The sequence below is a fragment of the Rhinolophus ferrumequinum genome, chromosome 17 (genome assembly GCF_004115265.2).
Source record: "Rhinolophus ferrumequinum isolate MPI-CBG mRhiFer1 chromosome 17, mRhiFer1_v1.p, whole genome shotgun sequence".
Lineage (NCBI taxonomy): Eukaryota > Metazoa > Chordata > Mammalia > Chiroptera > Rhinolophidae > Rhinolophus > Rhinolophus ferrumequinum.
The window spans coordinates 35,514,864-35,659,042 of NC_046300.1; the positions used below are offsets into that span (position 1 = coordinate 35,514,864).

Genomic DNA, 144,179 nt, shown 5'->3' on the forward strand with positions numbered 1-144,179 from the left:
TTCAAGTTCCCAGGTGACTTAAATGTGCAGCAGGGCTGAGAACATTCTCTGTAGCTTCCCTGCCCTGGGTCCCTCTTTTAAAACTAGGAGAGAGAAACGCTGCATGGTCTCCTCACAGAACTTGCTGATTGGTGGGGCCCACAGAGAAAAACAGACTATTGCAGCATCGGCCACTGTGTCCAAGCACTAAAATGGGGGATCCCTGGGGGAAGGAGCATCTGATCCAGCCAGGGGTTCAGAGTCAACATTAGCAGACTCTACAGCAGCTCTGGTGTGATGGCTGTCAGCCTGGGATGCTTCCTTGTCAGTCTGACCTGCTGCGGATGAGGGCTTTGTTCTGTGCTCACTGCCCCAGGGCACCCCAAGATCTCAAGCCCCTCTGGCTGCAGCAGGTGAAGCAGCACAGTGCAGCCAGGAGATGGATTCTACATAAAGTGACCAACTGTCCCGGTTTCTCCAGGACTAATGAGACACCCGAGACACAGGTGGGACTTTCAGTGCTAAAATCAGGGACGTCCCAGGTAAACCAGCATAGGTTGATCGCCCTAACAGCCTCTTGTCTTAAACAGACCTGGTGCTCAGCAACAAAAACTATGCCCAGAGGTGACCCAGAAAGCCAGGTTGAAAATAACTGACTTAAGAGTTTAAGAGGACTGAGATTGGTCTTTAAGAAATTTGATGGGCCCAGAAAGTACAGAGCAAGATTGTCAGGAGGGGTGGCGGGGATTCTGGGTTTGACACAATTAGGGCACCGAGGCCAAGTGGGACTAAAAGAAATCCATGAACCCAAATTGACCTATGACTGGTATGAATGAAAATAGAGATGAGGTGACCTCCCTCCTCCAAGTTCCCACAAGCTTCTCTCCTTTAGAGCTCTGACAGCTGTCAGAGGATTTAGGCACCAAAATAACTATGGCATCCACCCTTCCACCCCTCTCTGCACACATATACACATAATAATTTTTTTTAAAAAAAGTGTAAGTAATTCTAACAAAATTCTCATCCTTCCCCTCCACCCCCGCCCACACACACACACACACACACACACACACACACACTTTCACCCTTTGTTGATGGCCCTATCTGCTGGGGTTCTATACGCACACTTGATCTGCCCATAGGGTCATCCAGCCCTGCTCCTCACACAGCAATGGCCTGCTGACCTGTCTGTCTTCTGCTCAACCCTGGAAACTTACAGAGGACAGGCATTCTGCCTAAATCATCTGCATGCTTCCAGCCAGGGCTGGGCATAAACACCAAACAGGTGGCATTCTCAAATTAGACAATTTGAAGAAAGTTTACCAAAGGGCTATTTACAAGGACGCACCCAGAGTTTTAAGACACTGGCTCTCAACTTACATACACATTAAACACCCTGGACAGTCTTAAAAATTGTTGCTGCCTGGGTCTCATCCCCAGAGAATGGGATCCAATTAGTCTAGAGCTACACTGTCCAATAACTAGCCAAATATGGCTACTGAGCATTTGCAAAGTGGCTGGTACCAATGAAGATGTGTTTTAAGTGTAAGCTTAAAATGCCAGATTTTGAAGGCTTAATATAAATAAATAAATAAATGCAAACTATCTCTTTAATATTTTTTAGCATGATTTCTTGTTGAAATGGTTATATTTTGGCCATACTGGGCTAGATAAAATATATTACAAAAATTAATTTCATCTGATTCTCTTTACTTTTAATATTGTGACTACTAGAAAATTTAAGATTACGTATGTGGCTCAAATTATATTTCCGACAGACAGCACTGAGTGCAGCCTGAGCATCAGATTGGAATTTTAACAACAAACTCCCTGGATGATTCTCCTGTGTACCCAAGACTGAGCAGCACTGGTTCAGAGACATCATAAGAAACAATGCAGTCGCGTGTGACTAGCAACAGAAGGGTGATTATGGGAACATGGGGAGCGTAGCGCTATCGCAAGAACAGTCTGGCAAAAGTAGTGCTGTTCAGTGGAGGGAAGAAGTAAACTCAAGTTCACTAAGGAGGAAGCCAGGGAAATAAACACTCAGATCCTTGTCTCTTCCTGCCTTTGAGCCCCTACTGGCAACCCCCACTGGCTGAACCCAACTGACAGCCAAATGACAAGGGAGCGCATTGGATGCAGCCCGTACAGGTCAGCTTCCCTGGGCCCAGAGCAAGGTTGAAAAGGACGGAAAGTAGATTTGAAGCCAGTGGAAAATATCTAGCTCAGGCACTTAATGAGTGTTCTGGGGATAAATGAAGAGCCCCCGGGTAAAACGCAGAAACCCTTACAGTAGCAGCACTGACCACAGGTGGGCTGTACACCTTCCATTTCTCCAGTCCTGAGCCCTAGTGTTATATCCAGTGAGAAAAGCAATCATCAGCAATTGAATTGCCCAGAATAATTTCCAAAGCTAGGAAACTCCCAGGCATCCTCTTTACTCACAAACAGTAATTTTGAAATCCTTAGGTACTTCAAACTTACTGTTTGTGAATAAACAGGATGCCTAGGAGTCAGTTCCTGCAGACAAAATGTTAACTCATAAAATGAATAGTCACAATAAGTTTCTATTTATTGAGTACTTACCATGTGCCGGGCACTGTGCAAAGTGCTTCCCATAAATTGTAGTGCAGTGTGGCTCTATGCTTTCTCTCCACTTCACAGTAGAAAATACATATTACGTATCAGAATGTAAAAATGGAACTTTTTTTTTGTCTTAATTCCTCCTGAGATCCCAAAGATGAAAAAGAAAAACATTTAATGCCAGTTATCCTCATATTCTAAAGGATGGCATCTAATGCTTTTGTGGAAAGCTGTCATTAAATGGGGTCTGCCTGCATTCTGGCTGAAGGGACAGCGGCTACCTGAGGCATGACCTTCTCCTTGCGATCACAAGAGTACAAAAGATCAAGACAAAGCACTCAGGCACTTATCAAGCTCTGTGTCGTAACTACTATCCATCCATTGCCCAAATCCAAAATCAGTGAGGTGGCAAATCTAATGCACAGAAAGAGCACATGGCAGAGGGAGGGAGTAAAGACTTGTAATCAATAACCAAATAATCATAATAGTCCAATAATTCAAAGAAAGAAGAAGCAGTTGACATTCGCTCCCCCACACCAGGGTTCCCAGTCCAAAGCTCACAGAGAGAAACGCATTAAACTTGATAAGAGTGTGCAATTATATGATTATGGCACTAGACACGACATTTTCGTTATTGAAATGAGAACTTTCTGGAGACTGGAACTGGTCAGAAGACATTTTGTCACCTGACAGTGACCTACAAATCGATTATGAATTTACCCAAAATTCCATCTAGACCAGGGAAGACCAAATCTGCATGTCACGTTGAAATGTGTGGTGGACAAAGGGATGAGTTTGCTGCTAGAACCCCCATTGAGTTCAGGTCATGCAGCAAAGCAATCATGTATGCTATTTTCCAAGCTACAATTTGACCGGTTATTTGAAATTATTCAGATAGAAAAACTAACATCTTTGCCTTTAGAAATTTTTTTTTAAACATGTTGTAAACACAGTTTGAAAAAAATATTTCTAAGAGAAGCATTTAAAGATGGTCTTTACCCACCTTCAAAATATTTACAGCAAAGATGAAAATCAGAATGTTTTCAACCGTACCCAAAAGAAATCTGTTGTGTTCTAGTTAAGATTCACAGAAGGGGAAAGGAAAAGTCTGTCACAATTCACTACAAAGCAAAAACACAGTGTTCTGAAGCCAACAACCATGAGGTTCCTTCCTCATGGACTTGGAGAAAAACCCCTCCTCAGGAAAGCTTTCTTGAGGTAAAATGAACTAAGGCCGTGATTCAAGGTATTAAATGGACTCATTTTCCCTTCTGGAACTTGTCTGATAAGACATAGGGTATGATAAAGTCAAGTGTACTGGGCCGTTTCTCTGTGCAGTCTTGTGTACATAAAACTACCCTCCTCACACTGGTACCCACGTTGCCAGGACAACTGCCCCAAGGTGGAGGCCACACCAAGGAAGCCATTTTGTATTGTATCACAAATGGTATCATCTACAACTGCTAGGAGTCCAGGTATTGACCCCAGTAAGTTCTGGAAGTTGCTGAGTCCATTCCTCAGCAGATTCTACCTCCCTCTGAAGGTCCTATAGCCTGGACCTATTAAGATCAATTCACCTTTCCCTTTCCATCCAAAACTACTGATAAATAAAGACAGCTCATTTATTAAAGGATTTGGGCCTTTCCGTATGATCTTCCTCCCTGAAAATGATAAACTGATGCCAACTGAGCTGATAACTTTATCTAAAAATCACAATTCACATTCCCTCACTTCCTCGCAAGAAATGCAACTCTGCCATTTCTCAGAGAATAGTCAAGTTCTCTCATCCCCAGGTGGAGTTTCTTAAGGATGAATACCTATCTTGTGTATCTCTGTGTCTTTGGCCCCCAGCACAGGGTTTGGCACTGTATGCCGTCACTGTTTGAGATTACATGAATAAATAACGGACCCTGGGGTCACAGGAGACTCCTGTGTTTGTAGCTGGTTAAGGGATAACCAAGAAGGAAGGATGTGACTGACCACACTACCAAAGCAGGGCGTGACATGACTTCTGCAGGTGCTATCTCTTTCTTTCTCCTGTGCCCAACCTTTTTGGTTCCCAAGGGCCAACAGTACCCAGTAAGAAGAGTAAAGAGGTCTATCGGAGGATGTGCTTCCCCATTTATAGCCATTACTGGCTTCATGGATAGGTGACCTGTGTAGTCACACAAGGCCTCATGCTCAGAAGGCTCCCACACTTGGTTTAAAGCTCTGTGTTGCCTTCTTGAAATTCTTAACAGTTTTTGAATGGGGGTCCTGCCCTGCATTTTCATTCTGGGAGCCTTGTACATTATGCAGCTGGTCTGTTTACAATATAACATGGGGAAGTAAAGAGGAGGGACAATGCTAAGGTTTGTCCCAACAAGGACATTGCAAGAGTCTGTTGCCTTCACTGGCTTCCTAACAGCAAACAGGCATCCTCCATAGGACATGGCCAGTTGAGTACCGCCTCTCTCAACCCTTCTGGCATTTGTGAGCCTCAACCGTGGAGACTTTTGCAGCATCTGACTCCTAAACCTATAGGTTTAAATGGAGAACAAAGAAATTGATCTACCTTACCTTCAACTTCGCTGTTTACATTTATTTATCGTAATGATTTGCCCTGCTGTATAAGAGCATTATATTGGAATTTTTAAGGTCAAAATATTTCCCCCAAAATGCAATATAATATGCACAAAAAACCTTCAATGTTTGTTAAACACTGTCAACAATCCCACTCTTCACATCTGTTTTGATTTGGTTTTTCTTAGAATTGTCATAAACAATTCTAAAATAGAACTTGTTCATCCTCAGTAATTTCTTGTTCTTTAACTATTGCTTCAAAGGATCCCATTTCCAGGGCAACTTCTGATGTGGTCACACTTACTATGATGTAATCGATCAAACGAAGGCTCACAGAAAAATTTATTAACTCAGCAGAGAGAAACCTCCTGCCAGGTGCTTAGCTGAGTGATTAATATTGGAAATGAGTGCTGAATTGATGATGAGTAGGAACACTTCTAGGTAGACATGGGTTTTTAATTTTTGATTTCCCCATCCCTAATGAAAGAACTGCTCATACTATGCTTCACTTCATAAAAATGTGTTGAAGCTATACTTTCATTCTAATGTCTGTTCTAATGAAAGCCTGATATGTCTTTATTAGCTCTGGGGTGTTTGAGCCCCACCTTTATATCAATCTGAAATCAGAAACTGCACATTTAATATTTGTTCAAAAATCATTGTTGTCTTGTGCTTTCATTCAGCTTTATGTCCCTAATGAATGATTGATATCCACAATAAGGAATACCACAGACTGGTTGCAATGAACTGTTCTCTACTGTTTGGGGGTCAGTCTTATGAAGGGCTGTAGCCATAGGCAGGAGGTCCTGGGCCTCCGCTCAGCCATGTCTCCATTGCCACGTCTGATCTGGCAGGAAATTTGGGGCATTTCCTCCCTGATTTCTGTCTAAAAGGGGCAGCCAAGGTCGGAAAGCAGACAGAGCAATGAGTGAAGGCCAATGAGGCCACCTGCGTGGAGGAGCTCCGCACTCTGAGAAAGAAGCAGAGATGCCTCCTTCGAGGTCACTGACCTCACAGTCGCCCTGGTGGGCACGTGGAACTGGACAGATTTAAGAGACCATGTGACATCCCCTCCAGCATTTTCCTCACCTTACCGCATGCCAGAGTCTCACATCCACTCAATTTCCAAGTCCTAAAGCGCATTTGTAACCATGGAGGGTATGAAGGGTTACGGTCAGGGTCTCATGGAAAAACACTTTGGGGAAGGTTTATCCATCTATAGTAATACCTGGACATAATTCTTGCTTCATGCATTGGTTACATAACCCACATATATGCGTCTCACTGTGCCAGTTTTCCTAGTGTAGTTTGAATTCACAGAAATGTTTCGTTATCTGTAAAAGAGCTGAAGGCTCTCTCTAAGTTCCCTCTTAGCCTTACAAGGCTATGATTCTGTGATTTGAGGGAAGATGAAAAGGTTTTTCTGTCATTTTCTCCCTCTCGGGGAAGAGAAGGCAGATGGAGAGCAGGCTGGGGCCGGAGCGGCAGGAGAATCTGCAGTGGCAACAGCAGGGAGGTGAAGAGCAGTGAGGAGTCCCACACTCAGCGTGCACTTTAATATGTTATTTTATGCGCATCTCGACTACACGGCCTCAGATCCTTCCCTGGATCTGAGTTTCAGAAGATCTGTTTTCCAACTGGTATCTGACAGCTCTCCAAAAGTTTACTTTGAAATACCAGAATTCCCTGTGCTTTCTTCCAGCAAGAGCACTTAAGCAGCATCACTTTTACCAATGAACGTGGTAATAATAATTATTATTATTAAGGAATTGTTTCCATCACATTTTTAAAGATTTTTGTTATTTATGCGGGAATCTATGAATTCTAGAAACCCTTTGTTTTGTTCTCTCTCTCTCTCTCTCTCTCTCTCTCTCTTTCTCTCTCTCTCTCCCCTCTCACCCACCCCCAATTGTTCTGAGGAAAAGGAGAAAGACAGGTATCTAAAACAAGGATAGCCAGAATTTGTAAGCCATTTGTTCTCGCTTTCTATAGCTACTGAGGGGAAACTTAGAGAAAAGAATCTGAGTGAACAATTTGACCAGCACCTTCATTTTACAAAGAAACTGAGGTTCAGAGCGTTTGTTCTTCCTTAATCACTGTTCCCGCCCTTCGCTGCTCACTAACCTTCCACGTCCGCGTTTCCCATTCCATAAAGTGCAATTGCAAGTCACAAAGTTGGGGCCTTCTGTGATTCAGTTCTAACCTACCTTTCCAGCCCTTTCCCCAGCAATACCCTTATGTTTCCCAAGCTAACGTTTTTTATTCCTCATTTATCTACCACATTTTTCTCCTTTCATGCCATTGTTTACAGAGTTCCTTCTGCTGAAATGTCCTTCCTCCTTCCCTACTTCCTCAAGTTTCAACTTAGTTCATCCCTCAAGCCCACGTCAAATGTCTCTCTTCCGTAGTCTGTCTGTGATCACTACCCCCGCCCCCAGACTCTCTGGGAAAATCTCTTCCTTCACCACATGCCAAGCCCAATGTGAGGCTGGTGGATTTAGAGCAAAACTGGATGCTGTCCTCATGTGTGACATGTTGGCATTCTCAGTACAGGCTACAAAGATTACCAGCTGGACTCTCTGGGGTTCTCAAGAACCCATGAAATGCCTGCAAAATTTTGGAAAAATGTTTTCATCCCTGCTCTGCTTATCCAGGAACAAACAGTCTTCTTTGGGTTGTCCATGTACGAATCCGCCTGACTTCAGAATAAAAACTACAGTTCAGTTTCTGTCTTTGTGGCTTTCAATTTAGGGTCATATTTGAATCACTTTTGTTGGTCCACCGTCACTAAACACCTATGTCTTGCTTCTCCCAGTCAGCAGTCACGGAGGCCTCTTCAGAACCTCAAGTTCAACTTCTATGGAGGATGGCTACCCATCGATTTGAGGTGCTCGAATCTGGCTTCCCAAAGTGCTCTTTGTATATATTCTGTAGCCTAGAAGTTAAGTCAGACCATCCCAACTAGGCCCTGTAACATCATAAATTCCCAGCCACCAAGCAGAATTTCAGAGAGTACCTCTCGCTCTGGGTGAATTGTAAAACAAATGTTCTCCAGTGCCGCGGGCCCTCAGGAAGCCTCTGTGAAGAGCAGACATGCATTCTGTCCTGGCACCAATCCACCTGGAAGAATATGTACTGCCATGCAGCATGTCCACGCTGCAGCAAAGATATAGGTCTTATTACTCCAAAAGCCACCAAGTATTCTATGTCCAGCTTTCTCACTGGGGCCTTCGATACCTTTAACCCCAGGATATAGTCACCAGAGATTTTAAGTGATAAACCAAGTTATCCACCGTGGACTCATTTGGCCTTTTTTGCTGGCCAGTTTTTTTTCTCTCTCTCTCTCTCTCTCTCTCTCTCTCTCTCTCTCTCTCTCTCTCTCTCTCTCTCTCTCTCTCTCTCTCTCTCTCTCTCCTGCAAAGAACAGAGAATGTAGAGTCAGTATTACTCCTCCTAAATACCCAGGGGGACCACAACTGACTTTCCTGGTCTGTGTTCCATTGTATAAAAGATGATTGTGAAGACAAAGACTATGGAAATAAATACATACTTGTCTTCTGAAGTTGATGAGGAATGTTCATGATTTTTAACCATAAGCTGGGGAAATGGGCTAAGGTGAAAAACAATGCAAAGAGTACTATAACCATAAAAAAAAAAAAAAACGGAAAAAAAGAAATGCAAAGAGAAAAAGCAGCTCGTCACTAGGAATCTTAAATTCTGAACAGAGTTCAGAAAAGCGGACTTTTCAACTGTTGTCATCCTGCTATTGTAACCTGAGCCCCTCCCAAGTGTTCAGACCCCAAAATCAGATCTAATTAAAAGAAAATGGAAAAGGATTTGGAGCCTTTTCAGCTCTAGAGAACATGCAGACAAATAAATTAAAAAATGGGGGAAGTGGAACTAACCCAATAATCCGTGAAAAGCTCATTTCCCTCCCCGCCGCCGCTGAAGCTACAGTGTCCGTCCTCCCTCCCCGTTCTCTGCTTCAGGGGCAGTGAGTGAAGAAATTGGCTAACAAGATCAGAAAATTTAATTACAGTTCTGTTGTCCCCTTCCAAGAAGTTGGCTGCCACACTTCCCTTTTGCCAGTCTTCAAAATGCGCTCTCTGATGAGCTTCCCCTCCGTTCCAGTCCCACTCATCTCCCTGCCTCCGCTCAGGATGGTAGACACAGACGCGTTAATTTGGAGCTTTAGGAGTAGTCGATGTAAAGATTTAAAGGGGCAGTTAGAAAAGAGAATGTCATTATCTCCTCATTTCCTTTGGCCTGCCTAAGCAACTTTGCCTCCATTTTATCCCGAGTGAAGTGCTGTGGGAGCCTCCAAAGGATTAGCATCTTTGCATTCCAGACCTAAAGAAGCCCTGGGACCCTTTAGAAGAAGCACAGACACTGCATGCAAGTGTCTGCATACTGACTCAGAGGTACAGGAATGGCTTCCTTCAGCAAGGTTTCTAGCAAGGCTCTGAAATGCTTTGGGCTCAAAACAAAGAAACAGAAGAAAAATATGATCAAGTCATGACTTCTGCCAGGAGGTAGAATGCAGAATGGTGTCAAAAGAACCAGGTATTCACCACTTCTGTCCTAGGGCAACCAGAGATGTGTGTACAAACCCAGTATGCAAACCACTGGAGAGTGACATGGAACAGGTGTCTTCAAAATTCAAAGGTTAGCTAATTAAAGAAAGGCTCTGTTTGCTTTCGCATTCCTGGGTAAACCTAGATCTCCAGACATACTGTGCTGAGCGTCCTGACACGTCACTAAGATACTATTTCTCTTCACAGAACGTCGTCATCCCCTGCATACTCCAACCACCGCCAACCACCTCCCAGATTAGGGGAAGATCTATAAACCCAGAAAACTAACTACAGTAATAAAGGGCGGCCAGTCTGTGGGGGCAACAGAAATGTCATAAATTGGCCTGGTTAATGCAAGTGGGAAGATACTGCAGCAGGAAGAAGAGAAACTAGTCAAGGACAGACAGGCAATGAATTCATGGGTATGAATAAGAAAGACAAGAGTTTTTCTTAAACTCTCCTTCTTAAGAGGTTATATCAGTCTGGATTACGTTCAGCTGCGTGCAATGGAAACCCTCCTCTCATGCAAGGAGGACTTCAAAGGCAGGCACCCCAGTGCTGCTGTTACTGCGTGAAGATGCTTTCAAGGACTCAGGCTCCTTCCAGTTCCCTGTCTCTCCAGTTTCGGCTTGTGGTTTTCATCTTCACAGTTACAAGCAGCAGCTTGACCTCTGTGTTGCAGGCAAAAAGAAGGGGGAAGGGCAAAGAGGGAAGGTGAATCGTTTGCCCCATTGATCAGGAATAAAATAGCTTTCCGGAAAGTTCCAGACAGTAGACTCTGCTTAACGCGAACTGGGAACCATGACCACCTTGAACATCAAGGGATATGTCTAATTAGGTCCATCGCTTCCCTGCACCAACTGGGGATCTGTCAGTCAGGAAAAAGAAGAGCATGGATGTTGAGTAGGTGACTAGCAGTGTCTGCCACCGAGTGAGTAGTCAAGGTTGCCAAGGAAAATGAGAAATGAGTATGTCAATGAGGGCATGGGTAGGCTTCTAGTGCAGCTACATAGTAGGAGCAAAGAGTGAGGAATGAGGAAGCCAAGTCTGTGATATAAACTCTGCATTCTGGAAGCTTGGGCCTATGCATCTTGGCATATAGGTCTACCCTGGCCACAGCAATGTAGACTACCTCCTGGAGCTTCTGTTTCCCACCCAGCCATGTCAGCATATACAGGCCTTTCTCATCCAGTGAAAGAAAGCAGAGATGGTGCAATGCTGACTGAGCTAGAATATCATGGCTATAGTCCACGTCTCCAGGAACTGACCCTTTCCCGAGAGCGAGCCCTTGGGGCTGGGCTGCAGACCTGGAAGGGCATCACCTTCGAGGACGTGAATGGTAGTAAAGAGCAGACAGAGAAACCAAAGCCGAGAGAATTATTCAACAGAGGTCTTCAAATTCCCCTCGGCCTCCCGTCGGCCACCTCAGACCCTTGCACCAAAAGCACTCTTTGGGACAGAATTTGGTCCGAAGCTGAGGGTCTGCCAGTCCACGAATGGGCACCCTCATGGCAGTCTTAGAGTTGGAAGGGCCATAGTGGGAGGCCTTCTCAAGGACAGTGAATCTCTCATCTCCGCTAGTTGCAGGGGCAACTGTACAGCCACATATTCTCATGTCCAGTAGCTCAGACAGCACTTAGGCCTCCTGTTGCCAAGGAGATCTGCTGCCTTAACCACCTCAAGTGTTTGTGCATGGAAAACACTTTTGTGCTTTATTTTTCCAGAAATTGATAAAGGAGCATACACAGGTAAATATGAACCGCTGGTAGATGTTCTTCTGATTCTTTACACAAAGATAAGAGGGGCACAGGGTTGACTTCTTCCATCCACATTCACCAGGGCGTAGTCTCAAAACAGATCTCATCAAGCAGTGGTTTGTTTGCTCATTCTTCATTCATTCCACTGCCACAGTGTTCATTGCACGTTATCCGAATTTGTTGTATATTTGACAACGTGCCAGGGACTGCCAGATGGAATTCCGTGATGAAACTCCATCCAAGGAGGTTTGCTCTTCGAAGTACCTAAGGAGCAAACCATTAATAGTAATACTACCTTAGAGCCATATCTGTCTTCATTGTACAGTGTTTGCAAATCCATTACCCCATTCACTCCTCACAACAGCCCTGTGAGGTGGGCTGAGTAGACAGCATCTTGTGGTGGTTAGATCTCAGACTCTGGATCTATGGATTCAAAGCCTGGCTCTGCCACTGGCTAACTGGGTGGACCTGGGGGAAAGTTACTTAATCTTTCTATGCCTCAGTTTTCTCATCTGTAAAATGGAAACAGGAACAGCTGCTATTTAATAGGGCTGTTGGGGGGATTCAATTAGTTATTTCACATAAAGCATGTTCAACAGTGCCTGGCACATTTTATAATGTGTTAGTTATTACTAGTCTCATTTTATAGATGCAGGGACTACTTGATTCTCAGGGTGAAATGTTAGAGCTGAAGGAAACTTAGTTATCACCTTTCATGGACAAAGAAATGAGGGCACACCTAACCAGTCCCTTTCTCCTCAGGGTGACAAGCAGCAGGCCTAGAACCCCAGTCTGCCCCCCTCTCATCCGGTGTTCTGACATGCTGTCCAAGCCAAAAAGAAGCCATACGACACACCTACAAGTAACAGGCCAACTCCCAAAGTACCTGCAATGGTCAATCGTCTGCATAATCTCCGCTAGGTTATGCTCTCAGTTGTTTGGTTAAATATCAGTCTAGGTGGTGTTGTGGAGATAATTTTTGATGTGATTAACATTTACATCCGTAGACTGAATAAAGCAGATTACCTTCCATGATGTGGGTGGGCCTCATCCAATCAGTTGAAAGCCTTAAGAGTGAAGACTTAAGTTTCCTAAGAAAGGAGGAATTTTTCTCAAGACTGCAATCATAGGAACCTTGCCTGAGTTTCCAGCCTGCTGCCCTTCAGAATTCAAACTCAACACCACAACGTCAGCTCTTCCCTGAATTTCTACCCCTAAGTCCTGTCCTACATATTTTGGACTTACCAGCCCCCACAATCACATAAGTCAATTATTTAAAATAAATCTCTCTCTCTCCTCCTCTCCAGTCATGCGCCACCTCACAATGGGAATATATTCTGAAAGCAATGTGTCCTTCGGCAATTTCGTCCTTGTGCAAACATCATAGAGTGCACTTACACAAACCCAGATGGCATAGCCTACTATACACCTAGGCTATGTGGCATAGCCTGTTGCTCATAAGCTGCAAACTTGTACAGCATATTATTGTACTGAATACTGTAGGCAACTGTAACACAAAGGTAAGTACAGTACTTTTATACAACTGGCAATAAAGTGGGTTTGTTCACACTAGCTTCACAAAATGCATTGCGCTACTATGACTAGACCCCCCAAGAAGGTTTCAGAGGCCTTGCGGGGAGAAGTGTGCCTTCTGGCCTGAGGGTCACTAGCTCCTCTCCAATTATACCAGGCTATGACATTATGACGGCTGCTATGTCACTAGGCAACAGGAATTTTTCAGCTCCATTATAATCTTATGGGACCATCGTCGTATACGTGGCCTGCCATTGACTGATATGTTATTAAGAGGCACATGGATGTGTATATACATATATATATATATATATATATATATATATATATATATATATATATATGTATATATACTGTTTCTGTGGAGAGACCTGAGTAATACAGTACCTTTCGTAGCGGGAAAGAGCTGTAACTTTGCCTAGCTATTTCCTGCACCCAGAAGTCTACTGTCAATTTTGCCGCCCTTGCTATTATTTAGGCATAATTAGCCACTTAAAAAACATCAGTCAACCTCAAAATATGAACTGGATGTCCAAGATGTTCATTTCCTTGCCAGACCTCATAAGGAACATGAAAGATATGTGGAACAGACAGTGTTCTTCCCCCAAAAGTTTATACCCTATTTAGGTGGTTAGGGGTTGAAAGCACCATGGGTGACAATAGATATGTCCAGCTGTGCGATGGTGCTAACCCACTGGAGAAGGTCAGAGAAGGGCAACACCCATATGAACCCCTCAGGGGAGAGGGATTAACAATGGGCTTTGAAGTCCTAACGTGAGGAGTCTTATTTCAGTCTGGCGACCATGTGGAGATGCAGGTGATGAGAGTCCTGAACCAGAGGATGCAAAGCATGGAGCTTGCACTTGGTTCCATGGGCAAAAGGAAGACACTGTCTATTTTTTAGAAATGTTATGAAGAAGGTTTCCACAAGGACGAGTGCAGCAGCAATGAGCTAGAAAGTCTAAAAATAAGGAGCCCACCTGGGTAGGGGCAGACGTGTAAGATGAAGCAGTCAGAGCCTAGGACTGAGCCCTGAAAGAGAAGGGAAAGGAAGAGGGGCAGAGGATGAGTTGGGTTTAGACATTTCATTGCTAAAAGGATAGAAGGATGTACACAGGGAGATAGCCTCTGGAAAGCTAGGTCCCGGCAAGAAGTCGACTAGAGGTGCAAACCGAATTGTATGGAAGTCATGGTTTAAGCCTTGAGAATGATGAGCGCACAGAGCGCATACAGAAAGGAGCAGAGGACCTCGTTCAGACCTTTAGTCACTCCTATAGATAGAGGGTGAGAGGAGGAAAAGAAGATGCAAAATATTTCCTCCTTGAGAGAAGAGGAAATAAGACACCATTGTGTTACCGAAACCTGGGAAGGAGCAGGGCGCACGAAGGGTAGGATGGGAGAGAACATCACAAGTACACTCTGTGGTTATGCCGCGGGGCATCCACAAAGCATATTCACATATTAAGGAGGGTGAAAGTTTCTGTAGTAAAGAAACTTGTTTAATTTGGTTTAACACTGCTTTTCCCAAGCTCACTGGCCACAGTACTCTTCCGACAGGATTCTCAGAGCACGTTCACAGTAACTGGTCTGGCTCAACAACCAATACCCGGCAGAATCAGAATGATGTCCCAGATCCCCCAACAATTAACGCAGCATTTTTTCAATATATCATACCGAATGCCTTGAACTCTGCAGGGAAACAGCGTTATATAAATCTAAATGTCAGGAATGTTAAACATCCTAGACAGCTTGAGCTAGAAACAGCTCTGAGGGCAGCCCACATCTGGTCAGTCTCAGAGCCTCTCAGAGCAGGCTATCCATGGCTCCCGCCCCCACCCTGGCCCTCTCAGGAAGAAGAGCAAAAAGATAAATAATTCCTTGAGAGCATTCTTCCCTTCTCCATTTCTACTGTCTTTCTGCCTCTTCTCTCCCAGGGTTTTCCTTGATGAATCCACCATGTGCCTCAAATTATTTATATCTCTTTCCAGAATTTCAACAATGGATGGATTAGAGTGCCCCATTTTTTAACAGTAGACTCTTGAACTGCCAGAGGTCAGCATCATTATGTGCGGGGACAAAAGACAGGATGAGGGGCTGGAGTGGAAGCCTTGCACCTGGAGTGAGGTGTTCGCCAGGAAGCCCAGGCAAGCCCCAGGCATGGGCTGCAGCCCTGCACTTTGCTGGCTGGCTGGGTCTGGATGATGTGTGTGTATTCAGCACCCACTGCACCCTACCTCCTACCCAAGATGAAGGCGTCGCATCTGACTCTTTCTTCTTTCTGTTAGAAGTGGTGTCAGCTTTTGTTGTGTGAAGGAAAGGACCTAAGGGTATAGATTGCCCTGCAGCCCTGATCCTTATGGGACTTACAGAGTTATTTAGAGGTACCTGAGAGAACCACACCTGGAAGACCCAGAAGAGATATCACTGCTTATTGACTATTTAGAGCAGGAGTCACACTATGGCCATTGGGCCAAATCTGGCTTACCACATGTTTTTCTAAATAAAGTTTTATTGGGACACAAGTATGCCCATTCTTTTATATATTATCTACGGCTGCTTTTGCCCTCCAATAGCAGAATCGAGTAGTTGCAACAGAAACCATATGATCCACAAAGCTTAAAGTATTTCCTATCTGGTCCTTTACAGAAAAAGTTTGCTGACCCTGGGTTTAGAGGATATGGCTTAGAAAACATCCTGTTGCTCATCTTCCCACCCATTCCATACGCATACTCTTGTCCTGCCGTTTCTGTGCCACGACTTATCTTTGTCTTCTACTCTGGACCTCTCTCTGTATCTTCCAGTGCTTGTGCGTCCCTGTCAGTCTGTACTTTTCCATCTCTGGCCCTCCCTGGGTTGGTTTCTTTCTACCGCTCCCTGCCTTATCTATTTTCACTAATAACTGATTTTACATAAACAAAGGGGTGTTGTTTTCTCCTTTGTTGAACTTACTTAAGGACCTGTTCTAATTATGAAAGTGAATGAGAAGGAGCTTTGTATTTCTCTGGGGGGAAAAAAAAGAAAAATCTAATTGCTCTTTAGTTCTGTGGTCCTCTATTTTTTCCCTTAGTGGTTCAATGGCCCATGGTAGAAAAGGTTCTTCCCACATACATAGCCCTAGTTTTAAAGCCATCCTTAAAGAATGTCATTGTGCACATTCTTGAGTTCCAGTTACCTGAGAAACAGTCAGCAATGACCCTGAGAAATTCTAGTCCACATATGTAATCCAAGTTAGGAGGCATTAATTGGAAGCATGATTCTGCAATATCTTTGTCTAGGAGGGTTTCAGTCACTTGAGAGGTTTTTCACAAGTGAGCAATTATGGGATCACAAGAGAAATTCAGAAACAGCGGTTTCATTTATTACAGCACTCACCACAGTCTGACTTATACGATAACTGTAAAGTTATGAGCAAATTGAGAACTGAGAGTGTATCTTACTCATTCTCATAACCACCTATCCAAGGACCTTGCTTGGTAGCCAACGCATGGCGATAATGGACTACTGTTAATTAGAGCCGCTTCTTTGTGCCATGAATGTGTTAAGTCATTTACGTTCATTTTCCATTCTGATGACTACTTTTCCAGGTAGAGGTTTCTAGTCCTATCTTGCATATGAAGAAATTGAAGCTCAGAAATGTGAAATGGGTTTCCCAAGCTCCCAAGCCCTTGTCCTGCCATGGCAAGTGTCGGGGCTTTCAGTCAGGTGCTGGCTCAGTCCCTGTCTTCAGTCCCCCTGTCTGAGTCTGTCCTTGATAGCTTGACATTGACCTCGGCTCCCTACCCCCAGCTCCGGTCTCTGGCCCAGCATCCGCTTTACCTTGCACTTCTCTCCCACCACACACTCTTGTCACTCCATTCCTGGCTTCTCACAGACATGGGTGCCTCTGGGTCAGCCAGTCAGAGCTGCTCAGCAGAGCAACACAGCACTGCCCTGGGAGAGGCTGTCAATGCGTGAGAAGCCAGTGAAGCATGCCCTCTTTCTACATTTTGGGAAGAAGGAAAGGGAGGGGCCAGAGTCGTAGCCCAGGAGACCCATCTGCGGGTACGGCCTTGTGAGTTTTCCCAGTCTGGCTGACAATAGTCTAGCAAGTTGGGAAACGGAGGCTCCGTTCTAACTTTACCATCCTCCTTTGACTTTGGGGTAAGAGGAACATCGCAGGGGCATAACAAGCTCCACCCCCAAAGAAGTGCCTCTGGGAAATTTTCTACTTCCCAAGGGTCCACCTCACTGCTGCCGACCATGCTCAGCCACCAAGCCCTCTGTGTCCTAGATGAATACAACCCTGAGAGTGAGGGCCCAGTATGTGTCCTAGGTATCTTCCTGCTCCTGCCCAGTAGCTTTCCTCAAGCAAGGTCACATGGAATTCCAGGCTGTTAGCGGCTAGGGGCACACCATGCACGAACCTCACCGGTTCCTGACCAGATGCAGGCAGCAGATATTTTTGACTGGAGACAGGCAGTCTCCCCCTGACGGCTTAGCTGCAGCCAACACTGGTACATGCCCAGTTTCCTGGGTGTTCTACCTCCAAAACTGGCAGAGAACGCTGCCTGCTCTCCACACTTGCCGTCCTCATGCCCAGAGAATCTGAAAATGGTTTATTGCTCTCATCAATCTGCATTCTTACATTCCAGTTGCTCGTTTGGAGGTGGCGTTGCTGCCAGGCCCAAGCACTCAGGGCTCTGGCTGCCGACGCTGGCTTCCATCATCAGGTGGATCTACCCCCCACCAACTACCAGCCACTAGCCCTCCCGTGCTCCATCCTTCCTACCTATCCTTCCTCTGTAGAAGAATCAGAGAAGCTGAAATTTGGAAGGAATTTATACATCACCTAATGCCAGGGTTTTAAATATAAGATCCATGGATGGATTTCCAAGATTTCACGAATCTCTTAAAGTCAGGGGAAAAAAAACAACTATCTCCACACACCCACACACACACACACACACACACACACACAGTTGTGTACTCTTCTGGGATGAGTGGCCATAATTTTCAATGGATTTTCATAGAAGTGTATCACAAATAAGTAAATAAAAGAGTTAAGAGCAAGTAGTTTAGTGTGGCCTCCTCATTTTGCACATGCAAAAACTTGAGACCCAAGAAGAGTTTTTAGGATTTGTGATTCACCAAGGTTCTCTAGGTGTCTTTACTCTCCCTTTTTATTCTTACATTTGATATCAAAAAGGGGTGCAAACAAGGGGGTATAACCTAATTGGGATCTGAGCAGAAGCTGTCCCTTTCTGCAACAAACCCTGAAATACACTTTCTCGGCCTCTGGACCATGAAAACCCTGAGAAGGGCCCGTTGTCCATTAGACCCAACTGGCCAGCTCACCTTGTCCTCACCATTCACCTCTCTCCTCACTATAAACAACACCATCCTTGGGAAATCAGCACTTGGATGAGAGAAAAAGGAGGGGAGGATCCTCTTCTGCCTCAAAAGAAAACAAAGCCAAGACACCAAGCTTCTAATGCCCACATGTCTGGTCTGACTTCAGTTGACTTTGAATCAGAACAGTCCCGTACTCACTCCTCTGGGCTGCAGAACTCCTACTAATGCTTCCCAGGCAAGACCAATTTGGGGAGGTGCACCCCAGGATGCAGCAGTCCTGCTGGTGCTCCCCTGGGCCAGAGTTTTATCTTCACCCCTAGCTTATGGCCCATTGAGGGTGCTTCTGAAATTTACAGGGAAGATATATACAAAATTCCTTCAAAAAACATACTGTTTGGGAATCAGAAATTCTTAGAGTCAAATGAAATATGAGGGATTAACTAGATAATCCCTACATCCTATAGATTCTCAGAGAAGCAAGTTTACTTGCCCTAGGCAGTACAGTAACACAAGAGAAGATGATAGACAGACAGAGACAGATGATAGATAGATAGATAGATAGATAGATAGATAGATAGATAGATAGATAGATAGATAGATAGACAGACAAATGACAGACAAAGAAGAAGTTATCATGCTTCCCCAAAAATAAGACCTAGCTGGACAATCAGCTCTAATGTGTCTTTTGGAGCAAAAATTAATATTAGACCCGGTCTTACATTATAGTAAAATAAGACCGGGTCTTATATTAACTTTTGTTCCAAAAGATGCATTAGAGCTGATTGTCCAGCTAGGTCTTATTTTCGGGGAAACATGGTAGCAAGTATTTTACTGGCTTCACCTATCTGGCATTCCAGTGGGTTTTCGTGGTGGTGGTGGTGTTGCTCTGAAACTTGCATTATTTCTTTCTTCATCACATCTCCAAATATGTTCTTTGGGGAAGAAAAGCACGTTTGTAAAGGAACACGGGAAGGGCATTGTATTGAGTAAGACAAGATGGAAAGGAAAACAAATTCGGTTTTCCTGAGCAGCCATTGTGTGCCAGCCACTCTACATGATACTGTACTCATGTCCCAAATGCCACTGCTTGGTGGTCACTGTAGCGGTTGGTCCCTGATCCACTTGCTTATTGGACCGCTTGCCAAATGACAGAAACTCAGCTCTCCTCTCTTGTGTCTCATGGGTGACCTCAAAGTGGGGTGGGGGACTCTCACATCTAATTTACACTGCTATCTAGTCATTTCTGTGCCGTCCACTCCAGCTGCTACTCCAACCCTCCTTCTTGGCCCTTGTTGGGGTCACTGTCCTCTATGCTTTGGTTCTGCCTACATTTTCCTGCTGTACCATCAACGCTCCATCTGACCAGTGAAGCCCCTGAACCACCTCTCCTTTGCACAGCTGCTCCTGGAGGCCCCTCTCCACCTGCCTTTGCCTCCCCATCACTTGACGCTTCCTGTACCAGTCTGACATCACTGCTCTGTTCAGGTGGCCCACAGTGTGGCTGGAACCCAACCTGTACTGCATAGACACCTGCATGCCCTCACTCTGTACTCAGTGAGGTTGCCAAACAGGGTGACCCACTGCCCTAGCTTGCCTGGGACTTAACAGCTTCTTGGGCCATGAGACCATCAGTGCTAAAACTGCAGTAGTCCTACGCAAAGGAGGATAGTTGGTTACCTTATGAGCTAGTAAGTGGCAGAGCTAGAATGCACATACAGGCCTTTTCAGCGTCCAAACCTTTGTTCTTTCAAAGCGTCATCCTGCAAAATACTGTATATGTGCTCAACACAGAGAGCAGAAAAACGTAGAAAAGTGACACTCAAATGAAACCTATTTTTCTCTGAAGAACATGATATGGGAGTGAGCCTATTCCATGGCCTTCTAAGAATTAATTGATAAAGTTAATGTATTACCTCAGGGTAACCATATGTCCTGGTTTGCCTGGGACAGTCCCGAATTACACCTGTTCTCTCGACACAATTATTAATAGCATTTTCTTTTCAGTCTCAAAAGTGTCCTAGATTGGACAATAAATTATATGGCCACCCTCACCATCATATCACAGAGCCAGCTGATTAGGCTCTTGATTAATAGGGTCCTTCCCTGTGACTCTGACTAAAACCCAGCGTGACTTCCCCTGCTATTGACAGAGCATGTCCGCTCTGCAGAACAGTCACCCAGAAAAAGCAGCATTTCTCCAGTCCCATCCCTCAGCTGATCAGAGCTCACGTGGTCAAAGGAGCAGGCTCTCCCCTGGCTTCCAAGCAGAAGCCAGCCTGAGGAGTCAGTCCTCCCATCACTTCAAAGAAGCGAACCAGGCATTAATTGGCACTCTGCAAAGATTTATGCACCATACATCATTATCTCCTGCTGAGAAACAAGACAGATATAGGACATACGGCCGGTCCTTTAGAAAAAGGTGTCTTGACAGATCTTTGAACCTAAAATACCTTAAGTAATTGGGACACCCACTCAGGGACATGCAAGATAAATGACCCGGTTTGTAGAGTACCCACGCCCGTGGCTGCCCGCCCCTCTCCCTCCTCCATTTCCTCCTCTTCCTCTCCCAGTCCTCCTTCAAGAGCCTCCCATGGCTTCTCCCTGCTCATTAGTAGCTCCATAAACTAGTTGGGGCAGGAGAAGCAGGGCAGATTAGTCACTGGGCGTCAGTTAGATGGGAGAAGAGGTGGAAATAAATGGCTTGAATGAAGTTTGCGTCAGCTGGCGGATTTTATTTATTAAGGCTCTACATGTTACCCTCGTTCTCTAATTAGCAGGAGCTAGAACTTGAAGTTAACATGCAGGTATGTAAATTGCCTAGTGTGTGGCCTGGAACACAGTAGGCACTCAATAAATGGTGGGTGACAGTGGTGTGGAGACCTGTCTGCAGTTAAGGGAGTAGGAAGATCAGAAGAGTTCATCACACCACGCACTGAGGGTCCCTCAGCATCCAGTCCAGCTCACCTGTCTTATCAGAGCACTCAGAGCTAGGTCACCCACTCATCTCTATTCCCTCTCTCCCTACTTCATATTCCATACCTCTCTCTCTCTCTCTCGTTCTCTCTCTCTCTCTCTCTCTCTCTCTCTCTCTCACACACACACACACACACACACTTCTGCCTCAGGGATAGTAAACGCAAGAGACAACTTGGAGCAGGGACAGAAAGAGCACCGTCCCAAGAAATCCCGATTCTGCTCCCACTACAGTTCAGTAAATATTTTAGCAATAGGATGTTGTGTGCAGGATACAAAGATGATAGATGAGGACACCGTCACGGTCCACTGGGGTCTCACAATGAGGTGGAAAATATATTGAAGTAAACAGCCCATTTCAGTCTGATCTTATAAATGAAGTGATAGAGGTGAGCTCAGAGTGCTGTAGAAATGTAGACGTAGGGCCTTAGGCTTCTTGAGTGGAGATCAGGGATGGCTTCCTGGAGGAACTGGTAAGTCTAAGGCCTGCAAGAATGAGCCTGAGGAGGGGGAGGAAACATACACACCCAGGCCCAGAAGTGGGAAGTATCATGGCCTTTTGGAAAATCAATATTTTTTTGTATATTTTAAAATTAACCTTACAAACATTCTTATTTTTTTACTTGTAAGATGTTTTTAAAGAGAAAAGTGTGTTCTTGATTCTAAGAGAAACTTTTATTCTGGTAGAGTTCATTATAATTTGATCAATCAATAAGGTCATGGTCACAGGTTAATTATCACAAGATTGGAGAATAAAATCAACTTCCTGTAACCATCATAAAGTATGACTTTAAAGAAACAAATTCAGTGTTTTACAGTAAATGCTCTAACATTCTAAATGAATATTTTTTTTCAAGGTTACCAGTTACAAGTCAGCAGGCCTCAGGACCATTGAAGAAATCTTTTAATATGATAGGAAAGCTAGTGTTTGCCTCTTTCAGTAAATAAACTTGTTTAGAAACTCAACTTTATGATAAGATACAGAATAAGTGTAGGTTAACTTAAAAATTTGGGTAAGTGATATATAAATACTCAATAATCATCTTCTCTTTCTTTTTGAATGAAGAGTTGTAGTTTATCCATTGATTTGCATTTTCAGAAACACTGATCAAGAGCTTCTCATCCTCTCAGAGTTTTATTTAAAAATTCTATCCACTGGCAGACACCCGATTATCATCAAAGTTGAATCACAGATTTAGGGGACTTACACTAACTTATTTCCACAATTGCGTAAAGAGAAACATACCTGCTCACTTGCCTGGCCCTCTGCTGCATCTCCTGTGAACTGGCGATAATGGCCTGCGTGTTCCCTCCTTTCAGAGGGGCTTGTGATGATCTAATGTGCTGTAACCTATGAACTTGAGCTATGGCTATCTCTTTGACTCGGTTATTTTGTTGCCCTATGCTACGAGCGGTGAGACTACCCTGGCACAATACAGACCCTCAGTGAGAAAGATGGCATACTTCTCTGGGCAGTCAGAATTCAGAACCATCCTCTGGACTCACACAGGAAAAGCCATTAAGCAGCCCTCTGCAGATTCCTGCTCCAGACCCAGACTCCTTTCCCCACTGCCATGACCTGACCCCTTCTTTCCATTTCCTCTCTCCTGTGGCTAGAGCCCCCCACTAAGCCCTCCTCCCTACTGAGTGTTCCTTACTACCGAGCATTTCTGCCTTTTATCACCAGTCCCTTTGCTCCCAGCTATCTTCAAAGAGAACTAACCAAACCATCAGCCCCACCTCTTGAGTCCCCAGGTGTGTGAACTCAGTCCCACCCAGTTTACATATATGTTGGAGCCTTTAGACCTTAGAATTTGGGACACAGCAAGCTGGTGTGTCCCAATGCCACTCTCTGTGGGGAGCTGGGAGTCTATGCCAAGATGTAATTTGTTTCTGTAGTTCAGAGCATGAGATAGTTTGCAAGCCTGGAGAAACCTCCAGGTAAAAGAAGATTCATTTCTCTGCACCATTTCCATAGGCCTTTACCTGCCTTGACCAATAAAATCCATCTAGGGCCACTGACGTCATTTTCCAAGCTGAAGAGACAGGGACTCATTTAGAAATGAAAAATAAAAGGATAATAGATAAAATGGAGGAGAACTAGGACACAAGATGGATCACAATGAGGGGGAGCATAGTTTGCCACCCCAAAATATGCCTCTTTAGGGTATTATTTTAACCTGGTTATTTTTAAGAAATAAAGACTCATCAGAGGGAGAAAGACAAATACCATAGGATCTCACTTACATGTGGAATCTAAAGAACAGAATAAATGAACAAACTAATCAGAAACAGTCTTAGAGATATAGAGAAAAATCAGGGTTGCTAGATGGGAGGAGGGTGGGGATGAGGAAGAAGACAAGGGGATTAGAAAGCACAATTGGTAACCACAAAATTGCCACAGGGATACGAAAGAAAGTTTGGAGAATATAATCAATAATGTTGTAAAGATTTTGTGCATCTTTTGGAGCAAAAATTAATATAAGACCCAGTCCTATATTTTATTATATTATATTACATTATATTATATTATATTATATTATATTATATTATATTATATCATATCATATTATATGACATTATATTATATTATATAAGACCTGGTCTTATATACGATGTCAGAGGGGTAGTAGGTTGGGGGAGGGGGTTATCACTTTGTGAGGGGTATAAATGCCTAACTACTACATTGTTTTGTACACCTGAAACTAATAATAAATAAATAAACAAACAAACAAACTCAGGAAAAACCTTTAACTTTCCTTCTACCTGCCTAAAAGAATTTAGAGAATTGGCCTGAAGAGATCCAAGATGGCAGAGTAGATAAATGCTGTACTTGCCTCACCCCGTGAACGCCTCAAAATTACAACTAAATTATAGAACGGCCAGCCTGGAGAACCATCCAAAGTCTAACTGAACAGTTTTATAATTAAGAATATAAAAAAGAAACCAAGTCAAGAACAGTAGGAGGGGCAGAGACGCAAAACGGGCTGGTCGCACACCCACCTGTGGCAGTTGAAAATTGGGGGCGATATCTTGGCCACAGAGGTTTCCCACAAAGGAGCAAGGAACCCCAGCTGCCCAGACCAAGCTCCCCAGCCCAGAGTACAGGTGCTGAGAAGAGGAACCCCCACAACTTCTGGCTGTGAAGAACAGTAGGGATTCGGACCATTCAGGTGGGACAGAAGGCTGCGGGGAAACCCAGACATCCTCTTAAAACGCCCGCGCAGGCACTTACCCTGGGGCTCCGGCAGAAGGATCGTGACTCTGGAGGCATCAGAGACATATGGGGAGAGACTGAGTTGTGTAGCTTTGAGGCGAGGTCTGGAGGGATAGTCCCCATTTTGCCTGTGTGGGTCCCTTCTTCCGTGGTGCAGCCGGCAGGTGGAAGCCATCTTTCCTGTTGTTGACTACACCCCCACAGGCCAAATCTGAATTTGATTGGCCTGGTGAGCTCTGCTCGCTCCACCCTGCTGACTTACTAAGACCCTACCTCACCCAACTTGCTTACTGCAGGAGGCTTTATCAGCAGCCGAACCTTAAAGCAGCCAGCAGATGGCAGCAGGCCTCAAAATGTCCTGGCTTTCTGCAGAGCTGCCCCAGACTGGGAACTGGTGGCAGCCATCCTCAATTTTCAGCTTGGTCTCTCCCACATGTCTTCAGGTACAGCATAGACAGCATGGATCACTTTGTAACTTCTACCAGGTACTCCTTAGCCAGTCACAGCCAGTGGCTGGCCTAAACCTGCACTGTAGCCCCTCTCAAGAGGCCCCAGAATGAACATACTTGCAGGTTGGCTTCAGACCACAACAGAGCACCACCCATAGCTCCAAGCAGCACACACAAAAGGCAGTTTCAACAGGTACCAGAGCCCGCTGGAGCGAATCCCTCCCCCCCACCACGCCCCCCACACACACACAAGTACTGTAGCCCATAAGCTGTGGACATTGCCAAACCCCACAGCCAGTCAGCCTGAAGGTCTATACCACCCACTGATATGCCAACAGCAATCAAGGCTCAACTATAACATTAGGGCACACACAACTCACACAAGAGACACTCTTGGAGCCTCCGGTTCAGGTGACCAGGGAGACTGTGCCACTGGGCCTCAAGGCCACACTGCGAGACTGGGAGACATAGCAGCCCTACCTAATACATAGAAATAAACACAGAGAGGCAGCCAAAATAAAGAAACAAAGAAATACATCCAAATGAAAGAACAGGAGAAAACTCCAGAAAAAGAACTAAACAACATGGAGGCAAGCAACCTACCAAACACAGAGTTCAAAACAATGGTTACAAGGGTACTCAAAGAACTTAGTGAGAACTTCAAAAAAGAGATAGAGAGCATAAGAAGGGACATAGAAACTGTAAAAAGGAACCAGTCAGAAATGAAGAATACAATAACTGAAATGAAGAATATGCTAGAGGGAATGACCAGCAGACTAGATAAAGCAGAGGATCTAATCAGCGATTTGGAAGACAAGATAACAGAAAATACCCAATTGAAGCAGCAAAAAGAAAAAAGAATCCCAACAAATGAGGATAGTTTAAGAGACCTCTGGGACAACATCAAGCATAACAACATTTGCATCATAGAGGTACCAGAAGGAGAAGAAAGAAAGCAAGGGATTGAGAATCTATTTGAAGAAATAATGACTAAAAACTTTCCTAACCTGGTGAAGGAAATAAACATACAAGCCCAGGAAACACAGAGAGTCCCAAAAAAGATGAAAAAAAAGAAAAGATTAGGTAGCAATTCTTGTACCAGACAAAACAGACTTTAAAACAAGAGACAAAGAGGGATCCAGTAATCCCACTTCCTGGTATTTATCAGAAGAAACTCAACACACTGCTTTGAGGGGACATGTGCATCCATATGTTCATTGCAGCATTGTTTAGAATGGCCAAGATGTGGAGGCAGCCTGGGTGTCCATTGATAGAAGAATGGATAAAGAGAAGGTGGTGTATATATATATACAGTGGAATATTGCTCGGCCAGGGAATGGAATGGGTTATTGTCATCTGTGGTGGCATGGATGGACCTGGAGGGAATTGAGCTGAGTGGAGTATGTCAGACAGTGAAAGACAGATGAAATGTGATTTTGCTTATATGTGGAATCTAAAGAATAAAATAAACAAATAAAATGGAAACAGACTCATAGATACAGAGAACATTTTGATGGTTTCCAGATGGGAGGGGAGTTAGGGTGGTGGGTGAAAAGGGGGAAAGAATTAAGAAGTACAAATTGGTTGTTACATACTAATCATGGTGATGTAAAGTATAGAGAATATAGTCAATAACATGGCAATAACTATGTATAGTGCTAGGTGGGTACTAGACTAGTCAGGGGGATCACTTCTTAAATTATATAAATGTCTAACCATAAGCTGTACACCTGAAATTAATATAAAATAATATTGAATGTCAACTGTAACTGAAAAATTAAAAGGTGGGGAAGGTGAAGGGCAATAAGAGGTCCAAATTTCCAGGTATAAAACAAATACGTCACAGGGATGTAATGTACAGCATGGGGAATATAGTCAATAATATTGTGATAGCATAGTGTCAGATGGTTGCTAGATTTATCATGTTCATCAACTTTTCAGGTATATAAATGTTCAATAACTATGGTGTACACCTGAAACTAATATAATATTGTATGCTAACTGTATTTTTAATAAAAATACTTTTATTGTAAAAAATTAAATAAAAAAAAGAATTTAGATAGAGGACCTACTCCAGGAAGGGAAACATCATCATAGATAAATATAGTTTAACATGAACTAGGTGTGATAGAGAGGACGCTGGCAAGGCCATTTGATCAAATTCCTCTGTGTCCCATTGTTTCAAGATGGCCCAACAAACATTTGTTTATAAACATTAACTCTTTTCATCTCCCAGTGAATTTCCCTACTTCCCCTTGCTTAGTCTAGAGTGACATATATACCTCATTTTACCTTATTGCCTTTGGAATTTCCATGCTTATGTGAATTCCCTGTGTGCACCTGTTACAACTCGACTTTCTCCTGTTAATCTGCTTTATGCCATCTTAATTATTTGATCAGCCAGAACTAAGAGGGGAAAGGGGAAATTTTTCCCCATCCCCAATAATGGCAACAGTGAAAATGAGAACTAGAGATCCAGGTTACAAAAAAGATGAAGAATCTACAATGAGAGCAGCACAGTGGACTGGGGTTTTTAATAAGGGAATGGTAGCTAGCACACCCTTACTGCCTGCAGGACAGTTGGGGACCACACTGAAAGCTGGACACCAACTGCCATGGTATTAGGTTTAAAGGGTGACTATGGGGATTGAAACCGTTTTTTATTGTGATCAGAAAGAAAACACTGCAAAAGACTCTGGCTTTGGGGAAAATCTACAGCTGCTCTACCGCTAATTTCATTAGCCATCCTGAGCAGTCCATCCAAATAGCCCTTCATTACTGGTGGACTTAAAAGTTCTTAGTGTGACTAACTTCATGCTCCCATAAAAAACCTATCCTGATTGGAGTAGAGCATCAGTGGGTTGGAGACAAGTTTGCACAGTGAGGAAAAGAGATACAGCATGATCTTTCTCTCTGTCATGTCTTCTTTTCTGGACAAGGAAGAATCAGAGATTAAAAAAAAAAAAAATTGGAAGCCGTCTAATGAATGGGAACTACATGCTGAGAGCAGGTAACTCAGAAAAGTAATGAGAGCAGCATCAGGAGGCAAAGATTTTCCATGTACTGAGGTGACTGGGCAGGCTTCAGAGACTGGGCCCTGGTAGAACTGGTACCAGCCTGGCAGAGCAAAAGCATGAGCCTGATCAAAATGCCAAGCTGGCATGTAGTGAGGACTTTGTGCTCTCATCACTTAGACAACCAACATACAGCCCTCCTCACCAGGCCCACAGGAGATGGTCAGTCTTCCCATTTTCCACTCTCCCACAGAACTTTCTTGCTTTGTCTTTTCTTTGGGGCAGTGGTTCTCCGTCTGTGTCACCATGTGCCCATAGGTACTGTCAGTTATCAGGTGATCAGAAAGTATTTTGCTACTAATACTAAACTACCAAAGCATATGCGTTTTCTTAAGATAAAGCAGACAAAGTTTATTTCCACAATCATTTTCACTCCTTTGCTATATTAGTCAGGTCTTGTTGATTTGAAAAGACAAAAATCTAACTCAAACTAGCTTAGGCCAAAAGGGAGATTTATTGGAAGGTTATTGGATATTCCAGTTACTATTGCTGTGTAACACAGTTTCCCCCAAACTTAGTGACTTAAAACAACCATTTTATCATGTTCATAAATTATATGGGTCAGGAATTTAGACAGGGCACCTTGGGAATGGCTCTGCCCCATGATGTCTGGGCCTTCAGCTAGGAAGTCTCAGTGGCTGGGGGTGGCTCAATAGTTAGAGGCTGGAATTATCTGGAAACTTATTTACTCACATGCCTAGGTAGCTGATGTTAGCTGTCATCTGGGACCTCAGCTGGGGCTGTCAACTATAGCACCTACACATGGTCTCTCCATATGGCCTGAGCTACCTCACAGCATAGCAGTCTCACAGTAACAGAGCTTCTCACAGGGTGGCTTCGGGCTCCCGTGCAATTTTTCCAGCTAACAAGATTGAAGTCGTATCACCTTTTATGACCTACTGTTAGAAGATACACAACGTCTCATCTGCTTTACTCTATTGGTTACCAGCAAGTCACAAGCTCACTCAGATTCCAGGGGAGGGAAACTATACCCTACCTCTCAGTGGGAAGAGGGTCAAAATAATTTATAGACATGTTTTTAAGCTACCACACTGGTATATCTTGCTGAATTTTTTGGATTTCTTCTCTCTTACTTCAGAGAGCAGAGAGGGGCATATTTAGAGCCACTTACCACAGACATGACCCATGGAGGCCCCTCTTTATTTTTTCAGGCCATTCCCAGAATGGAGATAACCACTGTAAGACAAGCAGCATCCCCAAACGATTTCTGCAGCATCTATAATCCAGTACGTTCTCCTACACACAACAGCAATGGTGGCCTGATAGCCAGTTACTATGGAATTATCCATATGCTATAGTCTACCTTATATCTGTATATATATATGTCATGTGCCAATGGTGGGAAAAAGAAACAGAGAGAACTTGAAAGCCCTGCTTTTTGACACTAATTGAAATTTTGTCCTGAAATGTAATTGTGCATATGTCATTTCCTTCTGTATACTTTGAGTGTCTTGAGTAGTGTATGATACTAAAGTTCAATATATACTTGATTGAGTTAATGAATAAATGAATATTTTGAGTGAATATAAATCAGTTACTATTTAGCATGATAGAAAACCTCAATTTGTATAGACAGTAACTGTGTTTAGGATTAGATAAAAAGACATCAATGTATACCTATAATTTTAGTATATTTATTTAATAATACTTAAAATGGCATTTTCTTTAATAATTAAAATTTTTAAGTGAACAATTTGTAGTTAATATGCTTATTTAAGTTTACTTTTAATAGAAAATACTTGCAACTCAGCACAGTTCCTGATTTTTTTTTTTAATTAGCTTCAGGTATACAACATAATGATTTGATTTTTTTATATATTGCAAAATGATCACCACAATAAGTCTAGTTAACATCTGTCACTATACATAGTTACAAAAAAATTGTTTTCTTGTGATGAGAATTATGATCTACTCTTTAGCAACTTTCAAATATGCAACACAGTATTATTAACTATAGTTATCATGCTGTACATTACACCCCCATGACTTATTATAACTGGAAGTTTGTACCTCTGACCCTCTACACCTTTTTCACACGGCTCCCACTCCTCACTTCTTGCAACCACCAGTTTGTTCTCTGTATCTATGAGCTTGGTTTTGGTTTGTTTGGGGTTTTTTTATTCCACATACAAGTGAAATCATGCAGTATTTCATATTCGATTTAGCCATTCATCTATCAATGGATACCTAGGTGGTTTCTATAATTTGACTATTACAAATAATGCTACAATAAACATGGGGATACATATATCTTTTGGGAATAGTGTTTTCATTTTCTTCAGATAAGTACCCAGAGTGGAATTGCTGGATCATATGGTAGCTCTATTTTTCATTTTGGGGAGAACCTCCGTACAGTTTTCCATAGTGGCTGCACCAATTTACATTCCCACCAACACCGCACAAGTACTCCCTTTTCTCCATATCCTTGCCAACACTTGTTTTCTCTTATCTTTTTGATAACAGCCATTCTGACAGGTGTGAGTCAGTCCCTGGATTGATTAAGGTGATCAGCCTCCACTTTACCTCCTATCAACATACGTTCATCAGAATATTGTAATCTAATAAGAAGAATTAAATAGAAATTAATTCTAAAATCAGAAAATACAATATCTCAAAATGAAGAACACATGAGATGGGTTTACCAAAGATTAAACACAGTAAAAGTATTATTGAATTAGGAAATAGAGCAGTAGAGAATAAAACTAAAGCTTGAAGAGAATGAACGCAGGCTTAGAAAACTGGAATACAGGTCACTAGAAAAATCTACAAATTCCTAAATGGGGGAAAGGGTAGAAAAGTACAGAAAAGACCATTAGAGAAATGTGGGAAATGGGGAGAATGTCCCATATACATTCAATTGGAAGGGAAAGAAGAGAGAGGATGAGACAGAGCCATGTGAAAAGAAGAAAATCACCAAAATTTTTCCAAAGCAATGAAAAACAAATTTGAAACACCCTATTAACCCACAGGAAAAAGTCAAAGAAAAGTACACCTCATAGTAAGGCACATCATAGTAAGACTGCTGAAAACAGGGATGGAGGTGGGAGGAAAGGGGACACAGAGAATATTTTAAGATTGGCCTGAAAAGAAAGACACATTGCCTTCAAAGGGGAACCAATAAGAAGGACATCTAATTTTATAACAGAAATGATAAAAGCTAGAACAATGGAGTGATTTTCATGTACGTCAGGAAAATAAAGCAAATAAATAATGGCTAACCTAGAGTTCTAAACCTTGAGAAATATTCTTCAGAAATTAATATGAAATAAAAATGTTTTGGGAAAAAGAAAAAGTGAGAGGAGACATGACTATCAAACTTACATTTATAGAAATAGTAAAGAGCTCTCTTTCTGCCGCCATCTTGGTTTCAAGATACCCGCACAAAATACCCAGTGAAGCTACAGAAACTGTCCCTGCTACAGAGCAGGAGTTGCCACAGCTTCAGGCTGAGACAGGGTCTGGAACAGAATCTGATGGTGATGAATCAGTACCAGAGCTTGAGGAACAAGATTCCACACAGGCTACCACACAACAAGCCCACCTGGCAGCAGCCACTGAAATCGATGAAGAAGTAGTCAGTAAAGCAAAACAGAGCTGAAGTGAAAAGGCACAGAAGGATATGTCCAAACTGGGTCTTTGACAGGTTACAGAGGTTACTAGTTTCCCTATATGGAAATCTAAAAATAGCCTCTTTGTCATCACAAAACCAGAAATCTATAAAAGCCCAGCTTCAGATATTTACATAGTTTGGGGGAAAGCCAAGATCAAGGATTTATCTTAGCAAGCACGGCTAGCAGCTGCTGAGAAATTCAAAGTTCAAGGGGAAACTGTCTCAAACATTCAAGAAAACACACAGGCTCCAACTGTACAAGAGGAGAGCAAAGAGGAAGAGGTTGATGAAACAGGTACAGAACTTAAGAACAGAATTGGTCATGTCACAAGCAACAGTGTCAAGAGCAAAGGCAGTCCAAGCCCTGAAGAACAACAGTAATGATATTGTAAATGCTATTATGGAATTAACAATGTAACCATCTAAAACTTAAGGTCCTTTTTTCCTTTTTTTTCTTTTCTTTTTTTTTTTTTTTTTGTATTTCAAAAGAGTGACTGCCGCTTGGTTTGAAATTTATACTGTTTCTTTCATTAATAAAGTCATGGCTTCTTGTGGAACAGAAAAAAAAAAGAACTATAAAGGGATTTCTTCTACAAGTAAGCAAGGGGAGCAAAATTGACCCTAGATTGCCGAAGCAAAGTACAAACTTCTCTGGAGGAACACGCTGTTAATCCAGGCAGCAACATCGGACCGCCAAACATGAAGGCACACAAAGAAATAAGCCACAATTGACAAGAATCACAATAAATAAAAAACAATAGAGTTAAACAAGCTATTAATATAAATATAAGAATTGTGTGCTATGGACTTACAGAGTAAGCATGTCTAAAATAAAGAAATACAGATGAAGCTTTTGAGATAAAACAAGACACTATAAAAATACTAAATTTTTTAAAGAATTAAAAGGAACTTTTGGAAATGGAAAATATCACTTAATCTAAAATGTATAAGGATGGTTTAAACAACAGTTTGACACAGAGAGAATTAGTGAACTAGAAGATAAATCCAAAGAAATCACCCAGAAGCTAACACAGAGGAATTGGCAAGTGGAAATATTAGAAGTGAAGCTAAAAGAAATGGGGAATAGAATAAGGTCTAATATAGCTTTAGGAAGAATATCATACCTGAGAAAGAAGAGAATGGGGAAAGGCAATATTTGAAAAGATAATGGCTTTAAAACTTCTAGAACTGATGAAAGACATTAAACCTCAGATTCAGGAAACATAATTTATCTCAAGCAAAATAAATAGAAATGAATCTACAGGCAGACATATCAAAGAGAAATTGTAAGACAAACGAAAAGAAAAAAGATCTTAAGACAACCGGAGAAAAGATAGGTTACCTACAGAAGCAAGCAAATATACACTGACATTTCCAAACAGCAATAGAAGTTACAGACAATAGAATAGTGTTTTCAAAGTTCTAGAGGAAAATAACCATCAATCTAAAATTTTGAACCATGCTAAAGTTTCTCGATGCCAAAGACCTCAGTAAACATACCAGTAGTTGAACAAGTTGGGTTTATTACTTGTTGGAGCGAGGGAGAACATTGTGTATCTCAGTAAGAGGGTGCTAGAACTCATCTATTATAGGATTTGGACTTCAGTTTATAATTTGGGGAGAGTGTAAGAAACCAGAGAACTCATTCTGGATGGGGGGTTATCAGAAAGTGTGAGCAGTTCTATGATTGGGTATCTCAATAATTATGTATAGGGAGGTAAGACTAGAGTGAGGATAAGCTGTAATTGGTAAAGAAGTTGCAGTCACTCATTTAGCAGGAGAGAGGGATATTTGGTATTTCTGAGTTATACAGTGACCTGAGTGCAGTTTCTGTGAGACTGTTTATATGTCCAACAAGAAAATAACATGGCTTAGCTATAAGCATCAGATCAGTTTGTCATAATATTGAGGCCTAACTGTGAAGTTAGATCAATCCCAGATGTCAGGAGCTTCTTTTCCTTTTTTCTCTTTCTCAACTTCCATTCACAAATGGGGATGAAATAAATAGAATAAAATAAAGAATGAATTAGAGAGTTTGATACTGACAGACCCTCACTAAAGGTAATTTTTAAAGGGTATAACTTTGGGAAATAGGAAATTGAACCCAGTAGGAAAGGCATGCAAGAAAGAATAGTGAGCAATGGAACTGGTAATCATGGCTATAAATCAAAACTCACATTAACAGTATGAAGCAATAATAATAGTGATGGGAAGAATTAAAAACAAGGTGGAACCACAATTCTGAACAATTTGTAAGATTACAAGAGAATGATCAGGTCTAGCATTCTATGATCCTTCTGTTAAGAATATAAGTCTTTGGTAAGGCCAGAATGCATGTTAAAATTAAAGTACAATCACTAAAGGAATAGAAAGAGACCATATATATCTGGTGGGGGACGGAATGAAAAAATTCATCAATACTAAATAAGGAAAAAAGTGGAAACAATGATGTCAAAAAAGAACATGATAAACAGAATATAAAATAAATCCAAACATATCAGTAATGACTACAGGTGTAATCAGATAAATTTAACTGATAAATTTAATCCATTAAAAGGCAAAAATTACCAAAGTTGATTTTTAATGAGCTCTGTGCTTTCTCAAGGACATAAAAAACATAAGGACAAGAAGGTGGAAAGTTTTTAAAAGGATAAAAAATGAGCAAATATCATGCTAATAAAAGGAAGCTCATTTCTCTATATAACCATCAATCCCCGGTTTCTCTCTCTCTCTCTCTCTCTCTCTCTCTCTCTCTCTCTCTCTCTCTCTCTCTCTCTCTCTCACTGCCTACTGCTCCATTTTGTTTCTTAATTCAAAACAGTTCTTTCTACTGCTTTTTTGTTATGGTGATAACATGCCCCTAAATGACCTTCCCATCTCCTTTTACAATATGATCTTTCAATTCTAGAAACAACCAACAGAGATTCCCAATCTCTTTTTTTGGTTAATTGTTTTATATTTCAATTACATGTGTACAATATAGCAATTAGACATTTGTATAACTTATACAATAATCACCCAGAAAAATCTAGTACCCATCTGACACTATACATAGTTATCATAATATTATTGACTATATTCCTTATGCTGTATTTTACAGACTCAATTTGTAACTACCAATTTTTACTTCTTAATCCCTTCTCTCCTTCCCTTTGTTCACCCACCCCCTTAATTCACCCCCCCTCTTTCTGGCAACCATCAAAATGTTTTCTGTATCTGTGAGCTTGTTTCTGCTTGTATTGTTTATCCTGTCCTCTATATTCTACATATAAGTGAAATCATTTGGCATTTGTCTTTCTCTGCCTCACTTACTCTACTCAACAAAATACCTTCTAGGTCCATCCATGTTGTTGCAGATGGCAAGATTTCATTCTTTTTTGTGGCTGAGTAATATTCCATCGTATATATGTACAACCTCTTCTTTATCCAATCATCAATTGATGGACACCGAGTTTGCCTCCATATCTTGGCTACTGTAAATAATACTGCAATAAACATATGGAGGCACATGTCCCGTCAAAGTAGTGTTTTGGATTTCTTCAGGTATATATTCAGAAGTGAGATTACTGGGTCCTTCTTTGTCTCTTGTTATAGCCTTTGTTTCAGTCTATTTTGTCTGGTATAAGTATTGTTACTCCAGATTTTGGGTTTGTTTGCTTCCATTTTCATGAACTATCATTTTCCATCCCTTTATTTTCAGTGTGTGTGTGTCTTTTGATCTGTAGTGAGTCTCTTACAGGCAGCATATGTAAGGATTTTGTTTTCTTATCCATTCAGCCTCCCTACCTTTTGATTGGAGCATTTAATCCACTTACATTAAAAGTAATTGTTGATAGATATGTAGTTATACCATCTTATTTTTCATTTTTTAAAAATTTTTTTTCTTATTATTAAAGAAGTCCCTCTGAGATTCCTTGTAACACTGGTTTGGTGATGATGAACTCCTTTAGCTTTTTCTTGTCTGGGAAGCTCTTTATCTGTCCTTCCATTCTAAATGATAGCTTTGCTGGTTAAATTAATCTTGGATGTAGGTCCTTGCTTTTCATCACTTTGAATATTTCCTGTCATGTCCTTTATGGACTGCAAAGTTTCTGTTGAAAAGTCAACTGACAGTCTTATAGGAGTTCCCTTGTAGATAACTAACTGCTTTTTTCTTGGTGCTTTTAAGATTCTCTCTTTGTCTTTAACCTTTGGCATTGAAATTGTGAAGTGTCTTGGTGTGCACCTCTTTGAGTTCATCTTGTTTGGGACTCTGTCCTTTCTGGGGTTGTATATCTATCTCCTTTGCCAGGTTAGGGAACTTTTCTGTCATTATTTCTTTAAATACATTTTCAATTCTCTGCTCTCTCTCTTCTTCTGGTACCCCTATCATGTGAATGGTGGTATGCTTGATGTTGTGACAGAGGTTCCTAAAACTATCCTCATTGTTTTGGATTCTTTTTTCTTTTTGCTATTCTGATTGAGCGTTTTCTGCTGCCTTATCTTCTAAATTACTGATTTCATTCTCTGCTTCATCTAATCTACTGTTGATTCCCTTTAATATAGTCTTTATTTCAGTTATGGTATTCTTCATTTCTGACTGGTTCTTTTTTGTTTCCTATTTCCATTTTTATATTTCTTATCTCTGTTAAAGTTTCCACTATGCTCATCTACTCTACCCCTAAGATCATTGAGCATCCTTATGCCAGTGTTTTGAACACTGGTAGATTGCTTGTTTCCATTTTCCTTAGTTCTTTTTCTGGAGCTTTGTTCTGCTCTTCCATTTGGGACATGTTTCTTTGTCTCTCAATTTTGGCTACATCTCTGTGTTTCCTTCTGTGTATTAGGTAGGACTGCTTTGTTTCCTGGTCTTAGTAAGGTAGCCTCATATAGTAGGTGTCCTATAGGACCCAGTGGCATGGTCTCACTGGTCACCTGAGCGAGGTGCTCCAGGTGTGTCCCTTGTGTGGGTTGAGTGCCCTCCTGTTGCAGTTGCTGTTTGCACATCAGTGGGCGGGGTTGGCTCTCAAGTTAATTGGTTGTGAGGACTGGCCATCACTACATTGGAGGAGCTGTTGTGTAGAAGCTGACCCTATGGAACAAGATTCACTTTAGCAGGTCTCTGGTGCCGGCCAAGTGCCCTTTAGGTATATCACCCATGGAGGCACCTGGGTGGTGCTCTGGCTTGGTCCAAAGCTGACCACTGGGTGAGCTGGCCCTGGGGCTTCCTGGGAGGTGCTCTGCTGCAGGCCAATTTCAACTGCAGCTTGTGCATTGCCTAGGGCCACCTGGCATGAGCCACAAAGCATTCTGCAGGTGGTAGCCACTCATGCTGGGCTTGGAGGTACCTGGGAGAGGCCAACCTGTGAATTGAAGCCAGCTACCACTAGGCTGGGCTTGAGGCTGCTCAGCAAGAGATTCGAGGTATGCCAAGGCCAGATGCCGCTTGTTTGGGGTTTGGGAAACTTTGAAAGAGTTTAGGAAAGTCTGCAGCGTGAGCCAAGAGAGTGAGTTTGTATGGAAAAGCCACTGGAAGTGACTTGGGTGCGTCCAAAAGTTGGGTGGGTCAGGGTCTCAGGGAATCACCAGAGTGGGATGAACAGTATTAGCCAGGTTGATGGAGACTCAGGTATTGTGGCCACATTCTTCTGCACATGGAGAATGGGAAGGGCTCAACAAAGAAATAATGGATTCTGCCAGCACTTCTATCTTGGAGAAAGCTGTCCCTCCGCCCTCACTTTGAAGCCAGACAATTCAGTTTCTTCTTGTATGTTCCTAGCACCTTTCAAGTTGCTGCCACAGTGCTGGAGTTCAGTGCAAGTGAGTCCATCAGCAAGTAAGTCCATGCATGGGCCATTTAAAAGTAGTGCCTGGGACTCCAACCACAATCTATCTCACTTAGCCACAATCTCTGCTGGTTTTCGCAGCCAGAGATTGTGGGGACTTCTTTTCCCAGCACTGGAATCCTGGGCTGGGGAGCCTTTTGTGGGGCTGGAACCCTTCACTCCTCCAGGGGGAACTCTGCAGCAGGGATATCCTCCTGATTTTCAGTGGTCGCATATGAGTGTGGATCAGCTCGTTTCTCATCTCCACCCCTTCTACAGTCTCAAAGTGTCTTCTTCTGTATGTTCTTAGTTATAGGACTTTTGTTCATCTAGACTTCTGGTGATTCTCAATGATGGTTGTTCTGTAGTTTAATTGTAGTCTTGATGTGGCCATGAGAGGAGGCAAGCACAGCATTTACCTACTCCACAACCTTGACTGGAAATGTCTTCCAATTTTTTTAAAAAAGAAAATTTCATTGGTTGGGTGGGGAAAAGTTTAAGACATTGGAAATATGGGAAGCCTCTGATAAACTGGAGAAGTACACGTCAATCCCTTTACAGTCATCATGTTTTTAAGTTTGCTATTTTGATGTTTATAATGATGTCATTAACTCATCAAGAAAAGGTTAAACGATGTTTATAAAAACTGTTTACTAACAGTGCATCAATTTAGATACTCCATGAAGCAGACACCACGATGGAGTTATCCATATAAAAGATTCACTAGGGGAACTATCTGTGAAGGATATAGGGGAGGATGAGCAGAGAGCAGAGAGAAATTTACACAATGATGCAGGCGTAAGCCCTGTATGAAGAGAGATGGGAGGAAGTATTAGGTTGGAAGAGTCCCAGATCAAAGCACATCTCTGTCAGGCCAATGGAGTTCCCAAACAAATCTTCCCACCAAACGAATTCCATATTGGACAAAAACGAGCTGGCACTATTCCATAATTCCTATTCCATGAATCCATATTAGATAAGAATAAGCCTTCCATGTTCATTCATTGGCTAGGAGTAGTGCAGGAGAAGCATGAACTCACTATTTATGGAATAGCAGCCACAGGCTGTCAGTCAACTATGCCCCCATAGTAGGTGCACAGGAAGGAAATCTGAATGGTATGTCCCACAGCTGTGACAGCTCATAACTTGCACCACATAGATTCGTTTATCCACTCATGTTCAAGGAGCAGCTATTCTATAGTCCCCTTTGGTCTGTCTTTATAAGAGAAAACTGAGAAGAAGGAGGTTAGTGGGATGAACCATAGCCCCCAACACTGCACTTAATCTCAGGGCCACAACTGGTACTCATCCTGTCCCTCTACACTATGTATTCTATAATTTCCTCATCCTCACTATTGCCTTAGCAAGCCTTGGTGGCTTACATGGTGATATGACCCAAACCTTCATTCTAGAGAGGCCCAAACAAACCACTGATAGTCATACCCTTTACAAGCTGGAGTTGCTTCCCATGTCCATTCTTTCGTAAGTACCAGGAAGCATCCAATTGGATCACCTGGGTTCCACAAGGAGTCCGCCTGCCCCCATCATGTAAAAGCAGCCCTCCTGCTGATCCGCGCCAATTACCCAGTCAATAGACTCTTCTTCCTCCCTGCTGGTCCCTGTGTGCAAGGCGTTCAGAGTGCTCTGGCTACAGTTTAACCTATAGTTTAAAGGGATCCTTATTCTGTCCCCTGATAAGAGCATACGTCCACTGGGGATAAAGACTAATCCTGCAGTGCCCATAGTTCCAGGCACCAGAGGCATAAAATCTCCAAGGGGTTACTGAGAGCAATGAAAAGGGGTTCACTCCTGCTTTTACATTTTTAGTTTCTGGACTCATGTATTCTTACTATTGAGGACACCACACATACAGAGGGCTTTGATTTAATATATACACTGCATCCGGAATCAGGGCATGCCACCATCCAGAATGCTAACTCTGCATTGACAGGGGCAGCAGCTTAAACCTGTCACTCATCTGTGCTCTCTGCAGCAGTTTCTCTTGAATGGGATCCAAGTGGCACATCTCCATGATCATCACAGACAAGGAAGAGCCAAAAGTGAGCAGGAGGTCAGTAAGCTCAAGAGAAATGTCCACTGCAGTCTCAGGGGGAAATCAGAGGTGGGCCAACGGCTGACATGGCCACAGGCATCTGCACAGTACAGAACTGTAATTTCAAACTTATTTCCCCTTAGAAACTAGAAGGTATGATACCACTGACTTTGAGCTCCCAGGATTAGCAAAGAATTGTAATGCCCACCTGAATCCTGTTACTTTATAGGCACACTGTTATTTTTCTCTCCAAAAGCTTTTAGTATTTTCTTTTATTTGTGAGGTCCTACAATTTCACCAGTAGGTATCCAGTTGTCAATTTTTGGTTGCTCATTTTGCATGTCTCTCTGTGACCCTTTTCAATCTGAAAATGTAAGAGATTTTTTTCAGTTCACATTTTTCTCATGGTATTTCTTTAATTCCTCTGTTCTGTGTTCTCTGATCTCTCCCTTTATTCCTTTTTTGTTTTCTTCTTTTACTTTCTAATTCATAAATTCATTCTTCATCAGTATCCATTCCACTATTTAGTAAATCTATTACATTTTCAAAAATAGTTGGTGATCATGGGACTCATAATTAATCCGTTTTCATACCACTTGTTCTTAACTGACGGCGTACCAGCCCCTAGTGGCTGAATATTAATTACACTTATTTTACGGTTATTTCTCCCTTCCCGTAGACGTTAGTTATTTTATTTGTTGACTTTAATTCTCATTTTTGATGATGTTTGTTTTCTGTAAATGTTTGTACATTCTAAACTACTGTTTGCACTTGAATTTGAAACTCCTTCTTGCCTAAGTGTGTAAGTGCTGATTCCAGCTGCCTTGGGGGACTTTGGAGGCCAGAAGCAGTGAGGACAGGGAGGTGGAGGGCAGGAATTGCCAGCTAGTAGCTCCCTTGCCTTCTGAGAAAGGGGGTATTCTTCCTATTCTTCCCTTCAGGAGTGTAAGTCATTTCTCTCCTTCTCTGACTCAACTGCACATCTGAGTTTCCTGGGTCAGGACTCCTCCTGCTTCAGACAGCTGTGCTCAGAGTTTATTCTGGGGGCAAATGCATGAATCAGCCACCTTTTTTCTCTTCCTTTCTCTCCTTTCTTGTCTTTCTTTCTTCCTTCCTTCTTTCCTTCCTTCCTTCCTTTCTTCCTTCCTTCCTTCCTTCCTTCTTTCCTTCCTTCCTTCCTTCCTTCCTTCCTTCCTTCCTTTCTTTCTTTGTCTCTTTCTTTCTTTCTTTCTGTCTTTCTTTCTGTCTTTCTTCCTTTCATGTCTGGGGATACTTCTGGCTCTGTTCTGCCTCTCTGGGTCATTTCTCCCCTTGTGGAAGTATTATTCTGGGTCTAAATATCACCCATGCTGTCTGCTCAGTTGCTATGGGGAGGGAAAAGGGGCTGGTGAGCTCAGCGGTTCCAAATGTTAAGCTTTATTAATTAACCTGATGATTGTCAGAAAGCCCCTCCTGGTCTATTTGTTGAGTCTGAGCTTAGAATATTCCTGGAATTTCTATTATTTCCACCATAGTTTTCTACTGTCTATGTTGCAGACTATGGTTTTTTTCTGCCCTTATGTTTCTGCAATCTGATCCCATCTGCTTTCTATCATCCAAGAATTTTTCAAAATCTGTCTAAGGATAGATTCCTTTCTTGTGTCACAGTGCCACGGTGGATTCTTTTACTTACTTTCATCCATTTATCTCATTTAATCCTCAAAATGATTCAGTAAAAGAGGTATTTATTATCACCTTATTTTTCAGAAGGAACACTGAGACTCGGAGATTAACTTCCCAGAGGTGTCACAGCTAGAACATGGCAGTGCTGGGACTTGAACTCTAGTTTTTCCGACTCCCAGCGGTGGTGCATGTATTCTCTCCACTTGTTAGGGAACTTCTCTATGTTTGCTTCTTACTTCCTTTCCCTCTGAAGCCTGAGAGCACCTTGAGAGCCAGTATTGTCCTGGAGCCCTCTTTGCATCCCCTGAAACACCTTGTACAATGCAGAGAACACCAAACATGGGGTACATGGTCCGCCAGCAACTTGCCCAAGGTCACATGACCAGAAAGTGGCAGGTCAGGGTTTGAACCTGGGAAGTTTGGTCCCAGAGACTACATCCCAATGCTATCTTCTATTCAGATCTGAAGTGCACTCACCAGCTTCCTCGCCACCACCCCTTTACTGGGAGGAAAGCATATCACTAGGCAAACAGCCAATTTATGCTGTGGGAAGACTGCCCTCGGGAGGCTTCCACTGCTGTATTTCATTATAAGCAGCATGGCACTATTTGACTCTTAAACCAAGACCAAGTATTACTTTGAAGAAACAGAAACTGAGAAAAATTTTAAAAGAAGAAGAAGAAAAAGCAGAAGGAGGAGGAGGAGGAGAATACAGAATATGGGCTGTCAGAGTTGTCACCAAACTACAAGACACAGCAGAGATTGGGACGGTCTCAAGTGGTGGAGACCCTGTCTGAGTGTGGAAGGGTGAGAAGGAGCATAGACACGGCAAGGCCAATCCATGAGGAGGCGAGAAACTGTAGTTGGTGATCTGCCACTAATTGTCAGCATCACCTTCACAAGTAGACTGCTGTGGGCTTCAGCTTTCCTAGTTGTAAGATAAGGTCATCTCTAAGGTCCCTCTAATGCTGATATTTGAAGATTCTAAATAAATAGTAAATTCACCTTTATCAGAACAAAAACTTAATTTATGAGTGTCCCAGCCTCTCTGCTTACCCTTGTCTTTCAGAGCCCTGGGTACTTCTCCAATCCCAACCCTCATTATTCTTTTCCTCACACTATTTTACCCTCTAGCCCACAGACCTAGGCATAGCTTTCTTGTGTTAACATCATTATATTTTTTGCATCCAAGTCCTTCCTTGTTTCAGGCTGCACCATCCCCTTTCTGAGCACACACACATACTCTCTCTCCTCTCTCTCTCTCTCTCTCTCTCTCTCTCTCTCTCTCTCTCTCTCTCTCTCTCTCTCTCTCTCGGCCAGGCTAATTATATTTGCTATTTTTAAGACTCTGTTTAGGTATAAGGTCTTTGTGATACCCTCCCCAGGCTGAATAAGACACCCACCTTCTGTGCTTCTTTCTACTGCTTGGTGGGAGCCCAGGGTGTACTGTAGCACTGATCCCATTGGACCTAATGTCCTGGCAAGTGAACATTAGCTCTGTTTTTATAGATGTGGAAACTAAGGCTCAACAAGATTGAGGAACCCACCCAGCACTGCACACCCTCTAGTCTCAGAGACACGAGTCAAACTTGGTGTTGTGCTCAGGACACCTCTGTAGCATCTGTCTCCTAAGTCTGGGGCACAATTGGGATGATGTCCCAATACCCTAAGCTGGGGTGGCAAGGATGACAAACTTGCAAAGACCAGTGCACAGGACATGGTGGCTAAAACAAGGCCGGACTGGGAGACTGATGCTGGGAGCATCTCGGGCCATGTCCCACCCTGAATGGGGAGACTAGCACAGGGGTGGCCTGCATGTGAATCCCGCTTCCTGGGCACTGAGTTCATGTGGGAATAGCTTCCAAGTATATAGGTAGAGGTAGGCACACAGACATCTGGGGTGTTTGTTGCTTCTTTTTCTGAGTCTTAGGTGCCAAGCCACCTCGAGGTATGCATAGTCTTTGGAGATTAACTAATGACTGGGCTGGATGCCATGTTGATCTGTAGCCTGGTACATTTCTACTGGAGCCTCTCTCACTTGGGGGCACCAAATATGAATTAATTAGTTCAAACCAGAATTGTATTGCTTTCAGACAAATACTACTACAAAACGTATAGAGCAAAAAGTAAATATAACATGCTTTTTCCAATAAATTATGAAACTAGAAACAGGGCAAAAGAAGAGCAAGTTTCTAAGTATAGGATTATGCAAAAGTTTTAGAGCAATTTTCAAAAACAAAACCATCAGAACCATATATCATTGTCATTTTAACTAATGTTTAGTTTAGAATTTTGAAGAAATAAAGCAAATGGATTTTCCAAGAAGTAACTTACCTTATCCAAAGTTGTTCTAGAAGAGAATATAGGTGAAATTACTCTCAAAGATACTGGAAAAAAAGATGTAATAAGAAATAAAGGTTTGAGTATACTGTTTGAAATCATAAAAGAGTGGCTTAGACCGTGGGCTCTGGAGTCAGATTGCCTGCATGTAAATCTGACCTCAGTTGATGTGTCCACACTTCAGTTTCTCTTACCTATAAAATGAAGATAAGGATATTCTGCCTATAAAGTTGTGTAAAGATTAAATAAGTTAACACCACTGGAAGCAAGTGTGGCATACGGTAAATATTCCATAAATGCTAGCTGTTGGTTATTGGCTATTATTATTGGCAATTAAATATAATTAATAGAATAAATTAAATATATATATATATATATATATATATATATGTATATTATTTACTCTTTTAATCTCCAAAATTCCTTATTTAATAAAATTGGAACATTTGGTGGCAACTTTATATACAAACTCAAGTCCAAAAGCAGAATTTCTTCTTCCTCAAAGAAACATCAGATTTGTTTTTAAGGCCTTTCAACTGACGGAAAAGGCTCGCTCAGATTATCAAGGATAATCTCCTTTACTTAAAGTCAATTGATCGTAAATGTTCACCACATCTTCAAAATACCTTCACAGCAACAATTTAATTGACTAATAGTTTTAATCAAATAACTAGGTACTATAGCCTGGTCCAGTTGACACACAAAACTAACCATCACAGTTGGGTTGGAGGAAGAGAAGTATGTCCTAAGCAAAGGGACAGTGGGTCCAAAGGCACAAACAAGAGCAACAGAGCTCTATGTGTTGGTTTCTGTATGTGCCACTGTTTGTGTATGTGTCTATGTGTGTCTGTGTGAGTGCAGGTGTGTCTGTATGTTTCTTTGTGTGTGTGAATGTGTGTCTCTGTGCATGTGTGCTGCTGGAGGGGCATAGGGAAGCACAGAAGCAGAAGTGTTCACCAAGAGGCAGCAGAAGCTGAGTCTACAGAGGTGGGCAAAGAAAACCAGCGTATAGAGGTGTGTCTGCCATGCTGGGGGCTTTACCTCACACTATGGCCCAAATCAGGTTGATCATCAGAATCATCTCCTAGCATCTCCGAGGCACCATTTTTGAAAACACAGACTTTTTGGCCCTCTCCCGGCCCCAATTAATCGGATTAAACCAGAAGCTTGTATTATTAAAAAGCCCCATTTTTCCCCCAATCTGATGATCAAGTTGGAGAATCTCTTTTTCAGGCAATGGAAGCCACTGAAGTGTTAAAAGACAAGGTCCAAATTTCGTTGTCATTAACTATCTTCCTGGTTTAAGTGCTTGTAATTTTCACATGAATAGGATAACTTTTCCATGATGGCGTCTAACATCAATGCAGGTAGAATGTGCCTGGGAAAAACTTGGCTGAGATCCTCCCCAATATGCTTATCTTTGCAGACACAACCTAATTGGGATCAGAAGGGCCAGGCAGCTGGGAGGCAGAAGGATGGAGTTCTCTGTCACTGTCAGCTCCATTTCCATGGAGATCCATTCATTCAGCATGCATTTAAGGCTTACAGAGCACCCAGTCCACGCCAGGCTCAGTGAGGGACAGGAAGCCAGCAGAAGCCAGCTTACAATTTTGCAGACACATGTATCTAAAACACAGTTTTGAAAAGAGCAGAACACAGAGCTTTTTTAAGGCACTATTTAAGACAAGCATGAGGCAAGATGGTATAGACGCGAAGCATACATGTTAAAGACCTAGGCTTGTTTACAAGACAACTCGCACAAAGTTCCTAATACGTACTTGGCACATAGGCAGCATTAAATAAATTGTGGTGCCCTGCCTTCCTGAGTTATTATTGATGCCAGCACCCCTTTGTCAGTAGTCATGGTCATTGGGGTCCTAGAATAAATTTTTAAAAGAGAAAAGCAGGTCTGGCTTCTAGAATTGTAGGAGATTTTATTAATACCATGGTGTTCATCTGCCTGACATAGGAGACAGGGCCCGGGATATGCAGTTGAGCTCCAAATTAGATATTACAAGTAAGGCATACATACGAAATAGAAACACCCTTTCTTCAGGCCAATATTTCTCACTCCTCTCCCAATTTAGACTCCTTCAAGCACACCCACAAAAACTATCAGGGCTCATCACCAATACCTCCAACCCCAGAGAAAAGCATTTTTCTTTTCAAGGTGCTCCTTGTTTGTGAGCTTTCAGTACCTTATGGCATTCAATACTAGAGCTCTTTAACCATTCCTCACGTCTAGTCTCAATAGGTCAAACACTCAGATTCACTTCGATCTTCCGTACCAGCTAGGAGAAAAGTGACCTTTCTCGGAGAGCAGGCTACAGGTTACCCAAGGGTCATTTTTAAGAGAATGCAGTACAGGAACCTGCAGCAGCTCTGACCTCAGGTGTACCCAGGCCCAGGGTTGCTCTCCCAACTCTAAAGGGAACCACTTTCTACACTGAGGTACCCCCCCAAAATAAAAATAAAATAAATAAATAAACTGAGGTCCCAAGCCATGAAGTGGCCCTATTGTGTATCTCTGAATTTCCCCATCTTGTAAAGAGTGTGTAGCTCTACCCTTTAATCTCCAACCCTTAGTTCCTACCACCAAATGCTAGGAGAGACTTCACTAGCCTTCCACTACTGGGTAGACTAAGCATCACCTTCTCAACCAACTGGTTTGCACGCCCATGGCCTGTACTGGTCTTCCTCTGGTCATGTCACATTCACCCCTCCCTCCACATAGTTGTGATTCTTTGAGGGTCCAACACAGTGAGTCTGAATTAACAGAAAGGATCTAAGAGTCCAAAGATTGAACTAAATGCCTGTAATTCAGGAAATGATTTCAGCTAATATCTGACATTCCAAAATAGAAGAAACAATCAAATTTTGATAAATAAGTGTTTGCCTATTGTTCCTAGAGAAATACACCTTGAAACACAGAAGAATTCCCCCAGTATTATATGTAGATTTTTTGCTAAGATGTACCCAAGCTTTCCCCTGAATGCTGGGCAAAAGGGCTTATACCCTAGCACTCCAGCACAAACCTCAGGTACAAGCACATGTGAACCACATTATCTTCTCAGAGAAGCAGTTCCCTCAGTGGCTTGAGCCAAAGGCTGGTCCCTGAGAAAGGCCTAGAAACACTTACGTGGAAGAGAACATCACTGGCGAACAACACAGCTGTGAATTCCACAGACTACAGTGGGATCCTAAATTACAAGAAGACTGTCCCTGAGCTATGCCTCACTCAGAATTCCAGGCTTTATCTTAAAACCACATTAGATTGATACTTAAGGAGACATCTGCTTATGTTGTACCACAGTAACCCTCCTGCCAAGAGCAACTTTTAAAAAGTGGGAGAAAAAATCTGTTTTATGACACCAGAGACCCTAGGACTTAAAGGCCCAAGACCCAGAGACAAAGAAAATTCACTGAGGTGAGTCCTAACATTCTGTCCCACTTTTCTTCTCAAGGTACCTGCCACCTCTTACGTGAAGCTGCAAGTCAAGCAGAAAGCAGCTGCTAAGTGCCTGAGAACCTCAACAGACCTTTAGGCAGTGTCATGGATACAGGGAGATAAAAACTGGAGTTCCGGACTACCAAGATAGCCAGGACATATGATTCCAGAGACCCAGAGAGAAAAAGAAATGCAGTGAGTGAACCCAATATCAGGCACAGCTTCTCCAAAACTCAAGGCTTTGCTGATTCCTAAAGAAGACAAACTGGGTAGAAAGGGGCATTGAAGAGGCTAAGCAGATAAGCAGAGTTCAGGGAAGGCTTATTAAGCAGGAAACAGAGGGGTGATTAAACCTCAGGATCCCTCTGCAGAGTAAGCTTCTTTCAGTTGAGATGCATGAAGGGCTAAAGCCTAGGAGCAAATCCAGTCAGGGATTAAACTGTTCAGAGGCTTGCTTTCAGTTTTCCACCTTGGAAGATAGATTAGTTTAAAATATTCATCTAGAATTACAGAGAGAGACAAAAATAACAACTGCAGAAAGAAATCAAATAAATATGTGTTTGTTATTCACACTAACAGAATAAGAAGAAACCCATATGATCACCTCAATAGACATAGAAAAATCATTGGAACATTTTCAATGCCAATTTGTGAATAAATGAAAAGAAATAGATCCCTCACCATTGCTACCCCCGCCAAAAAAAAAAAAAAAAAAAAAAAAAAAACACCTATTCCCCTAAGATTGTGAACAAAGTGAGAATGTCTGCTCTCAACACTTTTATTAACGTACTGGATGTCCTGGCCAGAGCAATAAGGCAAGATAAAGAAATAAATGGCATACACATTGGAAAGGAAGGAAATCTTTACTCGTAGATTACATGACTATTTACATAGGAATTTCTCCACACATTGTGGGATTTGCATGGCACCCCCTTCCTCCACAAGCTCAAATATATCTGCTCTGTTAAAACCTACCCTGTTTCCAGCTTCCAATACTATCCCTTTTCTCTAAGTTTACTTCAGTTCAGTTCAATAAATATTAATTTCTGGGCACTGGGAATTCCCATAAAATTTTATCTACCTATTTCTGTGGTATTTACCGCTCAAGAGAACAAATAAAATGTAAATGTATTTCCTTAAAGAAATTAATATCAAACTTAACCTAATGTTTCTTTTCAGAAACATCCTCAATCCTGGCTCCTCCCAAACCTACCCAGAGGTAACCACTGTTATCACTTTGGTTTGTAGCCCTCTGAACTTCTGGTCTTTTGTTGTTTTGTATCTCCCATACATATCTATGTCCCCTCGAAAATGTATAAGGTTATTGTGTTATGTTTTTTTCTTTTGCTTTACATATTTCATAAAAGATAAGGTACTGTACATTACAACTTACCACTATTTTATTCAAAAGGGTATCCTAAAGATGTATTGATAGATTTACCTCATTTTTCTTAACCTCTGTATAATTTTAACTGCATGGCTTTAAGGGCAGTTTATTTAGATATTCCCCTATTGGACATTTTGTTGTTTGCAGTATTATGGCATTAAAACAATACTGTGATTACCATAATTGTATATGCCTTTTCTGTGCACATGAATGAATATCCATCTGGAGTACAAACCAAGAAATGAAAACACTCAATCAGAGCGTTTCCATTTTTTTCCTTTACTAGATATAGCCAGATTGCCTTTCAAAATTCCCTTGAAGGCAGGATCTTGGTCACATTCATCTCATTATTCTACCCCTAACCCTGAGCTGTTCACATAGTAGAGACTCAATAAGTATTTTTAAGTTGATAGATGTAAGAGTACATGATTATAGTGAAAATATGCTGAATCATTTCTCTGACCCACAACATAAGGACGTGCAATATTTAACTTTTCATGAAGGCCTCTCCCAGGCTTCAACTCCTAAACTATAAGTACTATGTCTTCTATTTTCTGCATCACATGGAGCAGCTAGCACCTATATAGGTGTTTAATAAATATAGGTGCTTGTTGAATCAGTGAGCTGGTATGTTTTGTGTTAATAGTAAAATAAGTTGGGGACATAATCGCTGCGATGATAGCAACAAGCAGTAAACATCAAGTAAGGACAACACTGCACAGGACAATTACTATGGGAAGAGCTCCAGGAAGTGGACATGTTTCTCTAGCCCAAATGACACAGTAATGGTGGTCATTAACTGGGAGCACAGAACGATTGGCTAAGTGCCATTCCTCTTCAGCAGCAGCAGGTTACCAGAGAGAGATGGTGGAATTGTACTCGGGAGGGGAAGGTGGTTCTGTTCTACATTAATGGAGCTTTCAATGTTCTGAGAAATGCAAATGTGCCACATAAAGCATTCCAAGACAAGAACAGTGGTGAGAAAGAGAACTGAGTTTGTTCCTGCCTTAATGATTTTGAGAAGCAGCGTATCAGAGCTTGCTGATGAGTTTGGCTTGCTTTATATCCAGACGGGCAGGGCTTTGGGCCCATCAAACATCTCCAAAATGGCCTCTAAAAAGCCCACCGTTTGAACCCACCTCTTTCTAATAGCATTGATTCTCAGAAGCCTCGGTCTCAGAGGTGAAATGAATCCCAATCATTACAGCAAAGGAAATGCTACCTGCTCTTTGCCACAAGTGTCCATTTCTCCCCAGTTTTTCTAATTATTTTCTCATTAGTCTCATTCGCAATCTCACCATCATTATTATTCTGTTTATGTAGCATCATCCACTGAGCACCTTCCAGACTCCTTCCCACCAGCCTGCACAATACATTCCAATTATGTAATTATGCCATTGTAATCAAATCATTAAGATGCACATTAAACATGTATTAAAGTTCACAAGGAAAAAAATGAGCATGAGACATAGGCAAAAAGAGGGAGGGAAACAGGCTTGTAATTGCAACTTGCTTTTAATGTGCCCACAACCGCAGATTTAGGGTCTTAGGAGGATTTTATAACTGAGAAGAGGTGGCTGATTTCTAAAAATGAAAAGCAGTTCTCCCGTCCCCACCCTTATGACTCTATCAAGTTAATCCCTTGATTATATAATGGATTATAAGAAACAACTCAAGACAAGTTCACTGAATTTCACACACACACACACACACACACACACACACACACTGAATAAAACAAAAAGGACTGTCCAAGAGACTTGCAAGCACTCACTGGCTAAGGGAAATAATACTGTACCTGTGAAGAATCTCAATTTACTAACCGATCTGAGTGGCATGTGATATCTGCATAATCAATTTAGAAATACAAGACCAGACTTACTGATGTTGGAGACGGTTTCTACAGTGCAGCCAGCTGACAAGAGGCAGATGGTGCTGTGAGTTGGGTTGTAGAAGTCTAGTGGAAAGGCCATTGTTTTGCACCCCATAATTGAGAGCCTTGGTGGAGAGGGGCTTTAAAACAATATTTGTTACTACTGCCCAGGTCCCACCCCAGACCTACTTAATCAAAACCTTGGTGTAGGTCTACCAATCTGTTTTAACAAGCCCTGCAGGAGAGTCTCAAGCACACTAACGTTTGAAGACTACTGGGCTAGAGCATGTCCAAGCCTGGATGATGGAGAAAGGAACAAAGGTGTATTCAAGGAGTACTCACCATGCTGTGGCCCCTGGGCTAAACAATTTAGATACATGTACTATTGCATTTAGTTTTCCCATAATTTATTTATTCAGTTAATAAACATATCCTGCCCAACTCTAGACCTTGATAGACACTGAGAATATAAAGATGCATTAAACACAACGCTTATACCTTCAAGGAGACTTACAGTAAATAGATAATTATTAGGTTGCTGCAAAAGTAATTGTAGTTTAAAAGGTTAAAAATAATTGCAAAAACCGCAATCACTTTTGCACCAACCTAATAAAGTGGTAACAATAATTGCTACCACATATTGAGTGCTAATCATGTATCAAGGACTCTGTCAAGTGCTTTACCTTTATTATCTCTAATCTTCACAGCAACTTTTAGAGGACAGGTAGTGTTATTGCCAGTTCCCATTCGAGGAAACTGAATATTTAAAGAGGTTAAATAACTCTCCAAAGTGAAACAGTTCCTAGTGGTAAAACTGGGATGCAACCATATTCTCATCACTCACTACACCAGCAATCCCTAACCTGTAGGCTCAGTTCCTATAAATACCATCTCATGAGGAATCCAAAACCATCCACACGTACCCAACCATTTTCTGTAGCCTAATCAAATTATAGGCCCAGCTTCTCTGTATACTGCTATTTTTCAAGTGTTAGTGATACAATTATCCTTAATAAAATAATGACTGCACAGTAATTGTTGTCATATGTATTTTTCCCAAGGTACTATAAGTACATTACTATTTTGTGGGATATCCACAAAATGTGGGGCTGTCAAAAGAGATCTTATTTGGAAACTTTGGGAATTATATGATCCCATATAACACTACATGATTCAACAAGGAGAGGGTATAAATTGTTTTCCAAATGTGAATAATGTATGAATCAATCCCCATTAAAATAAACAAAAGTGTATGCGTACTCCCAAAATCTATAATATTCTCAAAACCTAGTTTGAGAGCCACCGCATTAAAAGTTAAACACTTTCATTTCAGGGGACCACTTGGTGACAATTTGATTTTAAACATAAATACAAATGTCTTTGCACTACAAATGAACTTTTAAAAAAAAATTGTCCCAGCAAATACAGAAACCTTGCACTGGTCTTGGACGAAAAGACCATGCAGAGGATTCAGAACACCCTTGTTGGAAGACCATTGTTTTTGTCTGCCTCGGGTCTCTTTAAGGAACCAGCCTCCCACTCATTGTACTCCTTCTGGTTCAGGTGGTGCTGATACCACCCTAAATTTCAGATTTGGGTCCATGGCCCTAGCCTAGCCAATTAGAAAACCTCAAGCCCTGACCACAGTGGTTCATTCAGGATGGGCACACAGCCAAGCTGAGCAGGTCAATCAGAGCCTTTCCCAGGAATTCCAATGGAATTGTTAGAAAGGAAGCATTCTATGTTTACTGGAATACCAACTATGAGAACAACATAAAACGAGAACCATGGGTGACCATCTTTCCACCACATGGGGAGTCTGTTGGAGAATGAAGTAAACACTGAGGACAAAATGAGCCAAGAAATAGAGAAAAATACAGACTCCTGATGATGCTATGTGACCTTCTGGATCTAGCCTCACCTAAGGCCACCTATGCCCTCCTGTATTTATTGAGGGTGGATCAACACCTTCACTGGGCTTTTTTTCCTTTAAGCAAGTTTGAATTGTTTTTCTTTCTCTGATAGCCAAAAGGGTCCTAACCAATATGTAAATCAGAACTAGGAGAAGGATGCTATGTGTGACAGACCTATATGGAAGTAGCTGAATTTAGGTAGGATGAGGTACAATGAGGATTCCCCCTCTCCACATTCAAGTTCATAATCCTTTTTATGGGATTGCAAAAGAGCTGGTTAAACTATCACATGTTATACTTTGGAATTCAGCTTAAAAGAAAAAAATATTATGATATTAGGAGGAGTTGCTATTTCAGTGTAAGCTGGCCAATCTAAAAGAAGAAAGGGAAGGTGACAGAACCTTGCAAAGGGACAGTGGCCAGCAAACTAAGATGGCTAAGAGTCAGATATTACTTTCCCAAAGCTAAAGTTAGTGTAAGTAAACGTAGTTAGGTAGGAAACACAGAGGCAATGAGGATTGAGACCTGGAAGAAACAAAGAATGTGGAGTGAGCCTAATGGCCCAGGGCCCTTCCAACACCTCTTACGGTTCACTTGCTGCTGGCAAAACACATTTACTTCCATGGTAAAGAGCTCCAAAGTGAAGGGCACATTAGCCTTTCCTCAACCCATTGTTTGAGAGGACAAGGTGGAAGTAGTTAAGCTCGGGACTGGGGACCTGCACAGAGCTCTTGAGCCTGTTGCTAGGAGATAGACTCTATAAAAACAGGGTCAAAATTCATGGGCCATGACTCCATAAGATCTCTGGCTTTGGTTAATACCCCTTGAAGTTTCTGGAAAGCTAACTGATGGGCTAATTGGTCCTGCCTCAAGTCCTAAAATAAAGGCCTGAAATTGTTCAATCTGTAAGGGTATTGTCCAATACCCTAATCTCACGACAACAGGAAGTGAACTATGACAATAAACACAACTCCTAGAAAAGAAATATATCGCACTGCCCATCTCACGGGTGGTTGTGGAAAACGGTAGATAAGGGAGGTGCTCTCAAAGCAGAACAAGGCAGCCATTTGTGCCCAATAGGGAAACTCCGTCCACTGCCACATCAGTGTCCCTGGAATACACACGAGGCCGTGGTCCATGATATTCACTAGTGAAAAGAGGATTACCTCCCCTATTCCCTACTTTTTCCAAAAAAGAAGTATTTTATTATGGTTATATTCTTTTGCCACCATTTTCTTTCTGAAATGTTGGGAGTAATTAAATGTATGATTTGACCATGGTTTGCATTTAAAGAGGCAGCACATCATACAAAGACAATGAAAAAGGGGAGGATGGGATAAGATTGATCTGTAACTAGAGATTCAACCAAATTCATAATGCATTATTTCTTTTTTAAAAATCAGTAGAAGACATGCATACAAGAAAGATGCTGTGTAAATACAGGGAGAATACCATCTGTAAGCCAAGGAACATCTTAGGCTACCAGAAGCTAGAAGAGAAGGAAAGAATGCCCTGTCCCTTACAGCCCTTGGAAGGAACCAATCCTGCCAAAAGCTTGATTTTGGATTTCTAGCTTCTAGAACCATGAAACAATAAATATCTGTTATTAATATATATATACACACACACACACACACACACAAATATATACACATACATACATACATATACATGTATATCAGTAGGAAAAAATGATATTTGTGAGGGTTTCTTTTTTTCATAGTAAAAAATAAAATGTATTGTTTTGCAGGGAGTCCATATGGTATACTTTTAGTATTGCACTGCTTTAAGAGGCAGATCTAAGTCTGAATCAAGTCCTTTGCCTTCCCTCCCACACGAAAAGAAAACATTGTTCTTAAACTGATATTTTTTGTGTGTTTTTATACTTTTACTACCTTTGCACATGTTCATAAATAATTACATTTATTTGTGTTTTTTTAATTTACATAAATAGCACGCTATACTTATCCTTGAGAAGCTTGGCTTTCTCACTCAACATCACGTTTTTAAGATTTATACATTTTGATATGTTCATTTTAATGACTGGATAGTATTCTAACATATGGATAAATCACCCTTTATCTATTCCCATTCTGACTCATTATTTGGATTTTTTAAATTATTATTATTATTTGTTATTACAAACAATGGGGCAGTGAACAACTTCGGCGCGCGCGCACACACACGAGAATTTTCTAGAGCATGCACATTCGTTTGCTGGATGTAGTGTTAGACTGTCTCCACATGGGCTAGGTCTTGCTAAAAATTGCTCTTTGGTGTAGTTTTACGATTTGACACTCCTGCCAGTAGTGGATAGGAATTCCTGTTTGTGGTGTCTCTTGACCCTGATGTGTGGTGGTTTGATTCGTGAGGTTTGTCTGTTTTTTACTGTGAGCTCCTCTTAATCAGGCACGTTAGGCCTATGGAATTCTGCGTGCCCTGGATCGTGAAAGGGTTCCTGCTGAGGAGTTTTATTTTGCTTTTACTGGAGCCTATAGAGTTTCAATGGTCCATGACCAGGTTTATGATAAATTCTCAGCTTGGGCATCCCACACCAGACAGGTAGTATAAATTTGGATCACATACATCTATATAGTTCAAACCTGGGAATTAGCTTTCTCAAATTAATTTTTTTTTTCATTCTGCATAAAGCTCTGGACAAATACCAGGCTTCTATGTTACTTCCCTTGGCCAATGGGCACAAATTTCCAGTCTGCATTTTATGACTGAGGCAGCTCTTTGACTTTCCAGGCTTCATACGAGGTTCCCCCTTCCTCCATTACCAGCACTCTGGAAGTCACATATCCGATCCTCATGTAGACATTACAGGTCCAGACCCAAGTTTCATGTGGAAGCTAAATCTCCACGAGACCCCTTGGCATCAGCTCTCCCTCATGCACCCAACTCACAATAGCTTTCTTCTCCCTCTTGTTTTTTTAAGATTTATATTAAAATATAGCTAACATACAATATTATATTCGTTTCAGGGGTACACCATAGTTATTCAACATCTATATACCTAAAGAAGTGATCACCATGATAAGTCCAGCTACCATCTGACACTGTACCACGTTATCACAATATTATTGACTATATTCCCTAGGCTGTACATCACATCCCCATGACTTATCTGTTTATACCTGGAAATTTGAACCTCTAATTCCCCTTCATGCTTTCCCCCTTTTTTAATTTTTCAATTACAGTTGACATTCAATATTATTTTATATTTATTTCAGGTGTACAGCATATGGTTAGACTTTTATATAATTTAAGAAGTGATCCACCTGAACAGTCTAGTATCCACCTGGCACTATACATAGTTATTACCATATTATTCACTATATTCCCTATATTTTACTTTACAACCTTGTGACTATTTTGTAACCACCAAATTTTACTTCTTCATCCCTTCACCTTTTCCACCCTGCTCCCAAACCCCCTCCCATCGATCACTTTGATAACTCTAGTATCTCTCTGACACCATACATAGTTATTACAATATTATTGACTATATTCCTTATGCTATACCCTACATCCCCATGACTACTGTGTAACAACCAATTTTTACTCCTTAATCCCTTCCCATCCCTTTTTCACCCATCCCCAACACCCCTCCTATCTGGCAACCATCAAAATGTTCTCTGTATCTGTGAGTTTGTTCCTGTTTTGTTTGTTTGTTTATTTTGTTCTTTAGATTCCACATATAAATGAAATCACATTGCATCTGTCTTTTGCTGTCTGACATACTTCACTCTGCACAGTACCCTCCAGGTCCATCTATTCCACTGCAGATGGCGAGAACCCATCCCCTTACCTGACTGAGCAATATTTCATTGTATATATGTAGCTCCTACTCTTTATCTATTCATCCATTGACAGACACACAGGTTATCTCCACATCTTGGCCATTCTAAACAATGAACATTTGGATGCACACGTCCCCTCCAAGTAGCATTTTGGGTTTCTTCAGATAAATACCCAGAAGTGAGACTAGTACATCCTTCTTTATCACTTGTTATAGCCTTTGTTTTAAAGTCTATTTTATCTAATATAAGTATTGTTACCCCAGCTTCTTTTGATTGTTTCTATTTTCATGAAACATCATTTTTTCCACCCCTTTACTTTCAGTCTGTGTGTGTTTTTCAATCTTAAGTGAGTCTCTTATAGGCAGCATATGTAAGGGTCTTGTTTTCTTATCCATTCAGCCACCCTATCTTTTTGATTGGAGTATTTAGTTCTTTTACATTTAAAGTAATTGTTTACATTTAAAGTAATTGTTGATAGATATGTAGTTATTGCCATTTTATTATTCATACTTTTATCTTTTTTTTTTTTCATCTTAAAGAAGCCCCTCTAAGATTCCTTATAATACTGGTTTGGTGTTGAGGAACTGCTTCAGCTTTTTCTTGTGTGGAAAGCTCTTTATCTGTCCTTTGATTCTAAATGATAGTTGTGCTGAGTAGAGTAATCTTGGTTGTAGATCTTTGCTTTTCTTCACTTTGAATATTTCTTTTGATGTCCCTCCTGAACTGCAAAGTTTCTGTTGAGAAGTCAGCTGACAGTCGTATGGGAGTTCCCTTGTAGATAACTAACTGCTTTTCTCTTGCTGCTTTCAAGATTCTTTCTTTGTTTTTAACCTTTGGCATTTTAATTATGATGTGTCTTGGTGTGGGACTCTTTGGGTTCATCTTGTTTGGGACTTTCTGTGCTTCCTGGGCTTATATGTCTCTTTCCTCCTCTGGTGGGGGAGGGGGGACCTTTGCAGCCAAGATACCTCTCCTGATTTTTAATGGTCACACACAGGTGTGGGACCAGCCAGTCCACATCTCTGTCCCTTCTACCAGCCTCAAGGTGGCTTCTTCTGTATGTCCTTAGTTGTAGGGTTTTGGTTCAGCTAGACTTCAGAGAATTCTCAATGATGGTTATTTTGTAGTTTAGTTGTAATTTTGATGTGGTCATGAGAGCAGTTAAGCACAGCATTTACCTTCTCCACCATCATGACAGGCTCTCCCATTTCCCTTTCTTACCCCTACACCCGAGACTATCTTTTCTGTCTTTCAAGTTTAGCAATTCAATTTCACGAAAATGTCGTTGTTTTATTTTTTATCCAGTATTTCTATGTATTTGAAGTTAAAGAGGATGACCAATTCTATTAACTTAGTCTGTCATGTTATTAAGAGTCCTCTAAAGTTACTTCCTATTTTAAAACTCTACAATTTTAATTAAGTACTCTATAAGAGACAAATTTAAAAAAAAGGTAGATTGTGTAGAAAGATCTAAAGACCCAGACATATCTGGGTATAAACAGTGCCTCGTTCTCCTTAATACCCCTCTCCTGTTATCTGTTACTTAATCTGACTCTGATATTCAGCCATTCGTTATAAACCCATTCTAATGTCAGAAATTTTCCTGGGATAGGCACAACAAAATTGTGCAGTCTTTAGAGCTGTAGAGATGCTACAGAGCAACAGCTAACAGCTTATGCTCACTGTATCACGCCTTCAACACACATGCACACCCTGTCAGTAATGAGCTTATCTTCTCCTTCAACCAGAATTAATCTTATTTCAGTGAAGCTGCCACACTTCTTACTGTCCTCCCCCACCTTCTTGCTCATACCAAAATGAAGCTTGGAAACATGGAACCTGATGTATAGAGATTCTTCTGTGAGAGTCTTAGACTGCTGGCTCATCCTGATTTTTTCTTGTCCCTCCTACTGTCTTTGTAACAGTTATTTGCAGGCCTGTCATTTCCCCAAGAAGCTGTAATGCCTTTTATAGTAGCATTTACCTCTGTATATCCCATCATACCTACTACAGTGGTTAATACACATCAAGTACTCAATAAATTATTTTTGGATATATTATAGTTAATCAGACACTGTCAGTTGTGGAATCTACTTTCTAAATCCCCCTCCTAGAACCCTGGATGGCCCACAACCCTCCCTCTCATCATTACCCTTGTGTCTTCAACATCTGCCAGACTTCAGCTGGGGTGAGGGACTGAAGACAGCCTGTTTTAAAGACATCTGTTACAGCATAAAGACCATTCGCAAGATAAATGAAGTTTCTGTGGCTTAAAATTGGGGGCAAATGGTAAGAAAGCTGTGATAGGAAATTCTTCCCCCTTACAAAGGATGTCAGAAGCTCACCTTTGAGGGAGGAGACCAAACAAAGAGAAAAGCTATAGTGAAGGTATACAATGGGCCAGTGAGGACTAAGTGGGCACAGTGCTTTTAGAGCCCAACTTTAAATTATGAATCGGCACCTTAAAATGTTCATGGGCTTTTCTAGTCATCTGACTTCTGGAAATAGAAACTGATAAAATAATATTAAAATACGAGTGGGTGGGAGGATATGCCTGAAAGATATCGTTTTAATGATATAGTGAAATTTTTTCAATTAAAAACAATCTAAATATTGAAACAATCAGAAAATGGTTATATAAATCGTTGGGGGTGGATGGGGTTCCACTGGAGGAAACATTAGGTAGTCATTAAAAACTATGGGTATAAAAGCCAGATAGCACCATGAAAAATGTTCATGGTTGAATGTTAAGTAGAGAGAGAGAGAGAGAGAGAGAGAGAGAGAGAGAGAGAGAGAGAGAGAGAGAGAATCTTGTATATACAGTAAGATTACAACTAGATTTTAAAAGTGGGAGCTTAGCAGAAAGACTAGCAGGAAAAATACCAACATGCTAGCTACAATTTTATTATGTTGTTGTTATTCTGGGTGGTTTTTGTCTTTTCCTTTGTTTTCCAACTTTTCTGTAATGTGGTTCTATGACCTTTATAAATGAGCTACATTACATATAAATGTTCAATTTTTTTTTTTAATTGGGAAAAGATTCAATCCTGGTGAATAAGAGAAATGTGCTCTTCTGTCCTTATTTCCTTCTTTCTTTCCTTCCTCTTTTTTTCTTTCCTTAATAAGGCAAAAAAGAATAATTTCAGTGTAAAAAGTCAGAAAGAAGAACATTCTGTTGTACTAAAAGTGTTCATTCTTGGAATAATTATTTTTCCCTTTTCTATTAACAAAGGTGGAGAAGGGACCTAGAGAGAAATAGGCACTGAGAGGACCAGAAGCAAGACTGTTCAGGGAGGTGGCTAGTGGGTACAGGTACAATCAGCTAGTTTTAGGGAAATGCAGCAGTCAGCAGCCTTGTGGAAACCAAGTTCCGTGTGTATGCAAGAGGATAGCAAAAGGCAATGACAAAATGAGAGGCAAACATGGGCTAATCAACACAGAACATCTGTGCAAAATATTATTTACAAAACACTACAGATCACTTCCTGCTTTATTTAACCAGAGTACAAAAAAAGCCCCCAATGAATTTTGCTACATTGTTGTTAGCTATGAATGTGGATTAAAGGATAAGGGAAGGATTGATTGTTGTCTCTTGTGAATCTCAGGCTTGTACACGTGAACTGTTCCCAGACGCTTAGTTCAATCTTTGGTCATCAGTCAGGTCATCCACACACCTGGAAACTAATGTCTGATTAACTGCTCCCTGGTGGCACTCCCACAGGTTCAGCTTGGAGGCTTGGCAGGCCCACAACTAAACCATGGTTGGTTTGGAGATTAACTCTGTACTGGAGATTAACTCTTTCATCTGCCTGACAACCATCTGTATGTCCTATACCGCTCCGTATACACAGAGCTTTCCTGAAAGCTCTGTGAGAGGAGGCTGCATATCTACGGCAGCCCTTCTGTGGCATTTAGGGTCATGTTTGGGACAGTTGGCCAGAGGTCATCTCCTGGTCATCAGATGGTAGGGACTGGCCAGAGAAGGCTGCATCATCACTATGAAGTCTGGCAGTTCTTGTTCAGGGTAATAACCAGGAAGTATAGTGTTTTTGCGTTCAAAACAACATGTGTACACATATATAAAGTGACCTTATGATGAAGCCACTTTTCTTGGATAAACAAGATAGTCTTAACAGAAAACTTAACTCTCTAGCACTTGGCACTTGTCCTCTTGGGCCATCCTTACCGCTTGTTCATGATGCTGGTTGACTGGTATTCCTGGTCCCAGTCCAGACTCTACTGGGTTGAGCACAATCCTGTGCATGGTATCTATTAGGACAGCCCCCGTGAGGGCTGGTTATCTCTGAGGAGGTCCATGCTATGAGCCAGCAGAGACGGGGCAAGAGGGAGAAGAAGCCTCATCCTGGAGTCATGAGTGGTTAACACCATGTGTACCTAAACATGTGTTATGGCTCAGGGGCTGCCAGAGGGCCTGGTGATCCTCCAGTCTTAGGTCACACCCAGAAAAGAAATAAGTAAGGTGTCCCTAGTGCCATCTTACTAATGTACGTCTGGCCAGGATGAGACGGTGTCTTAGACAGGACTGCTTTTCATTTCCCCCCAAAGTCTCCTTTCTGAATCCTTTTTGTACCCATAGATTTTCCTCCCTACCTTTTTCAGGCATGAGATTGCCCATCAAAAACAGCCACCAAGAAATGATCTGTGCTAGGAGTGTGTACTTTAGTGAGAACTATTCTAATGGTGTTTCTCATACAGAAACATCTGTAGGTATCACTCAAAACTATTTTACATGATGCACACAAAACAACATTAATAGTTACATATTTATTTTAATATCAATTAGATATAATAAAAGCATAACAAACTTAGGATTTCATCACTCTGACTAGTTAAGATACGTAGTTAAAATTTAACTAAATTAATTTAAAGAAAAGTTTTAAGTAACAATGTTATTGGTGATACTCAAGTATAACAAAAATAATAAAAACGTGGGGATTGATAACTGAAATATGGGAAATACTCTGTGGATTACCTCCTTTAGGTATCCACACATTAAGCCTAAATCTGGTAGGGAATGAAAGGATTTTTCCCTCATTAAATCACATCAAGCAGGCTTGGAAGTTGAACTTAGGGGATGGTAGCCTTCTGAACCCTACTGAATAGAACCCATGGATGGGAGCCCCCACTGCTGAAATGTAAGGCTAACCTTCATTCAGAAGCACAGGGATTGGGAGTTCTGCCAAAAATGAAACAGACTATTCTGCAGCTGTTATCTCATTTATATGAGTGATATGAAAAAATGCTGCACAATTTAATATGCCATCTAATACTTTTATTCTTATCTCACCAGTAGGGCAGGAAGTAGCATACATGTTTGAAAGCCAGTGCAGATTGGTACAGGGGAAGGGCCCCAAGAAATTATGTTAACTGCTATCTGAGCTGAGTAAAATGATCTGAGCACAGATATTCTTTTATAAAGACAGTCTCACTTGAATCTTTGCCAGTGAGATCTTAATCACAGCATGCAATGGGAGTGGGTACCTCTTTTCCTGGTTATCTGGGAGTGGGATGACAGCATCGCCATCACTGGGGCAATGGTTATCTGCTATTTCACTTGTGAGAGACCAACAAGAACGTTACCAGGATGTTTGTAACCAAAAGTGTGCAGCTCAGAATGATAAAAGAGGGAGGAGGCAGCTCATCTCCAAGGATGTGGAGATAATGCCACTTGCAGTGTGAGGAGATGGATGGTATTGTTGAAAGTGGTTTCAAATATTGCAAACTGACTAAGAAGCTCTCACAGCAGCTTAAATTTTGGCTCAGGAGAAGAGAGAAATAAATAAAAGAACTTGGGTGAAGAAAGGGAGCCTGGATGAGAGAGCGATCATCTCAACTCCTTTGACCTTAAGAGAAATGTGGTTAAATAAATCTTTCATGACTTTCTGTATTTGAAGATGAACTACAGCAACCTTCAAACTACTGAAGAACACAAATAATGTTTTTTTTTTCCTTTCCCCCATTCTCAGTCTTATTTATCTTTTCTTATTTTCTTTTCTTTTAAACTACCAAGATATTAAATAAGCCTTGGACAAACAAAACTGTTAAGATGTTAACAATAACCAAAAAAAATATATATATATATATTAGGGCATAAATTCTTTGATATAAACAGGAGAATAGAAACAGCCACATAACTGTGATAACATTAACCCAAAAATCGTTCATATCTGTAATTTATAAGAATAACAATGCCAGGTTAAAGAGCCAAACGTCTACAGTGGTGTTTCTGTTAACTGTAACTGCCTTTGACTTATGACCATTTTTTCCTGTGGTTGGGGAAATCATTGTTTTTTCTCCCATGAAGACTGAAGTCTGAAATGTTAATGCTTTAACTCTCTCTCTCTCTCTCTCTCTCTCTCTCTCTCTCTCTCTCTCTCTCTCTCTCTTTCCCTCCCTCCCTCCCTCCCTCCCTCCTTCTCTCCCTCTCTCTCTCTCTCTCTCTCTCTCTCTCCCTCCCTCCCTCTCTCTCTCTCTCTCTCTCTCTCTCTCTCTCTCTCTCTCTCTCTCTCTCTCTCTCTCTCCTCCTTTCCTCCTTCCCTCCATCCCTCTCTCTCTTTTTCTTTTAACTTCACTCTACCTCTACAGAGTCATTAATCATGAAGGTATTAATTGTAACTCTTCAAACAAAAGAGAAATATGCAAAAATGCCAATTAATAGTCTCCTTCTACCTTCAAATTCACTCCCTTGAAGTAATCAATGTCAGTAGTTCGAGGTATTTGTTTCCATAACTTCTCCTAGTCCTTAACAATATACACACATTTACTGTCCGAGTTAATTTTTTGCCTAGAATGTGGATCCTCTTGAGTCAATAAATATAAATCCAAGTCATGCTTCTTGGATTTATAACCTTCCATGTTATAGATGTATTGTAAGTTAGTGGCTTTATAATATTCCATATTATAGATGTATTGTAAGTTATACAATTAGCCCTGAATTGATGAATATTCACATTCTCCAAATCTTCGTCCCTATTTTTTTTACAATCCTTACTGCAATAGCTACTTTGTATTAATACTTTGTATTTATTCCTCTGAAATGGTGGCATTATTGGGTCAAAGGATACGTATTCTTTTCATTTAAAAAAATATGTTCAAATTACTTTCCAAAAATGGTATAGCTACTCACATTTCTAGAAACGATGGATGAAATAGCCCATGTCCCAATATGACCCCAAACTTTGGCAATCCTCAGTCATTTTCTGTTTTCCCTATCAGTTGAGTAAAGATGATATCCCATTCTTTTAATTTTCATTTTTCTGATTTCCAGTGAGGTTTAACATCTTTTCGTATGTTTACTCACCATTTTTGTTTCCTTAGGTATGACTTGCCTTTGCACTTCCTTCTAATGGCCATATGTCTCTTTGCTAACATTTTATAAAGTTCTTGAGATACTAACCTTTTGTCTATCAGATGAATTGTGGGTATTTTCCCCCAGTGTTTTGTTTATCTTCATATTTTGAACATGGTATCATTTAACATCTAAAAGTTTTAAATATTTATCTCATCAAATATATCAATGTTTTCTTTTTGGATTATGGATTTTTCTGGCTTATTTTAGAAGGTTTTCATCACCCCAAGGGTATATAGTCTTCTAACCTTTTGGCATTTTTTTTTAATTCTTAGTTTTACTTTGGTAAATCAATAAAATGGAGAAATAGGATATAGCTTGACACGATCAGTCACTTTAGAGACATGATCTTCTTGATATAATTCTACCATAATCTGGTCCTTTTCAGCCCAAACAAATGATTCTTTCATCCCTTAAATATATATACATTATATATATATATATATATATATATATATATATATATATATATTATATTATATATATATATATACACACACACACACACACACACATATATATAATATATATATATATATGCACACACACACACACTCATTTGGGAATTACCAATGGAACAATTGATTTAAATAAAGTATACAATCTTTAATGAAGATGCAAGAAGTAGCATCAAAAATAGAAAAAGCAGTCAAGAGTGCAGAAGGTTGATACATAGTCTCTGCAATAGTGTGGTACCTGAGTTATGGCTGCATCCCCACAGGACCTCTCCCAGGCGCTTATACAAATTAAACACTTCAACAAGCACACTTTCACTCCTTGGATGGATGGCTGCCTGGATGGATAGATGGGTTTCAAATAAATCGTTAGCCAGTGCATCTCCAACTCAAAAACTAACCAAGGACCAATGTAAAGGAATTAGTGACCAAAATTAAACTCCTACAGATATAGTCTATATGCAATTAGTAGTTTACATTTCACTCATCTGTATAATGAAATACATCTCTCAGTTTATTCACAGAGTGATTAAATTGCTTTTAAAGAAACCTTTCAGCTTCAAGTGCCAATCAAAATACTCTTAAGTAGTAATTATTTGAGGCAGAAGCCTTGAGCCCAAAGGAAATCTACTGACCCCAACCTGGTCACTGGATGACAATAATTAGTTGTTCCTGATGTGATTTTTCTTGAATAATTAACAACCATGTCTTTATAGATGACAAGGCACTTTCTACACATTATCACTTCTGATTTTCATACCCATTCTACAGATAAAGAAACTGAGTTACAAAGAAGTTAAGTGAATGGCCTGAAACACTAAACCAAGATTCAAATCAAGGGGTCTCTCCCTCTACATCCCATTCTATTGTCACTAGAGCAAATATATTCACCACCACCACCACTCTCATTTCCTAGCAAAGATGGAAAGTAAGATTATGTGATTATTGTCCCCAAGGGACAGTTACTTTTTACCTTCCAGAAGTCTACACTTGAGATATCTTCTCTTTTAGCTATTTCATAAAACCTACAGACTATCTTTAGGAGGCACCAGAATGCTCATCTTCCAAGAGAGGGCCATAGTTGGATTGTTAGCAGCAGAGATATGTGTTTAAGCAATGGATCATAAGCTATGGCTACCCCTCCACAGCAGGGGAGATAGAAGAGAGGCTGAACTCAGTCAAGTAAGGGATTCTTCTGAACAAAATTGTAGCAAGTATGAATGTCAGTCCACAAACCCCATGTGTGGAAATACAATGACTGTATCATTGAGCTACGAGTAGGGTGGGGCTGGGTGCAGCTGTACATCTAGGCTGCATCAGCTCAGACATCCTCACTCCTTTGGGTTTGGGTGGCCAGACCATACAGGTCACTGCTGGTCCATTCTTCACTCCCAACACAAGTTTCTGTTGGACCTGGCCTCTCTCTTCTACCTCTCAGCCCCTATGCCACATTCACTTCACAGTGATGCTCAGGACCCTTGGCGTGGCCCTGCTGCACCCTAACTTTTGCTTTTGGCAGCTCCAAGGATCCTCATGAATGAACACGTTCTGCCAGTTGCCCTGGGCCCTTCCCAACTTTCCCCACAGTTGCCCTTGGGCTGGGGTCTTACCCTTCCCTGGTTCCTATCCAGAAAGAGAAACCTCCCACCAGTGATTCTCAATCAGGACTGGTCCCATTCCCCAGGGGGTGTTTTGGAAATTTGTGGACATGTTAATTGCTTGTCACAATGATGGGAGCTACATCAACTATGAATTTCATCTTATTTCAAAATAGTAAAGAGGTCTTCACAAAATATTTACTACATAAAGGAGTCATTAGTTTTAATAGAACTGAGGATCACTGCTTATCTTCCTCTTCCCAGGATGAACTGAAGAAGGGTGGCCACAGACTCCTGTGTTCTTGGGACTTCCACCATCTCTTCACTCCTCCTTCCCCTCTGGCAATCCCTTCTCCCAGTCTGGGAAAACCTTATCCAGTCTTATGGTTCAGAAAATCTGTGACTCCCTCTGACGTTACTATTCCCTGAGACCCCTCACAGTCCTGGCTTTTTACAGCCAAAGCCTGGCCAATGCTTCTGCTGTCATTTCCCTTCCCTAAGGTAAGGAAGCTCCAGGGTTCAGCTTCCCAAGAGAGTAAGGGTCATGAGATAAGGGATATTCTAGGAAACGCATATCCCTTAGTATTTCCAAATGTTATCCCACCACATAGTCAAGTAAGACCTGTTGACTTAGTGGTCATTTGAACCAACCTCCAGAATGGTTTGGTGACTCCATCACGGTCACTGCACAAGGTAGTAATTCAAGCTGTTAGGTGAATGGCTGAGAGCCATTGCTAAAAGCAGCAGCACCATCAAAACACAGCAGACCCCTAAGCATCGGGCTTCCCCCTTCCCACCCTCCCCAACCAGAGCGCTCTTACTTCACTTCATGGCCTTGCCACAAATTCCCCGACTCTACTTACGCAGCACCAATTGCTCCTGCTTCTGTGACCCCTGGCATGTTTTACAGATTTCAGCTCTATATGTTCCAAGGGGTAAGAGCTATGGGTTACCTCCCCATGTTTCCCACTGGACTCTGAGCTTCCTATTCCCAAAATTCAGCACTGTGCCCTCAGCCCATCCAAGGGCTAAACACAAACAAACAAACAAAAATCAACCTAGTGCAATAAGTATGACAACACTGCCCCTGTCCCAGAAACAACACGTTTCTTAGTGTTTCTGACCACGTAAATCTAGTTCAGCCCCATCCACAGGAGTTGGTGGGAAATTTTGAAGGCCCCCTCTCCCAGCTTCTTGGGGTTTTACAGTAAGCCTTTTGAAGGGTTGGGGGCTGGGTCTGTCCACCGGGGACTGAAACCGATTGTCAGTTCCCAGTGGACAGGCCCAGCTACATCACTGGTAGAGCCCAGCTAATACCAAATGAAAATGCAGTTCCCTTTGTTCAAACATTAAGAATCTCAAGACAGTGACAGCAGTGCATTAAACCAACTGCAACTGCACAGGTCACATGCCATGAAGTGGGCCCTGCCAGTCGGTGGATATCTGCTCCCAGCCCCAGAGCACGCGTGGTCTATTCAGTAGCATGGCATGTGATTTCCTTGTGTCCTTGCCTAACTTTCTGAGGCTCCCAGGCTGTGGTGACCAGTGTCCAGCCCATGGGCATACAACTGGGACACTGTGTAAATAGGGGCTGGATGTCTGCCACACAAGGGATTCATGTCTCCCACCTCCCAGAATGAACACTTCCCTTCCCTGACTCACAGAAGTCTTTCACCTCCATACATGGGGACACCTCCTCTCCCAGCGCAAACTCAACCCTCATTTTCTCCCCTTCAGACTTTTTTGTGATGATCCTATCCTTCTAAAAGAAGGTGCGGGGTAGGGGGTTTTCTTCATGGAAGAAACACAAAGTGGTGTAAGCAGATCCTAAACTCAGGTTATGAAACCAGAGGACAACTCAGCCTCACTGTGAGCAAATGATGAGGAGCTGTAGGTATGAAGAATCACGCCCAGCATAACCGTCTGAAGGAGTGGTTATGGCATGCTGGAAATGTTTAGCAATGAGCTCTCTGAGAGGGAAAAAAAAAAGTTACCTGTAGCATGTGTCAGTTTTTCTGACATAAATACAACCCCTATGGCTGATCTCGGTCTACCAATGAGAAGTCACTAAACAGAGTTGAGAAGACATGCACAAAATCTCACGAGCTGCTAGCAGCCAGTTGCAGCACACCACGGAGGCCACACGGACAGGGCTGGCAGATCTTCTGAACTTTCAAAAGAGACTGGAAATCTAATTTTTATGTGTGATGTCTCCATTTCTAAATATTGGCTATTAATTCAAACATTTTGAACACACTCTGGAGGTTAAACTGGTGCAGGCCCATGAATCCCTGCATTTGGAATCCTGGCCTGGGTCAGAAAACTCTTGTGATGAGATGCAGAGGGAAATTTTTCCTCCTAGTCTTTCTTATCTCCTATATCATGAAAATAAATATTAATGTTTCAGATTACCCTGGCCTACTGGCCTCTTCTTGCGCATTCACACATCAGCCTCACAGGACATTCTGAGGTCTACAACTGCTCAGCCAGAACCATTGTCAGTCACTATGGACATTGAAAGAGCTCAGAGATAGAGACCAGTTCTTTGTTATCTTCTCAGTAATATCCACAAGATTGGGAAAATATGAAAATAATTGATGACAATGATTGATGGTGATGATCAATGATGATGACATATTTATAAAAGCATGAGATCCAAGTTTTCTGTATCCTTTGGACCTCCGTTTTACCGGATTCCTCCTCTCCTGTTGTTTTCGTTTTTATTTTTGTTTTTGTTTTGTTTTGTTTTGTTCTGTCTGACGATACTTTATGTATATTCCATGTCACTCAGCAGCTACAGGAGATAGATGACTATGGGAGCAAAAGATAACAGACAGAAGCAGTGAGAATATTCTCTTGCCTGCAGCAGGCAGTTGAATACATTTTTCAAGCCTGAAACATCATAGAAACAGAATGATTTTTAAAATGCCCTTTCTTTTATTTTCATTCATTTGCTTTTTGTGTTTTTTTAATTGCTCATTTTGCTTAAGGAGCCTCAAGGCATGAGCACAGCAAAGTATCATTAATTAAAATATTTAAAATGATACCAGTGGTAACAAAGCTCCTGAATAAGTCCAGGCAGCGCAGACAGCAAACACAATTATTATCCGTAATAACAGCCAAATCATCACTGCTGCTCTCTACTCAGAGACAATGCATCCTTCCCGGAGTGCTAAGTGGCTGTGACAATGAGTCAATCATGACTACCTAAAATGATAATAGCGGGATCTCTGGGCCACTCTCCATGCAGAAATCTTGCTATGCCTCCTGCCATAGCCTCACCCCACATGAGAGGTTTCTAGACACAAAACTGCTGTGTGGCAGCCACTCACTCCCCTTCCCCAGCTTTTCTCCAGGAAACCAGGGGATATTCACAGTGAATCAGCCAGAGCTGGTGTGCCAGCTGGTAAACCATAAACATGTAAGTGCTTTTTCTGCACCTGGAAGACCCCTCCATAGGAAATTATTCCCGTAAAGTAAGCCCACAGAGTAGAAATGACAATAATTCATGTTAAAGCTTTTAGACATAGAAACACATAGAACATTACCAACGCTATTCCAAATGAGGAAGAGAATTCCTTCCTCATTCACTCGTTTACTCATTTGATCACTCAAGATTTATTGACCACACACCGTGGGCCAGATTCTGGGCCAGGTCTTTTTCTAGGCACCAGAGGGATAATGAGATGGAAGACCCAGTCTGTAACTTCAGTGAGCTCAGAGTTTAGTGGGAGAGATGCAGACAGTTATGGTACAGAGGAGGGTGGGCGGGATGAGGGCAAAGCAGAGAAGCAGCCAACCCATTCGGGGAGAGAAAATGAGGGACCATGGAGAACTTCTCATGGAAGGTGATGCCAGACTTAAATTCTAAAGATACTCACAGAAAACGCTATGGGTGCCCCTCCCGTGTCTCCTTGGCACTTCACATGTCCCTGCAGGCCCAACTTCCAACTTCCAACGGCCAGTACCTGCAACTTTGAGGCTGAGCTTCCTTCAGCTGCTTTATAATCTTTCTGCTCGAGTGGCAGGCCAGAGTACCAGAGAATTAACTTCTCCTTGGAACAGCCCTCAACCAATGACCGATGGAAGTTGGTGGATAACTACTCCAGGAATCTCATCTCTCAGGTAGGATAACTCGGAGGCCAGTTCTTCACTGCTCTACACAATTTCCCAGAGTTCTCCAGAGGGAGTGAGCCACTCACCCATAGGAATATCTTGCTTGTTTGACTGCCTTTACTTCTCTGCCTCTTACCAGTGTACTTCCCTCATCTCCTACCAGTATCTCATGGGATCAGCTTCTGAATGAACTACTTGCACTGAAAATCCTAGTCTCGTGGTCTGCATCCGGGCCATCTCAAACTAAGACAGTGCTCCAGTTACAGAAAACAACATGGAAAAAGTCCAGACAGAGACAGGACATAGTTATGAACTGCAAATAGTTAGCTACTTAAGGCTGAAGTATAGAGGTGAGTGAGTGAAGAGCTAGTCCCTGCAGTAGTGATAGACAAGATTACAGACCCCTCTTACAGTCTTTTTCTGTTTGTGCCTTTCCACAAGGAACATACACATGCATACACTCAGGTTAAATATACAAAGTTACTTACTTTGCCCCCTTATACTACTCTGGATCTCATCTTGGCTTTCCCTTCTCATTTTATCCAATCTCAATTAAATGATCTGGCTCCAAACACTTTATCTTGGCACAACCAATCTGGAAGTCCCATAGGACACTTCTTTGTAGCCATTGTCTTAATTCCAAAACCATTAGCACAAGAATGGCATCTGTGATCACCGGTCTCCGAGACAACTCCCAATGACTCCTACTCCATCCCAATATTCACATCTTTGTGTAATCCCCTTTCACTTTGTTTCAAGATTCATCTGTATGACTGACAGCATACGAAAGAAGTGATGACATGTGACTTTCAAGGCTAGGTAATCAGACATTGTGGTTTCTGCCTTGCTCTTGAATCACCTGTTCCAAGGAAAGCTAGCTACCATACGGTGAGGACACTCAAGCAGCTCTCTGGTGCTATCCATGTGGTAAGAAATGAAGGCCTTCTACCAACAGCTGGCAAAAAACAGAGGCCTCCAGTCAACAACTATGTGAGTGAGCCGTCTTGGAAGAAGACCATTTAGCCCTAGGTAAGTTGTCAGGATACTGCCATCAGGACATCTTCACTGTAACCACACGAGCGACTCTGAGCTGCCTACAACCACCCATATAATCCACTCCCAGATTCTTGAGTCCCAGAAGCTGTGCAAAATAACAAATGTTTGCTGTTTTAAGTAACTAAGATTTGGGGTAAGTTGTTACTCAGCAGTAAAATATTAATACTGTGTTACACCCCCATTTCCCACCCAGCTTAGCCCCAGCTCTCAATCAAGACCAATAAGAAAGGAGGAAGAAATTGTAGCCAGAGATGATACACTTTTTTTGGACACTGAGGAACAGCTAAGAGGAGATGCTAGGAGGTGGGCAGTTGGAAATATGAGCCTGATGTCTATGCAGGGAAAAAACTAGGGCTAGAGTTCCGACGTATACTGATAAGTTGTAAGAATGTGGGAAGTCAACAGACATTGTTGTGAAGGAAAAAGTCCAAAGAGTACACATGTGCTGTAAATTGTCCAAATTCTTCCTCCAGAAATACTCCTCCATAAATACAGTAGAGTTACTCAGTGCCAAGAGTTGGGTTATAAGAAACCAAACGTGTGGTAGGTTTTCCTACTTTAGAAGTGAAAAACCCATAGTCTCTAAAAGGCCTGTATTGGCTACTTATTGCTGTGTGACAAATTATTCCATTACGTAGTGGCTTAACATAATAAACATTTATTATTATCTTACAGTTTCCATGAATCTGAAATATAGGAGCTGCTTAGATAGGTGGTTCTGGTAATACACAGAAGAACATTTATCATAGTGTTGCTTATAATAGCAAAATATTATAAACAATCGAAATGTGTAATAATAGGAAATTGTCTAAAAACTATGTACCCACTAAAATGAGGTTTAAGAAAAACTTCTAGTAACATGGGAAACTCCTCATAATGTCACCAAAAAAGTATGATGTAAAATTATAAATAGAGTGTGATTCCAATTATTTTTTCATGACTCAGAGTCTGGATTGTTCTGCTGACTCTCTCCCAGGGTCACTTATATGGCTGCGATCACCTGCTGGCATGACGGAGACTAGAAATCCAAGAGGGTTTCACTCCTGTCTGGCCCCTCAGCTGGGATGGCTGGAACAGTTAAGGACTGTCTGAATCTCAATCTCTCTCTCTCTCTCTCTCTCTCTCTCTCTGTCTCTCTCTCTCTCTCTCTCTCTGTCTCTCCATGGTCTCTACAGCAGGATAGCCAAATCTCTTCACATGGTGAGTCAGAGCTCCAAGAGGGAGTTTTCCAAAAATAATAATCCCTAATGGCAAGTGCTTATTCAGTCTGTGGTTGTGTTACATTTGCAAATGTCCCATTAGCCAAAGATGGCAAGTCTGAAATCCATAGAGCAAGCCAACAGACTGGCAATTTAGATAAGAGTTGATGTTGCAGTCTTGATCTGAATTCCACAGAGCATCAGGCTGGAAACTCCGGCAGGGTTTCTACGCTGCAAACTTCAGAATTCCTTCTTCCTCGGAAAACGTTAGTGTTTGTTCTTAAGGCCTGCAATTTATTGGATGAGGCCCACCCATAATATGAAGGCTAATCTGCTGTACTCAAAGTCCACTGATTTAAATATTAATCACATCTCCAAAATACCTTCATGACAACACCTAGACTTGTGTTTGACCAAAAAATGGGGCACCATCGCCTAGGCAAGTTGACAAATAAAATTACCCATTACACATGGCCAAGCCCAGAGTCAGTGTGGGATGAAACTACACCTGGACATGAATACCCAGAAGCACTGTTTATTGGGAGCCACAATAGAACAGGCTACCACAGTACATATATCTGGATGGCAGACACACAACCACTAGAATGGCTAAAATCACGAAATATCCTTTTTTAGAATCTGTATGTTTCAAGTTTACTGCAAAGAGCATATATAATATTTTGGAACAATGATAAATGTTATATAATGATTTATACTCATTATTTTAAACTGCAAGACATACAGAAAAGTACAAGGAAGAAATCAACAAATCACAGGAAATCTCACCAATCAGAAATAACATTTCTGATCAATCAGTGTTAACATTTCGTGATCATCCTTGCAGCCACTCTCTGATATTTTTGCAGATGTTAGGAAAGAGAGAAAAAGAAAGATGGGAGACAAAGACAGAGAGATTTCTTAAAATGAGATGATTCAATGAAAGCCATTTGTAAGTTTCTTTTTTTCTCTCTTGAACTTAGCAGAAGAAAACCTAAAGGAAATTTGAAAGATTTGTAGTACATCAAAAGTTTCTTTACCCCTGAGGGATACTAACTCCTTAAAAATTATTCTAAGGTTAAAGAAAATTTTAAAATATTACAAAAACCATTAAGAGGCTGCAGTCATGTATTTTTAAACTAGGATTTTAAATAGTATTGACTAACTCGCTGTTCCAAGCAGCATGGAGGTGACAATAATCTCACACTTCCTCCCACCTTCCCTCCCCCACCCCCACAGTATCTACTGTTTCACTTGGCTTTACTTTGCCAGAGTTTATAACAGAAGCATTCTACGTTGCCACCGTAATTTGCCTGGAAAAATAGTCTATTATTCAAATGAATTCACTGCTTACCACCAGTCCTCTTCTACAGCCTCACCAAACCTTATCTCATCACCAAAGACCTCTGATTTTATGCAAGCAGGTACAATGGGTGCTCAGGTAGTACTGTGATTTCACATATAAGACTCCTTCTCTGTTGCCTTCATACATGAGCAACCGCCTGGCCGCATATAGTTTTTTTTAGGTTTCACTTTCTAAACCTCAGAACTTTATCAACATTGCTCCATTCTCCTTGAACATAGAAAGTTACCATAGTTTATGGGAGGACAGCCTAATCTTTCCCGCTGTCAGAGAGGATTTTGTGCCTAGTTCCTGAGGAATTCCTTCTTTACTCTTTAAGTTCAATAATTTAACAGTGAAAAGTCCTGATGACAATTATTCTCAATCTGTTTTGTTTTGTTTTGTTTTTGGCAGGCAGTATACCCTTCCGCAAGCAGATATGCAGATTTGAATCTTCTCTGAATTCTTCCTCTTTGTTGAATTCTCTACTGCAGGGACACCCATTACCTTATTTTGAATCATCTTTGTCTCACTTCCTCTTCTTTCTAATTATTTAATCTCTTTTTTCCCTTTGTTCTCTGCCTTCAGCATGATTATCTCTAGCTTTCCCTTCATGCATTAATTGAGGTTTTAGCTATGTCTATTCTGCTTCTTGCTATTTTATGCTGCTATTAATATGTTTAAATTCATTTCCTTAAGTCTACAATCTCCTTTGTAACTTATCACGTTGTTTTATCATCTCATCTTTCAGCTCTTGTTTTATCACATTTATATTCCTACTAATTTATTCTCTAAAGGAAAACATGCAGAGCGAAGGCACATCTATCACCTTATTTCTGTTTCTTCCAGCCTGGGTTCTTCCCCTGACTTTTCCACATCCACACCTGACTTTTCGACTCATTGATTTTCCTGTGGTATGTTTGCCTAGCTTTTCTGCCTACTTTCTCTGCCTAGTTTCTCATGCTTAATGAGAGCAGCTCAGTTCATAACACCCTTTCCTGGGACCCTTTACTTTCCCCTACTTTGAGTTTCATTTTGAGGCCTGGGTGTTGTTGGTCTAGAATCTAGACGCTTGTATATAGCCTGACACAGGAAAGAGCTCAGCCAGGAATTAGTTCAGCCTTTGTTGAGGAATCTGCTTTCTTGATTTTTGGCATTCTAGTGGTTGTGTAGAGGTAGCCCATTGTATTTCTAATTTGCACTTCCCTAATGACTAGTAATGTTGACTTTTTCTTGTACTTAAGAGCCACTTGTATGTATTACTTAGTGAAATATCTATTTAAGTCTTTTGTCCATTTTTTAATTGACTTGCCTTCTCATTATTAACTTTTAAGAGTTATTTACATATTCTGGATTGAAGTCCTTTATCAAACATATGATATGCAAATACTTTCTCCAAGTCTGTCATTTGTCCTTGCATTTTCTTAATAGTGTCTTTTGAAGTGCACAAGATTTTGATTTTAATGAAATCCAATTTATTATTTTTGTTCCTTTTTGCCTTAATCTTTTGATACTATATCCCAGAACTCTTTACCTAATTCGGTTTCTTTACGTTTTACCAGTCTATTCCGATTTTCTAATTCTTTTCAACTCACCTTTCATAATGTGTGTCTTTCTGGGAATTTTTAAATATTATCTGAATTATCTAATTTGCTAACATTAAGTCATCCATAATATTCCCTTATAGTCCTTTTAATTTATGTATGGTCAGTAGTGATTTCACCTATTTTATTCATAACTTTGCTAATTTGTATTTTCTGTCTTATTTTCTTGATCAGTCAAGCTAAGGATTTGTGGTAGGCAGAATAACGGTCCCCCAAGTAGGTTCACATCCTACTCCCTGGAACCTGTATATATATTGTGTTACATGGCAAAGAGATATTAAGGTTGCAAATGGAATTAAAGATGATAATCAGCTAACTTTCAGATAGGAAGATTATCCTGGATTATCCTAGTAAACCCAATGTAATCACAAAGGTTCTTAAATGTGGAAGGAGGAGGCAGAAAAAGAGCCAGAGAGACAGCACTGTGAGAAGAACCTGGCCTGATGTTGCTTGCTGGTTTTGAAGATACAGGCAGCGGTCCATGCGCCAAGGAAAGCAGACAGACTCTTGAACTTAAAAGGCTAGAAAATGAAGGCTCCTCCCTAGAGCTTTCAGGAAGTAATGCACCATGCCAACAATTTGGCATTGGCTCAGTGAGATCCATATCAGACTTCTGATCTTTAGAACTGTGAGTTAACAAAACTGTGTTTTTTAAGCCATTGGATTTGTGGAAACTTGTCCCAGTATCAACAGGAAACTAATACAGATTTTCTCAACTTCTTTAATCTTTTCAAAGAACAAACTTTTAGTTTCCATTTTCTATTTCATTAATTTCCACTCTATTATTTACTCCCTTCTTTTCACTTTGGATTTAGTTTGTTCTACCTTTTCTAATTTCTTAGTGAGGAAGCTTAGTTTACTGATTTGAGAACTTCTTTTCTAATAAAGGCACTTAAAGCTATACATTTCTCTGTAAGTACTGCTTTATTTTCAGCTCATAAACCTTGATACATTGTGTTTATACTTTAATTCAGTTCAAAATATTTTCTAATTTCCTTTTCTGGTGACTGTTTTGACCCATGGGTTATTAAGTATGTTGTTTAATTTTCAAACATTTACCATTTCCAGAGCTCTTCATTTTTTTTCCCCTGTGAATTCAAGTTATTGTCTGCTGTCACTTCTTTTCAGCCAAAAGAGTTGTTTTAGTATATTTTGTAAGGCAGGTCTGCTAGCAACAAATTCTCTCAATATTTGTTTATCTGGGAATATTTTGATGTCATTTTCATTTTTGAAGAATTTTGGTGACTTTCAAATTTTTTTCTTTCTTTCAACAGTTTAAAAATGCCATTCCACTGCCTTCAGACTCCATTGTTTCTGATGAAAAGTCAGAAACAATCACATTGTTTCTCTGAACATGAGGAGTTACTTGTTTTGCTTTCAAGATTTTCTTTGTCTTTGGTTTTCAACAGTATCACAATGATGTGTCTATTTGTGTATTTCTTCATGTTTATCCTTCTTGGGATTTTCTGAGTTTCTTAAATTTGTAAGTAAATGTTTTTCATCAAATTAGGAAGGCTTTTGACCATTATTTACTCTCTTCCTAAGACAACCATTGTATGTATGCTGGTAGACTTGACGTTGTCCCAAAGGTCACTGAGGCTCTATTTGTTTGTCTTCAACCTGTTTAGGTAATTTCTATTGATTCATCTCCAATCTGCTGATTCTTTCTTCTGACATCTAAAATCAGCTATTTAGACATTCTAGTAAAATTTTCATTTAAGTTATTATATTTTTCAACTCCAGAATTTCTATTTTTAAAAAAGAATTTCTATCTTTTTCTTGAGCTTTACTATTGATTGAATCCTTGTTAGTCTATTTTTGTTTAATTCATTAAATGTGATTTCTTTTAGTTATTTTAACTTTTTTATAATAGCTAATTTGAAGTCTTCATCTGTTAAATCTGGGGGAACTCAGACAGTGTCTATTCACTGCTTTATTTTTCCATAGTATAAGTGAGATTTTCTTTTTGTTTGAATGTCTCATAATTTTTTCTTGAATCCTGGACATTTTATATCTTATATTTTGGCAACTCTGCATTCTGATTTCCCTCATCCCACTAAGAATTATTGTTGCTATTGTTGATTTGTTTGCTTGGTTTGTTGAGTAACTTGCCTGGACTAAGTCTCTGAAGTCTTTCTCTTCCACAGTGTCTAGCTGCTGATGTATTTGTTTTGCTTTGTTTTGTTTTGTTTTGTTTTTTTGAGCCTAGCTTCCTAGAGTTTACCCAAATGTCTGTATACTTTAATGTTCAACTAAAGAGTAGTTAGAGGTTGTGCTCAAACACCTTGAGCCAGGGAGATTTCTACTCTGCACTGACGGATCAGTGTGTGAGCTAGGGAGCTCTTCAAAATTCAGGCCATTTTCACCTCTCACCTGGAGTTCACTCTCTTCCAGACCCTCTTGGGATATCTTACATACTCTACTGTGCATGAACACAGGCTCTGTTGACCGGGGATGTATGGGTGGCTTAGACACTCCAGTTTCTGCTATTTATACAAACAGCCTCAGTCAACCTGGGGTATGTGGAGAACATACGTACATAGGAAATCTCTGCCCATAATCTATGTAAAGCTAGGCAAAAGCCTTCTGCATTCAATGTTCCTCTAAGCCATTGTTCAGTTAGCCAGAGGAGGGTGTATCACTCCTTCCAGTCCTTTTCCTAATCAGTTTACCACAGCGTCAACTGAGATTACCAATTAGAAATTGATAAGAATGGGTGACTTAGGAGAATCCTGAGAACCTGCTTTCTTCAACCATGAAGAACTTCCTCCTTGGCAGCCTAGTCAAGTTTGAGATAGCCCAGTTCCTGCACTTACCTGTGGATGTATTTCTTGATTCCCAATTGTAAAAGAATAAGGTTCTTATACAGGAAGAAGATATGCTAAGATTTTTACCTTTATAAAATAATTTTTCAAAATAAACATGCCTTCCCTGAGGTGGTAAGTTGAAGGTTAAGTTAGGGGTCTCAGAGCAAAGGTGTTCAAGAGAGCCTGACACTACATTTCTTTCTCTAAGAACTTATCCCAACCAATAGTTGCCATTGTAGGTGGGTCAGGGACCACATGCCCTTGGTCACCCATTCCTCTGTCTGATCCAAGAATGGATGATCACCTCAAAGGAGGACCAAGCTTTGATGGACCAGGAAAAAACAAATTTTTCTCAATTGATAATTTATTCTAAAAGATAAAGAGAACAGAAAAGCATAGGGGTCACTTGAACTGAAAACTGATGTACAATATGACTGAGGAAGGCATCTGTCCAGGAGCAACATTTCTGAGCTTAAATTGAAGACAAATTCCTGTCCTTGATAGCAACCTAAAGTCAACTCCCCTATCTGGGTCAACTTCGGTCCTTCACTATCAGCTGAGGCCACAAATGACCCCTCTGCTCAAGACAAAGGGCGCTTATATGGGCAGCAATGTCACAAGCTATCATCAAACAATGTGTTTGCTCTGAGTATCAAGATCCCCGCATAGCGAGGGCTTATGAGATGTAGCCTCTATTCCCCACCCCACTCCCCAACCAAACACCCTCTGACCAACCCGTCCTCTTCTGCCCTTCGACTGTCTCTGCTTTTTGCATTCCTTTAATTGCATTTGTTTTTGAAGCCCATAGAATTTATTATTCAGAAAACAACCTTCTCTGCAATATCAACCTTAATTAACTGTGTTCTTTTTCTATCGCCTCCCACCTTCCACTTCATGCATCTGAATTAAGGCACTCCAGAGCCCCCGGCCAGCACCCCTCCCCCATTGCAGACCCATCAGTGTCTACCAGCCAACCATGACCAGATAAGGGAAAATGGGATTCCTTATCTCTGGCTGCCAATGTGAAAGGGTCAAGGTTACCAAGGAGAGACCTTCCAAAACGAAGGAGAGTAAGAAAGAAGTCAAGCCTCTCTGGTTTCCATAGAAACAGAAGGTTGAATCATGGAGCATCCCCGAGAGCCTGGCCCGCTTAGCTCTGCTGACATCTTTCCACTTCATTAGCCTCTTTATCAAGTGACTCTGCATAGGTCTAAGTGTATTTTGGTGTCAGGGTGCACTGTAGATGATTCAAAAACAGAATTGACCTTTTCCGTAGATCCCCAGTGCCTTCTGGGACCACAGACGTCTGCACCCCTCCTCCTCTCGATCCTCTTGAACAGCTCTGCTCACTCCTCAGTCTTTCTCATCCAAGCTCCAGCACGGCAAGGCCGGGAGGTGCCGCTACCCGCAGCCCAGGAAGCCGGGACCCCGGCTGTCAGAATGCTCAGCACCCGAGCCAGGAGGAAGATTAATGACTTTACCCACAGAAAATGGATAAAACGGGCCCCAAAAAGACAATAAATGTGCGGCAGACTGCGAGGAAGGCTCTGACAGTAACAAATACTGACTGACATTGCATTGTGTTCCCTTTCTAGAAGACTCTGAGCTGCCAGTGGAAACACAGATTCATTTAATGAGCGCTTTAGTCAGACAAAGGGGCCTTTGGGGGTTAAGATTGAATCTCCACCGCATGCGTGTGCATACCAACGTGTGTGTGTGTATGTGTGTGTGTGTGTGTGTGTGTGTGAAAAGGAATGTCCAAGTTCAGTATCTGTCACGTTGGAAACCCAAGAGTGGGCAGTAATTTCCCAATCTTGTCTCCACGCTTCAGCAAATTTGTCACTAGTAGGTTCTCTCAGCCATGAAAATCCTCCCACAACCAAGAGCTCAGGGCTGAAAGGAAATCAGTTAGGGGACTTCAAACACCTTTACTAAGTTTGGCCTCTCCTTCAGGAGCCCTTACAGATCTGTGCCTCGTGCAGGGATGCTGCTCCTCTTTTCCACCGGGTGCAGTGACATTGACTGCCAGCGTGCTTGGCCAAGGAGTGGACAGAGGAAGCCGAAGCTGTGGAAATGAGACTGGCAAGGAGTTTCTGGGAGAGCTCGGAGATGCCTTGCTTTTATTTTGTTTTTCTTCCTCCCAAATTAACCTACAAATGCTGTGCCATTGAGACCAGGGGCTCTGGGTCCTATGTCCTAGTGCCAACACCAATGCTGTGATTTTGAAGGAGTCATTTGCTCTCCCTGGGCCTCACATTGCCCATCAGGGGCATGAAAGGACTGGACTGCGTAATAGCTAAGACCCCTTCTAGCTCTGTAGCAATGGGTCAGCCCTAAGTGGCCCTGCTTCTCACACTCACACCCCAGAATTGCTTCATAAATCTTTTCCCAAAACCCATCCACTCCATGCTATCTCTACCCTCAAGACCCGGGCTCTGAACGTGGCCGGAGCCTCATTATTTCCTGCTAGACTGGTCCCCTGGCCCCCTACTGGGCCCGTAGTCTTGCTCTCTTCCCATTCATTCTCCAGAACAGCAGTTCTTAAAGTGTGGTCCCAGGCCAGCAGCAACAGCATCACCTGGGAACTTCTTAAAAACGCACATCTTCAGGCCTCACCCCAAATCAGAAATTCCAAAGTGGGGCCCAAAGATCTCATTCCCCCAGATGAGGACAATAAAGTCCTCTTTGGCCATACCCCTCTGGTCTTCTCCAGGTCCTGGCTGGCCACTCCCTCACTTGGAAAATATTTACTCTCTAGCAACCCCAAACTTGTTTTTTTCCAAATACACTTCTATGCCACACCTCTCACCCCATGTAAGTTGTTCCTTGTAACTTGAATGGTGGTTATGACCAATACTCACTTTGCAGGGCTAAGTTCTTCTCCATCATTAATTTAGTGCAGATGACACCACTGCAAAAAGACTTCCCTGACTTGCCCCATCTCCATGACTAAGATCGGTATCCCTCCCTGGTACTCCCATCAATCCCTGTGTATCCTTAGCATACGTTACCTTATGTGATAGGCAAGATTCTAAGATGTCTCCTAAGGTTTCCTCTCCCACCCCACCCCACCCCCATGTACAAACTTTGCATAATCTCTGGGACAGTGTATATGATGGGTTTTATTGCCATAATGTTATATTGTATATGTTATATGGTTGAGTTTAGCATAGGGACATTAACCAGGTAGTCCTAATCTAGTCACGATAGTCAGTCCTTTAAAAGCAGAGTTTTCTTCAGCTGGTCCGAAAAGAGGAAGTTGGAGAGAATCAAAGCATAAGAAGGATTCAACCAAGAGGTTATCCATTGCTGAGATGGTGGGAGCCTGGGGCAAGGACCCTAGGAGCAGCTCTAGGAGCTGAGAGCAGTCTCCAGATGACAGCCAACATGGGAATGGGGACTCAAGTCCTACAACCTCAAGGAACTGAATCTGCCAAGAACAAGGATGAGCTTGGAAGTGGATTTTTCCACTGAACTTCCAGACAAGAACTCAGTGCAGCCAACACCTTGCTTTCAGCCTAGTGATACGCCGTGCTGGCCTTCTGACCTACAAAACTGTGAGGTAACTTTAACCACTAAATTAGGGGGTAATTTGTTACGCAGCAATGAAAAAAACTAGCATACCTTGTATGGTAATTGTCTACTTCATAGCAACTCCCCCACTGACTGAGCTCCTTAAATTAGAAACTGCCTTATTCATTCATTTCTGCATCACTAGAACCTGTCTGGGGCATGCCCAGAGGAGGTGCTTAATAAATGCTGGCTGGCTGACTGCCTGGCTGGCTGGATGGCTGGATGGATAGATCTTAGAGTACCTGATTCCATTGTTTAGTAGTTGCTTTAGAATTAAGAAAAAGGGAGAGACTGTTTAAAGGGGATGCAATATGTAAATAAACAATGAAATTAGGATTTTTTTTTAAAGGTTTCTTTGTCCCTTCACTGATTTTTTTCAGCATGGAGGCCTATTCATTTATTGGGAGTTTGTCTTCCATTTATCTCTTGCAGCTCAACACCTCATAGCACCAGGATCTAAGGATATGTTCCCTGATATGGGCGTCTATTATTGTTGTATCTCATGTCCCTTCTCTTTGAGGTAATGCTGCTTTGTTTTTAATACTAGTGGGGTACAGTGGCCAGCCTCTTGCCTCAGAAGCCCAAAGCAGGTTGATTCTGCCTGTGTCTATACCCTGCAAGTTCAGACAGTTGGACCTTCCCATCCAGAAGCTAGAGTGAGTAGTATGAAGACCCTGAGACAGTCAGGTTTATCCCTGGCAGCCGCAGGGGTGTCTAGTTCCTGGTGTCTAATTGCATGTCCAGTGGTATCCTGGGGCAGCAAGGGCTGCACTCTGGCCCACTTGCCCTGTTATAACAGGGTCCCTGACCTTAATCTCCTGGTTCCTGCTCATCTTACAAGCTAGTTCTCTAGCCTCCTGTTGAATCGCTGAGTCTCCAATAGATTCCTTTTCTGCTTAAAATACCGAGTTGGTTTCTGGTGTTCGCAAGCAAGAATCCTGACTGATACAAACTCTGATCATGTGGAACTGACAGCTGAGTGCTTTTCCTATTCCTAAAAGTCTCAGAGACTTATAAGCTCTCTCAGTTCCCTGTTGTACCAGTCAAGGTTCTTAGCTGTGAACAAAAGAACCCTCCCCAGCTGATTTAAGTGGAAGAGGTATTTATTAAAGGATAGTGCTAGCTCTCAGCATCTCCGGGAGGCCCTGAAACCAGGAACAATAGACAAATCAGGCCACCCTCCAGACTGCTCCCATGGGGTCCCTGCCAACACCCCCAGTGGCACAGAAACCCCAGGTTCCCGCAGCAACAGTGCACACCATGCATTCCCACCAGAAGCTCTGCCATACCCACATATAGGTGCTGGCCAGAATGGACTCCCTTCCCTGGCCAGAATGGACTCTTCTGGACACCTGCTTCCTAGCTTCCTAACTGAAGTCTGACACAGGTGCATCTGGTTGGAAGAAACTAAAGCATCCACTCTGTCCAAGAGAAGCTGGGTAAGCCCATTTCTGGCTTTTCTCTTGAGGAGGCAGACTTAGAAGGTAAGACATTCTCCTAACATAGGAAAGGTATCCACGAGTGCTGGGTGACCAGGTAGCTGGATAGATATCCTATTAACTACAAGTAGCTTGACTACTGTCTGTTATAGTGTTATAAACACCTTGCATTCGAGAATTCCTTCCTAGTGGCTAACCAAACTCCTGCCTGCCGCAGAGCTCTAATTTAACCAGGGTTCTCTGTATACTGTCTTCAGTGGAATTCTCCAAGAGCTTGCTACCGCCTTCCAAATATTTGAACACTGACATTAAGTCCCCCTTCAATTTCCTTTTATGCTGGTTAAGAAGTAACAATTATTTTCTCCTTCCCTCTTTCCTATGACTCCTTGGAGCTCTAGTTGCCTCTAATGCCATGCTCTCAACTATTCAGACCTCTCTTCAATTCCTCTCAAAGTTCCGTTCCTTGTACTGTTCTCCGCCAAATTACATAACTCTTCATTTTTCTCTCTTCAGGCTGCCTGCCCTGATGCTGGCTCCAGTTCAGACCCTGAGCTACTGCTCTAACGAACAGCATCCACAGCCCCGAGGCTCATCCAACTCTGTCAGGTCATGCTGCCCTGTGGTCAAACCATAAAGACATGGTATCACGGGGTCTTCAAAGCTAAAAGCACAGCAGCCCTTCCACTCCCTTATGACTGCATAACAACACTGCACACCCAGCTCAGAGGTCACTGGAATAGCAGGAGCTCAAAGAAGATGCAAGTGGGCACACCACTGCCACGGAACGGAACTTCTCCCAAAGACTTGCACTAGCTGTGTGACCCCAGGCAAGGCGCTTGAATTCTCTGACCTTCAGATTCCTCATCTGATATGTTTAGATAATAATGATATTTGCCTCACAGAACTGTTGAGAGGGTTAAATGTGGTGACACATTGAAAGAACATACAGTAAGCGCTCACTGTATGCCATCTCAGAGGGATGACTTAGAGACCCAAAGTGATCGTGGGTGTAAAAACACTGTAAAGTGGAAAAATCTAATATAACTTCAGAATGTTATTAATATTATTTTCACAAACTAAGTTAAGAAGGTGTGGGTCGAGACTTGATAAAATGCACTTCCTGGGAGGATGCTAGTGAGTGTCCATAAATTGCCCTGAGCAGGAAGAGTGACTGTGACGGTTAATATTATACGTCAACTTGACTGGCCTAAGGGAGCCCCAGATAGCTGGTAAAACATCACTTCTGGATGTGTCCATGAGTGTGTTTCCATAAGAGATTAGCATTTGATGCAGTAGACTGAGTAAAGAAGATTTGCCCTCGCCAATGTGGGTAGACATTATCCAATCCATTGGGGTCCAAATAGAACAAAACGGCAGAGGAAGGGTGAATTCTCTCTTCTTGATCTGGGACCTCCATCTTCTCCTGCCCTCAGACATCAGAGCTCCAGGTTCTTGGGCCTACAGACTTGGGCTTAATTATACTATGGGCTTTATTGGTTCTCCAGCTTGCAGACAGCAAACTGCAGGACTTCTTGACCTCCATACCAAATGAGCCAATTCCTACAATAAATGTATATATGTGTGTTTATATATATATATCTATATTTATATCTATATATATATATATCTATATCTTACTGTCTCTGTTTCTCCAGAGAACCCTAATTGCTACAGTGAGTATACATCCGTCACAGACGATCCCAGGATGGTTGATCTACGATGGACCTTGAATCTAGTGCTCCCAGCTTCGTCACCATCGCCTTGGCAGAACAAAGTTTCCTTCTTGGCTGTTGTGGGCCCAACAGAGCTCCCCAGCCCCACCCACATGCCCCAGCCAGCCAGGCTTCCAAGAGGCTCTCAACATCCACACCACTCAGAAAAGCTCACTTTTCAGTAGCTAGAATTGGTGGTTCCCTACAACATGATTTGAAGAGTCAAGGAAATAGTCGCGCCAACGGTGCCTCCCCCATCCACCCGTCTGTGTCTGAAGTTCCCTGCCCCTGTATTAACCTCTTTAGGAAATTTTAAAACGGAAACAGCAATTCGAAGGTGAATTTTGGACCTGTTATTATCATCAACACCATGCTGAGAACCAGTCCAGCGGGTCAGTAAGAGCAAAGATGGGAGTTAGTGTGGGTAGTGGGACCCGAGTGGAGTTAAATATAGGTTGACCAAGGACAGAAAACTCATGCAGATACTTTCAACATGATAAATAGGATTTTTCCATATCAAAGGCCAGGGTGGGGACCACGAAGGAATTTAAGAGGCTTTGTGGGGGAGGGGGAGGGTGAAAGAGAGCCATCCCACAGCTATCCCTCCTTTCAGTCTCAGCCCAGACGGCCCCTCATCAGAGGTCATCCTGGAAACCCCAAGACTGAACAAAGCACCTGCTTTCAAGGATTTCCCAGCATTCTGAGTCTCCTCATCATGGTACTTCCATCTCACTAGCTGTGAATTCTCTGGGGGCAAAATTAGGTCCTGTTGTACCCCAAACATACAGCGGAGGGCCTGGCAAAGACTTACTAGCTGGTTTTATGGAGAGCTATTGGCAAGCCAGACTTGGAGTAAGGCCCTTTAAATCGAGGCTACTCTCCCTGAGCTCTGGGACCCCACTGGTCTTCATGATTCCTTTAAATTCAGAGATAATTCATGGAGTACGTCAGCTGGAAGACAAGAAGACCAGGAGCCCTCCTGTCTGGTTGGCCCAGGAGCCCAACACTCAGGGGCAGAACTCCACAGTTCTAAACAGGATGGATAGTTAAGTGTGGCCACCTGTGTGAAGAAGGCCTAGGCCACATATCATGGTGCTGGCTTTGCATAGCTGGCACTCGGGTTTTAATGGGATTACATCTTTCAGGCCTTTTTTTGTTTGTTTTTTTTTAACAAAATCTTATTTTAACATTGTTTTTATTTTTACTTAATATACAAATGATAAAATATCAGTGAGCCCTATCAAAGAACATATATGTATACGTAAATAACGCGCATTGGGGATGAGGGAAATTTAGGAAGCCCCTGGAGATAAAGGGAGGGCTGTGCCTTGGTATCCCTGCTACAGAACTGCCACTTTTAAGGACACTCAACGTGCTGCTCAAGTCCATCTCTCTTACCTGCTGCCTTTTACGTAAGTCACAGAAGGAATCTTCCAGCTCCATCTTGGAAGCCCATGGCTTTTACCAAGACTTCCCAGCAGGGCCCAAACAAAGAAAAACTGAAGCAGAAAGAAAACATATCGTATCCAAATCGGGGCCTTTCTGTGAGCCCTGCCCTCTGCAACGCCAATTCAGGAAGCTGCTATCAATTTTCCATGGGAAAGAGAATTAAGGAAATAGAAAGCTTGCAGAGGAGTCAGGCCAGACGGAGGCTAATATCTCATCTCTCTGTGTTATCTTTTCCACAGTTCAAAAATCAATTAGTAATGAATTTCTCTGGAAACTTCTTAAACAATGTTATTTCATTAAAGATCTGTGCGAGTGCCATCAGATATGCTTTCCAGGTGTGAATTAGAAAATTAGCCACATCCTCTTACTAATTTCCTCCTTGGTAACATTACATCAGTCTACACAGCATCTAGTACTGGCTGAGCTGGAGCTGGGGGGAAGCACATAATTTCTTTTTTCCTTTCCAGTAATAGAAATAAAAGCAAGCAGGGTGGAAAATGTGGGCACTTCCTAGAATGGGAGCAGGAGACAAAATAGCTTAGAGAAGCCAAGAAAAGAGCCTCAGAAGACAGATCTGCATGGCTACTGAGAACAACCTGCCAGCAAGTAGCAAAGAAAATGGGTAGAGGGTGGTTAGGTAGACTGCAGTACCTGAGAAACAGGCCAAGAGGTAGGCCTGAGGACAGCCTGTTGCCCCAATAATGTGCTGCCTACGTGAGGCCAGCGAGGGCACTTTCTCATGTTGTGTAGCTCCGGGCCCCAGACCTATCCATCTTGACGGGTAGCATGTGCCATAGGTAATAGGCTCGAGTGACATGTGCAGCTCTGTGAGTGAGCAGGGCAGTCACTGGCCGGGCACAATGCTTGCCCTGACACGGCAGCATGCAACGGCCTTATTCCCTGCTTCCCTCAGCAGAGGGAGGTGAACTCTCATTAATTCAGACTAATTTGCTAGAAGGGCAACCTAATAGACAAGAGTAAGATGCTCTTAAAGGATTCCATTTTATCACTTTCATTTGCACATAGTAAAAGGAACTAAGTCTGCCTTTGATGAATAGATAAAAAATGATTAGTAGGTAGCTCATTAAAGCACAATTTAAAAATAAATTAACACTTTATTGATTGAACAAAATTACATTAAAACTACACTGTCCCAGGCAAAGAAAACAACCAAGTCCTCAGCCCTGTGCTTGAGGAACATGTAGTCTGGGACAGTCAGTACCCAGGTCAGTAAGTAAATGATTGCAACAGAATTATTAGAGGTCAGCTCAGAGGGGGTGATGGGAGCCCAAAGAAGGGGCACCCCACCCAGACAGCAAGCTGGGAAGTCAGGGCAGGCTTTTGGAAGTGTTCGTGGAAGTGGGTCTGGAAACAGAAGTTAGCTGGGGGTGGGGAGGTAAGAGCAGCGGGAGGGGAGAAGGGAAAGGGACGGGGACCACATGGTTATTCCAGGCACTGGTATATGTGGTTTGCAAACCTCATAGTTCACCTATGTTTTCTCATTTTGACTTCAGAAAAGCCTATTATAGATGAAGACAGAGTCCAAGTGACTCCCCCAAACCAGCTGGTAAAGAGAGAGGAACCAAGGAATGGAATCAAGTCCCCTGCACCCTGTCAGGAATCTGATGAAAACCACAGACCCTCTTCTCAGAAAAAAAAAATGCACATATGCTCGCACTCACACATACACACACACACAAATCACGTGTAATTATATGGCACTCAGAACCCCTCTAAAGCTGCTATCAGCCCAAGGATCCCAGCTAAGCTGAGTGCCTTCTCTGAGCAGAGCTAGTCTGTGCTTACACTGTCATCACCCTGCATTGTTTGCAGGTAAATGCAGACTTCTAGGCCGCTCGGATGAGTCTACTTTCAAGCAAGTCGATGGTCACTCCCTCTTGGAAGCCATTTACCCTGGTGCTGGTGAGCCTCATGTCCATGGATAAAACTGAAGAAACCTTCAGCCCTGCAATTTCTAAACAATCTCAGACTCAGCAAGACTTGGGCTGGGGGGTCATAACTTATACTGACTGTGTCTGCCCCAAACGAATTCTGTCTGCTGGAGCTCTGGGGGTCCAGAGTTACAGGCTCACATTTTGGGGGAAGGATCTGGGTGGGAGGGCAAGTGAGCAGTCAGGGTTGACACGGCTGGAACTCAGAGAGAGGCAGTCATCTGAGGAAAGAAGCCTTCTAGTCCCTTTTCCCTACTTCTAGTTCTTACAATATCATACGCCATTCCCAGGCTGATCTCCCAAGCTCTGAAACCCTGAAAAGAACAATTTTCTTAGCAGCAAAGTAGGATTTTGAGTGTAACCTGAAAATCTGGGGTGTAATGGCCACCCCCCGTCCCCACTCCCTATGGCTGGCAGCAAACCTTCCCTTTTATCCTGACTGCAGGGTCAGGACAGGGGGTATATCTTCTTGCTCACCCCATGTGCAGTGTGGCTCAGTACCTGGCCCATTGCAGGTGCTTACTAAATATATACTCAAGTGATGTATGAAGGATGTACTACATCCTCCTGTCATGGATTCAAGATCATCTCTGGAAGTGACAAAAAAAAAAAAAAGAATTGAAAAACAATCTCCCCTTGCAGGTTTCATGTCACCACAGCACATTTTCGGAGGTTCCTCTCCCTTACCTGGCTGTTTACAGACACTGTGCTCTAGTGGACCTGTTCATGCACCAGCTGCCCTGCCAGCATCTAGCAAGGTCCCTGTGGGCTATGTCCAGGCTCCCAGGAAGCCAAATGCCCACCCCTGTGGCTCCTGGTGCACCAGCAGCCAATAGGCCCCTCCCACAGTTCTCCTTCCCACCGGTGAGAACACCAACTAGGAAAATGCGGCATTTAAATGATCCCATGGGAAGGAAATCAACATCTCTTAGACACCAAATTCTAGGACCAGAGTAGAAACTGAACATTCTGGAAGCGATAATTGGTCTCATTTATCTAAATTTAGAAGGTCTGGAAAGGGAAAGAGTAACTATTAAGACATGTTATTTAGAAGATAAGCCTTTAATCAAAGAGATGAGTCAAACCCAAACTCAAACCAAAATTCTGCTCAAATCAGGGGTTTGAAATATAAGTTCCTTTGGGGATAAAAGTCAGATCTTATTTAACTTGAAAACGAATAAGAACTTTCATAAAAAGAATAAACTCCACCAACAAAAACAGGCCATCTGATAACTGTGATAACCACCTGAAATCATTAGTTTAGTTGTGAAACAGAAATGACGTCTGTGCTAAGAGACTGTGTGAGCACTCAAAGTTTCAAAGTGCTTTGAACTCACCTGGGAAATCAGCCCAGATCAGGGGGGATAGGTTCCTACCACCGTGCACTCTGGTATCGGCCCCACCCCAGCTTTCCCGGGATGCTCTCTGTCATGCCTCTCACTCTCCCCAGCAGGCCTTCCTCTTACCCTCCTCTGTCTCCTCAACAGCAGCATGGGGTTGATAACCCCTCGTTCATCCCCATCTTCAGTTCAGTTTAGTGTAACAAATACTTCCTGAGTGCCTGCTCTGTGCCTGGGACTGTACTAGGTTGTGTGGGTGCACAAATGAATAAGGCAATGTCCCTGTCCTGCTGGAGCGGTAGTGTGGAAGAGTTAGGAGAGGGAGAAGTCCAGGGTGCTGAAATAAGGCCCCCCAGCCTGAGGCTTGGACGACACAGCACCCAAGACAAGTCTAAGGGCTAAACAGGAGTTGGAAGTTGAAGACGAAAGAGGAGGGCATTCCACTCGGAAGGAACATCAGGAGGCTAGAGAGGCAGAGCATAACCTAGTGCGGGTGAAAACCATAGGTAACTTGGTCCTCTTCGAACCCAAGGGCAGAGCGGCAGAGAAGGGCAGGCGATGAGGCTTGACATTTGGGAAGGCACCAGGCCGTGATGTTGTGACATGGGCTAAACATTTGAACTTTACCTGTAGGCGGAGGATCACCATCTTAGAGTTTCCAATATCAAAGCGACTTAGTCATTTTGGCATTTTGAAACATTTTTCTACAAAAGAATGTTATGCAGATAAAATAAAATAAAAGAGGAGAACATAAGGGTGAATCTAAAAATAATAAAAAGCTACCATGAAATGTACTGCATAAGCAACCCCCCTTAATGACAATAATCCCTGTTAATAGTGGTCCAGAACATAGCCAGGAGGGGCGCTATGTACGCCTGGACTCAGGAAAAAGCTGAGATGCTCCCAGCACTTCTGTCATCATCCAAACTTACGGCCACTGCAGACCCATGGCTGTCTCCCACCCCTGCATATATCTTCACACTAAGTTGACCATTTGGTAATTTGTGCCTGGTGCAGTTCATAAGGTGAACTCAACATTCTCCACAAATTCTTAGCTCATCTTCATAAAGTTCAGAAGGATAACACTCCTCATGTCCTGTCAAAGACACCTGGATTGGGAGGGTCCCAGGGGCTATGCGAGCCAAGATTCTGGCCCCGCATGGGTACATCTGCACATGCACACAATGTGGGTCTCAAATAGAGCCTGGCTAACCATCGGTTATAATGAGATCCTAAGCTGTGTTTGTCATTATTTCTACCCATGGAGCTTCTGGAAATTGTACGTCTTCCCAAATACAAGATTCAGAGCTGAAAAATAGATCAGTTCCAAAAAACTAGCCTCTGAATGCTACAAAATCTCAGTAGCTCTTTATGATTATTTGTAACACTTATCATAATCTGATGATACATTCAATGTGTGTATGTTTGTTCATTGTTGATCGCTCAAACTGCATAAGAGGGAAAAGATGCTTTCTGTTCACAGTGATATGCTCAGATCCTAAAACAGTGTCTGGCCAAAGTAAAGTCTCAATAAATATATGTAGAATAAATAAATGATTAACAATAGTAAACCCATCTTCCAGTAGCAGCCTTGATGTTTGTTTTAAACTGTTCACTACTTCACAGAATGAGGAAATGGTACAGATAGGGGGAAATATGAATGACTGACAGATTTACTTATTGTATTCATTTCATTAACTCAAAAACCATTTCTTCAATGAACTGCATAGAAGAAAGCATAGGTACTAAACTTATGGACCTTGGGTTCAAAGAGGATTTTGTAAACTTGACCTCAAAGGCAAGGGAAGTAAAAAAGCTAAAATAAATGAATGAGACTATATCAAACTAAAAAGCATCTGTACAGTAAAAGAAACCATCAACAAAACAAAGAGGCAACCAACCAAATGGGAGAAGATGTTTGTAAACAATGCCTCCGATAAGGGGCTAATATCCAAAATATATAAAGAACTCGTACAACTCAACAACAAAAAAACAAACAGTCTAATTTTAAAAAATGGGCAGAGGACCTGAACAGACACTTCTCCCAAGAAGACATACAAACGGCCAACAAATATGTGAAAAAATGCTCACCTTCACTAGCTATTAGGGAAATGCAAATAAAAACCACAGTGAGATATCAGTTCACCCCAGTTAGAATGGCTATCATCAACAAGACAAATAGTAACAAGTGAGGCTGTGGAGAAAAAGGAACCCTCACACACTGTTGGCGGGAATGCAGACTGGTGCAGCTGCTATGGAAGGCAGTGTGGAGGTTCCTCAAAAAATTAAGAATAGAATTACCATATGACCCAGCAATCTCTCTCCTGGGTATCTACCCAAAATATCTAAAAACATTTATCTGTAAAGATATATGTGCTCCAATGTTCACTGCAGCATTATTCACGGTAGCCAAGACATGGAAACAACCAAAGCGTCCTTCGATAAATGATTGAATAAAGAAGATGTGGTACATATATACAATAGAATACTACTCAGCCATAAGAAAAGATGAAATACTGCCATTTGTGACAACACGGATGGATCTTCAGATTATTATGCTAAGCGAAATAAGTGGAGAACTATATGACTTCACTCATATGTGGGATATAAAACTGAAAGCAACAAAGGAACAAGACAAACAAACAAAAACTCATAGACACAGTCAACAGTTTAGTGATTACCAGAGGGAAATGGGGGAGGGAGGATGATAGAAAAGGGTAAACGGGGTCAAATATATGGTGAGGGAAGGAGGACTGATTCTGGGTGGTGAGCATACAATGTTATATAAAGATGATGTATTACAGATATGTACATTTGAAGCCTATGCAATTTTACTAGCCATTGTCACCCTAATAAATTTTACAAAAATTTATATTCAAGAAAAAAATACTTCTTGAGAACCCAGGCATTTAAAATAGCTTCAAAAATTGCGTACAGTTTCAAACAAATGGAAGGAATATTTGGCAAATCTGTAGCCTTGAAAATTGGAGGTCCAGATCTTAGGCATCCTGAAATGTGAAAGGGTTTCACCAAAATGACTTACTCAACCATAATAGCAGATGTGGGAAAGACAGATGAAAGCTATCGATTGCCATAAATAGCTCTCCAAATCCTTTCTTTCATAACATCAATCATTTCAAAATAACCGAAAAATTAGGAGAAAGTCCCTAGTCAGTACAGAGGATACAGTGACTTTTAAAGAACTAAAATGCCAGCCAGAATTGAGAGTTTTCAACCTGAATACCAAATAGAAAGGTGGTGGGAATACTATTGATGGAATGCATGCAGCTATAAGAAAAGCATTTGATATAGTGGTATAAAGTGTTACACTCAAAATTAATTCAAATTGGCTTAGTAGGGAGTGCTGCCACATAAATTTAAAAATGGCTCAAAGTCTGCAAACAAAAGGTGATGACAAATGAAAATGTATGGAGTTGGGGGAAGGTAGGGTGCACAGGGTCATCTTTATTAACGATCTGAAAGAGGGAGAGTAAACAGCATGTTAATGAAACTTGCAAATGATGCTAATTCGGGAGGTGTTGCTCTGATCACCGTGGACAGAGAGGGAATGTAAATGAACCTTCAGTGGTAATAAATATGAAGAGGAAACAACACTGTGAAATTCAAGTGGGAAAACACAAGTGATGCCCAAAGCAATGACTCACCCTCTCCCACCCCAGAGCTCTTAGCCCCTTGCATTTGTGGGACAGGGTTGGGGGGAGAAGAATATAACCCCAGCTCAGAAAGGTGTAATCTAACAAAGCATTCCTCACTGGCGCAATTTTCTTTCACTGGTCCTTTAAAATTCCACAAATAGCCTTCCCTGGATTCAAAGCAAGAGTGGTGCTCACCCTTGGATGATGGGGCTCCATAAATTACAGTGAGGAGAGGCTGCTGAAAGAAAATAACCACATAGCGAGGGGAATGGGGAAATTGATCCGTGAGAAACGACCCAAAGGGGTAGACATTTGTTAATTGATGGCTAAGTGGTAACATGACAGTGACCTGCTGAGATCGCTTCATGACAAATAACCAAAAGAAGGAACTATTTAGTACCAGACGAGGGACTTCATTCTGCCTGGCAGCAGTGTGTCTCCCTTGAGTCTCACCAGTGCCGTTCTGATGGGCTTCCCCTCTGAGCAGCCTGCATTCTGGGCCCTCCTTACCCCTCACCCCTGCCCTCACTACCACTGCACATGATGCCCTCCTCACTTTTCCCCCTGACCTGATCGATAGCATGAGTGCAGGGGGCATAGGGAGCTCAAGGAAGACACAGACACACTGGAGTGGACACCAACCCCCACAAAAGGGAAGGTGTGGGAGACGAGGTCTCAAGACGTGCTCCTCTCCTCAAACGAGCCCCCCCCCCCACTGCAAGAAAATGAATGCAGTCGCTCTCTGCAAATAGATATGATTACATGCAATTATGAATGTTGATACTATGTTTATTTCCCTCGCAGGTTCAGCCACCCAGATTTATGACTTCCAGCCAGAGACGTCTGGGGCTGCGCCAGTGATAGCTTGTGGATAGAAACTGTAACAGAGAATGTCTCAAGGGTCAGTTCAACTCAGAATCCTAGCAAGTCAAAGTGGAAGGAAACTTAGAGCCTGTTGGTCCCACTTCCTATTTTACACATGAGGACACAGAACTTAATGAAAGTTGTTGGACATGTTTACCTGAAGAGAGGCTGCCCAAGGGCACATCACATTGTTGTTTTAGCGACAACAGTATTATGTAACGGATCTCTCAATCTACATTTTGGAGAAAAGAAACTGATGCCAGACTGGTTCAACTCTTGTTCAAGGCCACAGAGCTCGGTTCTTCTGTCTTGGGTTTGGTCCCCACCTGGTTTTTTCAGCATACCCAGGCCCCAGCTCATCAGGTAAGTCAATACCTGAGCCTAGAAAGGACCCAGTTACCTGCACTGTTGACACCGTAGGGAATCAAACCCCACAGGCTTTCTCACAGTTCTGGGTCTCTAACAGTTCTCTTTGGTATACAAATTCAAACAGGAACCCATGAGCCAGGACCTTGGTGCTATTCCAAATCGCTACTGGAAATTATACTTTATTATGCTTTCAGACAGCAGCCTTGCAAGTCAATACTGACTCTTGCGGTTCTTTAAAAATCTGTCCCAGGATTTGCATTGGATCTGTAAGAAGTTGAGAGAAGCAGCATTCTGGCTGCGGCATCTCCTCAGGCCAGGACTTCCTTTGCTCGGTCCGCTCATCCCCTCCAGGGCCCTCCAGGAAGTCAGTGGCAAACAAGGGAGACAAGTTTGTAGTTGCAGAATTCCCAAAACCTAGCCATCCTCTATGGTGAGCTCTGGGGCTCCCGAAAATTCACTGCAGACGCTAACGATGGTCCTTTGGAGCCAGCTACGCAGCAGAATCAATTACAGTCAGAAATATCAGCCCAGAAGCACACTGACCCCATAAAGATGTCTGTACCCAGATCAGAAGGTCAGTTGGCCTCTGGCAGCGCAGCCCCAAGTCCAGTCAGTGAGGACAGCAGAGGCTAAAGGCCTGGAGTAGTTGTACACCAGTCCTCCCTGGTGGGAGAGCGACCTTGAACTCTGAGTGCTCTATGAGATCAGTCACAGCTTAACAGCATCCTCGGCCCTGGAAGTGAGGATGGGTTCGAGAACATACACCTCACGGCACAGCCCCCAGCCTCATTGGCCTTACCTGCCCCGGGCTTGGCCCTAGCACAGATCTCTGAAAAGAGGCTGACATTTCATCAGAAGCCAACTGTCAAGTTCCAGGGCTCCTCCTGCAATGCGCCCATGTCGTCACCTCACCAACAAAAACTTCAAGATCCAGCCAATTCTTGGCAGTAGCTTCAGACCTTGGTTCAGAGATCAGCACCTACTGGGAACCTAAGTAAATACCTAATAAGTGAATGGGTAGTTGAAATAGCTATTTGTCCATCACCTCTTATGCATACATCTGTACCTGCTTACCCATGGTAAGGATGTCCCACGGTCAGATGCCTTAGTGGTCATGGATGCTACAAGATATTCCACAAGGCCTTGTGATTGGGGATACGGGTGGTGGTGGGTGGGGGAAGGCAGGGGACTTGACTTTTAATCCTGGTGCTGTCACTTATTCCCTGTTTAAGCCTAGGCAAGTCACTGCCTCACTCTGAGCCTCAGGCTTCTCTCCTATAAATTAGAGAATGCACAAGTATGAGATACTGTTTCTGCAATCCCTGATCCACTGCAGGTGCCCCACTTCTGTCAGGTCTTTCCTCAGACATCCCCTTTTTGGAGACTGAACATCTTTCTCCATGCCCCATCTGAGCGTTCATCACTGGCTATGAGCTGACAAGTGAAAACTGGCCACAGAAGCTGAGCTGAGACCTTTCTGAGGATCTGGGGGCTGGTGGGGTTGGTGGAACCTCCCACATAGCAGCTACCCGTAGAATTTTCCATGTCTCCTAGGGATGAATAATCAGAATAACTCTCATCTCATCATCACCTCTAGGCACCTGGACTCTACAGAAAAAAGGACCTTGAACTACATGACAGGTCACTAGCACTTGCCTCCCAAAGTCATTGTGAAGAGTAAATGAGATATTGTATGCAAAGCATTGCACACATTGTGAACCATTAGCTTGTACTATTTTCTTTCCAACTTCATTTGCATGGCATACTTTCTCTAATTCCCTCTTCTGTTCTTCCCAGCACTCTTGGTCCTCTATTCTCCTATGTTGTACTACTGTTGTGACAGTATCTGTCTCCATCTTTGGGGCCCTTAGCCCTGAGATAAAGGGCAGGCCCTGGTTCCTCTCAGTGTCCCAGATCCAGAACAGGGTCTGCCACCAGGTCATGTGCAGCAAGTGAAGAAGATGTTCTTTCTTGACCCTGTCCTGCTTTCCTATTTACCACCCCAAAGAAAGGTGGAGGTCACAGAGGAAAAAGGAGAAATGACATTTTGGTTGTGCACCTTCAGTAGGTGAGAGAGACACTGTACTTACTAGATGCTTTCACATAACTTATCTTGCTCCATGCTGGAGTGAAAGGACTTAGGACTGATGACTTCATTACAGCCCCAGGGCTGGAGAAGCTTAAAACCTGCAGGACCACCAGAGAAGACACACGGACAGCAAGTACCCTTCTGGCAGGCACAAATCTCAGTCCACAAATTTAGGGACGTAGGAAATTATACTCTACTTTCTGCAATTTAACTTAATTTCTACCTTTTCCACCAGGTTAGTCAGATTAGGTTGGGTTTGCTTCAAGGAACAAATTAACCCTGAAATCTCAGTGAAATAACTCAACATTTGGCTTATTTCTCATTTATGTTACATGAATAACACAGGTCAGCTGGAGAGTGTGCACTCCACAGTCACTCGGGGACTCGGGCTGTGGAAAGCTGTATCATGTGACTCTGCCATCTCAACACGAGGTGGGAGAAGTAAAAAGCTGGAGGGGGACAAAGGGGCTTTCCACTGCCTTAGCATGACAGTGATCCATGTCACTTCCACTCACACTCATTGGTCAGAACTAGTCACTTGGCTGGCTTTAAATGCAAGGGCCTGAAGTGTGATCTTCCTAGGTTCTCAGGAGACAAATGAGACGGGATTTTGTCTCTCCGACACTAAGTAAACCTCAGTCTCTGGGATTATTTCCCACTTTTGCATATTGTGACACATTTATTTCTAAGTTCTTACCCTCTGCCAGGATATTGAAGATGGGATTCCCAATGTCTCTTACTCATCTGCATACATCAATTACCAGTAAAATGCTTATGTCCCTGTCCCTGTGGCCCCTTCGTGACTTGTAGCCCTCTATTTCTGTTGCAAACATGGTATATGAGCCTCTTCCTGAAATGTGGCATGTGATCCCATCTGTACCACACAACGGCGCTCACTGAGACCTCACTGCCTCACCAAGGCAGTCCAGGAATTTGGGTCCAGCTCTTTGTTATTCTGGGCTCCATCAGCCTCTCCCCTCCCATTCCCCAGCCGCAGGGAGTAAGCTCTAGATTGAGGTTGGGGGTGGGGAGCTTCCTCCCTTGTGTTTTTTCAAGAGACTTTTTAATCTATCCTCTTCCTTTAAGAATTAGGTTTCCATAGCAAAGTCCTGGTAGGGAATTGTTTTGCCGACAACATCCATCTTTCACTCTGTCCTACACCTTCCTGGAGGTGATGAACATAGAGCCAATATGAAAAGGGAGAAGTGATGGGGGAAATGCAAGAAATGAAAATAAAGACATAAATTAGAGTCTCAAAATCTTATCCGCACATATACAAATAGCACCTTCCTGGGTTTAGAAAAGGGAGGCACTGTCCCACACACAGGTCAGGCTCAGTTTTAGGACAAGATGAGCATGCACCCATCTGCTCCTAGGCCTGCCCAGTCCACCAGTGACCAGAGGCACATTTCAGCACAGTGATTCCAGGGACTCTTAGACCCACCATGAGTGGGAAGCTCAGAGCTCTCCGTCATCTATGAATAGAACACGAAACATTCGGCACTGGTCCCATAAGCCTGGGGCTTGGAGCACGAAGTCAGGTTCTCCCAGGAGCAGCAGCAGCAGCAGAAATTGCCACACAGAGGCCTCAGGGTTGTAAGCTCAGTTCCTCTGCTCAGAAAGGGTGAGGTTTTAGCTGGGACACACAGCACTGGAATCCCAGAGGGGACCGATTCAAGGAGTAGCTAGAATACTTGAGGCAAGACACAGAGTCATGAGAGAGGGAACCCCAGGCAGAAAACCTGTGCACCCCTGGTCCCAAAGACCAGCACTCCTAGAGGAAGACAAAACCTCGCCTACAGCGTCTCATGGCTACCCGTCAGAGGACCTTTTTGTTGTGAATTCTCCTCACATGCCTGGAAGAGGGATGGCTAAATGTGTAGCCACTAAGCTATTTCAGCTAACTCTCCATTATCCTCCAAGGAATTCAATTTTTTAAAAAATTCACCTTGGATAGCTTAAATTCCCATATCTGTTTTATTGTTGACATGTGGTTTTGGGTGTGGTGGTGGTTTTTAATGTTGCTTTGTTTATTTTAAACTCACCACTGGTTTTCGTGCGGATTTAAATTGAATCACTCTGCCCAGCAGTGATCCTCTTTATTGTTTAAAAGCTGATCACATCTCTTTCTGAAAAGCACAGCATACTTGTTACCCTTGCTACGCAGCAGCCACAATTTACTGGGCTGAAAATCAATATATGATTGAATCCAACTCGTGCTCCTCTCTGGAATTCTTATAGCTTTTCAACTGACAAGCCTCAACATCACTGTCCAACCCAGGCATTTACCTTCAAAATCTGGAGGGAAAAGAATCCATTTTCCAATGAATGAAAAGAACACTAAAGAAATAATTTTAAACACCAAAGAGAGATTCAGCATTACTTGGGAGCTGAGCAGACAGTCCTTGGGCAAGAAAATAAATGACAAGTTTCAAGCTAAACCAGAGGTCTATTCTATACTGCTCAGCTAGCTGGAGAGTCACTGTCTGGAACCCATTATGAATTGACTTTAAAGATGTTTTATCTCTTCTATATGTTTTTAAATACATGATCTGGAAGAATTAGCATCCTGTCTATGGAGAGATTCTTCTAGAATCTGCCTACTATAGAAAATGGAGCTGTGAAAACTGCTGCTCTCTCCTTTGGCTGTGAATTTCAGCAAGGAGGCAGGAAAAATTAGGTTGTCATCACCTAAGTAGCCCCAGCATCAGGAGACAGCCCAAAAGTCAGGCAGATTCACCTGTTCCCAGTCTTAATTTCACTGAATGCGGGGTGGTTTTGCAACAGAAGAGCAGGTCTGGGGAGCTGCCAATTTGACTTTTCTTTCTTCTTTTCTTTTTTGGAGGTGTCTTGCCAAGCCTAGGAAAGATCTAAAGGAAAAGGTTTTGCTCCATCTCCCTCTGTGTAGGATGGGAGCACTCCGTGAGGTCAGGTAGGCAGAGTAAAGAGTGTATTTAAAGGACACTGAACTAAAAGAGCTAAAAGAGATGACAAAAAAAAAAAAAATGCATGAGGACATTTCTTGAAGACTCCTGACTTTTGAATGCATGTGTTAAGGTCTGGGGCAGGCAGAGGGAGCAGAATTTAACTCAGGTTGGCAAACATGGTTAAAGGCCAAATAGTGAGCCAGTGTGTTCAGTAAATAACATAATGAAAGTGCAAAAACTGGTGTTGTCTAATTTCTTTATGGTATTTCATGACAAGTACGCCTAATGTAACTGTTGTTTAATTCATAGCTTTTCACTCTTTTTTTTTTTTAACATATAAAACCAAACAGTAGTTCTAGCTGGAGTTAGAATATATGAAATGTAGTAGCAGCAGGGGCCTGAGGGGACATTAAGATTTTCACCACCTAAGGAGAGATCACCACGTGCAGATGACTACTTCTCATTGGGCAGCCTGCAGGTTGCCCAAGCCGGATAGATGTAGCAGGTATAGATAATGGTGGACGCGGCAAGCCACACAGATGAGCTAGATAGAAAAAAGAAGAAACAGGGAGCTATTGGGGAATTTCAGGAGGATGAAGTTTATGTAAGAGAAAAAGTGATCTGGCAAGTACAGAGCCATCTAAGACTCATTAAATCTCAAGTGCTACAGCTGACCCCATGACTGGAAGAGAATGCTTATCCTCTCTGGCACAAACACTAAGGAGGGCTTATATTTATAATGGCAGATTGAGCAAGACTGAAAACCTTTGTCCCTTATCTAAATGTGCAGAGATGATAAATACATACATATATACAGTGTTTAGAAACACAATGCCATGGTAAAAAGCCTAGGAAGATCTATATCTACAAACCCACAATTAAGAGGGGTCCTAAGCCAAAAGAACAAGATGGCAGGCCATAGGATATATGGGGGCCCAAAGCACCTCACCATGAGGGTACAAGTTTGGAGATATGGCATTATAGACATAATTTCTATATGGAGTCAGAGGCTATAGCCATTTAGACCCATAAGACAAGAGGTAAAATCATGCCTCACGAAACCACCCCCATGAACAATGAATGGGCCAGAATTATCCATACAGGTAGGTATCCACCGTAGTGACCCTTGCATGTTCTAGATAAGATAAATCACCCCAAAAAACTTCCCATCCTGGAAGTTTGGCCATGAAGGCATGGAAGAACCTTGCATGCCAAATACACCAAACATCTCAACATTCCTTAAACCCACCAGGCCTTTTCATTTCTCACTCTCTTCCCACTGCCTGGAATCTTGTGAGAAAGCCATGTTCTTTCCCCACTTACTAAACCTTTTCTCTTCTGAGAACAGAACCTCTTTTTTATTATTATTTTTTATCCATTCTCTTGGACAGAGTAGGTGTTCAGGAGTAGGCACCGATTATACATATAAAGCTCGCTGGCAGATGGATTTCAAACGTGTAATTGGGCAATCTCCCCTTGTGAGACTAGCAGTGGAGCTGAGACAGAGAAAGAGATAGAGATTAGGAGAAAGAGAGAGAGAGAGAGGCTAGATCTATAGAGATAGCCAGAGGTACTTTTAAGAGAAAGACAGATTCTCAATAATGGTATTTGAACCTCCTATTCCAGCCATGCCTGAAACCAACCCCTTTTCCTTATGACATGAGCTTATACACCCTTTTTGTTCCTCCTTGAGTTAATTTAAATTAAGTTTATATCACTTGCAACTGAAAAAGTCCCAGCAAACACATGTCCTCCACTCCTTCCTCGCCCCACTTTCTTCACCTAGAAATCTGCTGCCTATCTTTCAATTTCAAGTCCCAAGGAATATGTCACTTTCTCTGTGATGCACTAGAGATGCACTGATAAATTAGTTCTCAAAAAAAACCCTCAGTTTTTACAGTGTTTGCTGATTTTGCAGTGTTTGTTACATGATATAAATACTCCCACAGTGGCCACTGGCAAGCTACCAACATTAAGTCACTGGGCACAGAGTTGAGAAGAGACGCAGAGAATCAGAGCTAACTCCCATCACATCTCCTGATCCCGATGGCAGAACTGGATATAGGGGGGCCGCTATAGGAGTCACCTGACCTTAACAGGAGACACTAAGTGCAAAAGCCTCTGAGGACGTTACGTCCTGAATGCCCCACCCAACCCACTTGTCCTCGTTCTGTTTTCTCAGCTGACCTGTCTCACCAAACTCACCTGTGCTCCTAGAAGTCAGTGCACACACTGTGCATCCGAATTACTGGTTACATTTTTGTCCCAGTGCTCAGCTGTGAGCTCCTCAAGAACAAGAACCGTGTCTGCTTCATCCTCGTCTCCTCGGGGCTGGACTCAGAAAGTACTAGGAAGTACTTCTGGAATGAGGAAGGTAGCTCTAGGTCAACTAGCCACAGGAAGGTAGAGGAGGCCTCTGTATGGAGAGGGAAATATTGGGGAATATTTTAAAACTCTGGAAAAAGAAGGAAACAAGGTGTTTCAGAGGGTAGGAGAAACAGCGGAAAGAGGCAAATGGGCAGTTTGGAAGGGAATGATGAGAATCCAGGCATGGGAAGGGAAATGTGCGATGGTGAGGACGGGATAAATACAGAAGAGTGTGTCCCCTTCTCCCAGGAAAGAGAGAAAGACAGGGAAACAGAGGGGAGGGGCTGGGCTCAGGACATCAGGTGCAGAGGAAATGCAGAGATTCAAGACAGGACAGAGCAAAGCTTCTGCTCAGCTGAGGCTGAGCAACTTCAAATTCAGTCGTTCTCACATGTATGGTTCTGCACCATGTTCAATTTCATGACTCCCAGTAATGACCCATGAACTATACTTAAAGCTGCAATTATTCTCTGAGAATAAAGGGCTGGGCAGTTATCCATCTCGTCCCGCAAACACATCTCATTCTCCTGATTTACTTTTCCAGGGCCGTGCCTGACAATGCTTCTGGAGCAAGTGCTCAAGGTGGCCATGCCCAGCCAGTGGGGGCTGCAGTGGAGAATTAAACTCAGCCAACTGCGGCAGGCGGAGAGTTACACCGCGTTGCCCTGACAACTAATGGGCAGAGCTAGGGAGAGATAGATGGAGCTGGCTGAGGTCAATGGGTAATAAAATGCTAGTTAAAGGCTGGTTTTTCTCTCCTTCATTTCTGCTGATATAAACATGAGAAAAAAAGAAAAAGATAATTGGGAGGCAGATTCCCGTAGAGACATGCCAGGCAGGAACTGCAGAGTCTAAGCACGATGCCTTGGACAGAGCTGAGGGTCAAAGCAGGACATGTCTACAGCCTCAAAGGTCCTGCTCAGAAAGGATGCCCTCAAAATACAAACCAAAGGCATTGGGAAGGAAAGACCCAAGCCTTTACTTGAGTACTTATTGTATGTAAAATATGTCCCTAGGAAGAGGATACAAACAAGAAGCTTCAGAGATAGTGTAGGCCCTGGCCTTTCAGCCTCAAATCTCATCTCTGACTTTTACTGCGAGAACCTGGGGCTCAGTACCAGATACCACCCCTCAATCTGAAATGTGTAATGGAGATAACAGTCCTCATCTCATAAGGTTGTTGGCTGATCAAGGAGTTGAGTGTGAAGGAGGTAGCATAGTCCTGGCTTGTGGTGGGCACTGAATAAATGGCAATGCATAATAACAGCTGACATCACTGTGCCCCTGCTCTAAGCAAGCACCATTCTCAATGCTTTACACATATTTCTTCCGAACAATCCTGTGGGACAGCTACTGCTATTACCCATTTTACAGATGAGAAAACAAGGCACAGAAAAGTGAAGCAACCTGCCCAAGATGTCACAGGTGGCAAGTGGTTGAGCCAGGACTTGTACCCAGGCCATCTGGCTACAGAATCTGGGCTACACAACCACGTCAACGACACAGAAGAGTCATCAAATATGGAGAAGCTAAAAGGATATTGACAGACTATTTACATATCTTTGCATACACACACTAATAATAGTTCTGGAAGGATACACAATTTAAAAAACGCTAACACTGTTTGCCTCTGAAGAAAGAGAAAGGCAAAGAAGGAAGAATTTTTACTGAATATTTACGGTGGATTTTGAACCACAGGAAGGGATTGCCTGTTTTAAAAATGAATAAATTAAATTAAAATTGAAAAATAGAGGAGCAGGGAAGGAGAAGCCACTTTCAATATGTATATTTCAAGCATTCACTGAATGTGAAAGCACAGATTCCTGTTCTCAGGTCCCTGACATGATAGTGGGATAACAGCCCATGGACAGTTGACCAGAGAACATGGTGATAAATGTCTATACATGTGACTGTAATATGCTGTTCAGGCCCTGAGGGGACATGAGAAATTCTACATACAGAGGAGAAGTCTGGGAGGCTTCCCAGAGGAGAGCTTTCTAAGATGAGAACTTTCCAGAACCCAGGGCCTTGAGTCAAGTCATATGTAACATAGTAACGGACCATGTTGATGAGCCCTTGCTGCCAGTCACTAGGCCCCCCACACAGATGATCCAACCGAATTCCTGCAACATCCTTTTGAGGTGGGTACCATTATCATTGTCTCCCTTTCCTAGGTGCAGAACTGAGGTGTAAAGAAGTTGAGTAAACTGCCCAAGGGCACACAGCTGGGTGACATGGCTGGGATGTGAAGAAGTTTTCACCAGAACCACTGCCCCCTGCCCCGCTAATCCTCTGGTGGCACCTCCTAAAGAGACTAAGGGAAGATGAGGGGTGCTGAGGTGGCCCATGAAGGCAGATGTGGTCCCTGCTGAAAGTCTAGGCAGCGAATGGGTTGTGGCCAGGCACGTTGTTAGGAAGGTGACACCAGGTGGAAGGTCAATCTAGTCCTGAAGTCCCTATTGTGTGATGTCGGGGCCAATTTTGGGGGACTTGAATTTCTGCCCCTGCAGAGCAAGAAGATAGAATGGATGGTTCCTAAACATCCTCACTGTTTATCGTATGAAAAAAAAATTTTTTTTTCAGTTGCTATAGGCTTTATAACTACAGGCCTGATGGGTTCTGGCCTTAGAAAACTCATTGGATCCTGGGCTTTCATCCTCAAATCTGCAGCTGCCACTCATACCTTCCCTGAGCAGCACTTACTGGGTGCAAAGACCTGAGCTAGCTGCAAAAGAAACAGAAAAGCCTGGACCCTGCCCTGGTGGGGAGGAGGGTTGCAAAGGACTTACTGTCTAAATGAGAAAAGAACATCCACAGAAAATGCTGCAAAACCACATGGCTGCTTATGGACACAATCCAAGTGGCATCACCAAGCTGAGGCTGAAGCCGCATCTGTCCTTCCCAGAACCTCTGGGTGGTACCCTGCATAGGAGCTTTGGGTTGGGTTTGGAAGGTGAGAACCTGGCTTTGGTGAGAGTAGGTGGGAGGACATTACAGGCGGGAGTGGGGATGAGAGAGATAAAGGGAAGACATGAGCCCTATTCTGGGCTGTAACAGAGAGTCTGTGCAGGGGAAAGATATAAGAGAATCTTGATTTCACCGGCCTGGGAAGAGGCAGATGGGGCAACTGAACGCAGGACTGAGGAGCTTCAGGCTCAGTAGGAAGGGAATGGACAGCCATGGCAGGTTCTTAAGAAAGGGAACATCTTGATAAGAACCACCTAAAAGGAAGAGTATTTAAGCGCTCTCCATGTACTAAATGGATGACAATCAAAGTGTCGGAGCCAAAACCCAAGTCAAATAAATCTAATCACGAGGAGAAATAGTAGTTGAAATCAGAGAAGTATCTAATGAACCTACCCCACACCCCTTCTCTGTTCAGTATTCCCCCACATCAGCATTTCCAAAATAGCACTTGCATTAATACTCATTTCAGAATAAGAAAATAAGCATTCCCCCCCAAAAAAAAAATCCAAGTAAAAAATAAATAAGTAATAGCTCACTACAAGCCAGACACTATTTTAAATGATCTACAAACATCCTTGTATTTAATCTTCTTAACCCACGAGGAAGGTACCGTTAGCATTCCCATTTTGCAGATGAGAAAGCTGAAGCACAAGCAGCATGAGTAATCTGCCCAAGATCACTAGGAAGGAGCACAGGTTTATTCCAGGCAGTCTGGCTCCCAACTCTGTGCTCCTAACCATCAGGCAAGACTGCCTGTCACCGTCCAAAAACATCAGTTTAAACAAAATCCAACAGTGTCCTTTCCCATGAGACTTCTCAGAGCCTTCTACCCATTCTTTCTCCCTCCTTCCCACTTCAGCTTTGACCTAAAACAGGTTCAGGGAGCTTGAGGGAGACTGAGGATGTGAGGAGCCCCACAAGGCACCAACAAGAGAAGCAAGAGATATTACCTTCACCCCTCCGCCCGCAAGGAGAGGCCGCTTCATGATGAACACTGGGAGTCAGGGAGAGAGAAGACAGGTCACTGAGGGAAAGGAGGGCCACCTGTGCCCACAGGAAGAGGTGGGAGCTGGGGGCCGCTGCAATGACTTTTCCAGGTGACCTCCTCTCCTGTGACCAGGATTAGGCTCTGTTACTTTGGTTGCTGGATTGTGGGGAGGTCCCAGAAGTTCAAGGCCCAAAGGTCCTGAAAGAGGAAACAGTGTGATGGTAAGGTGGGCCGGCACAGAAGCAGTTTATCACCCGGTACAGAAATACACCACTATTTTAATAAGCAGCCCTGGTAACCATCACATTTTACATGTGTTCAGCTCTCGACCATTTCCAAAGCCCATTCCTCCTTGATCTCATTTGATTTAACAGGACAACTCTGAGAGCTCAGCAAGACAGACTTCTTCATTCTCGTTTTGCACATAAGGAGCCTGGAGCTCAACTAGTGAGTAAGAGAACTGGTTCTAAAATGAAGTCTAAATCCAGTTCTCACAGTATCAACACAATACTGAGGTTCCTTCCGACCCCAAAGTTTGTCCTCAACTGGGGCATGATCACCTTATAGGAAACGGAGCCCTTATAGGAAAGGGGTGTGCAGTTCTGTCCCAGGCTTGCCACTTTCTAGTTGTGTGACCTACGCGAATCCTCTCATTCCTCTGAATACCATGCCCTCATTTGTAAGATATGTGCACTGGTACCCAACTCACAAGGAGGTTGTAAAGATAAAAGAAATAATTTTAGAACAGCCCCCAACCCAGGAACTGACACACAGAGAAAGTAATCATGCATAGCTTCATTCTCTCTCAGGGTCAAGGCCACGTTCACACAAACAGGAAGCTCTCAATCAACAGGAAGAGGCAGGTGCTGTGTCTGCTCAGCATCCACTGGACCCTCTAGCACCAGCATCTCAAAAGTCCTTCGGGAGCTGGTCCATTCTCAGAGGAGCTTGACCTCAGAGTTGAGCATACGACCTGGGCAGCCAACCAAAACTTTCTATACCAAAGCCACAGTGCTTGGTTCAGAGATGGACACATGAACCAAACCCAGCCAATGAGATTTATTTGGGGTTTTATGTTAAAACTATAGATAAAAACGAGGTTCTCCTTCTACTGGGTTTGAAGTTGGGAAGGTATAAACCTGAGCATCTCCCCTAGGAACCACCACACACCACACAAACAAAGCCTTTGTGTAATCCAACAACTAGGATGGCAGAGCTGGGAAACCAAAAAGGCAGCATCCTAACAGCACTATCTGAGTTAAGAGTGTGCTAAAACATCTGTTTTTACTTAACTTGATTAAATAAATTCCATAATCCTGCATATCTAAGACTAAAAGGAATATAGGGGTAAAACTGGGTAATGATTGCCAGGGGGAAGGGCAATGGACAGCGCCTACTCACAGGTAAATAAGGACAAAATATTAGGAACCCACAACTGGCAATTTTCTGATGTGCCTCGTACCCTACCTGAACACACACACACACACACACACACACACACACACACACACCACACACTCCTTCACACACAAACACCACACATACCCACACCCCACATATACACATGCTCACACAAATAAACCACATACCCATCCACAAACACCACACATAACAATATCCCACATATACACACACACACAGCACATACACAGCTCTGGCCTTGGAGACCATATTGATCAGGACAAGCCCTTTCCAGCGTTAGCCTGTCTCATTGTTCCATCCATAGCCCACCACTGCAGGAAGGCCACATGGTACGCCATCCCCCTGCAGGTCTGCAATTCTCCCACTAGAATTCTCTCCCTCTTGCTCCCTGCCTGCCATTCCTCCCCTGTCTCAGCCACACAGAACAGCTCTCCTACCTCAAAACGCTGTCCCTGAGTCATCTAACTCCATCCCTGCCAAGTTCCCGTCACCACTTGGCTATTCTGCACTTCCACAGAAGGAATAATTTGCACTTACACCCTGTATGATTTATATGTATTTTAATGTTATTTTAGAGGCAGCATATTGAGGAGGGTGAAGAGGCTGGAGGCAGACCAAGCTGGGTTCAAATCCAACTGCACTTTCACACGTTGTGGGATTTGGGGCAAGTCGCACCCATGCTCTGATGCTTGGGTCCCTCATCTGTGGACATGGGGATTTGACTACTACCCACACTCTGTGCTGTGCGCTGCTCACCAGGAAAAAAAAGAGAAGATACGAAAGCTCTTGTTAAACAGAAAAGAGCTGTACATGTCAATCATGAAAATCAGCATGTATTTGGCAGTGTGGCAGTATTACATCCTCCTCAGGGCTTTCTCCCAACCCCTTCATCCTGCCCCTCTCTAGGAAGTTTCCTCTGTTTGGTGTATTGAAGAGCCCATCAGAGGCTGCCCAGTTAGTAGCTACCTCAAGCCACCACACTCTGTGAGCCTGGAGGGTCCAGGGAGTTACTGAATTTTGGCCATCTGGTGGTAATGAAAGGCTGAGCTTTCCACTTACAGTCTGTTTGGGTTGGACCCTTGGAGCATGGAAAACATGGAAGCTGGAAAGAGACACTTCCACCCTCTGCCCTTTGTCTTACTAGCTCTCCATGAAGAAAGCAGGAATTGCCAACGTGAAGAAAGCATGTATTCCACGTGACTTTTGTGTAGAGAAAAGTGGTTCCATTGCTGACCGAGGAGATAAAGACACCAACAAACAACTTATTGTGCATATTATGGAAGTGACTAGCTGTTGCTCTCCATGGGACACTGACCAGAGGAAAATCCTTTATCTCCATTCTGGAGGAGTAGACCACCTACAGGAAGAGAGTAGTTGACACCGTGGCCTGGGGGAAGGTGCCCTGATTTTCAAAAGTGTCTTCATTCGTATCCATTTACTCAGTGGTTCTTGTATGTTTTTTCATTCAACAAACAAGTGTCGGGTGCCTACTCTGTGCCAGGCCTTGGACTAGGAGCTCGGGGTGCAAAAATCAAATAAGATCCAGTTCTACATTCAAAGGAAGCCCACGTGTAGTGAAGGAGGCATATAATTAATTCAACAACTGTGTAGTGATGTGATGAGTATTGTGACAGAAAGTAGGAACATGGGAGGGGAGCCTACCCTCGCCTCAGGGATTCAGGGCAGGCCTGCGGGGAGGGAGGTAATGTTTGAACTGAGCCAGAAGTTGGAGGTAGCAAAGGGTGGAGTAAGAAAGAGATAAAAATAAATAAAAAGAGACTCCTTCCTTGAGGGAATTCTCATCTAATTTTGCTGAGTAGGAGCTATGAGATGAGGAAGAAGAGGAGGACTCAAGACACATTGCAGAGGCAGCAAAGTAAAAAGAGAACAAAATTAATTGAGGATTGGCAAAGTAGGTTGTGATGCCTGCAGCAAAGGGTCCCATGGGAGTGAGGAGGGAAGGAGGCCAGCAGCCCCACCGCCCAGGACCTGGTATGCTGAGCTAAGACATTTGGGCTTTATCCTGAATGTGGAGTAGAGTGGATGAGACATGATCACATATAAAATTCCCAAGTAGTGGTTGTTGAGAATCAGGAGCATTGTAAGACTTCACCAAATAGGGAGGAAGAAACAGGATGAGGTTATGAAAATTAAACACAAACCTCACTTAAAGTGGAGTCGGGATGCTAGAAGAGAGAACTCTCACACAGGTCACTCAACACACACTACGAACCTGACAGGAAGTGATATTACTTTACCTCAGCAGGAGAAAGAAAAGATTCTTCCTCGACCAGCAACCGCTCAGCCAATGGGAGATGGCCGTAACTCAGCCAGTGAAAAGTCACTATACTTCAAACTTTCATCTTCCTCCAATGGACGCTTAATTTACAACGGCCCCTCCCCAACACCATAAAAGAGCATTTCTCTCCTTTCTTTCTCTGGACTTGTGTGTGGTTCACCATTAGGCATTTCCCTAATTGCAATTCTTTGTTGTTCCCAAATAAACCCACTCTGCTGGAGAAATATCTGTCTGCCTATTTGTTTATGGTCAATGAGGTAATAGGTCACTGGCACCAATTCAATGCCAAAAGGAGCTGTGGTGAAAGAGGAGCCTTTATTCAGTGCAAACAGCACCACTGTGAAACACACCACTGTGGGGCAGCCCTCAGGCGAGGTGGCTACACTCCACCCCAGCTGGAGGAACACAATCTTCTGTGGACAGGGAGTATATACTCCCTGAGCCAGAGGGTAGCTGACTTACATAGCAAGATGTCCCCACCCCTGGTCCCTGATTGGTTTGTTCTCATGTAAATGAGGACTCCAAATCCTCACAGTTTGATTGGTCCAAAAAGCACTGTCAGGAGTGGAGCTACTCTGACTGGTCAGTGCAGACACTAATGAGGTTGTGCAGCTCCAATTGAACCAGGAAAGTCTCAGTCCTGTTGGTTGAAACGGGATTTCAGGAACTCCTTTATAACGGTTGGCTCAGCTGGCAGGAACAGTGAAGACAGGTAGTTCAGTGCAGGCGACAGGTAGCTTAGTGCAGGTTTCTCCCTGAAGCATGGCTTGTGTGAGAGGCCCCTGTGTAGCAATGGCTGCTAGGCTCTGTTTTTAAATTTGAGCCCAATTAACCACCAGGAGCCCTGCTTGGTAGTTATTTTCCTTCTAGGAGTTAACAATAGTCTGGTGGGGAAAAAAAAAAAAAAAGAAAGAACCCCCTTTCCTGGTTTGCCTCCTACATCTGAAGCCTCTCTGTCTCTTTCTTTTCTTCCTCTACTGACCTCTAAATATTGGTTTTCCTTGGGCTTCTAGCCTGGGCCCTCTTCTGGCCTTTCCTCACTCTGTATCAGTGTTTCTCGAAGTGTGGGCCTGGGATCAGCCTCATCAGCATCAACTGGGAAGGTGTTAGAAATACAAAACCTTGGGCCCTATCCCAACTCTACTGAATCAAAAACTCTGGGTACTGGGCCTAGCGATCTGTGTTTTAACAAACCCTCCAAGAGATTCTAAGACACACTCAAGTTTTAGAACGAGTGATTTACACCAACCATAGCTGCACAGTAGAATCTCCTCAGAAGCTGTAAAAAAAAATTTAAAAGTCTGGGTCACTTCACAGACCAACTGAATCAGAGCCCAGGGACTGGGGATTCTAATAAGCATGCAAAGTTGAGAACCACTAGCCTAGAGCAGTGCTTCTTGGACTTTAATGTGCAAATGAACCCCCTGGGGGCCTTGTTAAAATGCAGACTGTGATTCAGCAGGCCTGGGGTGGGGCCCAAGAGTCTGCTTTTCTAACAAGGAGTTGCCTTTTCTGGGGTATACGGACCACACTTTGAGGTCTGTGAAGTGGGATCTACCTTCCTAGTCTCCTTGGACTGTCAGCTTCAGCTACCACCTGTATGTTACTAACTCACCATATCTAGTTCCCCTCAATCTTAGGTCCTAACCTGTAAGAAAGGTTTTCACTTGAAAAGCCCACTCAAGCCTCAAACTAAACACTTCCCAAATTGACCTTGTGCTGTCTATCCACCTCCCAAAGTTCTATCTACCCTCTATTTTCACTATCTCAGTGAGTCAACCTGGTGACTCAAACCAGGGAAGATGGTGTCCTGAAGCCAAAGTAGGACAAAGTTGTAAGAAGATGTTACCCAAAAAGGGCAACCTAAACCCCCAGGCATTTGCCCCATCCCGACCCCTGCAAAGGGTCCCCTCCATTGTATTTGTGGGTTAGACATTGGGTTTGTTCTGCTGAGCCCTTGGGGGTTCTGTCACTACTCGGGATGATGACAAAACAAAAGTTACTAGATGGAAGAGTGGAAGGGCCCCAGGGTATTCTGAGTAAGGGGAAAATGAGAACTCTACTGAACTTAAATCACACTTTCTGGTGCAGTACAGCCAGTGCTGAGTCCAAACTCCCAGGCTTTGTAGGATTTCTGAGGGTGGCCTGCATGTGGCCCCACCAGTTCAGCCCCTGGCAACTCTGAGAGAGCAGCAGTGTGAGTCAAACAGCCACCCGGCCCTAGTTCCCTCCAGGGCCTCCAAACCTTCATGCACTACAGTTTAAGAGTCCCCATCCTCACGGTACCCTTTTCTAGAGGTTCTTGACTTAGTCTCTTTATTAGTTTCCTAAGGCTACTGTAACAAATTACCACAAACAGTGTGGCTTAAAACAACAGAAATTAATTCTCTCACTGTCCTGGAAGACAGGAGTCCAAAACCAAGATGTCTGCCAGGTCACACTCCCTTCACAGACTCTAAGAGAGAATCCTTCCTTGCTTCTTCCAGCTTCTGGTGGTTCCTTGTGTCCTTGGATGTGGCAGCTTAACTCCACTTTTGCACCTCTCTCTTCACATTACCTTCTTCTCTTGGCTTTCTGTCTCTCCACCAGCTCCTGGATTTAGAGCTCACCCTAAATCCAGGATGATCCTATCCCACAATTCTTGATTTACTCACATCTGCAAAGACCCTATTTCAAAGTAAGGTCACATTCACAGCTACTGGAGATTAGGACTTTGACATTTTGGGGGTGGGGGAGGAACAATTCAACCCACTACAGTGTCCATCGCTGTTAAAACATGGTGACTCAGTAAAAAGCCCAATACCCTACTTCCCAGATACAGGTGAAGGGGTACACAGGGAAGGGTACTCATTTCCCGTGATCTGAATGCCATCTTATTAGTGCAGCCGAAAATTGTGTCCCCTCGTTCTCACCTCCTGTCACCTCTGATTGACCTTATTACCAATAAACTGTATTCGGATAATGTCTTCCCCACCTAGCACTTGGGCGATTGATGCTTTTGAATATAAAATAAAAACTTACATATATCTCTATAAACTTTCATCTTACTGGTTTCAACCCGTACTCCAGTCTGTCAAAACACTTTGAATTGCTATTGGATTTTCAAATGTAGAATTTTTCTACCCAACTTTCTATCATCTGCAAATTTTTTTTTGAATTTTTATGAGAGTTTATTCAAACCAAAACTGACAACAATTGCTGGGAAGCAAGATCTCAAATGCTCCCTTTAATCTGCAAATTTAATAAGCATGTCTGAGGCGTGCAGCAGGGAAGCAACCCTGGACTCATTAGTCAGGGAGCTAGACACTAGTCCTAACCTTCTACATGACTGTAGGAAAGTTCTATAACGTTTTTGGATCTTCATAAGATGACCTCGAGAGTCTCTGCTAGCTCAAAATTCTACAACTAGCAAAGTATTTAAGAGCCCTAACCCTGGAAGCAAGCTCACCTCTTTGTTTGAAAGCCCAGCTCTGCCATTTACATGCTGTATACTCTTGATCGAGCCACATACTCTCCCTATGCAGCAGTTTCCTCACCTATGCAATGGGTGATATTATAATTTCAGTACATTACAATTATATAAGTATATAATTAGACTATGTAAGTATAGATGACATATGTTATAATTATATATAGGTATACAATTATAATAAATATATAAATATAAAGTATATAATATTTATAATACTAGTATCTACCTCATGGAGTTAGGAGAATTAAATAAATGAATTCATGTGAAATGTTCAGCTCATGCCAGGCATTAAATAAGCTCTCAGTGATTGTTAGCTATTTCACTCAAGATAAGCAATTAGTTAAAGAAAAAAAATAAATAACAGGGTTGGACCAGGATAGAATAAGATAGGATCAGAGACTGAATCCTATAAAAGTTCCCTGGAAAACGCAGTAGCTGGACGTCCTGGTTTGCAAGGGACAGTCCTGGTTTACTCCCTGTTGTCCAGCGTCATTGTTAACAGTGCCCGTGCAGACCCAAAGCTGTGCTACTCAGATGCCCACTCGAGGAAGGGCTTGCGCCTTCAGGGCCACTTCAGCTTTTGCGCCAAAGTCATCGTGGGCGACGACTGAGCAAAGTGACAGTACAAGGGCCCAGCCATTCCCAACACAGGGCTCTACCAAAGCTCAGTAGTTTCTCCGAAGCCCCTTGTTGGACTGGCACAGACTCTGGTGGCTCTGAGTCATGGTTTCATAGCTCCCTCTATCCAGTCATACTTCCTCCTCCTTTTTCCTTTCACAGGTGTTACTCCCCAGTACAAATTTTGCTCTCCTAACTCCTTCTCGGTGCCTGCTTCCCAGAGGCCCCAACAGACACAAGTCCCCTTTCACTCTCAAAAAGTGAACCCATTGAGATCACAAATCGTAGGCTCACCCTTAACTCTGCCTCCGCCCCGCTTCACCCAGCATGGCTCTCCCAATAATACAATTCCGTGCAGCACACATTTTATCATCTAAATCACAGATACGACAGGAGACTACAAAGTCTCTAACTTGCTCAAGACAGGGTCATATAGGGATGAAATTTCTCCTGATCTGTTTATCTGGAAGATTACTACCTCTGACCAAAATATAAGGTTAATTTGACAAAACTCAGAAAATCCATGGTAAGTTCAAATGATCACAACATCTTTCCTACTTTTTAACAAACCAGGTGTCTAATAATCCATTGTAGGAATTTTTCCAGCTTCTGAGTCTGTTCACATGCCCCAGTTCTCTCGGCAGGGTGTGTGTAGTTGGTTCTCCTGGCTGGAGGCTCTAACTACCTCCTTACCTGACTCAGTCCACAGTGTTGTCTCCATGGTTCTGCATTTCCAGCCTGCAGGGAGAACTGCATAGTCCTAAGCTTCTGGATGCATAGTCCATCTCCACAGCTCTTCCTCAGGTAAAGACATGCCTCCTCTTGAATCTTCTCTCTACCTCCTTTCCCCTGAGCCCCTGTGTCCCCCTCCTCCATTCTGTCCTCACGGTCTGCTCTCCCCCTCCCAAGCTTCCCTGCCCCTCTGATCATTTAGGCTACTCTCAGGGCCCAGGTCAAGCCCATTTCTCCTCTTGAGGCCTTCCCTGCCCCTACAACAGCCATTGTAGATGGATAGATCTAGTCCAGCAAACTGCACCAAGCTTTTCCCTGTAGCCTACACATCCAGCGGGGTAGTTTCTCTGCCACACTGGCTGTGTTCCCGGGACTCCCAGTAGGCTCATGTCTGTCTGAGACCCTGCTCACCAAGACCAGGAAGCCTAAGGGGCCTGCTGGCCCCAGTGGAAGAATAGTCCAGGTGATTGAAGGGGCTGTCCTGCCCCCTGAACTCCCTGTAAGCTCCTTTTCTTGAGGGAAGGTAGTTCTGCTAATGGTTCCACCAAGATTCAGGGCTTCCCTTGTCCACACCTTCATACACACCAGTAACAACCTCCAGTCCCACCACACTTAGAGCCCAGAGAGATAGCCTGGAGCCCTGGCTGCCCCCCTGCTGAAAGGCACTAAGCCATTAGCAGGTGCTCTCAAGCCAGAACATAAGAAGGAGAAGGCAGGTTGGGAGGTTGAACGCACCACTTCCTACTGTGGTGAAATCACCTCATGGACATGGGAGTAATGTTAAATAGCCCTGCTCGCTTTATGGCAGGCCCTAGTCATTCTCTCTCCCATAGACTCACTTACTTTGCCATCCACAAAGACATTCTTTCTAACCCTTCTAATCTCTTGTCATTCATTCACTTGTTGTCGAGTGTGTTCAGTGCCCATCGTGTGTCAGGCATGGAGTTGGGCATCTTAGCCTCAGGCTTCAGGGCCCAGAATCTAACTCTCTGTTGGTCTCTGAAAGCCTCTTCCTATCCTTCCTCCTTCCTTCCTATTTTAAATCACCTGTAATGATACAATTATGTGCAGTACACATTTTATCATCTTAATCACAGATGCAACAAGAGAATACAAAGTATCTGACTTGCCCAAGTCAGAGTACACAGAGATGCCATTTCTCCTGATCTATTTATCTGGAAGATGAAGTACATCAGGGGGGATCACTCTTGAGAAATGGCCACAGCTCAGTAATAACATTCATTTGTTTGTTCATTCAACAAATATTTATTGGGTACTTGTTATGTGCCAGGCACTGTGCTGACACCTGATAAACTACTGAACAAAATAAACATCACCCCTACATAGTCTAGTGTCTGAGAGAGACATTAAACAAAGAGATCCATGAATAAGTTTATCATCACAAACAGAGAAAAGTGCTTGGAAAGAAAATAACAGGTAACAAAAGAGAGAAAATAACAGGATTGGCTGATCAGGGAAGGTTTCTTGAGACCTCAGGGCTGAGCAAGGCTGACTGGGACAGAATGGCATGGCCTATCACTCCCTACCTGCCCTCTTCCCCACCCTTAGCAAGGCCCCTTCTTCTACCATGCTCAGGACCCCCAGCAGAGAGCCTCCTCCAGCTACTGCCTGGAATACTCCCTCCTCCCTTAAAAGGCCTGATCTCGACTCAGGGGAAAAGGATTGCCCCCAAACTGGCTTTGTGGCATTACTTGTCTTTAAAGAGCCAGTTCATAGCATCCACAGAAGTGCACTCTCAGGCCCAGGAGAGAAGGCTAGACAGCAGTGGCCCGGCTCCCAGCACCATCGCAGGATCTGAGCTTCCAGACAGGGGCCCTGGAATGACCGCATTAAGAATAATTGTGACAATAAAGTCCTATCAGCCATCTGGAGCAATGGCTTGCTCTCCAGGGCCAGTCACTAAGTCGCTGATAGCTGCCAACAGATGTGGGCAGAGAGGGGCTCCAAGGACAGGAATGGGTGACGATCTGGAATGGAAATCAGTTAGAGGGGGACCCCAGCGTGACCAGTCTGAGTGGCAGAGCACTAGAATACCCCGGCCAAAACACCTGGATGAATACTGTTTCCATTTTACGTATGATCCTCAAGAAACATTAGACGTATTATCATTTAGAAAACAGCTTGCCTAGATGAGGGTGAGGGGGATCAAATATATGGTGATGGAAGGAGAACTGACTCCGGGTGGTGAACACACAATGGGATTTATAGATGATGTAATACAGAACTGTACACCTGAAATCTATGTAATTTTACTAACAATTGGCACCCCAATAAATTTTTTTAAAAAAAGGAAAAAAAAAAGAAAACAGCTTTCCTTTCCTTAGATAAATGTAAAAGGTACATGTGAGGTATCAGGGATCATTAACAGGACATCTTCCTCCTTCTCCCCAGGTTGTTCTCTGACTCTCTCACCAAGAGTTACATCATTTGGAGTCATTCACACCTGGGTTCAAACTCCAGCATGACTTAATTGGCCATGTGACATTGGAACTTACATAAAACCGAGCCTCAGTTTCTGATCTGTAACATGACTGCAATAACCCCTCTCTTCATTGGCTTCTGGATGGAGGAGATGGAGTACTTTGCCTCACCCCGACTCCATCAAGGCTCATTTAATAGGTGGTATTTAGTACCCCTTGTTAGCACCCCTTTCAGGCCTGTGGTCTTGGCCAGAAGTGGGTGGGACGCACTTGAGGCTGACAGTGAGGGAGAAGCACGGAGCGCCCCGGCGTCCCCAACTCATTTCAGGCACCTCTGTCCTACAGCTACGGGCCGGTATTCTTCATCCATGTCCTTCCACCCCCCACCTCATGAGAGTGAATTAACAGGAGCAGAAACACAGGTGTCACTATGATTTATGAAGTAATTAATAAACAATTAAGGTGTTTTGGAGCACAATTACACGTTTTATTTCAGCTGCCTTGCATGGTGATGGCTTGGCTTGCCCACAGTTAGTGTTGAAGACAGTACTTGGCCCGTGGTGGTGGGAGGGGGGATCCAGAAGGCTGTGTGTGTTTCGTGTAAAACCAGTGTGTGGGGCAGACACTGCCAAAGAGGTATAAGGTCAGATGAGCTGCCCTCAAAGGCAGCCAGCCCTAAATGTGCCTTTTCCGTGTCAGGTCTCTGTGCAGGTTCTGCTCTGTGCAAGAAGCCTCTTGGGGAGATCTGCTCACGGGCTCCTCGAGCTGGCCAGGAGCTTCCGAGGCAAACGGAGCCGTGCTATCGCTGCCTGTCACTGGTGTAGGTGTCCTCTCAAGGCTCACCTGGAGTCCTATTTCTAACCCTGCACCTTTTCTATGCATTGCACAGGTAGAGGTGCCATCAGTCCATCCTCTCCTGGGGACAAAACTTCCCCAACACTGAAGCCAATAAGACTCCCTCCCCCACCCCCTCCCCCCGCCCCATTCCAGTCCACTTACCAGGTTTCCTCCACGGGGAAGCACTACCAGGTAATGCTGCTCAGCGTGTTCCCATCACCCTGTCCCACATCTAGTTCCTCCACCAAGTCCTATCGAGAGCCCTCCTAAACATCGGTTAAACCCATCCACTCCAACCCCCCTCCCACCGCTCCTCTCCATAAAACCTTCCCATTGACCTGAAGACGAAGACCAACAGCTTTCACCAGCCTGTAAGTCACCAACCCTGACCTCAAACCCACGGCAATTCACCCATGGCCCTGCCCTCCTCTTCAGCCTTATGGTGAACTGGTCACTCGTTAGGCCAAACTGGACACAAATACCGTCCTGTGCTAGGCCAACTCAACTTCTCCTATTTCCGCTGATTTATTGGGGCACCCCCTCCCAATCTGCTCCACCCCAACCCTTACCACCCACCCCACGAGGCTCCCTTCTTCCACTAGCTGTTATTCTGACCACTCGATGTTCTCACCACTCACTCCTTTCACCACCCCAAATCCAAACCCGTAAGTAAGAACCCACTTTCTGAGTTTCTTTTTCCAAGAAGGCTTCCCTGGCTAACCTGGCCCCCACCGACCTCTCCTGCCCTGACCCCTCCAAGGCCTCAATGCCCACATGCGGTATCAGCACTAAGCTTTTCTTTTTGCCTTGTTTTGTTTTTGGTTTTTGCTTGCTGTACTTGATTGTGAGGTGTCATGGCACAGAGGGCAACAGCACAGCTCCCAGGTTCAGGTAAACGTGGGATCGAGTCCTGGCTCTGCCACTTGCTGGCTGTGTGATCTGAAGCAAGTCACTTGAACTCTCTGCACCTTTTTCTGCATCTGTAAAACGGGGATCATTGTTTTGAAGAATAAATATGCTTAAGTGCTTAGCATAGTGCCTGGTATGGTTAATGCTCAGTGAAAATTAGCCTTTATTATCACACACACACACACACACACACGCACATCATTATAATGAGACTTAAATGCCACAAAGGCAAGGCCCATTCAAGTGTTTCAAACCTAGAGAGGAAATTATTCGTCTGGCTGCTACATTGGCACTAACCCCATCTTTCATTTCAAGGTTTCCTTTTTTTACCCCCGCTTTTTTACTCCAGTCTTGCGCATTCATCTACAGCTGGTGTCCCAAACTCCCTGAAAAATGCCGCTCTGTATGGCTCCAGGTTGAGAGTTGAGACGGGAATAGAGGTGTCAGGTAAAATATAGGATGCTTGTACAATATTTGCGACATACTTCAACTAAAAATAATCATTGTTTACATGAAATTCAAATTTAACAGGGCACCCTGTATTTTTATTTGCTAAGTTTGGCAACTGTAGGTGGGAACTTCATTTCTCATTTCTCCTACTGGGACATTCCACAGCAACCAGTTTGGTTTCCCTGGGACCCTCCCATACAGCCCTGGAATCATGTTTATTATGGCCCACTCAATTCTTTAGTAAACACTTCTAAATGCAAATAAATGTTAAAATCCACATAATGGTTTTAACAGCCTTCCTGACATTCTCTACACCTCCTACCCTTATGAGTCCCTGCCTTTATCACACCAGGAACATACATACACTCACAAAGGAAAACTAAAATGATTAATGAGGGGAAAAGGGTGGGTACAATAATCTTTAAGGTCCCTTCCAATTTCTGACTTTGCATACAGAATGTGGGTGAAATGCTCACTGGTACCTTGTATTTCCAAATGCGCTCTGAGAGATCACCATTACCTTGACTGGTAATATTGTTCCATAGTCTTCTGGCTCCCAGTATTGCAAATGAGTTTAAAGATCTTTCCTTTGGAAAATGACCCACTCTTTCCATCAAAAGCCTGTAACATTTCCTCTTTTTCATTGGAGTTCAGTGATGCCACCTGACAATGTCTAGAGTACATTTGTTTGCAACGATCCTGGAACCCTCCACAAGCCCTTCCATATTCAAGACTGTCTTCCTTCAGTCAGGAAATGTTTCTTGCGGGATTTCTTGAATTATTATCTCTCCATCCACCCTTCTAGAATCCCTAGTTTGTTTGGATTTTCTTCATATTATATTTCTTGGTTATATTTCTTAGCTTTTTGCCCATGATCTCCACATCTGTGTATTTCTACTTTGTTTATGAGCTACTTCTCCCATATGATCATCCAAAACACTAATTTGTTTCCTGGCAGTGGCCAGTTTCTCTTACAGTTTGCCCATCAATTTTTTTTAATTAAGAAGTTGCTTTTGGTTGTTTTAGAAAATCAATGTTTTTGCTATTTTTCCTTGAGAGTTCTTCCTTCGATTCTACTAAAGCTCTCTTCTGCCTCATCATTCTGTTCTACTTCAGCAAAAGCCACCTGTTCTAGTTGTTTCCTAAATTCCCTTAAGTGGGTGATGAGTTTTCTTTTCCTACTTATGATTATATGTTCCCTGGGTACTCAGACAGTTCGGGCTGTTGAGAGTCTCTGGAACCAGAAGGCATCGGAAAGATGGTGGATTTTCGCCTCTTACTGGACAGGCGATTAGCTGTCCAATGATTACCAGCCCTCCACTTCCCTCTGCAGTGGGAGAAGGAAATAGTTCTGCCCCATGTGTCCCCTCTTACAGGAGAGAATGGCAGTCCTCTCGTACCCTGCACCACTGGCCAGCAGCGCAGGCAGCACTTCCAGAGACCACAGCTATCTGGCAAGTGGTGCAGTAGCTCTCTGAGGGTCCCTCAGGCGCTCTTAGCAGCAGCTGGGCCTCTCAGGGAGTTATGGAATCTCCTGTCTTCAGCGCAGTCACTCCACCCTCATCTGAACCAAACACCCAGCATCATACCAGCTTTGGGTTCATCAGCAGGCCCACTTACCACTCTTTAGTCCACAGAGGGTGTCACTATGGAAAGGGCCGAGAGGCCACCGGGAATCGAGCTATCCTTAGGAAACTAGCTTCCTCCAGTCTCCGCTGTAAATATTACTGTTATAAGACGTCCTCAACCCTGTCCTAACAAAAAACAAAACGTAATTCTTATGAGACAGTTAAGCGAGTAGTTTCTTTCAAGGTTGTATGGGAGAACAGAAAGTGATTTGAGTTTGGATTCAAATAACTTGGGTTTGAGATCCAGCTCTAAGCATTTTGTACATGTTAAAGTGCACGTGTCACCATGAGTTATCTCTGTAATCATATTACTGAACAAGACTGATTCCAGGCCTGGGTCCTGAGCGAGACCCTCCCAGTGCTCTCCCGGGCAGCAGATATTTTTCCACAGAGCACTCTACTCAGACTCTTTAGGGAAAAGGAACCATGATAAATCAAAGACTAAATAACAATAGCAGAGGCTATCCCATATTTTTATAGCATGTTTATGAGGACATCATATGGAACAGAGTTAAAGAGTTTACTGAAGTCAGGATATTTTACGTCTATTGCTTTTGCCTTATCTTCCAGACCTGTCATTCTGACATTGGAGGAAATTAAATCGGTCTGATGTGATTGGTTTCCTGCACAGTCACTTTGGTTTTCATCCAGTACCCTCTGGTTTTCTGGTATTTGTAAATTAATTATTGAATGAATGATTTGTTGCAATATCTTTCACAGGATGATAAAGCCTCTCACCGCACATGACATTTATAATATGTTTTTGAGTTTCTTGGCAATGTGTGCTAAGTAAATGTAAATTATTATTTTTGGCCTCTATCAACGGTGTCAGATGATCAGGCATGAGGCTGAATGGACAGGTTGGGCTCGCCCTCTAAGCAGGATATTCCACTCATCTAGAACTCCCTCTGGAAAGCAGCTATAAAAATAATCCTTATCCTCATTTAATTTGTAAACTATAGCTACTTTTCCCTTTTTCCTTCCTTTTTCTTACTCATTCCCTTAGTGTACCAGGTAATGCACATATCCAGGAAATATTCCTTCAGAGTGAAGACACCTTTTTGCATACCTGATCATTTGATTCAAGCAAGATGTGAAAAGTCTCTACCTTGCCTCAACACTTGTCAGTTCAGGGATGCTAGAAGCCCCACCCAGGGCCCCAAGTCCCAATAACTAACTACAGGCAGCAGTTTGTGGCAATTTAGGGGGATTTTTTTTGAAAGAAAAAGACAGAAGTCAAGGCAATGGGGTCTCAGGCTCAGTGACCCTTTCCTTGGCTGGCTGGGGCAGGTCACAGTCTCTCAGGACCTCATCTGTCCAGTTAAGGGACTTGACTAATGTCCTCAGAGGGTCCTTCCAGAGAGTAGCTCAGCTTGATATGAGGTTCTTCAGACAAGGACATGGCAGATGCAGTCTTAGACTAAAGGAGAACCAAATTCTCTGGCCATTGACCTGAAAGCCTAATGGCTATAATGCCTGGTGGGAAGCCCCCGGGATTTAGCCAAGAATGGCAGCAAGGATAAATCCCAGCAAAATTTTGAACAAGGCAGTGGACATCTTTGGTGCTGCTACTTCCTGCCATCCTCATTCTTTGGTGGTTTTGTCTCCCTCCTTCCCCTCACTTTAGGCTTGTAGTGCCTTTATGTCATCCCTGATGAAACTCCCAAATAAGTATGTCTTCTCCAGGCAATGTTTACTGCTCGCGTCTTTCATAATCCACCTCTAGCCATCAAATTTACCTGGCCTTTATCGCTACCAGAAAAGCTGCTTGGTCATTCAAACTCATCAAGAAAACAAAATTGGAAATACGTATGGCCAATAATAGCTTCTTGCTTTACATTCTAACTGTGAACGTGGGGACTTTACAAAGAGAAGTCATTTTAGCCATGTGGCAGGAAAAGTGGTTCAGATTAACTCGGCAAGCACTCAAAGCTCACCAGGCCCATGGTAAGACATCTTACTTAAACTTACAGCTCATTCTCCCACCAAAGTAAGAGGAATGGGATGACATTATTAAGATGTCCAAAACTGAAAACTTGCCACATTAAAAGTAAGAAATGCCTGACTCTGTTTTGAGTTCTGGGTCCCGTGCACTGGAGATGACATGATTGGGTTAAGAGTAACCGTCTCTCCCAGTCTCAGGCATTTGGAGCCACAGGGAGCTGCAAGGTCACATGATGCAGAAGCCCAAACAGTGCAGGAGGATCCCTGGGCTATTGTTGCCACTTAAGTACTGGGTTTCTTTAGACAAGGCCCCTCTCTCAGAGCCTGACTTTATTGCTGTAAATCATGGGAGCTGAGCTGCACGTCTCTTAGGCCTCTTAACTCTTACCTGATACGGTTCTCACCTTCATTTTTCTTTTTCAAGACAAAGAGATTATAATACTGTTATCATCAAAGAGTTGCAGCGTTGGGAGATACTTATTTAGCATCCACCATTCCTGCTGGCTAAGGGTGAAGTCTTTTGCTCCAAATAGTCCCTTGTACTTTCTACCAAAAGAATGCATCATGGTCCTTAAGAGTTGGCCACTGCCCAGATTCATTTCCAAACGATAGGTCAGCATTCCTCCCCTAGCAGCACTTGAAATGTAAAATAAAGGTTTGCTTTGTTGTATTTTCCACCACCACCCTACATTTGGAGGAGTGGAACCTAGCTGTTGCTTTTGAAGATTGCTGTTTATCCTTAATGGTCTCAGCATTCCCACCAGGGGAAGTGTCACCTTCACAACCCAAATTCAGCCAAAACTTACCAGCTAATCAGATAGGACAAGGCAGGTGGCTCAGTCCAATCTCCAGAGCAACCCTGCCCCAGACCCTATGGCCCATAAAGCTATTAACATAGTCCAACAAAACGTCTGTCAGTCACCCTAACAATAGCCCCAAGAATGCCACAGCAAAGGGAGTAGCCATGAAAAGAACTCGCCGAATGATTTCTAGAGGAATCAAAATTTCTGGTTCAAATGTAGCTCTGAGATTTATAAGCTAGTCACTTAACCTCTCTGTGCTTTGGTTCTCTTTTCTGTGAAGCAGGGGTACTAACACCTGCCTTGCCTTTTGCAAGAATCAACTGAGGTGACAGATGCAAAATAAAACACCTCATAAACCAGGGCTCTTTGGGGAAGATGGCATCATAAATGTCCAAGAACTGTTTCAAAATAGACATGCCAAACTCCCTTCCCCACCTTCTAGAAATCTAATTCCCCAGATCCAGGGTAGCACCTGGCCACATGTATTCTGAAAAGGTCCCCGGAAGATGCTAGTCCAGACTGCCCCATCATGTGCTGTGTAGATATGAGAGGTTATTGATAAGATGTAGGCTCCATTCCTAACCAATACCTGGCTGACTCTGGAGGGAAATATGTAGGAAATTATGGACATAGACTCAAAGAATTATAGAATTCATCTTATTGAATGGATCCTGGTCCCATGAGCCCTGAGAGGAAGCTGAGCCATCTGTCCAGTTGGGAACAAAGCTAGAGCAGGGCACATAGAAACAGTTGAGTCCAGGGTGATGCCGATTGTCACATGACAGCATGGATGCCCCAAGCTAGACTTAACCAATGATAACATGTAACTCCCAAGGCCTTCTGAGATGTTTCCTTTTCTTACTACCTTGCCCAAGGTTGATCAAATCAGGCTTCTAAAACAAGTCGGTTCACAGATTCAGTCGTCAGAATAGGAAGCCAGATGCACCTCCTTTTGTTCTTCTACTGTAGTCCTGGGGCTGGGACTCCACCATGGAGACATGTGGGTGCAATGGATTAACCAGTCTTGCTGGGGGGCTCCCACGTTACTCTCCAGGGGAAGCATCAAAAACTGACTTTTCCTACCTGACTGGCTCTCTGTACCCCCTTCCTGATGTTGGAGCTGAGTAGGAATCAGCCTCCAGCCAATCACAGTTCAACGATGGAGCCCAATCCCAGACTCTAAACTCTTGACTATTGTTCACATTTACTAATATATCCCCAGCCTACTCATGTTTGCCCATATTCACATATATATTAATCCAACACAAGGCCCTTAACAGCTATTATGTATAACAGCGTGGTCTTTAGACACCTTGGACACAGGTCCCTTGAAAACTCATGTACCATTGATGGTGAATATGTCACTAATACTACAAAGGCCATGCTTACATGTAAAATATTTCCTATGGCAGTTTTCAAAAGTGACCTCAAATCTTTGCTATTTCCCCATTAAAAGGTAGAGTCTATATCCCCTCTACTTGAATCTGCACAAACTTATGACTGTTTCAACCAGTAGAGTATGGTAGAATGACTGTATGACTGTAGGACTTCCAAGCTAGGTCAGAAAAGGCCATGCATCTTCCACTTGGATTTCTTGGAACATTCACTCTGGGGGAAGCCAGCTACCATGTAAGAAATCCAACTACCCCGAGATCACCCTGCTGGAGAGATCATATGTGGACACTCCATTTGACCACCCCAGCGGAGCACCAAATGCACCCGTGTGAGTGAGCCATCTTGGACATCTAACCTTACACGACTTCAGATGATTCCAGCCCAGCCACATCTGACAGTAACCACATCAGAGACCCCATTAAAGAATCATCCAGCCAAACCCTTCCTGAATTTCTGTCTCACAAAATTGTGAACAAAATTAAGTGGTTGTTTTAAGTTGCTAAATTTTGGGGTAAGTTGCCATACAGCCATAGTAGGTAAAACACCTTCTAATTCCAATTTTTAAAGGATGCCGTGGGTGCAGTGGTGAATATGAGGGGGTGTGCATGTGCCCAGATCACCTGATGGCATCACAGTCAGACACTCTCATACTCTGTGCATGGAAATAAAAGTTGAAAAACCTTCCTGGAAGCAATTTCGGCAACACGCAAGGAGAGCTTTCAAATAGGTAGGTCCTTGGCCTCTCAAATGCATTTTAGGAATCTGCTCTAGTGAACTGGTTACAGATATATACAAAGAATTATCTGAATCAGATGTGAGAATGCTCATTACTCTTATCTGATAGCAAAACATTGTGAATAACCTGAACATCCCAGTGAGAGATTGGTTAAATAAGCTATAATACATTCACAAAAGAAAATACTTTACACCTGCTTAAAACCATATTTTTGAAGTATATGTGATTACAATATTCATGATCTATTGGTAAATAAAAATTGAGGTTAAACATGGTATTTTCCTTATATTAAAAAATACATGTATCTGGAAGGGAAAATCTCAAATTATAAAAGTGATAATGTCTACATACTAGTATTGTCCCCAGTCTTTTTCTCTATTTTTTTATGTTTTCTATAATCAACATGCACTACTTTTATAATCAGAAAAAAAAAATATATATATATATATATATACACATATATGTATATGTGTGTGTGTGTGTGTGTGTGTGTGTGTGTGTATATATATTTTTTTTAAAGAGAAAGAAAAATATGATGCCCAAACTGCCAAGAATGTGAAAAGAGCCTATGTACCCAAGTAACAGCTCCTTCTAAAGGGCTAATATATCACCAATTACAGCCTCAGGACTAAGGCACAGTCCCCAATGCCTCACTGTTCAGGAGTGAATGTCTAAACTTCCTGGTGGACAAGAAACAAAGTGAAGTCTGTGGAGAAGGAAGAAGAACAGATAGAGCTGGGAAACTGGAGACCTTAGACCAAAAACCAAAAGTCGAAGTGGAGCTGGGAAAAGAAACTACAAGATGAAGAACCATCCAATCTTTTGTTCAACTAAAGACCCCAGAGCCTTGGCCACATCACTATGAGCAGAAGGGAACGTCTCACATACAATTTGCTACAGAACCATGGAAGGTAGCCACTAAATGTGGCTCCATATGTAGGGGTGGGATAAAAGGAGCTTGAGTAGGGGCCAGTGATGATCAGTTCCTGGGGTCTCCTTGAGGACTTGCATTAGCAAAATGGAGGCTCTAGCACTGCACTGTCCAATACGGTAACCACCACCCACCTGAGCTATTTAGATAAATTAAAATTAAATAAAATTTAAAACTCAGTTCTGCACAGTAGTCCTATTTTAAGTGGCTAATGGTTATTGTATTGACAAAGCAGAATAGGACTATTCCATCATTGCAGAAAACTTTCTAATGAACACCGCTGCTCTAGGGAATTGCTCAGCGTGGTTTCTTATAATTCTCCAGGGACAGCAATACATAATGGAAATACAGAATTGGAAGTCAACAGACAAATTAAAACCTAGCTCTCACACTTATCACATGTGAGATCTTGGACCATTATTAACCTCAGTTTCCTTATCCAAGTGGAAATAATAATATCTACCTCAAAGAGATATGATAAAGATTAAATGACGCGAAGAGCACAAACCACTAGATCAGAGCTTACACTTCAGTAGGTGTTCAAAAAGCAGTAACTATGAGATCCAACATGGTGGAGTAGATAAACGTTGTGCTTGCCTCATCCCATGAACACATCAAAATTACAACTCAATTATAGAGCCTGGAGAACCAGTGGAAGTCTAGCTGCACAGAAGTCGTATAATTAGAGACATAAAGAAGAAGCCACATCCAGACTGGTAGGAGGGGTAGAGACGCAAAACAGGCTGGTCCCATACCCACCTGTGGTGATTGAAAATCAGGAGAGGTAACTCCTCCACAGAGCTTCCCCATAAAGAAGAGAGGGAACCCTGATCACCACACCAGGCTCCCCAGCCCGGAGTATTGGTGCCAGGAAGAGGAGCCCCCACAACTTCTGGCTATGAAAAACTGGAGATTGTGACCATCCAGGTGGGATGGAAGGCTGTGGGAAACCCAGATATCCCTTTAAAGGGCCCATGCAGGCACTTTGCAGGCACTTACCCTGAGCTCTGGCAGAAGGTCGGTGACTCTGGGGGTGTTGGAAACATATGGGGAGAGACTGAGTTGTGTAAATTCAGGTAGAGAACTAAAGGGACAGTCCCAATTTTCCATATTTGGGGTCCTCTTCCCATACAGCTGGCAGGCAGGTGCCGTGTTTCCTACGTTGAACCTGCCCCCACAGGCCAAATCTGAATCTGATTGGCCTGTTGAGTTCTGCTGCTCCATCCTGCTGACTCATTGAGACCCTGACTCACCCAACTTGCTTACTGCAGGAGGCTTTATCAGCAGCTGAACCTTAAGGCAGCCAGAAGGTGGCAGCAGCCCTCAGAGTATCCTGGCTTTTTGTGGAGCTACCACAGAGCCGGTACTGGTGGGAGCCTCCTCAGTTTGCAGCATGACCTCTTCCACACACCTCTAGGTATAGCACAGGCAGTGACCAACTGTGGATTGCTTTGTAGCTGCTACCAGGTATCCCCAGCCAGTCACAAACAGTGGCTGACCTGGTCCTGCACTGGAGTCCCTGTCAAGAGGCCCCGGAACCAACATATTTGGAGGTTGGCTTCAGACCACAGCAGATCACCCAATTAGCCCCACAAGTAGTACACCCAAAGGGTGGTCTCAACAGGCACCAGAGCCTGCTGGAGCAAATCCTACTCCATGGGGTAAGCCCCTCGCACAGCAGCCCATAAGCTATGGACATGGCCAAGTCCCATAGCCAGTCAGCCTGAGGGTCAATACCACCCACTGACATGCCAATAGCAATCAAGGCTGAACTATAACAGAAAGTCACACACAATCTACACAAGGGACACTCCTGGAGTACCTGGAGCAGGTGACCAGGGAGACTGTGCCACTGGGTCCCACAGGACCCCCTACTACATAAGGTCACCCAGCAAGACTGGGAGACATAACAGCCATACCTAAAACATAGAAACAAACACAGAGAAGTAACCAAAATGAGGAAACAAATAAATATGTCCTAAATGAGAGAACAGGAGAAAACTCCAGAAAAAGAACTAAATGAAATGGAGGCGAGCAACCTACCAGGTACAGAGCTCAGAACAAGTTGTAAGGATGCTCCAGGAACTTAGTGAGAACTTCAACAAAGAGATAGCAAGCATAAAACAGGGCACAGAAAACATTTTTTAAAATGTCTGAAGTGAAGAATACAATAACTGAAATGAAGAATGCACTGGAAGGAATCACTAGCAGACTAGATGAAGCAGAGGACTGAATCAGCAGTTTGGAAAACAAGGTAGCAGAAAACACCCAATCGAAACAGCAAAAAGGAAAAAGAATAAAAAAGAAAAAAATGAGGATAGTTTAAGAGACCTCCAGGACAACATCAAGCATAACAACATTCACATCATCGGGATACCAGAGGGAGAAGAAAGCAAACAAGGGACTGAGAATCTATTTGAAGTAACAATGACTGAAAACTTTCCTAACCTTGTGAAGGAAATAGACATACAAGCCCCAGAAAGCACAGAGAGTCCCAAAACAAGGTGAACCCAAACAGGCACACACCAAGACATTATAATTATTAGAATGGCAATGGTTGAAGACAAAGAAAGAATCCGAAAAGCAGCAAGAGAAAGGCAACTAGTAACTTACAAGGGAGCTCCCATAAAACTGTCAGCTGATTTCTCAACAGAAACTTTGCAGGCCAGAAGGCATTGGCACAAAATAGGTCAACGTCCTGAAAAGCAAGAACCTACAATCAAAACTACTCTACCCAGCAAGGCTATCATTCAAAATTGAAGGACAGATAAAGAGATTCCCAGACAAGAGAAGGCTAAAGGAGTTCCTCACCACCAAACCAGCATACATGAAATGTTAGAGGGACTTCTTTAAGATGGAAAAAAAAAAAAAAAAGATAAAAAATATAAATTATAAAATGACAATAACTACATATCTATCAACAATTGCTTTCAATGCAAGTGGATTAAGTCCTCCAATCAAAAACGTATGGTGGCCCATATGTAACAAAACCCTTACATATGCTGCCTACAAGAGATTCACTTCAGATTGAAAGACACACACAGACTGAAAGTAAAGGGATGTAAAAAGTTATATCATGAAAATGGAAACAAAAAAAAAAACAAATAAAAAACTGGAGTATCAATACTTATACCAGACAAAATACACTCTAAAATAAAGGCTATAACAATAGACAAAAAAGGATCCAGTAATCCCACTTCCTGGTTTTTATCTAAAGAAACCCAAAACACTACTTCGAGGGGACGTGTGCATCCATATGTTCATTGCAGCATTGTTTACAGTGGCCAAGATGTGGAGGCAGCCTGGGTATTCATCAATAGAGGAATGGATAAAGAGGACGTGGTACATATATACAGTGGAATATTGCTTGGCCAGGGAAGGGAATGGGCTCTTGCCATCTGCAGCGGCATGGATGGACCTGGAGGGTATTGTGCTGAGTGGAGTGTCAGACAGAGAAAGACAGATGCAATGTGATTTCACTTATATGTGGCATCTAAAGAACAAAATAAACAGACAAAACAGAAACAGACTCATATTTCAGGGAACATTTTGATGGTTGCCAGATGGGAGGGGTTTGGGGTAGTAGGTGAAAAAGGAGAAGGGATTAAAAAGTACAAAGCAGTCATGGATGTAGGGTATAGCATAAAGATTATAGTCAATAATACTGTAATAACTAGATAAGGTGCCAGATGGGTACTAGGTTTATCATGGTGATAGATGAGAAGCGGGGGGCGGAGCAGGTTGAAAAGGTAAAGGGATTAAGTACAAATTGGTAGTTACAAAATAGCCATGGGGATGTAAAGTAAAGCATAAAGAATATAATCAATAATATGGTAATAATTATGTATAGTGCCAGGTGGGTACTACACTAGTCAGGAGGTCATTTCTTAAATTATATAAATATCTAACCGTATGCTATTCACCTGAAATTAATATAAAATAATATTGAATGTCAACTGTAACCGAAAAAATCTTAAAGGGGGGAAGGTGAAGAGCAATAGTGGTCCAAATGTCCAGGCAGAAAACAAATAAGTCATGGGGATGTAATGTACAGCATAGGGAATATAGTCAATAATATTGTGATAGCTGGTACAGTGTCAGATGGTTGCTGGACTAATCATGGTGACCACTTTTTTAGGTATATAAATGTTGAATAAGTGTTGTGTACACCTGAAAGTAATATAATTTTGTATGCTAGCTATATTTTTAATAAAAAATCTTTTTTAAAAAAGCGGTAGCTATGATACAAATGAGGATTCTGTGAGGTCCCTCTAAGAGCATCTCAGAAAATCCAAACCAACCAGATGTACTCAGAAACCAGGAACCTTGGCACCCAGAATCTGCCTGAAAATAAGAGGCTCTTTGACTGTCTTCAAGATTTTTTCCAGGTCACTTGGTCTTACCCCTAATGTAAGCCCAATCTGATGAACACCCAAAGAAGCAGGTCAGAAGGTGGCCAGGAGCTCTGCAGCAATCACCCCCTACTCCCCCCGACAGCAGACCCTCTGGTCACCATCCTGCAGATGAGGAAACTGCAGATCAGCAAGGTTATCGTTTCTGCAGCTGGCTCTCCAACCCAGGTCTCAAGTGTCCCACACATCCTCTGTCACCCGCTAAAATGTCTTACGACAGTGGCATTCAGGAGGCTTCCTGAGCCACAGTCTAAGCCCCTCCCTGGGCAGGACAAGCCTGTCAGAGGAGATGAGAGGAGACAAGATGCCTGGTCTCAGGGGGATGGGCAGCAGGACGCTTACTATTCCCACGGAAAGATGAAGAACTTGCGGCAAGCCTCGGGGGTTAGGCAGAGGACACGCAAAGCACTCCCAGGCATTACTTAGCGAGGAAAGAAAATGAGTACAGAACACACAGCTTGTGGAAATGGAAATGGAATAGGGTGTCCACTCCAATGGGGATTGAGCACCGACCTCAGGAAGGAGAAATGAGGAAGAATTGGCCTTCCAGGGGTGGGCAGCAAGTATAAACACACGTAACACTTTTCCTGTCCAGCTTCTACATAAAGCACAGTTAGAGAGTGAGGGAGCCAATTTCAGCATGACAGGACGAGGCATAAAAAGGATATGTGGAAGCATATGCCTCTTCCGCAGCACGGTATAACCACGTTATAACTAGACAAAGGGTTCAAATGGGTGCCGTGGCTAATTAACAGTGGCCCCCTTTAAAAAAGAGAGCTCTGCTTATTTCTATGGACGTGCTGAACATAACCAGCGGGATTTAAAATCTTAGGCTCTCCTCACTCATTTATTTTTCCTTATAACTTGAACCATGTTTTCCCCAGGTTCCAAACTAATGAAATGCTTATTTAGAAGCTGTGGCCATCTGTAGCTGGTGCTGCCATATTCGTTTCTGCTCCCTGCCCGTGGGTTGATGAGGTTCTGGGGCATGGGGAATTTCCCAGGATGCCCCAATGTGGGAAGCCCAGTTGTGTGGGAGGAAGGGCTTCTCTGGGATGAAAGGTCAGGCACCAGTGCTCCTCTGCTCCAAAGGGGCTGGCTCCCGGCTGTTCTGACGGGAAACCCTGACAGCTGGCAGGCTGGCCGCCTCGTCTGCCACTGGGGCGTGTTAAGCTCCACAGGGAACTGGAAGCTTCACTCCAGCACTGCTCCCTCTGCCCAGCCAGGGGCATAGGCTCTGCATGTTGGTGACCTGAGAGGTCCAAGGTACTACTCCCATCTACCCTACCTCACTTTCTCTTTCACTATGGGGGAGAATGCAAACCTACGTTGCTTCATTCTTGCTGTTTTATTGTTTGCTCAGAGATGGTATCCCTCCATTTATCCATGTGATTAAAAACAAACCAGATGCATTACACTTCCCTCAATTAATAAAGTCGGCAGCAGGCCGCACCTGCCACCACTGCTCCTTGCACACTCTCCTGATAACCATTTCCCCTCTCCCAGCATCCTAAGACCTGCATCTGTCCACAGTGATGGCAGGTATAAACAGCTGGCAGAACACTTGCAGCCACACCTTTGGATGAGCCCCACAGATGGCAGGCTCCTCACTAATGCTCTCCTTGCAACAGCCTAACCTGCTGGAACCCTCCCCTAGCCCATCTCAGCCGACAAGATCTTCTTGTTTCTGCTCACTTTTGTCCCTTCCTAGTTCCAGGTTCTCTGAATGATAACAATAAACAACAACTCTCTTAAATGTGCCTCTGTCTCCTGTTTCTGGTCCCCTTTCCTGCCCGGCCTTTCTGAATACCATCCCCTCCATTCCATTCAATGAACATTTGATGTGAGCCTACTCTGTGTGTAGCATTGTCTAGGCTTTCATCCTCCCAACTCGGCTCCATGACGGCCAGAGCCCTGCCTGTGCTGGGTTCACGTATCCCCACACCTGGTAAAGATGCTTGACAAGTATTTGTGGGATAGATGAATGCCTATATAGGAGGAGACAGCCATGCAAACAACCAGTAAAGTACAATGTGATCAGTACTATAAAATACTTGAATACAAAGTCCTTTGGGAACTCAGAAAAGAGAGCAATTAATTCTGACCGAGTAAGAGGCATTCTAGGCAGAGGGCACTAAGCATGCAAAGGCATGACAGTGCATACCTGTAGGGAGGCTGGTTACATGGCCAGCTCTGCAGTCTGTGTTTTTGCTCAACAGTCAAGCTCTGAGGCTACAGAAGGGCTGACCATGATGCCTCTATGTGGGATCAATGTAGACCTCGGTCAAGATAGGCCTGCCTTCCTGATGAGCACAGAAGTCAGCCCCTGACTCTGCTCTGTGCAGTCTCCTGGGATAGGCTCTGGGGACGGAAGGATGAAGTAAACTAGTCACTACCCTCAGGAAGCTCAGAGCCAGGTGACAGAGAAAGACTGAATGGGCAATTTTAGGACTGTATATATAGTATAGTAAAGCCTGATGTTTCTGCCAACTCTGGGCACCTAAGCCACACTGGCTCCAACTGCTATGAGCTCTGAGATGGCAGAAATGACCAGAAATAGAAGATTGAGATATGTTTAGGGAGTTGATTTCTTGAGGGAATATATTCAAGATATTGGTTTGTTGTTAGAAAGGCTGGAAAGGCCAGAGAAGGGATGGAACACATGGCCAAGAGAAGGCCAGTTCTCACTGCAATTCACTAATGTTCTGGAGGGTCTCGGTCCGCTCACCCCAATCTAAAACCTGTCACAGAAGGCGGGCACTTTTTCCAGGCACTGACAGACCTCATCTAATTCTCTTTCCCTTCCATCCACAATGGTTCTCTCCTCCATTCTTTCTTTCCAGTCTTCTCCCTCTTAAAAAGAAGAGAGAGAGATAGAGTCAAAAGCAAAAAGGAATAGAAAACACGTCTAGAGCACAGATAAGAAGCAAAGAAACTAGAGGGAGGAGAGACGTGGGAACATTGTAAAGGACCCTTGGCACTAAATGAGTGACACAGCTTGGCTTTTCCAAGGGTACAGCTAGAGTCATTGCTCCACAGCCAGGCTGGAAGGGGGCCTTCCCAAGAACCTATTGAAAGGCCCTGGGGAGGGCTAAGATCCCAGCCCCACAAGCCTCCCTCTCAAAGCAGGTGGAACTCTGAGCCCAGAGTCCCAGCCAGCTAGGAGGGCTGACTAACAGAGGCTACAAAGAATTTCTCCCTCATCAGGAACCCATCCTGTGTCCGAATCCTAGTGAGGCTACTGATCTCACCTAACTCAGAAGAAGGGCATGGGAGGACTCAGAGAGACCCAACAGTTTACTTGCTTGTCTTCTGTTTTTGATGGTTCTGCTCTTCAAATTGCTTCAGTTCAAACTCCTTGTGATTTTTCTGGGCTGCTGGGAGGAGAGCATATTGATTCTGTGTTTTGATAAGGTCAGCCGTGATCAGCTCTGACAGTAAAGCGGATGGCCTGTCCCCTTCCCTCCCCCACTGAATGTGGTTCCACATACAGAAAAGGAAGGAGAGAAACAAAGACAGGGAGGAGGAAGAGGAGACGTCCTTTGTCTCTGTGCTTCTGAAAACCTCTTTAAGCCCCATCAGCAAAAGCGGGCTCCTCTCAGGTTGCAGTCTGGGAGGCGGTGAGGCTCACTTGATCTTTTACGCGTGCAGCCACTTTCCTTTCTCTCTGTGCATTCTGGCCTTGCAGCCTACTCTCCTAGATGGTGACTCACTTTCCTCCAAAGAACCAATTCAATTCCACGTAACATTGGCAGATACCTGATGACACCAATTAACATGAAGAACCTGTAGGATTGTTCAGCCCAAGATGACTGAGGGCAAATAGAGGGCCCCTCTGAGGTTTCACAGACTTGATTTGAGCTTGATGAGAAAAGCGCTTGGATTGTTCTCACTTTGCTGAGGCCACGGGGAGGGGCGACTGCTTGCAGCTCCATCTTCTGGAAGAATCCACAGCTCCCAATCCAACCTTGCCAGCCAAGGGCTGACTCTCCTTGGAAGCCTCCCAAATAGTATACAAAACACTGTCTATGTGTGTCTGGATATTTTTCAAGAGAGAAGATCCAAAACTTTCATCAAATTCTCCAAAAGATATGTGATCCAAGAAAGGTTAAAAATAATGATTCTATGGAATCCCTTCAAAGATCCTTTAGAATGTGCCAGGGTCCCCAAACCAGCTGACAGTCCTATGGGAGGTGCCCTGAGATGTCAAGAAGTAGAACAAAGAGTGATGCATTCAGTGAACCTAGTGAGTTAGTACAATGCTGCTAATCTGATGGTCGGAGGGTCCAGCTAAGAACAAGCTCCATGACCGATGACTTGACAGGTCTGCAAATAAATGGAAAGGTGTATGAATATGTTACCCAAGTCACAGAAAGCAGTGGTCCCCTGCACTGGTGTCAGTTGGATATCAGCTGCAGTTCAGACCCAAGTGCCATGGGATTTGAAACAATCTCAAATATATTCAGAACCACTAACCAGGACAGTGCAAGGTCTGAAATCACAACATCAAACACAACAGAAATCATGGTTTCTGAGAGGGAGCCAGGCACAACATTGGGGGCTTCAAGCACAGTATCTCATTCCACACTTACGGCCATCCTATGAAGTGCCTGCATCTCCATGTTACTGCCGGGGAGGTTGGGGTTCAGAGATAGAACGTGTTCATGATCACAGGCCAGTACGTGGAGATGGTTGGATTAGAGCTGATGTTCCTGAAGCCCAGGCTTCAGGAAACATGTTCCTTAAAGGAACAAAGTTAGAATTGGGGTGTAGCTTGGAGAACTCCTGGAAACATGGCAACAGAGGATGGAATAAAACTATGGAGCAAACTATTGCTTCAAAGAGAAGATTGGGAATTCCAGTCGGGAATAAGATGGGAAATTACTAAAAAGCAGATTTTGGTTATAACAGAACAATAGTTCTGTTGGGTTTTTGCCCTAGCGGCATTAGATGATAAATCAAGGTAACTGCCATGTTGATAGTCCCCTTCCAATAAAAATTTCCCCACTAACTAAAGCCCCTGCTGAGAGAAGACTTAGGCCATTTTTGAACAGAGATAAGCATGGTTTTTGAACAGAGATAAGCAACTCCCTTACCACAACTGATTGGACCAGAAGTAGACTCCTGATTCAGGACAGTCAGACCTGACTGGGAAAAACTCAATGCTAACAGATTTTAGTTAAGGCACTTCTTGCTGCTGTAACAAACAATGTATGATGGTTCACACCTGATTTAAACCTATTTCTCACTTGTATAAAGTCCTAAATGGGTGTTCCTAAGTGGCGAGCAGATGTACTTTAAGTGGTGATTCAGGGACCCAGGCTGTTTCCATCTTGTGCTTCTACTACCTCTAATACGTGGCTTCTAAGGTCACTGTGCTCATCTATATCAAGCCAGCAGAGAGGGAAAACTCGCGGGGAGTATATTGGGAATGTTTTATGCCAGGCCTGGAAATGGTACACATCACTTTAGCTCACAATCCCTTTGCAGAAACTCTGTCACATGGTTACACCTAACTGCAAGGGAGGCTGGGAAATTTAGTCCAGGTGTGGGCCCAGGAAAGAGTAAATAGTTTGGCTGAACGTTTATCAGTCTCTGCTAGAAGTAGAGAGAAGCCAGGCGGCTCAGCAGAGGTATAGGTTGCAACATTATTTCTGGTCCTTTCACATTTTTGCAACTCTCTCCCTGAGGCCCTCAATAAGGAAACAAGTGTTCCTTTTCTAAAACAATCCTCCTGAGAACTATGTAGGAAACATAAAGTCCTATGACCCAGGGCCCCAGTAAATAATGAATCATACATATGGCCATTTTACAAGTTTATTCCCAAGGCTTTTAGACCAATAGCCCCAACTACAAAATGAGAGCAGCTCAGACCTCTATTTTGATGCTTTTCTAAGCCTCCCAAAGGAACTGATCTTATCTCCAGGAGTTCTTCTTGCTCATTCTTCCTGTTGGTTCCTATCCACCATCACTGTGCACCCCACTTTAACATCTGGCAATGCCATTCTGCCATCTCAACAGCATACCATTCACCCCAGCTGCACTGATTCATTCAGAACCTCCTATACTGCTTGAAGCACCTCTTCTCCCACCTGCCTCCTAGAGTTTAGTCCCTACTTGCCTGCAAACACCACCCTTCAGAGCCACCTGCCCCAGGGCTGTCTAGTTGCACAGCTCCAGAAGCACCACCCATAATATAATCTATGTAAATGATGTCCCCTGGAGGTGTGCCACAGGCAGCCCTGAATCAGATACCAGGAGAGGTGTCTCTGTCCCACATGCCAACATCTCCAAACCTTAGCTCTTCCTATGGTAGGACCTCTGACATATTGAGTATTCTAATTGTTCTGACTGAAATTTAATATGGAGTAACTAAGGCACTCAGAAGTTAAAGGGCAACCTTAACAGCACAGAATGTAATAGATTAGATGCGTTTCAATTGACCTATCTGTTCTCACCTCGCAAAGTGAAATGCTGATCTTAGTTTCAAGGCCAAGCCAACTGGGTGCGTGTGTGCGTACGCCTGCCTGTCTCTCTATGTTTAAAATAGTAATCAAAGTCCTTAATAAAAACAGAAAAGTTATAACTGTTACAATAGAGTCATTTGTTGAAAGCACTGCTCTGTAGCTTAGAAAAGTATCTTTATCTCTGACCATATATTCATCCTGTCATTCTGGTCCATAACTATGTCCAAAAAGGTTATATCCTCAGGCCCTAGCATGACAGGCACTCAGTGAATACTTGTTGACTGAGTGAATGAATGATCCCAAGCTTTTACACAACATGTTCAAAACTGCCCTTGATGAAGGGAGAGGAATTATTATCAGTGCTCTTTTCACCCAATGGAGAAAAACAAGACAAGAAAGGATCACGTAACTCTGAGACTGAGCTAGAATTCAAGCAGTCCCCACCCATGGCCTTCTCCAAGTCATGGGCGTGCTTAGATCCCCCAGCTCGCCAAAGTGTCCCTGGAGCTACCCTAGTGTCCCACCAGCCCCCGGCACTACCCACATTTTCCCCATACCCTGCTTTTTCTTCCCTGCTCCCCTCCAGGAAACCAGAGCTGCGTGGTGTCTCACTGCCTAAATTAGCTCCCAGGAGCTGGTGTAGAGCCCTCAGGAGACTGGGGTCAGGGTGACCTGTAAGCAGGTATGGGTTCAGCTGTCTCCGACTCTCCTCCCCGTCCACCAAGGGAGCAAACACATCCCCAATGACCTCGTTACCAGGAGGAGCCTGTCAGATCCTCATTTAGGAAATAGGTCCTGGGCCCCAACATCAGGCAAAGGACCTGAAATGGTCAGTAGGCACAAGCGTTCACAGTCCTGGGCTCCACCTTCAACAATTTAAAATGTCAACTCCAAGATCTCACCCCATTTGTTTCCAGACAGAATGTGTTATCCACTCTACAAGATGCAGCAGATTAGGAAAGCTAGAAAGGATTGGCATATCCATTCCAAGTGTGCTCTCTGGGGTAGCTGATCTAGAGTGTGAAAACATTTCTCTTTCATTTTTATTGTTCAGCTTTTATTTAAAGGGAAAGTCCCCAAATGGAATTGAGAGTATTCGGGTTGTTTTAAGGACATCTTTCCTTTCTGTGACACGGTGAGCCTGCTCTCCATTTTCCCAAGCTCCAGAGAGAAACTCTGCTTGCCAACACTTGAGTGATTTCACCTCTAGCGTTTCCATGGTGATGCATATCCCAGCACAGCCTGGAGAAAAGGTGCAGCTCCAAGTGATGATGAATATGAACGAAGCTCGGCAGCCTCCCTGGGCCTAGGGGGTCCTCCTGGAGTAGCTGGGCTGCACCAAGCCCTGGCTCCACATGATTTCTGTCTCAGGTAGCCTGAGATGGACTTCTCCTACCTAGCAGAGTGTGGGTCTCTTCCTGGAAACCTCAGCTGGCAGGGGCTCCAGGGATCAGGGAGGGGAGAAACCAGTTGTCCAGGAAAACATACACAGAGCATTTGCAACAGAGTAAGCTCTAAGCAACATGCTGACCACGGCTGCATAAGGTCTCTACGGCCCCTGGGGCCTTTGCTCCTGGTCCAGTCCAGGCCAGGTCACCTGCAGGCTGCCATTACATTGTCCAAACTTAACTATAAGACAAAAACAGAACAAAATAATTCCACAAGAAGTTAAGGATAAGCCCTACTACCTGCTGAGCTCTGCAGGCTAAAGTAGTGTTCAGGGGGTAGACCCCCCACTTGCCCTCCCTCAGATAATAATAGTAATAAAGCTACCATTTGTTGAGCACTTGCTGTGTGCCAGACACTGCACTCAATGCAGTTCATATATTCTCTCACTTAATCTTCACAATAAAAGCAACTCTATGGGGCAGGTAGTATTATTGTCTCCATTTCACAGATAAAGAAACTGATCCCCCCCCAAATAAGTAAAGGCCTGTCACCTTAAAATGATGCATTTGGTCAAGGAGACTGATAGGGAAAAGCCGTCCCTTGGACAGGTGTACTATAGGGATCTGGCCTCACAGGGGATCAACACCCACAAAGCTGCTCCATCAAGCTCAGCCATTTCCCAGTCTGCCTCCTGGACCTCCTCTTCCCAAAGCATCCTGGACTACTGGAAGTGGCAGAGCTGCCGAGACAGGAGTGCAGGAAGGAAAGAAGCATTACTCTTTTCAGACCAGGAGGTAATTTTTCTCTGCTTTGTTTTCTATCAGCGTCTGGACCTTGGACAGTTCTTCCTGTGGGCACCCAAATTGCCTCCGGAGATCAGTTTTGCCCTCAGCCTTCCCCTGTGTTTTCATGCATTTCAAGCTGCATGCTTAAGGTTCTATGCTTCCAAATCAGAATCACTGAGGCAATGACTCATTCGGAAAAAGGCTTATGCCTGGAGCACTTGGCGTAGGCGTGACTAATCTGGAGAATGCCCAGTGACAATACACAAATTAAGGCCTGGCAGGGTTAAACAGTCCAGGAAGAAGGAGCAGCAGCAGCCTCCACTGCAAAGCTGATCCCCGATCCCTCTCACCAATAATGGCATGGGTGAGTTATGCCAACCAGGAGTGCAGGGTCAGACTGCTTAGCTGGGAGAATCAAAGCATTTCCAAGATGATTCTGTTTGAACTGTGCTCTGCTCACTGCCTCTGTACACATTTACAAGGCCAGTCCAACCCAATGCCGTCATTCAATTAGCACATGCCAGCATCCAGCTCCCCAGGGTTAGACTGAAACAAGCAGGATGGGATCAAACTCTAGTCACAACTACTTTTAGGGTAGATTTCCAGAGACAGATGAGGAGGCAGAATTACCTGCTGCAGGCAACTGACAGTGTCACTGTAGGCCAGAAACCCCAGCAAAGGCAGGGGCTTGATACTCCTCCATCAAGACGTCATTACTGTGCCCCTTCTCTGGGCCTGGCAGTGAGCCAGGCCCTGGGGAGTCCGAGATGAAAGATAATCTCTCTTCTGAACAAGCTCACAGTCCAGGGGGAGTTGCAGCCTGGTAAAAAGGCAATTATAACACAGTGAGATATGGGCTGTGATGGAGTGAAGCATGAGAAACTGTGAGAACACACAGGAGGGGAGCCTGACTCAGCTAGAGAAGGGTCAGGGAAGGCTTCCTGAAGGAGGTGATGCATGCACTGATTCTTGAAGAGGAATCAGGGGTTAGCAGGGGGAGCCCCTTATAGAGCTGGCAAGTTGCCCACTGTCATCAGAGCAGGAAGGAAGGCAGATGTATAGGGAGGATGAATGAGGGAACTAGAAATGTGGACGGCTTTTGAAACTAGTGATATGCACACTTTAGTGTGCTTCACCCGGAGAGCTTGTTCAACAGATTGCGGGGCTTCTGATTCAGTAGATCTGGGCTGGGGTCTGAGAATGTGCGTTTCTCGTAAGTTCCCAGATGCTAATATTGATGGTCCAGGGACCGCTCTTTGATCTGTACTTTAAGATCACTCTGACCACAGTTTCAAGGATGGTTTGCATGTGGTGGGATTAGGGAAAGACTAATCAGGAAGTAGTTGCAGTGATTCGGGCCAGAACAAAGGTAGCTCCAGAAGGAATGGAAGCCGTGGTCTTATAAGACATCCTGGGAGTCTGGAGATTGGCTGTGGGTGGCAGGGCAACAGAGGAATCAAGAACAGAACCAAGGTTTCTGGCACAAATATTTAATCCACAGTTAGACACCACTTCCTCAGAGAGAAAATACAGGAGGACCATTGTTTTGGACCAGGGCATAAGGGTTTGGGTTTGATGAGGTCTTTTTTGCACACGTTTGAGGTACCTGCAAGACACCCAAGTGGAGATCTCTACAAAGCAGAGATACACAGACTTGAAGACTGGGGAGACATATGAACTGAGAGAGAGATTTGGGTTTTTTCACTAATGTGAAGGGAAAGTAAAACACATGAAGAATAAAACAATGACTGAACAATGGGTAAAGTGAGAAGAGGGCCGAGACTAACACTTTAGAGAGACCATCATTGAAGAGGCTGGCAAACAGTAACAGCAACAAAGGAGCACCAGAAATGTGTTGTTTGAGTCCTCCAAGTAACAAACACTGAAATAGAGTGGGGAGAGCAAAGGTTACCTGGGAGCAACACCTGTGAAAGAAAAAGGAAGGAAGAAGGACTGGCGGGCGGAGTGGGGGCAGACTAATGCAGACCTGACTGGTCTCCACCACCAAGAGAGAGCTCCAGGACAAAGATTCCTGCTAGAGAATTCCATGTTGGAGGGAAGGGGCTGGACCTTTCTAGGACCGCTTTGCTCAGTCATTGGCCAGGGGCCACCCAAGAAGAGTGAGACCTCAGCTCCAAAATGCAAGGAATCCTTAGGAAGCCTCAGTTATGCAGTAAGTCCTTTCTCAGAGGGGATCTGAGTATTGCATCTTCAGGCCTGCCACATGGACTATGTGGAAAACACTATCAAGAGTTATCACAAAAGCCAAAGGAAGAGAAACCAAGGAGGGACTTGTAGACAGTTTCCAAAGCCTGGCAGGAAGATATTGCATGTGGTTGTGGGTTAGATTAACCCCCAGAGTAGTGAGATGAGTTGTGTCACCAAGGAGCAGCTACAAGGAGGCAGGAAAGTGGAGATGGGAGATGCCCAGGAAGTGGGAGGGGGTGGGAGAGATAAAGGGAAACAGAAATAATGGGTGTAGATAGGTAATTCCTTCAAGGAGCTCTGCTGAGAAGAGGAGAGAAAGACGGTAGTACCTGGGGGAATACATGAGAGTGAAGGGTAACTGGAGCAGGACGAGAGAGGGGAAAGGTTTGAGACACTGAGGCAGCTGCTGATCCTACCTCGATGGCTCTCCCTCCCACCTGGATCTACCTGGAGACTGTGGGGGAGGGGGTCAGTTGGCTGGCTGGTGAGTCGGGACAGGAGCCAGGGGCAACACAGTGCCCTAGGAGGGAAGCAGCTAAAATCCCACCCGGAACAGTGGCTCAGACCACTGTCTCTGTCACTGATCCAAGTTCTGCCCTTTTGCTCATGCGCCCACCTTCGCTCCCTGGAGGTCTCACTGAGCCGCGGAATCATAAGTCATTGTCCTAATAGCTTTATTAGAAGAAAAGAAAAGGCATTAAAACCCAGCTTAATGAAGCCAGGACTCAGAAAGCAGCGGGCAGCACACTTGTCTTCTCACTTCCTCTGGCCTCTTGGGAACCCACCAGAAAATACTTCAGCCCTCAAGATGGGGTGATTAACCTCAGATAGAAGTAACATGAGTCATAAACACTTGGTGGGCTTGTTTTCTTCCTTAAAGGCTTTATAATAGGACCGAGCATCTCATGGTAACATGTCATCGCGGGGCAAATAAAGTCTGATTGGAGAGAGTGCCTGAAGCCTTCCTCCTCTCAAATCTCTGCCTTGATCAATAAAAGATCACAATGAAGCAGCTTAGAGCTTAATTATTTACTATTTCTGTGCTTTCTTATAAGAGAAATTTTCTAAAGAAATCAAACTGCCTGCTCAGTGCCATATGGAGTCAATATCCTGTGCTCTACGAGGTGTTAATGAATTAATTAATCAACTAATGGCAATGAAGGTCTTTGGAGACCTTGGATGCTCAGCTCCCAAAGGGGACACTTTTCACTCATAATGCTGATAATTTTAAATCATTATCTCCTGAAAATCCTGGATAATTTCTTAGCCAAGAACTCATTAGACTGTGCATATTTTCAGTGTCAATCATATTGATAATGTCTTCCTATTTTGTTTTCCATGTCATTTCCACTTTATAAAGCCAACTCCCAATTATCCGTGAAAACAGGAAAATGAGAGTCCACAGAGAATGGAAACACCTCCTCTTAGCCCGTCAGCGATACCAGCTTCCTCTCGGCCGGGCACGGTGCTATTTTCCCTGACTTCTCTTTCCCCTGGATAGGGGCCCCAAAGAGCAGTGAAATTATGGGGGGCGGGGGGGAGGGTCTGGGAAACTGAAGGACAAGGAGCAGAGAGCCAGGTCCAAAATATTCCACAAACTGAATTATGAATCCTCCATGTATATTAATACTAACCACAGGCAGGAAGGGCAGTTTAAGATGTTCCTGACAGTAAAGGAGGCGTGAGAAGATAGTTACAGGGCAGCAGGAGAAATTAAGACTTGCTTTTAAGGAAAAGGCGAAGGCTGGAACTTGCTATCAAGGGAGACTACAAAACTTGACCGAACGATTTTTTTAAGTGAGAAATAAATAAGGCGATGGTACGTTGGATGTGATGCAGGCGAACTGGAAGCATTGAGACAGCTTGGCTGATTTTACAAGATTTCCAACACTTTCCGAAGCATTAGGGAAAGAAGAGATTAACCTGGTGGGAAGAGCGATGGCGGTTCTAAAAACGAGAGATGAGGCATAAAGAAGGTGATGACGGTCCTCACCGGGTGAGATACCAATTGGGAGGTAGTGAGGGGCGGGCCGAAATCTCACTATGTTGGTTTTATTGGATGTCTACAAAGTCCTGGTCCACGCTGGGATCTGAATAATCACCAAGCCCTTTTATCAAACCTGTGTCAGTGGCTGGGCTGGAAACAGGTGGTACAAGCAGCAGAAATGTATAAGGAGTGTGTGCATTAGCTCCAGCTCCGCTACCCAATAGGGGTGCGGGAGCCAGTGGATGGGTAAGGCCAGAGATGGAGACAGGCTAGCTGGCAAATGACAGCATGAGGCTTTCATGTCAGGCCAACCTATCACACGTATCTTCTCTCTCTCTCTCTCTCTCTCTCTCTCTCTCTCTCTCTCTCTCTCTCTCTCTCTCTCTCTCTCTCTCTCTCTCTCTCTCTCTCTCTCTCTGCTATTGAGGAGAAAAACAGGGAAATTGGAAGGGCAACGGGGGCTTGAGCTGCCAGAGCTGAGAGATGTGCTCTTGGCATTGCAATTAGAATTTGGAACACATTTTTTCCATAGAAATGTTGATGCAGATGGTGATTGAAATCCATCAGGAGGGCAGGGTGAGTGTAAAAATAACCAACTCTGGGGCCAGAGAGAGCACAGCATCCTGGTTTTACCATGTACATGCTGTGTGTCCTTGGGCAAGTAAGTTAAGCTATCTGAGCTTTGGTTCCCCATGACATAGAGTTCTGAGAATTAAATCCTAGAGATAACATATATAAGATAAACAGTCAAGCACATGGGAGAGGCTCAGAACGTATTGACTGTATTAGTATGGTTAGTAAACAACAAGGCTGCAGCAGATTGTGGAATATGTGGGCTTTTGTGGGCCAGACTTGGAACTCAACCACCATTGTTTCTATAAGAAAAAGCATTCTGAGTTCAAGCAACCCACTTAAAAAAAAGTTATACTCCCAAATTAATTTACAAATTGGGCACTGTCTGTTCTTGTTTTTTAGCATCCTGTGCAGATCTAAAATCATTTGATACATTTAAGAACATAAAATGTATTATGTATAACTTGGTTGCTCATAAAATTATCATGTTTGATATATTTAGAGATGTGAGGCTTAGGGAAGAAAAGAAATTCAGAAATATGTGGGGGATTTAT

At 43.2% G+C, this 144,179-nt stretch overlaps 1 pseudogene; it reads left to right on the forward strand.

Moving 5' to 3' along the window:
- The first annotated feature begins 31,360 nt into the window (after window positions 1-31,360).
- Window positions 31,361-32,084, forward strand: LOC117036694 (nascent polypeptide-associated complex subunit alpha-like; annotated as a pseudogene).
- Window positions 32,085-144,179: the final 112,095 nt, after the last annotated feature.